General features: G+C 38.1%; 13 protein-coding genes and 1 non-coding gene across 20 annotated transcripts; 9 read left to right on the top strand and 5 right to left on the bottom strand.

Moving 5' to 3' along the window:
* The first annotated feature begins 9,852 nt into the window (after positions 1-9,852).
* Positions 9,853-11,882, top strand: LOC143853045 (glucan endo-1,3-beta-glucosidase-like). The gene is made up of 2 exons (XM_077362755.1): positions 9,853-9,987; positions 10,758-11,882. The coding sequence occupies exons 1-2, from the start codon at positions 9,972-9,974 to the stop codon at positions 11,705-11,707; spliced, it is 966 nt and encodes a 321-aa protein (XP_077218870.1). The 5' UTR covers positions 9,853-9,971; the 3' UTR covers positions 11,708-11,882.
* A 2,783-nt stretch (positions 11,883-14,665) lies between these two features.
* Positions 14,666-16,954, top strand: LOC143852901 (glucan endo-1,3-beta-glucosidase-like). 2 transcript variants are annotated; one of them, XM_077362549.1, is made up of 2 exons: positions 14,666-14,800; positions 15,664-16,954. In XM_077362549.1, exons 1-2 carry the CDS (start codon positions 14,782-14,784, stop codon positions 16,686-16,688), a joined length of 1,044 nt encoding a protein of 347 aa, XP_077218664.1. In that variant the 5' UTR covers positions 14,666-14,781; the 3' UTR covers positions 16,689-16,954. The 2 variants fall into 2 exon arrangements, with proteins under 2 accessions (XP_077218664.1, XP_077218666.1); XM_077362551.1 differs by lacking the exon at positions 14,666-14,800 and adding an exon at positions 14,894-15,263.
* A 2,394-nt stretch (positions 16,955-19,348) lies between these two features.
* SFR2 (Glycosyl hydrolase superfamily protein) lies at positions 19,349-31,625 on the top strand. Of its 2 annotated transcripts, none has more exons than XM_077361630.1 (10): positions 19,349-19,571; positions 20,264-20,540; positions 20,903-21,041; positions 21,277-21,443; positions 27,056-27,277; positions 27,465-27,633; positions 27,770-28,003; positions 28,092-28,241; positions 29,097-29,226; positions 31,172-31,625. In XM_077361630.1, the coding sequence occupies exons 1-10, from the start codon at positions 19,391-19,393 to the stop codon at positions 31,366-31,368; spliced, it is 1,866 nt and encodes a 621-aa protein (XP_077217745.1). In that variant the 5' UTR covers positions 19,349-19,390; the 3' UTR covers positions 31,369-31,625. The 2 variants fall into 2 exon arrangements, with proteins under 2 accessions (XP_077217745.1, XP_077217743.1); XM_077361628.1 differs by having other exon boundaries at positions 27,462-27,633.
* A 317-nt stretch (positions 31,626-31,942) lies between these two features.
* On the top strand, positions 31,943-34,841 carry LOC143852236 (insulin-induced protein). Its single transcript, XM_077361631.1, has 5 exons — positions 31,943-33,114; positions 33,274-33,398; positions 34,139-34,327; positions 34,417-34,468; positions 34,570-34,841. Exons 1-5 carry the CDS (start codon positions 32,842-32,844, stop codon positions 34,684-34,686), a joined length of 756 nt encoding a protein of 251 aa, XP_077217746.1. The 5' UTR covers positions 31,943-32,841; the 3' UTR covers positions 34,687-34,841.
* Positions 34,842-36,281: 1,440 nt separating this feature from the next.
* On the bottom strand, positions 36,282-43,152 carry NFU1 (NFU domain protein 1). Its single transcript, XM_077362833.1, has 3 exons — positions 42,723-43,152; positions 36,848-36,984; positions 36,282-36,747 (listed from the first exon to the last, which is right to left on the bottom strand). Exons 1-3 carry the CDS (start codon positions 43,054-43,056, stop codon positions 36,559-36,561), a joined length of 660 nt encoding a protein of 219 aa, XP_077218948.1. The 5' UTR covers positions 43,057-43,152; the 3' UTR covers positions 36,282-36,558.
* Positions 43,153-45,285: 2,133 nt separating this feature from the next.
* On the top strand, positions 45,286-55,281 carry SCPL33 (serine carboxypeptidase-like 33). 4 transcript variants are annotated; one of them, XM_077362069.1, is made up of 10 exons: positions 45,287-45,579; positions 45,757-45,864; positions 46,057-46,152; positions 46,246-46,338; positions 46,460-46,548; positions 46,854-47,123; positions 48,655-48,800; positions 48,891-48,986; positions 52,998-53,103; positions 54,892-55,281. In XM_077362069.1, the coding sequence occupies exons 1-10, from the start codon at positions 45,315-45,317 to the stop codon at positions 55,036-55,038; spliced, it is 1,416 nt and encodes a 471-aa protein (XP_077218184.1). In that variant the 5' UTR covers positions 45,287-45,314; the 3' UTR covers positions 55,039-55,281. The 4 variants fall into 4 exon arrangements, with proteins under 4 accessions (XP_077218187.1, XP_077218186.1, XP_077218185.1 ...); XM_077362072.1 differs by lacking the exon at positions 46,854-47,123 and having other exon boundaries at positions 45,286-45,579; XM_077362071.1 differs by lacking the exon at positions 52,998-53,103 and having other exon boundaries at positions 45,286-45,579.
* Positions 55,282-66,099: 10,818 nt separating this feature from the next.
* On the bottom strand, positions 66,100-67,827 carry LOC143853165 (protein FAR1-RELATED SEQUENCE 5-like). The gene is made up of 2 exons (XM_077362898.1): positions 66,471-67,827; positions 66,100-66,350 (listed from the first exon to the last, which is right to left on the bottom strand). Exons 1-2 carry the CDS (start codon positions 67,825-67,827, stop codon positions 66,100-66,102), a joined length of 1,608 nt encoding a protein of 535 aa, XP_077219013.1.
* A 1,502-nt stretch (positions 67,828-69,329) lies between these two features.
* LOC143852976 (agenet domain-containing protein) lies at positions 69,330-78,172 on the top strand. Its single transcript, XM_077362667.1, has 3 exons — positions 69,330-69,883; positions 71,603-72,022; positions 77,690-78,172. Exons 1-3 carry the CDS (start codon positions 69,353-69,355, stop codon positions 77,711-77,713), a joined length of 975 nt encoding a protein of 324 aa, XP_077218782.1. The 5' UTR covers positions 69,330-69,352; the 3' UTR covers positions 77,714-78,172.
* Positions 78,173-80,732: 2,560 nt separating this feature from the next.
* On the bottom strand, positions 80,733-81,185 carry LOC143853163 (uncharacterized). The gene has a single exon (XM_077362897.1). It carries the CDS (start codon positions 81,183-81,185, stop codon positions 80,733-80,735), a length of 453 nt encoding a protein of 150 aa, XP_077219012.1.
* Positions 81,186-88,098: 6,913 nt separating this feature from the next.
* Positions 88,099-91,879, top strand: LOC143852664 (Pentatricopeptide repeat (PPR) superfamily protein). The gene is made up of 2 exons (XM_077362182.1): positions 88,099-88,671; positions 88,780-91,879. The coding sequence occupies exon 2, from the start codon at positions 88,994-88,996 to the stop codon at positions 90,977-90,979; it is 1,986 nt and encodes a 661-aa protein (XP_077218297.1). The 5' UTR covers positions 88,099-88,671; positions 88,780-88,993; the 3' UTR covers positions 90,980-91,879.
* Positions 91,880-98,610: 6,731 nt separating this feature from the next.
* Positions 98,611-112,336, top strand: LOC143852785 (rhodanese-like domain protein). Its single transcript, XM_077362386.1, has 9 exons — positions 98,611-98,851; positions 100,318-100,479; positions 102,201-102,306; positions 102,510-102,708; positions 104,466-104,547; positions 108,619-108,701; positions 109,021-109,153; positions 110,196-110,375; positions 111,337-112,336. Exons 1-9 carry the CDS (start codon positions 98,690-98,692, stop codon positions 112,102-112,104), a joined length of 1,875 nt encoding a protein of 624 aa, XP_077218501.1. The 5' UTR covers positions 98,611-98,689; the 3' UTR covers positions 112,105-112,336.
* An 872-nt stretch (positions 112,337-113,208) lies between these two features.
* On the bottom strand, positions 113,209-113,280 carry TRNAG-UCC (transfer RNA glycine (anticodon UCC)). Its single transcript has one exon. It is a non-coding gene; the product is annotated as a tRNA-Gly (tRNA).
* A 7,339-nt stretch (positions 113,281-120,619) lies between these two features.
* On the top strand, positions 120,620-123,534 carry GPAT3 (glycerol-3-phosphate acyltransferase 3). Its single transcript, XM_077361941.1, has 2 exons — positions 120,620-121,379; positions 122,483-123,534. The coding sequence occupies exons 1-2, from the start codon at positions 120,654-120,656 to the stop codon at positions 123,410-123,412; spliced, it is 1,656 nt and encodes a 551-aa protein (XP_077218056.1). The 5' UTR covers positions 120,620-120,653; the 3' UTR covers positions 123,413-123,534.
* A 1,857-nt stretch (positions 123,535-125,391) lies between these two features.
* Positions 125,392-142,022, bottom strand: LOC143852530 (uncharacterized). Of its 2 annotated transcripts, XM_077361943.1 has the most exons (7): positions 141,840-142,022; positions 141,630-141,680; positions 133,884-134,210; positions 130,445-130,931; positions 129,737-130,035; positions 126,037-126,401; positions 125,392-125,701 (listed from the first exon to the last, which is right to left on the bottom strand). In XM_077361943.1, exons 3-6 carry the CDS (start codon positions 134,208-134,210, stop codon positions 126,063-126,065), a joined length of 1,452 nt encoding a protein of 483 aa, XP_077218058.1. In that variant the 5' UTR covers positions 141,630-141,680; positions 141,840-142,022; the 3' UTR covers positions 125,392-125,701; positions 126,037-126,062. The 2 variants fall into 2 exon arrangements, with proteins under 2 accessions (XP_077218058.1, XP_077218057.1); XM_077361942.1 differs by lacking the exon at positions 141,630-141,680.
* Positions 142,023-142,319: the final 297 nt, after the last annotated feature.

Genomic DNA, 142,319 nt, shown 5'->3' with positions numbered 1-142,319 from the left:
CAAGATCCCATTTACAAAAGCACTACTAATCTACTGTAATTTGGTTGTTAATATACTACCATTCGGAAAAAAAATTGAGAAAGTGGGTAGGAGAACAACAATAACAAACTGTTTTAAAGCCACAAAGAAACATAAACATGGAAAGCTAAATAAGCATGTGGGTTATAAGGGAATGGGCACCCTCCCTCTAACAGCTAGCTTTTAGGGGCGAGTTCTACCCGGTTAAATTCCTTACACATATACATAAGTGTATGGTAATTTATTATGGAGGATAAATAACTACAGATTGGCAAGAGGTCGTTCAACAATAACAAATACACATGCACAGAAGCTACTTGCCATTGTATTTAGATCAAGCATGAGAACATAACTGAAGTGCACTACAACAGTCCTAAAATAATAGGTAGGGAAGAATTTCTAAGATAGGAAAAGGAGTAAAATATAACTTTATATTCATAAAAATATGTGAACGAATCCAGCATATCTGAACTCTGTACATATGTTTTGGACAAACTCGGTTTGAATGTGAATTTTGTGCAAGTTTATACATGTTGTGTAGTTAGTGTTGAAGTATAAATGATTAAATAACACCAACTTTACTTCTAATTTCTAGGTGGGGTGGGAAGTTAACAGGCACATGCAGTAGTACAGACAATGAAATTGTAGATTCCTTTCGTAATCATAATAGTATGGTGGCACCCAAAAAAATTGAAAGAAAAAAGTAAAAGGAAAAGGAAATGGAAAAAGAAACCAACCACATTGAACATGCCCAGTGATCAAAACAAAAGAAGATTTTGGTAGTGATCATATGCTGGAAGGCCAAGCATAACAGGCAAACACAATGTCAGCTTATTCTAACCATTCAAAAAAAAAAAAAATGTCAGCTTACTCTATGAAGAAGATTTTCTTAGACAGGATTGCATAAAACCCAAAGCAAAGGAAACACTATAGTCCAGAAAATACATCCACTACAATAAATTTATGAATTGATCTACATTATCCAACCTTATAAATTGCATTCCTTGTGCTAAATAGAATTCACTAATAAGATTCAAAATGAAAAATATCCAAACAGAAAAAAAATTAATCATATTGATTACTCATTTGGGGATTTATTAAATAACACAGAATACATACCATCCAGGATTACGGATATATTATCAACTATAATAAGCACTGTTTCAAAGTGAATTGCACATCAAGCAGAACCATCCTCTAAATGCCTTTTGCAATGGACGATAGCAAATCCCTTGAGAGAAAAATACTCTTAACTATCATAATTTCGAACCTCTAAATATAAAATACTCATTGTACTGGAACATTCTTTCTCGGACATAACACACCAATTAGGAGGTTGCACATATATCAACCAATGAATTTGAGTCCAAAACTAATTATTGAACCTGGAATTGTGTTTAATTTTGGGTCTAATTATCAGTTTTGGACTGAAAATCAATTCTCAAAAGCCAAAACAAATAGGGCCATTATCGCGTAGGTTTGATGACTCCATCCATAATATCTTAAGATTTTGTGCTCCTGGAGCATATGTTTTTTTTACCTAAAAAAAGGAGAAGGTGAGTTAGAGTAACTAAGTGAAGCTCCTTTTGACATTATCAGAAAATGATACCAACACTCCCCTGTTTCGATAATGGTACCCCAGACGTTATTAAACAGTTTTCTTGTTGAAATAAGGAACTGATGATTAATTCCAAAAAAAAAATGACGATAAATTTTAAAAAAAAAAGAAAAAGAAAAGGAAATGATGATATCAATGACATTTGCATACTGCATAAATCATGTCGTTTCCATTACTACGAAAGTTTTATTGCCTAATCATGCAATTTTTAATTGGAGAATAAGGTTCCTAAAGGGAAGCATTGGGAATTTTGGTATTGGTTGAGGATATTGACATTGGAAAAAATAATAATAAAAAAAATGGATAAGATCTTGGGATTAAGTTGGATAAAAGAGTATAATATATCTACTAAAAAGGGCCCTCAAATCTCTGGACAAATCATTCATAAGAATAAGGGATGCTATAACCAAAGGAAAAGAAATTGAGATGCTAATTCTCTATCATTTGTGGCTTATATATGATGTGGTGACTTGGTTGCCCAAAGTAATATGGGTTCAGTCAGGCGTATATATGATGGTCATCTGATAGGGAAACTTAGAAAAAGGAATGTGAAACAATGTTGAGAATGGTCATCTGCTAGGGAAACTTATAAAAAATAATGTGAAACATATGTTGAGAATTCACTGGTGTTTAACCAAGGGACTTCTAAGTACTAAAATTTAATATGCGACTTTCACCAAAAAAACTTCCCAAACAGAACCAAAATCAGAGCTCTAACAAAGAAAGCATAAATAATAACTCCCACAGAAGTAGGGGTGTAAATGGATATTCGAAAATTCGATTACCGTCCGCATCCGAATCCGTTTAAAGCGAATATTATCCGGATCTGTTTCAAGCGGATATTACCCGAATCCGTTTATGAGATATCCGGCTCTTAGCGGATGCGAATCTGGTAAATGGTATATCCGATCCGTTTAACATCCGAATCCGAGGAGTAAATTTTTTTTATTATTATTAATAATATCATTAATATTTATTTTTAGTAATGACACACTATCTTTTGTTTCTAAAAGAAAAGTAAATTTTCTTTTTAGAAAAAAACAAAAACAAAAAGTGTTTTGGGTAGGAAATGAAGTAATCTCTCATTTTAAGGGCATTCTTGGAGTTTGACATGGCTTCTTTATGAAGCAACAAATGTGGGCTGTAGGATGAAAAGGACAAATGGATGATGGTGATTGAAAGAAGATGTCATAGTTTCTAGAGAATTCTAGAGCAAAAAGGTCATAGTCATTGATGGTAAATGGACGGCTCAGATCAATTTTCCAACTTAGGGTTATATAAAAACCCAAAATGCAATTAAAAGAGGGGACTTCTAAGGTTTGCAAGGAGAAGCAAGAGAGAGGAGAAAGGAGGAGGCTGAGACACCATCTTCGGCATTCCTTGGTGCCTCCAATCCCACCAAAATCCAACGCCGCCCATCTCCACCTTCTCACAGCCACCTCCATCACCGCCAGTCACCTCCATCTCTAACCCAATCATCATCTCCATCCCCATTTCTCTTCATCTTCCACAATCAGCACTCCCACTTCCACTGTTCAAAATAGCCCAAACCCATTCCATCATATACATAAAAAAAGAAAAAACCCAAAGACCACTACCACTACCATCATCAATCCCCACCGCCTCTCTCTCTCTGCCTTTGTTTTAAAAGGAAGAAGAGAATCTCATATATTTTAGGGTTTGAGAGTTAATTTTGTGAAGAGAAGGTAGAGGTATGGTTTTAGGGTTTGGAAAATTTATTCGAGGAGTAAGAATGAGAAGAAAGATAAAGTGCTGCAATAAAATGTTTGAATTTACCGGATAAACAGATACAGATAATATCCGAATTCGAAAAATATCCGACGGATACGAATTCGGTAATAGATATTAAATATCCGTCAAATTCGAATCCGAATCCGAATTCGGATAGTGTATACTGTAATCGAATTCGGATATAGCCATATCCGATTCGAATTCGATATGTTTACACCCATACACAGAAGAACGAAAAGAAGAGACTACTTCGACAGTAACGATGGACCTAATGCGCAGTATCATGAACATCTTAATGTTCGTGAACAAACAATATCAATAGCGAAATTTGTTTATGGAAATATGGTAGACTCTACCTCCACTGTAACAAAGCACCTAAATAAGAGAAAGTGGAAAAAACCCTAATCGTGTAATTGAATCTAGTTCCAGCAATAACGAATGAACCCCACCTTCTCAAAAAGCTTATAGCATATACACTGTGAAAGATTAAAAAGACCCCAAAAAAATTCCCTCGGAAATGCAAAAACATAGGCAAAAGAATACAAAAAAGATGAGATAAAATTACAAACTTACTTCATTTCCAGCAACCTAAATAGAGGAATAATTAAATATTTTCTGAGAATTTTAAAACACCTAAAATTTTTCAGTTTGGAGAGACAAATTCCATTAATCAACAACTTCTATTGCGAAAATGAAGGGGAAAGAACCAATAAAGAAAGAGAAAACTACATCAAAGAAGAAAAAGAAAAATAGAGTATACAAATGTTACCCGATCTGTTCTGGTTATCCTGTGGCGAAGATCGGTTCTGATAAAATACAGCAGCTGATTCATCCAGCACTTTCAAAAGAAGGCCTCAAAGGATGATCTCGAATTTCTTTCCCATGCCTGGATGGATACCTTGGCAAAAGCCAAATTCAAAATAGCGCAAAAGGAAAGGACAACATCCAATAGAAACCCAAGAAAAAAAAATTAAAAACCAAGTTCGTTCAAAATAGGGCAAGGAAAAAACTAGAAGAAGAAGATGGATCCTCTTTAATAGGTTTAGGGATGAAAATTGGTTGCCATAATCTGAAACGAACAGGGCCTTACAGATCAGAACATCCAAAGTTCAAAACCCCCAATTTGTTTTCAAGAAACCACCCCAGAAATGATGAAAGATCTGGTGAGAAACCAAAAATGATAAAAATCGAGCAGGAAATCTTTACCGATTATTGGCGAAATCGTCAAATCCGGTGTTTCAGTTCTCTTTTGATAATAGCTGATGTTTTTGTGACAAAGAGGGGAAGCAAGAAGACATAAGACAAATATCTCTGACTGCCGGCAGATGAGACGTATGGAAATCAACTCGTGGTAACGAAGAGATAAGGCTAATGTAAAATATCTCACTCGTTGTAAATTGGGGTACCGAAGGAAATCAAAAACTTGTTTGAGGGTTCAACCTGAAAAAAAAGTTTGCGGGAGAACAAAAATAGCCGATTTTCTCAAGCTGAAGGTTGGGATGGCATAAAATGTAAATATTAATGCTGATGTGTAAATCTCACAAAAAAAAGAAATTCCGTTTTTCTCTAGCTATATAGTAGGAGATCTCTCTCTAATCAAAGTTTTTCCAAAACTGATGAATCCCGTGCAGTTGAAGCGGTGGAATTGAAAGGAAATACTAGTGTCGTTTTTCATCTAATGGCAGGGCGGGGCCCATTAGATGAATGGTCTAACTAAATCAATGTAAGTAGGCCCGGATAAAACAATCTTCTCAAAGCATAGGCACGTGTCACTCTTCGAGTCTGAACACGTGTACCGGCGGATAAATAGCATTTATATCCACCTCTTTCTCCGACCCGAGAAGGAAGCCTTGTCGCACTTTAAATGGCTTTCGTTGCTCTGTTCGTCACCGCCACGAAGCTCGCCGGAGTCATAGTCACTACCATGCCTGAGGAATCAGTAAATGGAATTAACGAATCCGTATGTTCCATCACGACCTTTTCAAACTTATTGTTCTTTTGTGCTTAATTTTCTTCTAGTTTTCTGTTATGAAAGTTATTGATACCACTCTCCTTGACACATCAGTGAAATTTCAGCCTTACACGGCAATGCAAAATTAGAGCTGAATTATTTTTTGATCTTATTTTATTGGTTCTGGACTGAAATTTATTTTATGAATGTTTTGTTCTAGGCCAATTATGCAGCAATAGAGCGATATAAATGGATCATACAGAGGGTTCGTTCATATGGAATGAAGGTGATGCTGACTTTGTTTCATCATTCACTTCCACCCTGGGCTGGAGAATATGGTTGTAGGTGTAACCAACCCGCTATTAAGGATATGGCAGAAAGAAATAATAGAAAAAGAGCTCTAGTATAAAGATCCTCATTGGTGCGTAAGCCAATTGTATACCACCACTGATAAACACTGGAATCCAATGGTCATTGGAATTTCATATATCCTGCCATTCTCCACGAGAATTCTGATTTATTGGCGAAAAGGCGAAGAAATAGATTCATCATCCCATTCCAATATGATCAAGAACGAGAGAAAGAACTAATGCCTCGTTCTGGTAAACGAATTGAGTTCGTATAGGCATTTTGCACTCAGCTATTGAAATAGCTGCTCTGGCTACAGTTTCTGAGACTCCGCCCATTTCATAAAGTATTCGACCCGGGTAGAATCGACAGAATTGAAATGATGAGCAATTGGATTGGAGTAGGTTGGGATACAAAAAAATAAGTATTGTACAAAAAGAGAAAAATAACTAAACTACTTGCCCTTGTGTGATTCCTATTGAAGCATAGACTCGGGGCATGGGTGCAGGGCGGATGATTTCAAAACGGACTCCTCACAAGAAGTTCTGGTCCTGGAGGTATAATATCAATTACTTGGTGTCCATCCGATGCATCAGCTATGGTTATTTCATACCCCCCTTTTTCTTTACGTACTATTATGCTTACTATACCTGCTCATGTAGCATTATAGACTGTAATGTTACTCTTGCTCCCATCGGGATAAATCTGGTCCCTTCCCCTGTTCCCACCTATGTATATAGGGCGGGGGACTGCAAATCCTTTCTCCCCAGTTCAAATCCAGGTGTCGCCTGATCAACAAAAGACTCGGAATCCCTAATCCTGCTAATAGAACTCGAAAAATTCTTGCCCGGCGGAAGCAGAGGCAAAGGGCTAGAGCTGCTGTCGAAGCTCCATCTACAAATGGATAATACTTCGGTGTTAGTGTATACGAGGCGTTGAAGGAGCAATGCCCAATTTCTTGATATATCAAGAGGTTTACGAAGGATTTGAAATAAGGGAAAGAAGTACAATTCAGGTAATATTTCCAAAGGTGTTGCAAATGGATCTGCTGGTTCACCAATCATTGACGGTTCTAGAATTGCTAGGCCTACATTACATGCAATAGTACCTGTCAAAACTATAATTTCTTGACTAATTCGGATTGAAATAACTTAATAATATGTTGGAATTGGAGGCTTCGCCAATACCGATGTTACAGAGGACGGACTCGTAATCGGATCCTAATCTGTTTAGAATAAATCTCCAGTTTGAGATATGACTTCCAATGGCAGCCTGTTAAACTCGAAATTTTTCAAAATGAAGGAATGATGATAAAATGCCTCGATATGAACAGAATAAATCTCCTGATTGAGATATGACTTCCAATGGCTGCCTGTTAAACTCAAAAAATTTCGAAATGAAGGAATGATGATAAAATGCCTCGATATTCTCTTTTCATGCATGTGAAAATTGTGGCGAACACTGCCAATGGCCAACATAGTGGATGAAGCTTGCTCACATATCTGCAATTTGTAATGTTGCGTTTGTCTATAACTCAACACAACTCGATCAGTGTTGTGTACAAAGGCTTGTAAATGCAAGGGGTGTTGTTCAAATACTATAAATATGGCTCACCATATTTCTCTTGAGAAACAGAAAAAACAAACAACATTAGTAAAATCTTTTTTTCAATGCGGCGAGATGAGACACAGACTAGCTCACTCTCTTTAAGGTGAATTTACGCCTCTGCAGAAACTAATTCCGATGCAGCAAATTTCTGAACACAATCATCCCCAAGATACAACATCCTGACGCACCGTTGATCTCTAAGAAACTACACGTTCGAAGATATTCGAACCACGCGAACACTCCGATTGCCGAACAAAAACAAGAAATAAGAAGATGAAACAATAATAGTAAGAAAATAAAAACAGAGAGCCTTTCGTTTCTGATCAATTTCTATATTCTTTTGTGTGTAAAATGTAGATGAAACTTTGTTTTTATAAAGCCAATGTGTCCATTCAATACACCCTTTGATGTGTTAAAAATATTCCTTCAAAACGCCCATTAAGAGAAGATCCGTTTTGTGTACATTACAGATTCAGCAGACGAACAGTCATTTCTCCAACGGACACAATGCAAAACAACGATGAAGTTATATTGGTGTCGGCGGAAGAAACGCGCCCAAAATACCGTAAGAACGTCGAAGTTATTTGTCTAATAACGACGGCGTTCTTCCCTATTATTGTCTAATAACGGCAAAGTTAAGGGTGGATGTAAATGTACAGTAACAAAAAAAAAATAGTTTATAGGAAAGGGAAAAAGCTTCAGGCCACACGCGTGGGCGGCCGGCCCGGGCGGGCGGCGTGTATATATGGTATAGCCAAAAGCCTACTAAGTGCACTTTCAAAAGCAAGGTGGAAGGTTTGTAAATAAAACAAGCTTTTAGAAACATAAGTAAATGGGTTTTTCCGGATTCAGACAATTGATTTCCTGAGAAACCGTGGCATGTGGCTTGTCGATCATTGCTCTCTTTGCCTTAAGGAAGGGGAATCTGTGGACCATTCATGCATTGTTCTTTCACCCGATTGATTTGGAGATGTATCTTTTTGAGGTTTGGAATCAGTTGGGTTTTTCCGAGGTCTATTCGGATGTTGTTACATCAGTGGGGCACCGTGCCTTGGAGAAAAAAAGGAAAAATCTTGTGGGAAGTTTGTTTGATTGCTACTTGGTGGGTTGTTTGGAAGGAAAGAAATTGTAGGATCTTTGAGGGTAAGGCGAAGTCTCCGTATTTTCTGTACATGCGCATTATCGCCTTGGTGATTTCATGGACGAGATGTCTTCAATCGTTTCAATTTGTTTTGGCTTTTGAACTTTGGGAAGGTTGGAGGGAAGTGTGTTTTAGTAGTGAAAGATTGCCTAGCATCGTCCAAAGATGGGAACCGCCTCCTCTTGGTATGTTCAAACTTAATTTTGTTGGTGCTTCTTTTGGTAATCCTGGGCCGGCCGGGGTGGGAGGGTTATGCCGTAATGGCGAGGGCATTGTTCAGTGGGCCTTCTCTGATCCGATTGGTGTATGTGATGCTTCGGAGGCAGAAATTAAGGCGGTATTCTACGGTATCAAGAAAATAAGTGGTGATTGTCTTGACAAGGTTATTATTGATGGGGATTCCTTAAATGTTATCCTATGGCTCAAGGGGGGTGGGAGGGGGGGGGGGTGGCTCCTCCTTGGAGATTCTTGCCGTTCATAGATGAGATCCACGAGATTATATCAGGGTCATGGGCTGTCTTGAAACATGTGAGAAGGGCGGTCAATGAGAAGGTTGATCTGTTAGCCAGGAGGGGTGTGAATAGTGACTCTTTTCAATGGTTTGATTATCTCCCCCCTTGATCAGCCATGTATTGGTCTGTTGAGGTTGTGTATTTTCTGTTTCTGCTATCTTATCTTGTAATTTGTTCCTCGGGCTTCCCTTTCCATTCTAATATAATTCACCATTTCAAAAAAAAAAAAAAAAAAAAAAACATTAGTAAATGCCACTTTTGTATTAAAATACCAAAAGATTTCAGTTTTGTATTAAAGTACCAACAGAGGGCCTAAGTCTATACGCTTGAGATATTTTGTTTCCCCGTGAATACTTCTTCACGGAGAATGATATTTCCACCCCCTTTTGTTTCTCTTTTCATGAAAATAATTTTATTTCCAGAAAAAAAACAAACAAAAGCAGGTGAAATGTAAACATATTCGAAAAAAAAAAAAAAAAAGACAGGTGAAGATTCTCGAAAAGGGAGTGGGAATATCGGTACCATAAAACATGGGAAATGATAAATGCGCCTCTTTTCATCACTTATCACTTGGACACTCATCAATAGTGTATCAATGACTGCAAAGGGGCTAATGTACTTCACGTCAGAAGGAGCAACTGATTTGATTGCCACGTACATTGCAGTTTGGTGTCCCATGTGATGAAAAGGGGCACATTTATCATTTCCCTAAAACATTCCCTATAGGTGTTGTGACGTACATGTATAGATAATAAGATGCTCCTCTATCCGATTGCAAGAACAGAAGGTATATAATTAGAAAAGAGAAGAAATAATTAATAAAGCAAAGGCATCGCATCTCCTTTTTATCAACCTAAAGAATTCTTTTTATCTACGAAATTGACTTGTGACAAGTACAGAGGAGGGTGAAGAGAAATCTAGCATCCTCTTTCCCCTCTATTTAAGGAGAGAGTGCGAAGGGATCGAGGCATCGGCATTTGAGTGAGTGTTAGCACTAGTACTGTGTTTCTCTGCTCTCTCACAATGGCACTTCCTACTGGTATTCCTCTCTCCCTCTATCTCTATTTCCATCTATTTATCTTTCTATAGACTATAGTAAGGTATATTTAAGTCTCATTTCATACACCTAGTCACTAATCTTTTCTTGCAAAAGTCGATCTGCATTTTTTTCTAGTGAGAGGAACATAATATGGGATTTGCTAGGGAACATTGCAGAAGGCATTTCGCCGGCCAACTGTTGCATGAGAGAGCAGCCACCTCATGAATAAGACAAAATCTGTTGCAAAGTTAGCTTATGTGGCTGCTCTCTCATGCAACAGCCGGCTCATGAAGTGCCTTCTGGGATGGTGCCTAACAAATCCCACATAATATATATAGTAATACATGCATGCATGCATGCATACTTACATATGAGGAATGATATTTCCACCCACTTCTAGTTGTCTTTGTTTGAAAAAACCGACTGTATATACGCTCCCTTTATGAACAAAACTTCGCTCCAGTACAGTTAGGAGGAAGTTCCTTCAGTACAAATATGTGGCCAAGTAAAATTATGGCATGTGTTGCTACCCTAAGAAATAGGGGTTAAGGGTTTTTGAGTAAATACAGGCACACGAGTAAATTTGAAGGTACTGAAGGAACTTCCTCCTAACCCTACTGGAGCGAAGTTTTGTTCCCTTTTAACTGCCTTCTCAAAATGAAGTCATTTTTAGGGAAAGGGCAAACAAAAGGTCCTGGAAATATCATTTGTGCGCCTTCACATGCATCTTTACTAACTACTCATTTTCTATATATGTGATGATGATGTAGGCTCTATGATTGGTTTCGTCTATGGAAGAGATGGGAACAACCTGCCACCCGTAACACAAACCATGAAACACTACGAGCAGAACAACATCACTAGAATGTGGCTTCCGAAGCCAACCTTTGAAGTGCTTGATGCCCTCTCCAATACCCAAATCAAAGTCACCATCTGCATTGCAAACTCGGATCTCCGATCACTCGCCACCAATCCTGCGACCGCAAATTCTTGGGTCAAAAAATACATACTTGACTATTGGCCAACCATCAAATACCAATACATTTGTGTTGGGAATGAGGCACTGGCCACTAGAGACTCTGATCACTTGCTTCCAGCCATGATGAACATATTTAGCGCAATCCAAGCAAAGCCCAACACCATGAATAAGATCAAAGTCTCCACCACCCTCGGTATCGCCGATCTCGAGGCCTACGATCCCACTAGTCCACCCTCTACCTGCACCTTCAATGAAAACATCACTGCCAACCTATCACCGATCCTTTCATTCCTCTCCGAAAATGAAACTCCGCTCTTTGTTAACATATTCCCTCACTCGGTCCGTGTTAAAAACCCTCAGCAGCCCGATCTCTCCCATTACTTGTTCACCGCCACTGACCCACTCGTGACGGACGGCGACTATGAGTACAATTATGTGTTTGACTCTGTAGTTGATGGATTCTATTATGCCATGGAAGCAATGAACGTGCGCGATGTGAAAATTATCGTGGGGGCCACTGGATGGCCACGCAGTGGAGGACAGGATGCGTCCAGCATCAATGCTCAGACATACAACTCGAATCTGGTTAAGCATGTTCTGAAAGGGACTCCAAAGTATCCGAGGCGCCTTGAGACTTACATTAGTAGCATGTATGACGAGAACCTCAAGCGTGGGAATGCATGGGAGAAAAACTATGGAGTGTACAGCAAAGATGGGAAACCTCTCTACCCCTTCCCTTAGACAGTTAACAAAGATGGATACTAGTACTACTACTGTCACTAGTAGCAGATGTTATATGCTAGTCTTCTATCTATCTATGCATGTATGGATGTAAGAATAAAAGTGGCTTCCCTGGTGCCCACTTGGAGGCTGTTACACAGATGAGCCTCTCTTTAATAAATATAGCTTATCTTTACTCTGTGTTAGTCATGGTTGCTTTCCTTGACTCAAATCGCTTGAGATTTTTGAGTTGATCTATAATAAGTAATAAAAATACCACCACCCAAAAAAAAGTTACCAAAAAAAAAAAAAAAGAGGTTTTCTTCTTCCTTCGGCTACATAAGCTGGGAAGTGGCACTCTCCACTTTATTAAACAAATCAGAGACGACAATTTTGTACTTGGTACTCTGCTCCTAGTTTAAATAAACACTATGAAACCAGTCCTTGAAACCATTCACTTCCTCTTTCTATCATTTCTAGTTTGGGAGCACTTTGAATCCCTAGAGGAAGTCTCTTCACCGTTATTTTCAGTTTATTAACCACAGAATAAGAGCAAGTTGGTTGAAGTGGAAGCATGCTTCAGGTGTTATGTGCGATCATAAAATCCCTACCAAGTTGAAGGAAAAGTTTTATAAGACAGCTTTGAGGCCAGCCATGCTATACGGCTTAGAATGTTGGACCTCCAAGAAGTAGCATGTGCATAAGATGAGTGTAGCGGAGATGCGAATACTTAGATTGATGTGCGCCACACAAGGTTAGATTAAATTAAAAATGAAGACATCCGTAAAAAGGTGGGGGTGGCACCAATTGAGGAGAAGATGAGAGAGCACCGCTTAAGATGGTTTGGGCATATCCAACGTAGGCTTTTGGATGCTCCAGTGAGAAAAAGTGACTTGTGCCAAGTTGATGGAGTAAAAATAGGGGTAGATCGAAAACAACTTGGGTAGAAACAGTGAGGAAAGACTTGAGGGCTAGGAACATAACAGAGAACTTGACCTCGGATAGGATAGAATGGAAGAAAACAATCCATATAGACGAACGCAACTAGTGTTAGAATTAGTCTTAGTCAATTTGAGCCGAGTAGATTCTTTCACCTTCTTCATAAAAAATTTCTAAAGGATTCATTAGCCGACCCCGACTAGTTTGGGAGAAAGGCTTAGTTGAGTTGAGTTGAGTATTAAACACTTAAAATTGGCAAAATTGATTTCTCACTTAGTTGTTTCAATATATAATGGCACCATAGTCCTTTGTATTTTCCTAATTTGATCTCAAAGACCAATAAGAAATTTGTATTTTCCTAATTTGATCTCAAAGACCAATAAGAAATTGTTGTTATTCAAACAAGTGGGCCCCACCTAAAGCCAAGCTTATCTAAAGCTCTTCTAGAGAACGTGAGAGTCCTCTAGAGTGAGAATCCTGGAGTCCTTTTCTTATTTAATGAGTATCTTGTTTCAGTTGTTTAGAATCAATAGCTATTTTATAGGAGGTTAGGCTTTACCTACTTGAGTCCATGTGTAGGTAGGTTGGAAAAGAGAAGAAACGTGTGTGACTTTTTTATTGTTGCGCGTTGAAGCAGCAAGTATTATTTAAAGGGCAAATGTGTTTATTTGTATAGTAATGAATAGAATGAGAAATTAGAAAAGTTTATTCTATCTTCGTGTTTGATCTATTTCTCAAGAACGTTTTATGAAACTCTTTGACCCCCGAATTTGGAGTATCCTACTTTCACGTGATTCACAGGGTTCAACAAGCTCCATTTGCAAGCTTCACGGATAATTTCATTACCTTCACGAGCAAGATCACGTCCCATTTCGTTTGATTAATTCGAAGTTCCTTAAAGACCTCTGCCTTCTTTGAAATATCATGAACCCATTGCACTGATCGGGGGGCGTTCGTAGTGACTGAGGGGGTCGAAGACCAAGAAGTAAGTTATTTATACCAAGTATTCTTCTTATGGCTAGATCCAATCTCCTGGTCGTATTATCATACCGTTGTCACGTTTGAGTTCTTTACATGTACGTACAATTACAGCTCTGATCACTTCTGATCTTTCGAGAGGCAAAATGTTGTGTAGAAAACTTCCCTGATGCTGTGAGGCGGAACGCTCCCCTACCGATGCATTTTTACATCCCACAGCTTCGGCAGATCGCTTAGCCCCATTCATCTTCGGCGCAAGAGCGCTCGATCGTTGCTTTTTAATGTCTGATGAGTGACTGATAAGTAATGGAGATTTTTTTTATTAATCTTGGTAGCATATATAGCAAATGAGCCCTAACGGGTGTTTATATAGAACACTCAAAGGAATAAACATAGAACAAGATTGGAATAACAAATTGAAATAATTCTAATCTAATCTACTGGCCAAATCTAACCTAGTTACATAATCTAATACTAGATTATTCACCCTCATCTGATATATTCTAACAGATAAGACCCATAGATTTCACCAATCATTAAATCCTAACATCCAAAACACCCATTCTATTACGTGACAATGTCATGGCTACCACCTAGTGTATCATGCGTGGCCCCTTTTTTAGGGTGAGCATACACTTGGCACTTGTGGCACCTCTTTTGGGTTGCTCTGATACCATATGAAAAAACTACTTACTCCAGAAGCTTAAGATGTTGGAGATTGCGTTATTTAATCTTTTGTACTATAACAATCATTAGGTCCCACCAAATGAAGGGCCTAGATCATGTTGATGTTGTGCGGGTCAGTTCAAACGGAAAAAAGGGCTTATGTTCTAGATTTTGATTGATGATTGGATCACGTCTGCTATAGCAATAGATTCTTTGAGTGTGTTGTGACTTTTGACGAAGATGCACACATAATTAGATACTCGTCTATCCTACTTCACAAAAGGAGGAGAATAGTTTTAAAACAAAAAGATAGCAACAAAAAAAAAGCATCGAATCTTCTTTCTTATCAACTTTATGGATTGTTCTTATATACCAAAATGATAAACACGAACAAGAGGGAGGTAGAGAAACTCCACACCCTCTTTTCTTATATATTTGAGGGAGGGGACAAGTATCGTGGTATCTACATTTGAGTGTCAGCACTGTGTTTCTTCTCCTTCTACTCTTTCTCAATGGCACCTCTTCTTCATGGTCGGTCTCTCTCTCTCTCTCTCTCTCTCTCTCTCTCTCTCTCTCTCTCTCTCTCAATAGCAAAATATTGCCTAGACATTCCCATATTTAAGGGTCATGATAAGGAGTGCTAAACAGCTCTTGGATACCACTAAAAATTATTTGCATATACTTATATGGGTATACTCTTATTTGCATATTGTCTTATATGTAAATAATGGCTGTAAATAGTTTTATAGTTACCCAAGTTAATAGCTTCCAAAGTGGCCGTGGCCTCCGTTTACTTCAAATAATATTATTTGCAAATAAGGGCAAATTTGGATGGCATCCAAAGAAGCCCTAACTCTCATCTCTTACATCAAATTACTAACCTTTTCTTGAATATATACACATTTTCTTGTAGGAGGGAAAGAGTATATATAGTAGTATATACCTAACATATTGAAAGCTTCGTCAGGGCGCGACCACATTGAAATACAATATGGTGCGCGCACTACAGTAGTACAGTGTACTGGATTCCACCTTTGATATTGATCTGAGCCATCCATCTTATAGGCCTTGCTTTTGACCTCCTATGATCCAAAAACATATCAATCATCCAACCTAGCACTCAATAAGGTGTAGTTTAATTTGGTCTTTAATATGGACAATTAGAAGCTACATCAAAGCAATGATTAATATTCAAGGACAAAAAATACAAGATATTACGAGCGTACATGTTATAATTACTTGATTGATGTGAGTTTTGGGGCATAAGAGATCCAAAGGGAGGCATGTCAAATGAACAGCTCGGATCAATAAAATCTAGGCTCCATAATGCTTCACCTACATACATGTTCTCTTTAATTGCTAACCATCAATTATTTTGTGTGGTGATGATTTAGGCTCTGTGGTGGGTTTCGTCTATGGAAGAGATGGGAACAACTTACCATCTGCTACACATACCATCAAACACTTCGAGAAGAACAACATCTCCAGAATGTGGCTTCCAAAGCCCAACTTCGAAGTTCTCGAAGCCCTTACCAGTACCCAAATCAAAGTCACAATCAGCGTCCCAAACTCCGATCTCCGAGCACTCGCCACCAATCCTGCAACTGCAAATTCCTGGGTCAAGAAGCACATATTTGAATACTGGCCAAGTGTCAAATTCCAGTACATTTGTGTTGGTAATGAGGCACTAACTACTAAAGATTCAGATCACTTGCTCCCAGCAATGAAGAACATAGACGACGCAATCCAAGCAAAACCCACCACCATGAACAAGATCAAGGTATCCACGACTGTGGGCCTACTCGACCTTGATGCCTATAACCCCAACAAGCCTCCCTCCACGTGCTTCTTCAATGAAAACGTCAAAGATAACTTAGTACCCATCCTTCAATTCCTTGCCTCAAAGGAAACCCCACTCTTTGTTAACATCTTCCCTTACCCGGTGTGGCTCAAAAATGTTCTAACACCTCTCCCCCATTTTCTCTTCACTGCAATGACAACTCTCGTAACCGATGGCAAGTACGAGTACAAATACGTATTTGACTCTATGGTGGATGGGTTCTATTGTGCTTTGGAAGCATTGAGTGTGCGAGATGTGAAGATTATCGTGGCTGCTACCGGTTGGCCCCGCTTGGAAGGTCCTCTATTGGATGGAAATGATATTAGCAATGCTCAGAGTGTGGGAAAACCAAACTGTTTCCTTTTCAAAGGCCTTAATTTGTCTATCGTGAATATGAATGCTCAGTTATACAACTCTAATCTAGTTAAACATGTTCAGACAGGGACTCCCAGGTGGCCGAGACGTCTTGAGACTTACATTCTCAGCATGTATGACGAGAACCTCAAGAGTGGGAAGGAAAGTGAGAAAAGCTACGGAGTGTTCGACAAAGCTGGGGAACCCCTCTACCCCTTCCCATAGAAGGTTGATAGGCATGTAAACAAATATGTACTAAGACTCCGTCTACTCCTAGGATCCTAATACTTTATGGGAAGTAAGAAGTTGAGACTCAAAAATAATAGAAAGCCAAATATATTTTTAAGTATCTTGTTTTCTCTTTTTTCTCATTTTACTTTATGTTTGTCATTTGTAAAAGACAATACTATAAGGTTTGGATCATCCTATGGTGTTGGCCTTCTCGTACTTTTTGAAAAATAATGGACGATAAGGTATTTCATCGTATAAAAGCTCACTTTATATATATTGTGTTTTACACATGGATTATAAGGCCTTTCATCATATCTTTTCGGAAATGTTATCAACACTACTGTATTTTGATGAGGGCACTCCTCACTTTATTAAAAGTACGGTATAGCCTGCACCATAGGATGATCCAAACCGTCCATTAGATGGGCCACAGCCTAAATAGGATGTGCCCCAAAAATTATTTCCATAGGTTGACCCTAACCCTCCAATCTATAAAGGGTTAGGATCAACCCTCTAAAATTCAGATCGGAGGGTTAGGATCAACCTATGGAAATGATTTTTGGAGCACATCCTATTTAGGCTGTGGCCCATCTAGTGGACGGTTTGGATCATCCTATGGTGCAGGCGATACAGTAGTGCTGATAACATTAGCTATCTTTTTCATCATGCTTGATCAAGATCTAGAATCACCCGATGAGGGTGGGACCAAGGGCAATACGCTTGGATTTGTAAGAGAAATGGTATATTTGCCCCCTTATCTTCCCTTTGCCACCCCTTGTACTTGTAGAGTAAAAAGAGTCGTCATAAATACACTAGAGGGGGTGGCCAGGGAAGATAAGGGGATAATATATCATTCCCCATTTGGCATTTGTAATACAAAAAGTATGAATGGTCTAACTAAATCCATGTAAATAGGCCCGGATAAAACATCTTCTCAAAGCATAGGCACGTGTCACTCTTCGAGTCTGAACACGTGTACCGGCGGATAAATAGCATTTATATCCACCTCTTTCTCCGACCCACTCGAGAAGGAAGCCTTGTCGCACTTTAAATGGCTTTCGTTGCTCTGTTAGTCACCGCCACGAAGCTCACCGGAGTGATTGTCAGCATCACCGTCGCGGCCAACGCCTTCTCTTTTTCCCGGTACCGGAAAAAGAATCTCCGGCCTATTCTCATAACTCCATTTTGGTAGAGATTCTCCACTAAGCAAGAGACCTCCATTGAAGCTCTATTGAAGCTCTTGTGTGCAAGCTAGTGTTTGGAGCTTTCCCATATTTTCTCCATAGTTTTGAAGCTTTCTTATTTAAACTTTCTTCCCTCTTTTTGTTCTTGTGTCTTGAAGCTTTCTTCCCTCTTTTTGTTCTTGTGTCGTGTATGTTTAGTTCTTCTCTCATATATTGAAGCAAATCTCTTTTGGGCATTGTTCTTCTTATACTTTGATTGTTGTTTTTGGGCTAGTGTAAACTTTGGTTTCACTATTTGAGAAGAGGATTTTCCGGTGTTGTGAAATCCGTCTTTCTCTATACTATCGTGCTTTGGAAGCATTGAATGTGCGAGATGTGAAGATTATCATGGCTGCTACTGGTTGGCCCCCCTTGGAATGTCCTCTATTAGATGGAAATGAAATTGTCAATGCTCGGAGCGTGGAAACAACCGAACTGTTCCTCTTCAAAGGACTTAATTTGTCTATCGTGAATATGAATGCTCAGTCATACAACTCTAATCTTGTTAAACATGTTCAGAGAGGGACTCCCAGGTGGCCGAGACGTCTTGAGACTTACACTCTCAGCATGTATGACGAGAACCTCAAGAGTGGGAAGGAAAGTGAGAAAAGCTACGGAGGGTTCGACTACCCACATGTAAACAAATATGTACTAAGACTCCGTCATCATTTATGCTTAGAAAAACCATTCAAATACTCCTAAGATCCTAATACTTTATGGGAAGTAAGAAGTTGAGACTTAAAAAGAGTAGAAAGCCAAATATATTTATAACTATCTTGTTTTCTCTTTTTTCTCATTTTACCTTATGTTTGCCATTTGTAAAAGACAATGTATCCCGATATAAAGGAGATAATATTTACCCCCCTTCTATCACCAGGACACCCATTATGCACCGACGTTGGGCGGCCCTAGTGATCAAAAGGGGCGTAAATATCACTTCCCTATATAAACTCTCCATATAATGAACTATAAGGTTTGGATCATCCTACTTTTTGAAAAATAATCTTTCATCATATAAAAACTCTCCTTATATATATTGTGTTTTACAAATGGACTATAAGGTCTTTCATCATGCTTGATCAAGATCTAGAATCACCCGATGAGGGTGGGACCAAGGACAATACGCTTGGATTTGTAAGAGAAATGGTATATTTGCCCCCTTATCTTCCCTTTGCCACCCCTTGTACTTGTAGCGTAAAATGTATCGTCATAAATACACTAGAGGGGGTGGCCAGGGAAGATAAAGGGGATGGCATTTGTAATACAAAAAAATATCCAATAGACTCTTGATCACCGTACACTTGACCCTGATCCATGCCATACGATGATTGTGTACGTAGGGCCGGATAAAACAATCTTCTCAAAGCATAGGCACGTGTCACTCTTCGAGTCTGAACACGTGTACCAGCGGATAAATAGCATTTATATCCACCTCTTTCTCCGACCCGAGAAGGAAGCCTTGTCGCACTTTAAATGGCTTTCGTTGCTCTGTTCGTCACCGCCACGAAGCTCGCCGGAGTCATAGTCACCATCACCGTCGCGGCCAACGCCTTCTCTTTTTCCCGGTACCGGAAAAAGAATCTCCGGCCGTTCCGGTCGCCCATTGATGAGTCCTCTGATACACTCGCCCTCTTCAACATCGACCCCACCAATGGTAACAAACCCTGAACTCTTAAAACCCTTTACTCTTTCATTTCATTTGAGAAAAAAATTGTTGCATTTGGAGAGAAGAAGGGTTTTGTTTCGATCACTGCTTCATAAATTCATTTGGATTTCAAAAGGAACTTCCAAATCTCGTTGCTCTCACTCATATGAGTGACAAGGCTACTACATGGCTTCGACTTGGAGCTTCATACATTTTCTGAAACCCTAATCCAAAATACTAGTCACTGAAACTTGAAACCTGAATTCCCACATTCCTTAACTTCTCCTTTTTTGAGATTAATGAATTTGACAACTCCCATTCTGGACTACTATCATCTCTACAATCTCATATCTTTACTCGTTTCTTTGACAGTTCAGGACGAAACTTAGGCCCTGTTTGGACTGCAAGGAAAACATTTCTGGGGAAAATTTTTGTTCCCACAATTTAGAGGAAATTTTATATAATTATAGTTAATTTAGAAGGATATCATCATTAATTGAGTGTCACTCTAAATAAAAATTGAATAGGGTTGGTTTAAAAATAAAAAAATAAAAAAACCATGTGCGAAAAAGTAAGAAATTTTAAAAATATTTTTCCCTTCCAAACTTTTCTTGAAAAATTCTTGCAATCCAATTAAAATTTTCAAACCTTAATTTGCTTCACTTTTCTCATTAATTTATAAGTTTTTTGTGAATTTCCAGAGGAGGAAAATCAGTTCTTCTTCGGATTGGCGACAGCACCAGCTCACGTCGAAGACAGGCTCAATGATGCTTGGCTCCAGTTTGCAGAGGAGCCTCCCCATGCTGACGCTGAACCGACACAGAATGAACTTGAAAAGACTAATAAGAAGAAGCCTCTTAAGGTAGCCATGGAAGCCATGATTAGAGGGTTTGAGAAGTACTCAGACGTGGAAGAAGAACCAGCGACAACCGTTGAATCCAATCCCAATGTTTCTGCTTGGCACAATGTCCCTCACCCGTGAGTCTCTCTCTCTCTCTCTCTCTCTCTCTCTCTCTCTCTCTCTCTCTCTCTCTCTCTCTCTCTCTCTCTCTCTCTCTCTCTCTCTCTCTCTCTCTCTCTCTCTCTCTGTTTTTTTAAACATTCTATGTATATATGATCTTAGTGAATTGCATGGTGTAGATTAGCTGTGTATTCCTGTTTGAGGTTTCTCATGGCAATCTTGATTCATGATAAATGCCCCCTTGAGATATTATTTGATTAGGATTTGATTTTTTCGGGATTCATGGTTTCACTTATACACCAGTTCAGGGTGATGTTCTTGAAATGGTTGGGGACTGAAGGTGAGCTATGGTTATTGGGATGTTGAATTTATTTTTCAGGGAGGAGAGACTAAGATTTTGGTCTGATCCTGATATTGAGCTGAAGCTGGCTAAAGATACCGGTATCACTGTTTTCCGAATGGGAGTAGATTGGACAAGAATCATGCCTGAGGAACCAGTAAATGGAATTAACGAAACTGTATGTTCAATCACGACCTTTTCAAACTTATTGTTCTTTTGTGCTTAATTTTCTTCTAGTTTTCTGTTATGAAATTTATTGATACCACTCTCCTTGACACATCAATGAAATTTCGACCTTACACGGCAATGCAAAATCATAAAGGGAGTTAATCTGACTAGTAGAGCTGAATTATTTATTGATCTTATTTTATTGGTTCTGGACTGAAATTTATTTTATGAATGTTTTGTTCTAGGCCAATTATGCAGCAATAGAGCGATATAAATGGATCATACAGAGGGTTCGTTCATATGGAATGAAGGTGATGCTGACTTTGTTTCATCATTCACTTCCACCCTGGGCTGGAGAATATGGAGGGTGGAAGATGGAGAAAACTGTTGATTATTTCATGGATTTTACAAGGTAAGCTATTTGTTCATGGAAAATATACTGCCTTGACATCAACTCGGATTTCTACCTATTACTTGCTGGTGCAGGTCATTGATAAATTCAAATGATTGACAAGAATACATCTAGAGAAGATCTACACCTCATTTTTGTTTTTTGTGGGATATATGACCTTGTCCACATCCTTCATGTACTTAGTGCATTTCACATGCATTTTCTGTTAAAGGATGATTTCCTTTATTACGCAGTAAAAAATTAATGAGAAATACGAAAGCGTCTATAGAGAATGCATCAAACTGCAAAAAAATGCATAGAATGGTATTTGTACATATAAAGAAATTATATTCAAGAAAATGAAGCATTGCATGCATGCCGACAAAAGAAGAAAAGAAAAAGAAAGCATGAGGTACCTAAAATATTAAACGGCGGACTTACTAAGCAACACATACATATATTTTGGTCATAAATGACGTAGATGTTGTGAAATGTGGACTTTGTAAGCGTAGGAATGATAGGATCTTTAGTGAAGAAGTAGCGGTAGCATTCCATCAAAGCTAATGGAGAGAATCAAGAACTCTATTATCCAATGAGTACTTGTATTAAGGGAGTTTGGAGGAGTCAAAGTGCACAGTGTATTTGTTTGCATGGGATGCTCTACTGCTAAGGGTGTCAATTTTGGCTCGGGCTCGGAAGCTCGGTCGAGCTCGGCTCGAAAAAAGCTCGGCTCGAGCTCGGCTCGAATCCTTAACGAGCCGAGCCGAGCCCGAATTAGGCCAGGCTCGGCTCGGCTCGGCTCGGCTCGTTAAGAAAAACCCGTATAAAAGTATTCTAAATATAATATAAATAGTCGTAAATATAATATAAATATAGTACAGCCGGAGGTATAATCATTACTCGTTAAGGCTCGTTAAGAAAAACCCGTATAAAAGTATTCTAAATATAAAATAAATAGTCGTAAATATAATATAAATATAGTACAGCCGGAGGTATAATCATTACTTTTTTCGTAATCATGACTTTTTTCCGTAATTGTCATAACTTACTACCTTTTAGTTGTATTTTTTTGGTAATTGTAATAACTTTCTACCATTTTTTGGTAATTTTTCATTTAAAACTTATACATTCAGCTATTATTTTGCTTTTTCCGTAATGATTACTTTGCTTTTTCCGTGATGATTACTTCTTTTTTTTTATTTTGCTTTGCTGTGATAATCCAAACCGTCCATTTCATATAATATAACCCAAGCTCGATAGGCTCGCAAGCCTAGCCGAGCCTGACCGAGCCGAGCCGAGCCTGGTTCGAGCCCGAGCCGAGCCCGAGCCTAGCCTTTGAGCTTAACGAGCCGAGCCGAGCCTAGCCAAGCTCGGCTCGGCTCGGCTCGTTTACACCCCTATCTACTGCCCCTCAGAGTGGAAGCGTTTTGTTTGACATGGTCAAATAAAGCAGAGTACTTGTGACATACTAAATATTAAGAAATTTAGGCTTACATGTGTTTTCTTTGCAAGAAAGAGGAGGAATCAGCTAATCACTTTTCATTCATTGGAAAGTAGTGGCCTTTTCATTATGGGTGATTGGGTTGACAGGACTCTTCTTAGTTTTGCTTAGACCATTGGGTGTGAGTTGGCATCGATTCCCTTTTCTTACCTTAGGTTGTCATTGTGCCTCAAATGTACTTTCAAAACTCTTTGGGGCCATGTTGTCGACAGTTTGAGAGAATTTAATCATAGATGTGAAGGCATAACCAGTTTGACAAACTAGAAGCATACTCTTGGGGTGAAGAGGAAACACCGAAGAACCACGGTCAAGATATCCGATCCACTCTAAATGGAAGAGAGTGGAACCCGTGAGAAGGGAGGCGATGCTGGGGGCCAAGTATGCAGGGTGAAGCAAGGATTAAGGTAGGCAAGGATTCAGCCATGACTCTCTCCATGAAAGGGGACTCCACTGCTTGTAATTCTTCCTTCAGTAGTAGATAAAAGAAAAAGAAGATATGTCTGTCCGGGATTTTTTCAATCGTCGGCAAGCTAATCAGGGGCACCGCGGGTTACACCTCTCAGATCATTGTACTTGTGATTGTAACTTAGAATGGGTAGCCCCGACATATCTAGACCTTATGGATTGCAGTTATTCAGCTCAGGAAGCTTTTTGTACTCTTAACATCTCTAAAAGTTGTTGCCAAAGATCTTTGATTTTTCTTAGTCAAGGGGTGAATCGGAATTTCTCATGGATTCCCCACAGATCTTATTCCAGATCTCTTGGAAGCCAGGAGGATCTGGGTTCGCTGAATAGGAGGTTGGAGTTTAAAAATGGTTCTGAACAAGGCAGGAGGACCAATTCAACACATAGCGCCAATGATTGGAAATGTTTGTATTGCAAATACTTCAACTTTGGTTTGCGAAACATTTGCAGAAAATGTTCAAACCAAAGGCCAGCAATCCGGGAGAGAGACCGCGCGCTTGGGTCCCAAAAACATCTCTGGTGGAACAAAATCAAAGAATGGATGATAAAACTCTTTCACTGGATGTATCCATGGATGTGGTTACTGATAGAAGGAAGGAGCTTGAAAGATGTTTGATTGGGAATCTTAAGGATGGTTTCTTATTGGATCCGTTATGGTCTTGGGCGTAAGAAAAATTGACTCTCCCACTCCTTAATAAACCTTCTGTCTTATCCCCTTCCATGGTTCTATTCAGCTTCGAATCCAAGGATCAAGCCACATCAATTCTGCGGCGGGGTGGTGAGGCCTTGGGGGGTTTTCTTCAATCCCTCCACCCGTGGTCTCCGATAGTTAATTCTGGAGCTAGAATGGTGAGGGTAAGATTCTATAACATTCCTCTTCATGCTTGGGCTCTTTCTACGTTGGAGGCTTTATGTCAAAATTTTGGTCATGTTTTTTAGACCCAACTGTATGGGAATCATGAACATTGTATGGAATTCGCCTCTGCTAGGATCTAACTTCCTTATGGCATTGTTTACCACCTTATTTAAACCTTATGGTAGATTCTGTAACCTATCCAATTGGAATTGAGATGGTGGAAGAACCATTAATGTCCATTAATAGCCCTCTGGCTGGGGAAGATTCCTCCTCTCTGGTCCCGGAATCTGAGGTCGAAGCCATTCCAACGACGGCCGACGAACTGCCGGTGGTGGGCCCCCAGATGATCCCTGGGGGTAAATCGGTAATATCAAGGAGTATAGAGCCGTTGAATAGTACTGAATTAGGTTTTGAATTTTCATCAACGTCTACAAAAGAAAGCTGGATAGAAACACCAAAAGATCAGATTCCATCATTGAAAGGGAAATCTGTAGTTATTGGGAATAGGGCGTGTCAGAAGACAATTAAAGCTCAGTCATGTAATAAACCTGGGAAAGGCGCCAGAAAGGATGTTTCTGATTGCCTTTCCTTACAACCTCATCAGCATTAAAGGGGGTGACATTAAAAAATCGTTTTTTCTTAAATGAAAGGACTAAAGGGGGTCCCGAGTTTGCTCAAAGTCGCAGGTACACTGGATTCGAAAGAAGCTTTCTTCAGAGTTTATAAAATGGGTTTCTTTCAGGAAGCTTTAGAAAAGGAAAGATCGGCCCAAAAGCAGCGATGGGAGGAGGCTAAGGCTGCTGAAATAGAAAGGTTAGAGAAGCTTCAGAAGATCATGGCTATCGCCCCGCAGGAGTCAAGGGACTCCCTTGACAGGGAGGTTAGTATGGAAGTTAGAGCTCGGATGAGTCTGGAGGAGGAATCTGAGGAAGTTTCGAAAGCAGAAGTTTCAATGGAATTGGAGGAAAACAAAGAAATGGATGCTCTTCTGGCAGTGGGAGATGTTTTCGGTATTGGTTTTGATGATGATATTGAGGCAACTAAGAATCTGTTTAGATCAATGGTTCTAAGGAACTTGAAGGAGCAGAGGGAGGTTTGCTTGGCTAAAGGAGAGGAAAAGAAGGGGCCGAGGGCAACAGCCCTAAATAATAACCTACCAACCAAAAAAGGACGGAGGAGGTTAAGAAAGTAGAATAGAGAAGGGAAGAAAAAAAGAAAAAGAAAATAGGGGATCAAGAAAAGAAGTTTTAACGATTAGCTGTTCTTTGCGTTTTTGGGTTTTGTATGGTTTAGTTCTATGGAGTTTTTGCTCTGTTTTGGGGAGTGCTTGGGTAGAGATAGTTTGATTTTGATGTGTTGGTTTCTGCAAACCGCTCAAGGTGAAAAGGCAATGGATATCTTGATAATCATCTCTAAAGGATAACAATTTGTAAGCCCGTTATATCCCAGATATCCTACAGCTATGGCTTGAGAGATTCGTTCTTTCGCTTAGGCTTTCATCTGGTATTAAGTAGTATTGCTATGTTTTTTTGGAGGTTTTTGGAGGATCTTATCGAAGGTTTTAACACATAAGTCAGGTTGTTGGAGTCAGCAGTTTATCTATAAGTGTCCAAGTTTTTTGGAAGGTTAATTGGTTTTTGAAGCATTAACAAGTTGGTTTTGAGCAACCATAGTGGAATTGTATATGGGTAGCTTACGGTAACTCATTTCCTGTTCACTTCGATTTGGCTTTGGGTATGCCCTAGCCATCATATACTAATATTTTGTAATGCAGGCTGGGACTTCTGGTCCCGATTGCTAAGCAAATATTAATGAAATTTATCATATTTCAAAAAAAAAAAGTATGCAGGGTGAAGGTGTTTGCGACCTCGACGGACTGAAGATGCATATTCAGGGTGAAGAGCTGGGCATTGATTGAAGTACTTGGGTGGCAGTTCACAATCACTTTTGAGCATGTGAGATGCTCTTGGTGCAGGCACCAGGGCTGCTTAGATCGACAATGGGTTTGTTGTTCTGGTATGGGTGAGCTCAAATCATGTGGGCAGACTGTGTTGGTATGGGATGACATGGTGTGCTTGTGTGCTTCTTGCTACTTCAGAGATTTAGTGCCGAAGAAGACTGAAAGGACAGTTCAATTTGAATGATGGAGGATTTGAAGCCAAACTGCTTTACATTTACCAGCAAACTTTTGTAAACAAACAATGTATGATTTTAGGAAATTTGTAGGGAAAAAACTGAAAAAAAATCTGTGTTTTTTTAAGCAATCAGCCAATCTACAGTTGAAACTGTTTAAATAAGCATATATTGGCCTTTCTGACCTGGGATTTGAGTTTGGACAGTAAACATTCAAGAAAATACCGGATCTAGGTTGTGTTAACAAAAAACAATTTGCATGTGTACCTCAGCCAAGACACAGTAGACTTGATGTGACCCGACTTAGCTGAGCGTTTATTAGCCACTGCATCAAGTTTTCATGAATGCATTGAAGGGTAGAGAGGGGGAAATGTACTGCCGGAAAGATGATTGGTAGTAAAATGAGGAAAATTTTGGAATGCTTGTCATTTTTTACAACTCTTCATTTGATAATGCTTCATGGTTTTTGTGACGAGTGTGGAATAATAGTTATAAGTGCATTATCTCATGTCTTCAAGTAGTTTGTTAGTTTTAATCAATCTTCAAGTAGTTTATTAGTTTATGCACCTACTAACTGACACATTATTACAGAACCTTTTCAGCTTCTGATTAATTTAGCCTTTGAATAAATTTCTCATCTATCAATTCTGATATGAGTCATGGTTCTTTCTTATGCAGGCTTGTCGTCGATAGTGTGTCAGACTTGGTAGACTACTGGGTAATATTTAATGAGCCTCATATCTTCTGCATGCTAACATATTGTGCCGGTGCTTGGCCTGGAGGGAATCCTGATATGCTTGAAGTTGCAACCTCTACCCTCCCAACTGGTGTTTTTAATCAAGCCATGCACTGGATGGCTGTTGCTCATTCAAAGGCTTATGACTATATCCATGAACAAAGGTTTCTATTTTTACGTCGATACAAATTCTTGGGTAGATGGAACATTTTAACACATTTGAAGACAGACAAGAGAAAGCATAAATCCTTTCAATATTTTGTTATTCATGGGCAGAGTTCCTTCAGTGTGTATCTTTTTAGTACCTGACAATTTGATATTTACAAAGGCTTCTGTTTGATTTGACAGAAGCACCATATCAAAAGCAAGTGTTGGAGTTGCACATCATGTATCTTTTATGCGGCCATATGGTCTATTTGACGTCGCCGCTGTCACACTGGCTTCTTCATTGACTCTTTTCCCCTATGTGGACAGTATCTGTGACAAGCTAGATTTCATAGGGATAAACTATTATGGCCAGGTACTTATTTCTGTGACCTTATATCCCTGAATTTATTTATTTTTAATGTTATATTCCTGAAAATGTGATACCATAAAGTCCTCGTATTCAAGACTGGTTTTTTTTTTTTTTTTTGACATTATTTGTCACTCGTCAGGAAGTGGTGTCTGGTGCAGGCTTGAAGCTTGTGGAGAACGATGAATACAGTGAATCTGGACGCGCAATTTATCCTGATGGCTTGTACCGTGTACTGCTTCAGTTTCATGAAAGATACAAACACTTAAAAGTGCCTTTCATCATTACTGAAAATGGAGTTTCTGATAGGACTGACTTTATTCGACGGCCATATTTGTTAGAGCATTTGCTTGCTGTATATGCAGCCATGAAACTGGTTTCTATTCTCAACAGAATAATTAGATTATTCTAGAAATTAATCTTCCATATTCACTCAACATTGATGGTTTAATGCATAACTGTAGGGAGTTCCTGTGCTTGGTTACTTGTTCTGGACAACGTCAGACAACTGGGAGTGGGCAGATGGTTATGGTCCTAAGTTTGGACTTGTAGCAGTTGACCGCGCTAATGGTCTTGCACGTATTCCTCGCCCTTCTTACTATTTGTTTTCTAAGGTATAATTTCTGATAGGAACATGCAATCTGCTTCAGGGACAATTGTGTTAGATCTTTCTTCGAGTACTAAATGACTGATACCAGTACAAGGAAACCCACCAGGAGAGGGCATCCTAGCATGGAATCTAACATTTGTGCAGCATTTTTTCTTATAAAATTTCCATTTAGGCATCTTTTTTCTTTTTCTTTTTCTTTTTAATTTTTGATATGACCATTTAGGCGTCTTCCAGTACCATTTCTTGTAAAGTTGTCATTTCTTATAATATTTGTTTATTTTTTATATAGTCCTGTATGGCCCTAATCAAGGTTTTAAATTTCGGTTTCGGTAACCATTTCGGACCCCACCGAGATCCGAAATTTCGGTCCGAAATTTGGTATTTAGTGTCAAAATTTCGAACTGAATTTCCGAAATTTCGGATGAAATTTTGTAACGTTTCTTTTTTGTTTTAAAAAATGACATTTTCTCGAAATTTCGGTTTCGGTCCCCACCGAAATCCGAAATTTCGGGAAATTTCGGTTTCGGTCCAATTTCGGATTTCGGCCGAAATTTAAAACCATGGTCCTAATATATTGTACATCTGTCATGCTTTTCACCTACTTTAGGCGTGCAAAGGTATGTCAATACATAATTCTTAATATGATGGTAGATATGTATTTCGAGTTACCTTGGTTCTTGGTGTCCAAAAACATCATTTCTAGAACTGAACAAGTTGCCTAGTTGAATGGTAACTATCATAATGTTCCAGGCAAATGATGCATTTTATATATTCTGTAGGTAACTAGGTATGCATGCATTAGTTTCAATGGCATTCTTTGCATGTTTAAGAATTAACTTATTCAGTATCTTAATTTCAGGTGGTAACAACTGGTAAAGTTACGAAGCAAGATAGAACACGTGCATGGAATGAACTCCAGAGAGCTGCTAAGGAACGAAAAACACGACCATTTTACCGATCTGTAAACAAACATGGGTTTATGTATGCAGGTATTTTATTAAGATGTAAACTGTTTTCTCTCTCAAATTGACATTTACCATCATTCAATCTGTATTTTTAGCATGTGATGATCCTTGACCAAGGGTTACTGATGCACAGATCCTCATTTTAAATATATGGTGGCATGCTTCAGAGGTGCCTTCAATTTTATGACATTTGAAATAATCGCATGGCATGTTCCATGCAGAAAAATCCTTTCGAGAATCATATGTGGACATGTCATTGGATAGTGCGTTGTTTAAAACTCCGAGTCAATCATCAACTTGCCTGAGTCGACTAGTTTTTACCTAGGGGACTCTATTCTTCTTGTGGTACTGGCACTACTCGACATAATGCCTAGGTTTTTCATTTCAATCTTCTTGCTGTTCTCGATGCAATATTTATTGTCTTCCCTTCTTGTTATTCAGTTGGTTGTTGTTATTTTCATAGGTGGTTTCGTAGCACTTTGTCTCTACGAAGTTGCCTTGGAGTCTATCCTGGGCTCCTTTCTCCTTTTAATGAACTTTAGGTTCTTTTATTCGGATGGATAGAGTTTTTGAGAGAGTTCATGTTTCCTATGCGTAAAGATTCTCTAGATGCCTTCACAGATGGTGGAAGTTTCTCGATGACAGTGGGTCTATGGAAGTGTTGATCGGATCGAAAACCATACCAACTCGTAGGATTTCATACTATTTGTAATGTTATATATTATATTTTAGAATGTTATAATCAACTATTTGTATTTTAGCCATTCCCCATTTTACATAAAATTTATGCTGTATTTTCTCACTATTTTCTATTTTGTTATAATTTTTAATAAAATATAAAATTTTATTTTAAAAAAAAAAGGATTTGCCAGGGACCATCGCAGATTGCGGCTGCACTCTCATGCAACAGCCGTTCTGTTCTGAGAAATGCCTTCTGCGATGGTCCCTAGCAAGTCCCTTAAAAATAAATCTTTCTTTGTCATTTTGTGTATTCGTCATATACTGCACCATTATGTTTTACATAATTATATTTATTTGAATTGCATGTAAAATTCGGTATATGTATTCTTTTTCAAAAAAAAAATCAGTATATTATTATGTATAAATATTTATATGAATTACAAATGAAGTGTGGTTTGTACCGTAGTCTGTACTGCATGCATGCACGAAGCACATATCAGAAGTTGTTCGATACCATTAAAAAATATGAGTGGTTTTGGCTTATATGATAGTTTATGAGTTGTGTATTTGTGCTTGTTCCGGTATTTCCTAAAGTTCTCTCTTAAATGTCATCATTTGCATATGTTTTGATACGGTTATGTGATTTTACAAAATTTCTACTGAAATTGAGATTCTTCTATTTCCATCATGACCGAAATCAAGACATGAATTCTTGCTTGGACTCTTGGGGGTATTCTTAATGAAATCGTAGGGTTATGCGAGAGTAGGGATTTCCAGATTTGTCTTTTAGTCATCTGTTGAGGCAAGCCAACAACGCCTCGGACACTTGGCGAAAGATAAGTAGGGAGTAGCTTGTTAGAGGGGAAACCTCTTCCCTCTTTTAAAGTCCATATTCTGTTCCTTTTCCTTATTAATGAAAGGTGTTATATTCTCAAAAGAAAATCCCAGCTAATTAGTGACAATCTTTGTCATAGCATTTCAATCGATGTATTTCAGCAATCCTCACATCAACTGAATGAGTATTATAGATTGTTTCTGGTTGTGTTGATGTAATTTCTCCTACTGCACTCTTTCATCCCAGCACAGAGTAGATTTTTTTTTTCCCAACCCCGGAATTTATCTTCGAACTGAACAGAGCAGATTATAAGTCCTAAGTAACGCTGGCATGACCCTTCTGTTTCATGTTTGTTGCTCTCTTTATTTCAACTCCGAAGCTTTTTTGGGTGTACATTCTTCTCTCATTGCGATTGTTGGACTTGTTAATCTAATTTTCATCATCTTTCCACAGGAGGACTTGATGAACCTGTCTGGCGACCTTTCATTGAAAGAGATTGGCGATTTGGGCACTATGAGATGGAAGGTTTGCAGGACCCATTAAGCCAGTTATCAAGATTCATCCTTGCACCATTCTTGCGCAAAAAGCGTAGGTGCTCCGAGTTAGAAGCCGATGATTTGGAACTTCAGCCCCTTGGATCCAGCGTCTAATGCTCATTCATAGGCTCTTTCCTACTTTTTTCTACCAAAAAGTTAATAACATATCAGCAATGCAGTGTATTAGCCCTCTACCTTGATAAGGAATTCAACTACTTTGTTGATGGTTATTCCATGGATGCCTTATCTTAAAAACTTAAGAAATCTGCATGTATCGTGCTGCGAGATCCCTAATGGAATCAGATACCAAATCACAATAGTTCCGTGCTTTTTTTTTGGTAATGGTGAGTACTCCATCCTGTTCTCTTTTAGAGTTTATGATTTCTCAAACGTGAACCATGAAGCATGATTTATTTAGTTGTTGCAGATAGCTGTAAAAGAAATGAAGAAGATTAGTATACCAAAACTTCACCACAGCCATATGGAACCGAGCAAGCTCGGATTCAGACCCTGCAAATATAATCAAAGTTGTGTTTACATCATCTTACATTTGTGTATCAGTAAGAAATCAGCCGGGATGTAAAGTTCGGATAAGTTCAGCACACTGCACTAATAATCATTTCCTACTTATGGTATCCTATTGCCACTCCCCATCCTTGAATCATTTTTCGTTCTTTCTTCATTTGAACGATGAGAGAATTTTTTTTTATCTTAATCAGTGGGAGAGGGGTTTTCAAATAGAACATTTACCCTGTAATCTGGCCGGGTCTGGATTGAATCCATTTCATCTTTCTTTAAATGCTTGATCCAGTTTAGTCTCAGTAGTGGCAGCAATAAGTGTGCAACTTGGGCTGGCCTCCATAACTCTGACAGGTTCAACATGATTTTGGATTGGTTTGGGTTGGCATTTCTATGGGTTAGGTTGGGGGTGTGGAGAAAAGCCAACCCGATTTAATTTCAGCTTGGTTAGAGTTAAGGCATTACGTGCCTGAACCCCCGCAACCCCACCCAAAAATAACTAAACAACCCAACTTGGCAGAAGTTGCACCACTAAACAGCAAAGGTAGGAAGAAAAAAAAGAAGGCATCGGAAATCCCTCCACCTCCCAGTGTTCTAAAGCTTAATTCCAAGGGTGTTAGTTGGGTAATCCTGCACCAGCTGGCATTGGGGCCTATTATTCTGTGCTGAATGCCTCATTGTGCCTTGTTGCCAATATGGTTGACGATAATAGTCTTTGATTCCCAGTGACAAACAAGAATGAAAATGGAACTAGAGTTTTTTGACAATCCTCAGTCCCCAGATCACTCTCTTTGTAACAAAGTGAGTTCACGACATTGGACTAAGGAAGTGACCCGAATAGCATTGGAAAAAGATTTAGTCCTCGGCAAAAGACAATGTCCCTCTCCTTTTTAACATTTCCCTTATATTCTTATTATATCTTATTCAAGAAAAACTAGAGCCTCTAGTTTTCAAGCCTCATGTAGCACTGGACTTATGGCTGTTGTTTTTTAATGGAACTGAATTGGCCACTCTCTTGTCTTTTGAAGCCCCAAAAAGCTGTCCATGAAATGTTAGAGCTTCTGAGAGATGCAAACCAGAATTTCTCTGTTCTCCCCTTCATCTCTTCCTCTTAACACCCTCCCCCATTCAAGATCCTGTCGTTTTCTCCCCAAGCCTTCCTGCAGTCTTAGAAAGGAGGACAGAACAACTCTCAGAGACAATTGGCCATCCATTTCTATCTCTCTCTTTGGTTCAGGTTTCTTTCTGGGTCCCCTTATTGATGGAATTCATTCAAGGGTGAAACTTGTAACATACCAAAATGGGTCAATTGACATTGGACCTCTTCATTCCAACATCTGGGTACAGAAGTTCTTACATTTATTGTCAATTTCTTCTTCCTTTCATGAATTTAGTTTTCTTCTTTACACTTTGTTTCATATAATATTGCAGTTCTACTTATTACTTCTTGTTAGTAAGTTACTTTCTTATTTGGAATGTTTTGCTGCGTTGCTGGAATAGGTCCCTTTCTTACTTGGAGCGTTTTACTGCACTGTTGGATTGCTGCAACTGCTCCTGGATGAAAGGCTGTCTTCCAAATCAAAGGTCCCAGTAGGGAGCTTCGAGAAAACAGCAATTTCATTGGTGTGAGTTGCCCAATTAATCAACCTTTCTTCTCTGACTTTGGGAAAATAATATAGTCAAGCATAGGAAGCATGAATTGTGAAATTCATAATTCATGTTTTACGATCAGATTTAGATTTGTATTGCTTTTTGGCTTCTTTGTATTCATGGATGAATAAAACCATAATTTATCAAAATCATGAAACTCGAGGTAGTTCACCAGTACATAAGGTGGTCTGCCCCCTTTGTCTACTAAGATAATTTGGTTACTTTGGTCTAAAATGGAAACAGAGGATGTCATCCTCAGGAAATATCTGAAAGCATTTCATTGAGATTCCTTTTTAATGATCTGATCCTTGCATTCCTTCAGAGTGTTGCCATTAGTATGACTGAAGAAATTAAATAGAGTACTAGAGGTTGGACTCCATCAATCATAATTCACATCCATAGTGTTGTCTCATCTATAATGGATGTGAAAATGATGGATTTTCTACTTAAAATGTATATCATTTGGCCTCATTGATTCTGAATTATAACCCTTAATTTCTATAACAACTACATTATCTTATAATTATAATGTTGATTGTGTGGCTATAAATCAAACTGTAATCTCATAGATTGTTGAGTGAGCATAGACTGAGTGGAAGAGAATCAATTAAGCAGCAAATGCAACCCTTGAAATTTGCAGTAGAAGTAAATGGATGATGAAAGGAATGAAAAATCATATATGATGGATTGTTTTCTTATGTTCTTGTTTGACCAGAACATTGGTGCTCTTCATTGAAGTGAGTGCTGAACTCTACAAAGCTGGAGTTCCAGACAACATTGAAGCCTATACATTATTTGCACTGGCAGAAACCATATGGTTATTCCTGGATGGGACATGGTTGGGGTTCACCATAGCTTGCTTTGTTGGTCTTGCATGCCCTTTGGCTGAGATTCCACTAATGAAGTAAGATTCATAACTATGGTTTTCATCCGTGCATGATGATAGTAAAATACCCTTCATGGATTTATCTTTTAAAGGCTTACAATCTTCAGGCTGTTTCACCTATGGTCCTATCCCCGGGCAAATATCGAAGTTTTTGGTGAGGTAATGGAAGTTTGCAGTTTGGAAGTATTCATATTTTTTTGTGATTCTAGGTTTTTGTGATTCTTTCATGTTGAAAACTCAAAGCTTATGTTCTGTTGCAGGGTTTAGTCACCTGGACGGTTACCTGTTATTTCGTTTACATGCCATTTCTGATCAATCTATCACGTTGGCTGAAATCAAACATGGGTCTTTATAAGGATCAACCAGAGTCCAAGTGACAAGTTTCTCAGTTCAGATCATTGAAGGTTCTGAAGAATCCAGGGAAAATACATCATTAAGCTTTTATCTAATATGTATATATAATGGATAATGTATTGTTTGTAAGCATCTTTGTTCAAATGAGAGATTAACGGATAGAGAAAATAAGGCTGAATATTAGTAATGTCACCTACACCTTAAATTCCAAAACTCATTGAAGATTTAAAGTCTGGGGGCAACATGATGCTGGAGGAAAGTCTGGCCCTTTAGTAGTAAAACTTTGTTTAAAACACACTTTAAACGTATTAAACACAGTTTTTTGCCAACTTTACCCCACTAAGTTTTTGAAATTACGTAAGTTTAAACATAGTAAATGTGTTTTTTATATTTTATGTTTTTTGCATTTTGTACTATGTTATTTTGAACCAATACTGTTTTTTTTTTTTTTTTTTTTTTTTTTTGCTAAATCGCATTTTGCTAGCTATGGTCTGGCCTGAAAAAGGAACTGGTTGAGAAAATGCTCCATACAGTTGTTGTGCATCAGTAGCTGCACCACAGGGCTTTATCCTTGACAAATGATTGATCGAACAATCCTAAGAGAATGTAAAATTGTAGGCCTAGATATCATAGACACCATCTAAAAAACCTAAGAACTTAAGTGAACTATCCTCTTTCCAAATCTACTTCTATAAGTTCCTCACTTGAGAAACAAAGACATTGATCAACAAGGGTCCCCATGGTTACCATCTAAGTGCCCAAACAGCGCAATTTCATAATTGTCAACATCCTCATCAACATTACTCGGAAGACATGGAATTCCTTGTTTTCCACATGGTCCAAGTGTGCTAGGAAGGATGACAAACCATACATCTTTTGACTTTCCTTTCAAATCAGGAGCAAAAGGGAAGTTAAGAAATGAAAATCCTTTTCCTTCTATATCATGCATCCAAACGGATACATGATACAGAAGGAAAACAGATTCTCATTTTTTACCATTGCAAAAGAAAGGGCTGGGTTGTTGGATACAACCCCCCGCGCCCCCCCCCCCTAAAAAAAAAAAAAAAAACCTGTGTACTCGTCTTTAAATTTTATATTTAATGAATGGGGGCTGTTACTTTCAAAAAAAAAAAAATCTCATTTTTTACTTCTCCTCTCCTCAGTACAAAAGGCTTGTATTTTGAAAATCTACAGCTGACAAGGACTGTCGTGTGAATAGTAAAGTGCAACCAAACAATGCTAGGAAAAGGAAAACATGTCATTTTACTTTGATTTTCCCAATTTTTTGGTGCTAACAAATGGACCCAGCAACATGGAAAGGGAAGGTACCAACTGATTGTAAGCACACTTTCTCTTTTTTTGGTGGGGAAGCTAGGATCTCACTTGCATCCTCAAAGTTGTCAGAGAGTACCAGAACATTGAGCAGATGACCTGCACCCAACTGAAAACCACCTCATAGCAAATATACAAGTTTTTCTGCCAAACTCAACCCGAAACCCAGAAATATCTCACTGCTGCATCATAAATAGGTGAAAGATTGTGTTACACCTTTTCTTTAAAGTTCTCCTCAAGATGGCAGGAAAGATGGTTCCTGATATCATCAGCATAAGACAATATACACCTCCAACACATTTAAAGTCACTATATTTCAAGGAAGAAATGTGCGCCATGAGTTTTGTAGCATAAAAAAAAAAAGGCGAGTATTGCATAGTGTAGAAGGGAAGATATACACGATGCATCAATAAATACATGCATTGACAGATATACATACACACATATAAGGTTTGATTGTAGGAGAGATGTTGGAGCGTAGCCCGGTTTAACATAAATGGCGTCTCACGTCATCGAAATAGATCATATTTCCGGAATCTCCAAGTACTCTAGGTAAATGCAGCCTAGCTAGTAAATTCTACATTCACAATGTCTGGGAATTTCTCCTTTATGGCTGCTTTGATTCCTGAACCAATGGATTCTGGCCCGACATACCTGACATGACAATCCCCACCCTCCACGGATAGTACTTCCACGCTGCCACCGTAACCTTTAATGGCAGGTCTCAGGATGTCCAGATGACCATCCACCGCCTGCGTTTTTAGTGTATTATAAATTACAATAATCATAACTGCTTACTATGATTTAATGATTTTCTTTCTTTTAGTTAGTAAACATGTAGCAAGTGCTCACCTCAACAGTAGTCTCCATTGGTTGTTCATCAAAAACTTGTCGTATATCTCTGACCGATTCCCCGAACTTCTCCTTCAACACTCGTTCGATCCCCATTTTCATGGTGGTTGTTGAGCTAGGGCAAGTCCCACATGCTCCTGCATAGCCATGTCAATAGCTATTAAAGACTCAGCTAGAGTTAAAAGGCAAACACACCAACAAGTAAAAACAAGAACCTGTATTTTAAAGTAACAGGTCAATTATATCATGTTCCTTCCTCTGGCTAGTGTCGTGCGCGCGCATAGGGAAACAGAGAAAGAATTCCAAATCTTGTAGAAGAGAAATAAAACTACCACACTCCATTGGTCTCAGGCACGTGGAGCTTCCGGTACCAAACACTGAAAAGATGCGACGTGGAAATTTGACCATAGTTTTTAAATTAAACAATTAACCGCAGTGTTGACATATTCTACATCTACTATAGACGTATGGATGTGTTGAGCATACAGAGGCTATTATTCGCCAAGTTAGTGACATTAACTTTTTATGTTCTGGTTTTTCTTTTGATTAGCATGTCATGGTCACTATGCTATCAGAACAGTCCCATCGTTGACAGGTCTCAATCAGTATTGCATGGTCACTGTTTAGTGTTCTTTCTTACACTTCAAGACTTATTGTTTTCTTTCAAAAGTTTTTAGGGTTGGGGAGGAGGATGCAGAGCAGGACAAAAAATAATACCCAAACATGTGCAACCCACCAGCAACAATGGGCTCAAGTCCGGAAAGAGGGTGACCCCTTCACCCCCTTCGCTCAACAAGGTAACTTCCACAAGTTTCTAGACACAACTATAAATGCTAATACTTACACTTCATGCATACTCCTCCATGCAGTTGAAATATGGAGAGCCCATGTTGAAGTCTAGGTATTAGCATTTAGAGGCTTCAAAGTCCTCTCTGAGAGTACCCTCATTTGTCACGTCAGGTAGGAAATCCTTCAAATCATAATATGAAACTCAGTTGCAATCTTGGATATCTGTCTTTTATTGCCTCTCTCGGAAGTACTCTAAACAGTGAATGGTAAGGCCATACAAATAGTAGAGAAAAACAGCAAAAAAATTTGCCGAGCTTCTTTTACACATGGTATAACCCGAAACATGGTTGAAAGATCTAGTCAAACACCGAAGGAATGTACTAGCTTTATCCATGGCTTGAAAGTTGAAACAATTGGCTCACTGGACTCACTCAGGCTAGTTAGTGAACATATTGAAGCGAGTTGGCATTGTTAACTAGTCATGAATTTACTTGCCCACTTACCAAAAAAATTAACAGCAAAAAATTAATCACATTTGCAATGAGAGTGATGCCTAAAACAAGTCACAACGTAACTTTTTCAGATCATATGAATTCATTTTAAAATAAGAGTCTGCCGCTACACAAATTAGGGAGATGTCACCCCTATATGTAAGTTCTCTCTCTAAACATTGGTTCACCAGATTATCGACCCCATAATTTTCTTTCAGATTGTCAACAGAGGAACGTTGTCCCTAGGCACATAAGAGATTTGAGTGTGGTGATCCAAAGCAAACAGTCCAGGATCTCATCAATGACATATTGCAGACACATGAAGAAACCGTAGCTTTATTCAACCATCTAATAAATTTATGAAAGTCTATATCAATCTGTAAGAGATGATAATGTTTCCAATCAAAAAATATTCTCAACCTCGGCCACAAGGGCAGCTCTTGCCTTTGCCAAGAAGGCAAGAGTTCCTTATTTCTGTATTCTGTTTCTTTCTTTTTTCTGTTTTCTATTGTTTATGAATAAAGTGTTATTATGATAGGCTTATAAATTGCAAGTGACCACCATTATAGCAAGAGAAACAAGTAAAGTGGAGGAGGCATTTCCTATCAAGTCATGTCCCTGCAAGAATAAAATTTTCACACAGATTCGGCAATGCTCTATGAAATTGGAATGAGGAATCTGCAGTTCACATCTTCCTTCACAGCCCCTACAAGCATATATGGTTGAGTGACAAGTAAAAGAAATTTTAAATGTACACACAATGAAATATACGAAAATTTTATCCCTTGGGGTTTTTTTTATTTATATCAGGTGGTATGAGTAAACTCGTTGGCTTGAATGGATGTTAATTGCATCAAATTGAAATAACAAATGAGCACCTCTGATCATCAAATCACACAAATTTCAGTACTGGAGTCTCCACTAAGAGAAAAGGCTTCAATATCTAACACTTAACTCAGTTTCTCAAGAGCAATAGGCATTGGATTTAGAGGTTGACCGGCCAGACAATAATTCAGGTATCATTCGGAGTCCCACTAGAATAGCAAAGCTTAGGTTCATAAGTGAAGGACGAACTTGAGAGGGGGGAAGAAGCACGGGTTTCAATATTCAAGTAGTACCCAACCAAAGAACCATAGGATAAAGATTTTGGGGACTTGGAAGAGGAACAATAGGTTTTATTCCTTTCAGCCCTAGGCAAATGGGATAACACAGAAGTCTTTCAGTGATCATTGTGTTGGGATTAACTTGTGAACAAAGATCAAGACCTTAATCACAGAAGAGAGTCCCCAAAGAACCCCGAACTATTGCAAGAAATTTAGAAGGAAAAGACTTCGAAGGAAACTCATGCCTACATTCAGTTCTCATCTACTTCACGTTTGCTGGGAATCCCCAAAATCTAAGTCAGAGGAGAGATTGATTCTCAAAGAGAATTCGAGTGTATAGCGCTATGGAGCTCAAGTCTGGTGTTGTATCATGTGTATTCTTTCTCCTATGTGAGTCTCTTCACTTGTGGATGTGTAATTGATGTCTTTCTTTGTACGTAAAATGAGATTTTGACTGAGGGAAAGTGGGGTTTATATAGGTATTAGGGGTGAGTTATTTAACTCGTTCCCTGCATGTTGCAGTGCCCTACGGCTACAGTGCCCTACATTATGGCGGTCCGCACAACCAGGTCGAATAAGTTGTGATGGTTAGACCAGTACAGAGCTGAAAAGTTACTTGGTCTTGTGGTGATCTGCACTACAGGGCTGAAATTGCAGAGGCCTAGTGCTGCGATCCGTACTGCATGCTTCAGTCCTCATTGCATGCTGCGGTCCGCACTAGCAGTTCTGTGGTCCTCACTGCCTGCGGTCCGCGCTACAACCAAGGCCATGCTGGGGTGTTGAGACAACTTAGAAAAATTTTCCATACATTTGTTGCAAGCAATCGGGCAAACTAGGAAACTTCTCTTGAGATGCTCTCCTTCTCCTAGCTCCCAGGATCTAACCCTAATACTAACATCCAATTTGTGATCTTTCACACACCAACAACCCACTTCGTAGGAAGACATGGCGATCGGTTCTATTGGGATAGTGTACGTCTTTCCCCCACTCGAAAACAGCTATTCTCGAGTTAGGGAGATATAAGCTATCCGCAAGGAATGAATTCATGTGGAATGTGGTTCAGTGTGTCATTTTTTTGTGCATTTGGACCAAGAGGAATAAGCGTGTGTTTGAAGATGTTTGGTATTCCTTCAGAGATTTCTGTGGGAGGTTTAGTCCATGGTTGCTACACGGGCTGCAGACTAGGTGGACTGCAGGGGCATGTCTATTTCGTATTTTTTAGAAAGTTGAATGAGGTTCTAGCAAATAGAAAGGGAAGGAAGAAGAGGTCGACAAAGTTGGTTCCCCCCATCCCCGGCACGCAATGCACCCATGGAATTTGCTTGCACCTAAGGGTGGGTGCATTCGCTTCAAATTGGAAACCCAATTTCTCAGCTATGTGTTCATTGGTGAATGCAGGTTCAGCTGGGATTTTGAGTGTCAGGACTCAAGACGGCAACGGTACATCATTGTTGGACTCCCAATATGCAATGGGGTGGGAAGCTGAAAAAAGTAGAGGTCAATAGTGTTTGGGTCTCATCTAAATGGGAATGACAACATAGTTAGATAGGGTAATTTCTCTTTTAATCACACTGTTAGAGAGGCCTATGAGATAGTTGTTCCATTGGCCAAATCCAGTCAGTTAAATTGGTTATTTTAGAAGGGCCAATCTCTGCCCTGTCTGTAATTTTCTTTTTTTTCTGGGCATGCTGGTGCCCTTCTCTAACTTTTGCTTCTTTTTTTGAATGAATTTTTCTCACCCGGATGAAATGGACTTTTAAGGAAGGGCATTTTAGCAAAAACAGTTATCGTTATTCCTAAAACCACAAGAAAGAGTGGCAAACTAAAGTTACAGACATGTCTCATTGAATGAATTTGGTTACTATCTTCAAAGGAAAATGAGGACTTTGGCTGTTCAGTGATGCCAAAAATAAATAAATAAACAAACGTTCTTCTGGCCTTCCAAGTCAAGCATATAAGGTAATTTGATACTCACTTTTGAACATTCAAACATGCATGTTGAATGTTTACAAATCTTATTAAGGCCTAAAACACTTACTATGACACTCACTTTTGAACTTTCAAATATGCATGTTGCACGTTTACAAATCTTAATAAGACCTCTATAGAGTCGTCCACCTAGACACAAAATAAATCAATGTTTAGATAGCACAGATCCAATTTACAAATATATGTGCCATCAATTTAGAATCCTAAATTTCCAAAAATTTACGTCTCTTGGATTGATAGCTGATAAAAATCCCAACACATATATTCCATTTACACCAGTGCACATTGAAAAATTCCAGCACAATCCTCTACTTGGACAAGAACCTAACATTTTGAGCAAGTTAATAAAAAAACAGAAAATAGAAAAACTATAAGCATGTATTCCATTTACAGCAGTGCACAGTGAAACTTGTGGTGTAGCTATAAACAACCATGTTGCATAGGAGCATGGAACCCAAGAATGAAAACCTTGGACTTGAAGGATAGTTGATGATAAATAGATAAAACACAATTACAAACCTAGACCTACACAAAATAAGGCAATGACCCCAAGGATTAGGTGCTAGTTTTGCGGATCAAACAAATCCAAAAATATGAATTTTATGGAAGAGGTCCTAAAACCGGGTGGAGTTAGGCATACAAGAAGCAATGATTATCTTGATGACACACATTTTTTGCACAATTGGCAAATGAGCTTTATTTTTAGTCTGATTAATCCAAGACATACTCAAATTTTCACATTTTCAAAAAAAAAAAAAAAACAGAGAGAAAATTAGGCTTCATAATTTCAAGACTGGCCATTAAGTGATTAGATTCATTACATTGTTCAATAAAAGAATCAAAGTAAAGAAGCTTTAAGAAACCTTCACCATAACAGATCATTGACGGATTCTAGATAATCAAAATATGCATAAGAAGCCCATATTCAACTAAGCACTGTGAGTCGGAATACCAATATAGCAGTCCTAAAATCACACGTAACTGTAGCTAGCAAATTCAATTCAAACAATTCGTACTAAAATTGGTTTGAAGGATTAGTTACCAGGAAAGGGAGCCTTGACAATGCAAGTATTATTAGTATATCCCGATGGTAACAAATAGATGCCCTTATAAATCCCAAAAACTCCTACTTTCACCGACCCCACCATTAATCTCATCCCAATGAAACGCCAAAACATATAATTTGGGTACAAAAATAGTACATAGTGAAAACCCAATATGATATTAACATCAAATTCTCCAAACATATTCAATTTAAAGAAATCAAAAGCCCTTCATAAGAAATCTCAATCAAAACAATAGAGTCAATAATATAAAATGCACAAACTCATTGTGTCAATCTAATCAGCAAAAACATATTCCCATAAACCAAATCAATACCTCCCCCATCATATCAATCTTAACCAAATAATCCCAATTTCAAAACTCAAATCAAAGAGAAAGAAAACCCAATCAAAATAAAATGAAACTGGGGAAAGAAGAAAAAGGAAAATAAGATCCAACCTTGGAGCTTTAGAGAGATGACACCATCTTCAACAGAGACCACATCAACATTTCCTCCATCAGAAATCAGATAAGGGCGAACATCCTCAAGAACCAAGTTCACGTTCTCCGCTGTAAGCTCCAAAATCTGAGCAGAATACAAACCTGGAGAACTAGATGCCTTTATTTCTGAAGGTTTTGAGGCTTTAACGGTGACGTTTAAGAAAACCCTTCTGTGAAAAACGGCTCTATTTATTCTAACAGGTAGGAGCAAGGATGATGCGTGGGTTTTGGGAGTTTGGGAGCTGAGAACTGAGACATTTCTTACAAACCCTGTTGCCGTTAGAGATTTCATTCTTCTTCGACTGGTCTTCTAACAGGCATATATGCATCTGAAACTCAAGATTGAAATAAGAAGATACCTAAGGACCCTCTTAGAGAAGGGTAAATTGGTCTTTATAAATTTCCGCAAGGGTGTTGTCGGTATATAAGAAGAGGCCGATTAGCAAGACGAAAGATCGTCTTGATAAAGGGAAAATAAAAAAATATCTTTCTTATAAACCTTTCATAATCATTAATCCCATTCTTTGTATCTTTATAAATATTGTTCTCATTCTAGGTCCTAGTATCAATATTGATAGTTTTTGTAAGACAAAATTTGAGTATTCTCTGCTTCCTCTCTCCATTGTTTCAATAGTTAAGGAAAAGGCTTTGGTGTGACGAATGTGAAATCCTTCAAAAAGAAAGAAAGAAAACAAGGTTGGTTGTGGAAATAGAAGGTGACAACGTTTGCTAGGCTGCTGCGGCTAGTTACCGAGAACCACGAGGCTATATGGTTCATGTGGTTCCGCACGTTTCTCTTTGTAGGGTCTTTTGATAACCAATTAGAGTTAAATCGAAGGGAAGTGATATTTACGCCCCTTTTGATCTCCAGGGACACGCAGCACCAGTGTATCAATGACTAAAGGGGGGCTAATGTACTTGACATCAGAAGAGTGGGTTTGATTGCCACGCACACTGGCGCTGGGTGTCCATGGTGATCAAAAGGGAGTAAATATGACTTCCCCAAAACGAAATGGATAACATGATAGGTCATCATAGGATGAACCGGTGGATCCAGGTCCTACGCAAATCAGAGATCTCGTCTGACAAGATTTCCATATGCAAAAATCAGTGGCTTAAAGACATCTTAAGAGGGCATCTTTTTCATCATGCTATCCACACCACATTGTTTTGATAATTTCAGTCACTTTGTTAAACTCTTTTTAAATTGGTTTTTTGGTGGCTTTTGGGCAATTACATCTGATAACCATTAAAAGCTAATTATAAAAATGTAGCTAAAGAGAAGCGAGTCATTATTAAAACAAGAAAAACAACATGTGTTATGCACAAATTCAACGCGTGAGAAGAAAATATGCAGCATTGGCAAAATTATGATGGGCCATGTAGGATTGAGATTATTTGATTATTTCACTTCCGTCGGGACTAAATGGGTCACCCAAAATTCAACCTTTGTGAAGGGCTGATATTAGAAACAAGTTTTTTTAGTGAGATTAATATCAACCTTTCACAAGGCCGATTTTGGGCAACACACTTATTCACGAAAGAGGTGAAACAACGTTTGTATTGTTATTTTAAAAAATTTCTCTGACGCCATGTTTGGATTGCAAGAAAACTTTCCCGGCAAAACAAAAATATTTCTACAGTTTAGATGGAAATGATATGATTACGGTTAGTTTAGAGGGATATTATCATTAATTGAAGGTCCTTCCAAGTAAAATTTGAAAAGACAAACTGAGTTTTTGCAATTATTAAAACATCGTAGTGCCAATATAAATACCATACTCAACTCAACTTAAGCCTTTGTCCCAAACTAGCTGGGGCGGCAGTAGTGCCAATATCAATAGTCTAATAAAAACTACTACTATTTGCGTGGTGGAGAGGGGGAGGGGTGTTGATATTTCCGCCTCTTTTGTTTCTTTTCTGAAAATTGAAGAAAACAAACAAACAGATGGTGGTCGAAATTAATGGGCTTTTGATTACCTTAAAATCGGGTCGGGTCGGGGTTTTCTTCAAAAAAAAAAATCGGGTCGGGTTGGGTTGAGCTTTTGCTAAAAAATGAATGGGCTTCAACCCGAACCCGACCCGATTTTAAGATAAAAGCTCAACCGGAATTCCCAAAAATCGACCCGAGTTGCACCCCTCTAGTCGAAATGAGCCATTTTTAGGGAAAGACAAACAAGAGGAGGTGGAGATATCATTTCCCTTTCCAGTTTCTCACTATCGACAACTGAGTTGCTATTGGCAATCTCTTTGTTTTTTTTCTTGACATTTTCGCGCAATTTCCCTTATTTTCACCCCTTTCTGTCTGCCTTTTTCGTAAACTGAAATACAAAACGGGTCGGAATGAAGTCATTTCTACTTTCTAGGGAAAAAGATAAACAAGAGGGGATGGAAATATCACTTTCCTAAATAAAATAGCCACCTTTATTGACCTGTGCTGCAGACTCTGGATTGCTACGAGCCAAGAGTGGGGCCAATAACCATGCCCATGACTTCTATTTATAGTCCACGTCTCATTTATGATAGGATGAGTAAATGCAATCTTGAGTAATGGCTTCTAATAAATTCTTCTCAATATTCTTCCTTATCTTTTCTCCTTGGTGCTTTATTACCATTGATGCATTCCCCAAATACCCATCTTCCCAAGAGTCTGATAGAGTAATAAATCTGCCTGGCCAACCCTCAAACCCACCCCTCTCGCAATTCTCAGGCTACATTAATGTAAATCAAGAACGTGGGAGAAACCTCTTCTACTGGTTTTTTGAAGCTCAGACCAACCCAATTAAAAAACCTCTACTTCTATGGCTTAATGGGGGTATGTAGCATATATCTACACACCCACATGTCATTGAATATAAACTCCAAATGACACAATCAATTTCCATGCTTTCTACTTAATATTTTCTTATTTATCTTCTCTTCTTATTAATGCTGTCGGTGTTTTTGTACAGGGTTCTGAATTGAATTTTTTTTTCCTTTTTTACCTTTCTAGGTCCTGGTTGTTCATCAATAGGCTATGGAGCAGCTGCTGAGTTGGGTCCTCTTAGGGTTAAGAAAGATGGAGTTGGCCTTGACTACAATAAATATGCTTGGAATACAGGTCTATTAAATTCCTCTTGCTCATTTCCCCCTTCATCAATGTTTATCTTTTCAATTTCTCCTTTAGTTTGTGAAAAATCATGGTTGGTAGCTGACTGACAGGTAAAAATAGGGTCAGAATTTTGAGGCTTATTTTCAGCATTTAATATTCTGTTAGTCGAATGACTGAAGTTTCTATGCTTGTATCCTGCAGAAGCAAATTTACTATTTGTGGAATCCCCAGTTGGAGTTGGGTTCTCCTACACCAAAACACCCTCTGATCTCACCAAATTTGATGATGGGTTTGTGGGTAATTGATTAGCTAAATCCCAAAATAATTTCCTGTAAATCACTTTTTTTTTTCCATTAATCATTTTTCTATTGTTTGAGATTAATCTACCAGCTGAGGATGCATACAATTTTGTGATGAATTGGCTGAAAAAATTTCCACAATACCAAACCCATGATTTCTATTTATCAGGAGAGAGTTATGCAGGTCAGCCAAACCCTGAACCTTCTTAGTAATTTTACTTCATTACACCATATTACTGTATATGCACTCTAGATAATATAAACATCATATCCTAACTCAAAAAGGCAAATATATTTTGTGGCAGGTCACTACGTTCCTCAACTAGCTGAGCTTGTCTATGACCGCAACAAGGATAGAAAAAACTACCCATTCATTAATCTCAAAGGTTTCATGGTAAGCCCACATTGAAAACCCTCTTCATACATAATACAAACACATACATTCAAATGAATGAATATACAGCCTTTTTGTTTGTATTTTCCTCAAAATGGGAGTATTTTCACGCGTTTGTTTGCTTTTAAAAAAATGAAACTATTTTCAGAGAAAGCAAAACAAAAGGGGGTGGAAATGTCATTTCCCTGATATTTAATAATGATATAATGTAGTTAATGGCTGTTAGTTTATACATGGATGTACCTCTAGGCACACATTTGGGGGTGCCCGCATGGGAGCCAAGCAATTTGACGGGTGAATTGCAGGTGGGTAATCCCTTAACAGAGGATTTCTATGATACAAAGGGATTAGTAGAGTTTGCGTGGAGCCATGCAGTTATATCAGACCAGGTTTATGAGCGAGTAAGCGAGATTTGCGACTTCAGACTCTTCAATTGGACAAAAGAATGCATAGATGTCATGGAAGTAGTCTATCATCAGTACCACGACATAGACATTTACAATATCTACGCACCAAAATGCTTTAACAATGTGGGCTCTCTCTCCGCCGCCCACGTTGATAATCCTCATGCAAAGGTGATTTTTTATTACTTAAGGGCAATTTGGATCTAGGGTAGAATAATCTTTCACAAAAAAAAAAAAAAAAGCTTTCTAGCGTTTGGCTAACTTATTTTCCATGAAAATTTTGCTATCTGGATTCCATGCAATAAATGAAATGCACTCTGGAATCAGAGCTGGAATCAACATCCTATTCTGATATCGCCTGATTTGGGCGTTTGGTTTAAATAAATGAATGGAATAAAGGGATCAAAATTGAAATAGGGCGGAATAGATGGGGAAATTGTCGGGCTATTTTTGCTGCCCAAGAGGTGGTATTCTGATTCTGCCCGGGTTGGAATAAAAATTTTATTTGAATTTTTTCCAATCAATTTATAAGGGAATTAAAATATACTGCTGATTCCAAATCCTGATTCCCGCAAGTCTTTTTTTTTTTTTTTTTTTAATCTGTAATTTGGGGTTAGGCAGACCTCCACCAGCTACAAAAAAAAATTAGAAAATTTACAATCTAGGATAAACCATTCCGGATACATCATCAGAAACAATATTTGCAAGTTCCTCTGGAACCATTTCAAGAGAAATTGTGTCTCCTTTACATATACAATTGGTCTTGGATAAGAAATCAGCTGCTCTATTGCCTTCACGCCAAATGTGGGTCAAGTTCCAACTTCAAAAGAGTTGAGCATGGATCTAATTTTTTCGAGTGTTGGGATTTTCCGCCATGGGCACGCCCATATAACAGGCTTATGGCCATAACAGCGATGAGCGAATCGGATTCCATCCACAACCTCTTAACTTGTTGCTGGGCGGCTAATTTGATTCCATGATGAATGGCTTCAATTTCTAATTCTTGGATTGGGAGAGGCTTGTAGTTAACAGAGAAGAGAGAAATGATTGAACCATTGTGATCTCGGAGGAGGCCTCCAATCGAAGCGGTATCACTAGCCAGGGAAGCGTCCGAATTCAACTTGATCTCATAGCTGGCAGCAGGAGGTTCCCAATTACAGAATTTTGGTTCAATGGTTATACTGAATAGGGGAAGATTAAAGGTGTTAGAGATTCTTTGGTTTTCTTCAGAGTCTTCATCTTCCAGCTTTAGGGCCAAAATACGAGATCTCATTGCACTAATAATTCTACTTAGAAGGAACCTTTTATGGGTTTTTTTGTTTTGAAGTAGTCTCGAGTTCCTTTCCAGCCAGATCAAGTAGATTGAAGCAGTGAGAAGCGTTCTGACAAGTAGATTGATTCCCGAAAATCTGAACGCACCCTCAAATGATAAAGGCTGTTACAACTTACAATTGCCCAAAATCTATCAACAGTTTAAAAAAAAAAGTGTTTCATAAAGTGAGGTGTGTCATAAATAATTGAAACAAGAGAGTGTAGTTATCATTTCCCTTAAATATTATTAGACTTTTAAAAAGGGCATTTCAAGCACCACTTAGATGAAATCATGAAAGCAGAAGAATAATCAAATGAAGTTTGTGTGCAGTGATTTAAAATTATATAGTGTTACAAATATCTTTATTTTAATAGAAAATTGCATTTTCAGGTACAAAGGAAGAGATTGAGAATTCTTGCGGGCTATGACCCATGTTTTTCCAAATATACAGAAGAATATTTCAATAGGGTGGATGTGCAGAAATCAATCCATGCAAACGTAACAGGAAATATCAGTGGAAAATGGACTGTTTGCAAGTAAGTAAGCTTACCCATTAATGGAAAATCTATATATGCTTTGTAAATTTCTTTTACATTTATTTATTGCATTTTCTTGTCTTGTCACAGTAATTCCATTTTAGCAACTTACAATTTTACGGTTGCTTCGGTTCTACCCATATACTCAAAACTTATCAAAGCTGGGTTGAAGATCTGGTTCTACAGGTTTGATCTCATTTTTTATTTTTCTATACCCATATACCCCAAACGTTTTACATACTAAACACAATTATAACTTTCTTTAGAAATTAGAATACAAACCAAATGTTTTGGGCAGAAAAAAATTGGTACTGATGTATATTAACATGAGAAATGCTAAAGTGAAGGGCGCCCTTGGAAAACCCCAACCACAGAAATCTATGTCCACCTTAAATGCGGTACACATTTAGGATGATCATGACCGTTTATCTTGTGGGCCACCGTCGTGGATTAGCCTTAGTCCAAAATTCATGAGAAGCAGACTAACTTTATGATTGATGGCCCCACTTCTTAGATGGGCCATAGCCATAATAACCAGATGTTACTAACCATTTGAGCAGTAACATGCTTAGAATTGAGCTAGTGTCTATACCAAGTTTATCTGTACTGCCTGCATTCTGTAGGGGAGACCATGAAGCTATGACCCATCCAGAGGGGTATGGCCCACAGATCTAGAATGGAGATAGTTATATACCCAGTTTAGGTGTATCGCCTACAAAGATGATCGCCAATTTGTAAAAATCCCCTCTACATTAGACATGACACACTCTTGAGTTTGTCCTATATGATTGAAAAGGTGAAAGTGAAGTAAGTAAGACAAATAGACACCAATCTTTCTCTAGAAAGTAGAAACCCCCTTTTAGAATTTATATGATGGGTGGCCGTGAAAACACGTGGAGTCTTTATCTATTCGTGTAAAAGACAGAGAAAGGAATCTTTTAGGCAGTAGTTGGGCTGGCTGGTAAGAAAGACAAGTCTGAGTACCAGAATCACATGTGACTTTGGTAGAGCACGTGAGACCTTGTTCCCGCACTGACTTTGTTGAAGATTGAGGGTTGCTGGGAAAACGGGATCCCGTGCTGAAGAAAAGCACGGGGTCCTCTATCGTGACACGTGCTCATACAAAATAAAATAAAATATAGGTGCGTATCTCAAGATATGCAAAAAGCACCCAGCCATACTTATCCCGTCTTTATATCCGAGAAGGAATCCCGTTTTAGAAGTGTTTTCATTGAAGATCCTACACTAACATGTCTGAAAATCTAATTAGGTCAATAATTTTATAAAAATGCTCTAACATATATTTTATTACATAATGTAAATTAGAGAGATGATAGGATGAAGGGAGCCCTTGCAAAAATCAGCTTCATTTCTGTAAAGTGTGGCACCGAAAAAAGTGAATGGCCCCTAAAAAAGTGGAAACCGGGTTGATTTTGCAGAAATCAACCGATTAGAGCTCTAATCGCCCTTGAAGCTAATTTTTGCAAGGGCACCTTTCATTCTATCATTCCTCTATAAATTATAAGGCTATTTTGTAATTTGGGATTTGCTAGGGACCATCGCGCCTGGGCTGTTGCATGTGAGAGCATCCACACAGGCTTAATTCATCTGAGCATGTGTGGCTGCCCTCACATGCAACAGCCCAAGCACAAATGCCTTATGTGATGGTCCCTAACAAATCGCTCATACATGTGATGTTCCCTAGAAGATCCCTTCTAATTTTTATGCGATAGTTCAATTTAAATTGTAAGTGTATTTTAATAAATTTTTTTATAAGTATATAAATATTTGCATTTACATACATAAATAAGAGTTTATATGCTGTGTGCGCGTGAGTCCAATATTTAAAAAAAGAAGTACAGTAAGGCCCACTTCCAAGGATGATCTAAACCGTTCAGTTTGTGCCAGGATCATGGTTTAAAATTTCAGTTTCGGTAACCGTTTCGGACCCCACCGAAAACAGAAATTTTGGCGAAATCCAAAATTTCGGTCCGAAATTTTGTAACACTTTTTTTTAAAATTAAAAAGGGATATAATCGAAATTTCGGACCGAAATTTCCGAAATAAATGGCAAAATAATGAATTTCGGCATATTTCGGTTTCGGTCGAAATTTAAAACCATGGCCAGGATATACATATGTTGTAATCCCATCAAGCTTGCAGATTATGTAACTCAAGAGTATTGAGTAGTTTGAACTCTTAGGTTTAGTGCTCTGTTTTGTCTATCCCAAGTTTTCGATCTCCCTCTCTCATGTGTTCCAAGTTAGAGATGGTGCCTTGATCCCATGAATGCAAAATCTTTCTCTTTATCTAATGAATTAGTAGGGGCCTCTGCCAAACACCAGCTTACTACCCAAAAAACGGTTGTACACCATAGATCATCTCTATAGGCTAGTAAACCCTTAGCCTGTGGAGATGATCAACGGTGCACAATCTATTTATGTCATAGCCCAAACAAATTGACGGTTTGGATCATCCTTTGAAGTGAGCCTAACTGTACTTTCGGAAAATATCAGACTTAATCCCGTACAAGTATAATTAATTCAGGAATGATAGAGCCAAGGGTGCCCTTGCATGAAGAGCGAGAATAAGGCCCTTGATTGGGTCCACGTCATTTTTGGTAACTTTTTAAAATTGGTTGAGAAAGTAAAATCAGTTGCATCTAATGACATGGATCCAATGGCCCTTTTCCTGCTCTTTATACAAGGATGCTCTTATATCTATCATTCCTCTAATTATAAATGTATTTTAGTAATTTGTAGAAGAAGTATGCAGCTATTTATTCATCGCACCATGAAAAGAATGTTTCCTTTTTTCATGGTTTAGACCTTGTGAGTCGTGAGTTCTGCTGTTCTTGTGCTTTTGTTTAATGAGATAGATTCATTCAAATCACTAGTTAATAATACACGGTCTGTGATTTTTGTAATGATTTTTTTTTGGGAAAAATACACTTAGACCCCTGTGGTTTCTGACACATTCAACTTGACCCCAAAAGTTTAAAAAGTTACAAGTAGACCCCCTGTGGTTTCATTGGGTTTTTTTAACTGGACGGAGCTAACGGCGTAGGGGAAAAGACCAAAATGCCCTCATCTTCCCCAATTGAAAATTAGGGTTTTCATACTTGAAAACTAAAAATTGGGGTGGTTTGATTCAAACCCTTTTTGATTTATCAACATAAACCCTCCATTTAGGAGTTTTATTTGTCTTCATTCACATCATTATAATGATTTGCACAAAAACCCTAATGCTTTAGGGCTTTATTTTTATCAAAGTTTTTTTCTTGAAATGTGGGTTTGATGTAGCCATGGGGTGGGGTTCGATTGTCTGTGGTGGAGGTGACGGCGGTGGCGACAGCGGCGGTGGCGGTGGCCAGAGATGGCGACGGTGGCGGTGGCTGAAGGTGACAACGAAGGCAGTGGCCGGAAGGGCGATGACGGCGGTGAGAAATGGTGTAACCCTAATCCCTCTGCAAATGAGGGTATTTCTGCCCTCAAAATATTAACCATGGTTAGTTTTAGTCTTTTCGTCAGATTAAACTGACGGACAGTTGACAGAGGGGGTATACTTGTCACGTTTTGCAACCACAGGGGTTCTACTTGTAACTTTTTAAACATTTGGGGTCAAGTTGAATGTGTCAGAAACCATAGGGGGTTCGAGTGTATTTTTCCCTTTGGTTTTTTATCGTCAGGTGGGATTGAACCTCAGACCTCATGGTTGAAGAACATAGTCAATCTTTACCAATTGGCTAAGGCTCAACTCGGATTTTTGTAATGATTGTAAAATGGGAAATGCTAGCGTCAATTGCAAAACGTAGATGATCTGTCGCATGCCAGACCAGCCACACAGCACACATGATCACTTTTCAGCAGATTTTGTCTTTACTCACTATGTGGCTGGTTTGACATGCGACAGACCATCTATAAAATGCCTTTTGCGATGGACGCTAGCAAATCCCTTGTAAAATGGTGTTTTATTGTGTTATGGGATCATGGATGGTCCAAATCCAAACAGAGTTGGACTCAAACAATGCGGGCAAGATACGAGTGGATCGTGACCGAGTCCAATCCTAATCTGACCTGTTAACACCCCTATTCATGCCTGTTTCCACCCGCTTGTTTTGATCCTTTCCACCCATCCTTTTTGTATGTTCTCTCTTCTTGCTCTTTTGTTTATCTTCAAGACTTTTGTGTGAAACAGTGGAGATGCAGATGGGCGGGTACCAACGATCGGGTCGAGATATTGTGTAGAGGCATTGGCCCTAAACCTCATAGCACCTTGGCATTCGTGGTACCACAATGGTCAGGTTGGTTCGCAAAAAACCGAATATAACAGGATAAATAATGAGATTCAAATGAGTAGCTCCTCATAGAAAAAGTTTGACTTGGGCCCACACACTTGATGTCAACATGATTCGGATCCTTTATCCAAGGGCCCATCATCACTTGTAGATGGGATAACGTGAAAAAGATTACGGATTAAGCATATCTAGCCCCTGTTCGTTTGGGATTATGATAACCGATGTTGAGCCCCCAAACTGATTATTGGACTCAATTTGGGGGCTCAACATCGGTTATCATAATCCCAAACGAACAGGGCCTCATACATTTGATTTGATAATATGTTCCAATGTGGATAATTGGTCATGCATTCTCTGCTTACAAAAATGAAGGGTCTAGATTGTGCTAGTGTCATGCAGGTGGGTCTAGATTAGGCGTCTCACGGGCTTCTCATAGCATCACTTTAGCTTGAGGAAGGCTATATCCTTGGATAGCCATCCTCGCAATTACCAGAGGGCAGAACGGGTATGTTACTTTGAGCGAACTTGGTAACTCGGGTCTGAACAACAAAGATGGTATAGACCCTCGTTGGCTATATATATATATAATATGAGAAAACGGTTCCTACACATATGTGTAGAGAGTTCTCTACACACTAGCTTAAAATACAGTGAGGGCCCACATTGTTTGGGTGATCCAAGCCATCCATTTTAAAAGCCCTCACATAGATAGGGTGTCTACAAAAAATCAGATTCATAGGATCATCCCAACCCTATGATTTGTGGACGTAAAATGGATGTCTTTAAACTTTCACAAATTAGTCCAATTTTTGCCTCCACAGTTCGTATGGTTAGGATGATCCTCTGGATCTGATTTTTTGTGGACACCCTATCTATGTGAGGGCCTTAAAAATGAATGGTTTGGATCACCCAAATAATGTGGCCCCCATTGTATTTTAAGTTAGTGTGTAGATAACTTATCTACACATCTGTGTAGGAACCGTTCTCTAATATATATATATATATATATATATATATATATATATATATATATTAGGAAAGTGAAGCTACACCGCCGGCTTAAAATACAATGGGCCCACATTGTTTTGGTGATCCAAACCATTCATTTGATTGGCCCTCACATAGATAGGGTGTCCACCAAAAATCAGCTCCATAGGATCATCCCAACCCTTCAAACTGTGGAGGCAAAAATGGACAAATTTGTGAAGGTTTTTACACGTTCATTTTTGCCTCCACAAATCGTAGGGTTGGGATGATCCTATGGAGCTGATTTTTGGTGGACACCCTATCTATGTGAGGGCCAATCAAATGAATTCTTTGGATCACCAAAACAATGTGGGCCCATTGTATTTTAAGCCGCTTAGCTACACCGGTGGTGTAGCTTCACTTTCCTCTATATATATATATATATGACGTAAGATGCCCCCACGCCCTTCGGGAGTAGGACTAGTCCCCACTCACCACGTGTATCAGGTAAGTCGGGGGCGGGGTTCGAACACTCGTCGACAGGGAGCAAACCCGTGACTTTATGCCGAAGAGCCAACACCGCGGTGGGTGTTGGCTTACATGCTAATGGTTTTGAAGCTAAATATGATTGTTTGCCAATGAAAGTTACAGAAGTTCTAGAAATTATATAAGGGCCCCCAAGGAGGCCTTGATATCCTATTTGTAAACAGGATTGCACTAAAATAGTCTTATTTGCAAATAAAGATCACTTTTGGTGGCATCCAAAGAGACCCTGTTACATCAGGTTCACACTAGATCCAAGAGTAACAATCAGCGATTGAAATGCAGGTTGGAGGGAGGTTGGTTAAGTATGAAGGATTGACTTTTGTGACAGTTCGAGGGGCGGGTCACTTGGTCCCTCTCAACAAGCCTGCAGAGGCTCTCGTGCTCATCCGATCATTCTTATTGGGCCAAGATCTTCCAACACAGAGATGAGATGATCGAGCCCCCTGGCTTAGCGGCTAGATCGGGGGGGTCACAGTGTTGAGGTCAGGAACTTGCTTACACCACCAGAGGCAACTATAATAAGATTAAGAATGCAAGTGTGTATTAATTAGAAAGTGATTATACTGTATTTATTTGTTCTATTTTAGTCAAAAGGAATAGTAAATGCTTGATAATTTACGTGTTTTCAGACCAAAATTTGAATAAAAGTTAATCTGCTAATAGTTTTAGTTTTCTTTGTTTCAAACTTAATTTAATGTGTGTCAATAGGGAAGATATTATGTGCTTCAGAAATAAGAGACACCTCTAATCAGAGTTTAAAATAGTATCCAGTACTAGATGAGACCCACCTATGCTCAATTGAGATTCAACAGAATAAGAATTCAGGTGCCCCACAGGTAGAAATGTGAGACCCACCTTTGCTCAATTGAGAACCATGCAATGCATCATTGGTCCCATCATCTCTACCAATCATAACTAGGAGGGGCACCTGAATTGGCAGAACTTCCAACCAAAACCTGTCAACAGAAAGCTGAAACCATACTTGAAGGCTTTCAGCTAACCATTGACAGCATAAGGAAGAAAGAGTACTACTGTTAGATGTAACTGCAACTTGGTGAAGTTTCTTGAATTGCATGTCCCTGTGAGAAAAGCTAATTTCCATTTTGAGGTACATCTTTCCTGGAATTCAATATCTTATTCAGATTTACAAATGAATATCTATAAGATTTGTAAATGAATATCTGGTTTAGAATTACACAAAACAATGTTCAAAAAGTATAAGATTACATCGAACCTTGTCCCTGGCTGCTAAGAGAGGGACAGAACAGGAATCAAACCCCATTTTCAAGACATGATTATGTATTTGTTTTCCATCCTTTTCGGAGAATCAGAGAGTACGTGCGAAATAGTTTGGGTATGTATAATTATCAGGATCAAAGCTCTTCTATAACAGATTTGTACAGAAAAATCACATCTCGAGGAGCTCTCATCATGGTGCTCCAAATGAACCCATTTGGGTTATGAATTTGATTAAGAACACGGCATGAATAGTCAAGAGATCGACGAATAGTGAAGCTGTGGAGAAGTTACGAAGCCGGCTCACAGCAAAAGTGTCATTGATGAGTCCCCATACAATCATTCGGCAGTGAATCCTTCAAATTTCTGCATTTATGCAATTGGGTTTCTAAGATTGAGAAATTTATCATTGGTTTTTGAAATTCCAAGGGTGGTCCCGAGTACCGCAACTATGAGGAGTGAATATTAATTAGGTTTCTAGCAAGTTTTAATCCTTTTAAAAACTCAAACCCAATTTGGAAATTAAGAGAGCAACAATGAAATTCAAGCATACAAGTTAAATCTAAAGGTACAATGCAAAATAAAGAGCAAGAGTTCAAGAGAGAGTGCACCCGAGATTTAAAGTGGTTCGGTCCTCAAAACGCGAGGCCTACTCCACTCCACCAACCAAACCCGTTGATGGCTTCACTATGTGATCTTCTTAACTTCGGCGAAGATCGGTGCCGATTACAAATTCCGATTACGTTTAACCTTGGTGGCAATCTTCATCACGGAGAGTGGGCTACGCTTCTCTGAACACTCGCCCGAATACAATCTTGATAAAGAAAGAAAGAACTAAAAACAATCCCTCACAAGGGTTTACAAATTGTAGAAGATGTACAAATTGAGCCTATGATCCAAATCCTAATCTTTAGAGGATGAGAGGCATAATCAAGTTTGATTCACTCTTTGGATGTTCAAATGGAGTTTAAGAGTGTTAGGATTGATAGTCTTGAAGTTTAGAATGCCCATATATATAGGAAAACCAAAATATGACAGTTCAGTGGCATTGTGGTAATTCCTGAAAAATTCCCAACGGCTAAAAATTCGACCGTTATAGTGTTCTCGGAGTTCCGAGAAAAAATCTCGGAGTTTCGGGAATACAAACAGAAGTGAGAAAAATGTTACTGGACCATTTCTCGGAGCTCCGAGGAATCTCTCGAAGTTCCGAGAAGCCTATGTCAAGCAGATTTTCACTTCTAGTTTTTGGGCTTCCAACTTTACACCAAGTTTGGATTGTTATGAGGGTTCCACATTGTTGGAACACCGCAAGGACAATCTCTTATACATTTAGGGTGTGTGTTTATTTACTTAATTATGCCTCTAAAAATCTAAATTAAGATTGGATCTTTTACAATCTAAATTGACTTCGATCTTCAATGCGATTTTTCAAGTCTTCATTCGTCTTGGACTTCGATGTCTTTGGCCTTCATGATGTGGTCCAATGAGATCTTCTTGGCCTCAATCCAAGCAATGTTGTCTTAGCACCAATGTGATCTACAACTTAGATAATCAAACACATTAGTGATCATAAATCACTTGTGTATTGGAATCATCAAAATAAGATGGGAATGCCAAGGTGGAAGCCATTGGGCTTACAATCTCCCCCTTTTTTATGATGACAAGCACAAGAGATTTTCCAATAAAAGCATACATATTTTCCTTACACTAGAATTCTCTCCCCGTTTGGCATCAATAAAAAAGATTGGGGTAAAAGAGAAACAAATGAATGAAATATTCAATTTAAGGCTCCTCCTTTTTCAAGGAAAAAGACAAAACTAGAACTCCCCCTATTTAGAATTTTTATTCAACATAAGAGGGGATATTTTAATTATCCATAGAAAGATATTCAATTTTAGAGCAAGCCCCTAATCTAAGCACATATGAAGTGGATCATATGGGGGCTTTAGGAACCCAAGCTTTCTTGGATCCACCGCTATCCCTAATCTTAGATGCACATTAGAATTGGTAATGACCATTTATTCCACAATAATGGCATCTAACATGAGGGTTAGATATGCTAGTCCTATCATAACATGCATGTTTAGGTCTTTGACTAGTCTTCTTTAAGATTATGTCAATAATTTTATCACCATTTAAGAATCCATGGAGACATAATCTTAACCTTTCATTTTCATTATGAAGATGGGTTATTTGATTTAGAAAATCATTAAATTCATCTTCATAAGCTTTGGAAGAGCTTGCCACATCTTGGAGTTTTGCAATTTGGCAAGTTTTCTCATCTAAACAACCCTTAAGGGTTTCAATCTCAAGTTTAAAATTTTCAAGTTGAGCTTGAGATTTGGAAGAAGATTCATTTTTCAAAAAATTAAGTTCATTTTCTAATTTTGAAATGGATTTCTTTTGAACTTTATTTTTAGAAATTTGAGAGTGCAAGGTTGAGCACAATTCATCATATGATACTTTTTCACTATCACTACTAGATGAATAACAAGAGGGGTTAGAATTTACCTCAACTTCATGGGAGAGTGCCATGAGGCAAAGATCATCCTTCTTTTCTTCCCCTTCACTTGAGCTTTGTCCCGAGGTGCTCAAAGCATCCCAACCGGCAGTAAGAGCCTTGTGCTTCTTCCAATCCTTATTTCCCTTGTACTTTGAGGAAGACGACTTGAGAAGTGGACAATCCGGTCTTTTGTGTCCAATCTTCTTGCAATTGTAGCATCTTAAAACTCCCTCAACTTCACTTTCTTCTTTCTTCTTCTTTTTATCCTCTATAAGTTTTTAAATTTTCTTAAAGCTTCTTCTTCATCGCTATCCGCCTCGCTAGAGGATGATGAGTTCGCTTTGGAGGCTTTTAGAGCTAGAGATCGACTCTCTTTTTCTTTCTCTTTCGGCTTCTTCTCCTCTTGTCGGCTAGTGAGGAGCATCTCATGGGTGATGAGAGATCCTACAAGCTCCTCCATGGTTAGCGCCTTGAGATCCTTTGATTCTTGTATCGCGGTGACCTTTGGATCCCAATGTGGAGGAAGTGACCTAAGTAACTTACTCGCAAGCTCATCAGTAGGATAAGATTTACCAAGATTAGCTAGTTCATTAGAAATTTTAGAAAAATTGGTATATATTTCGGAAATGCTTTCATTTTGACCCATTCTAAACATTTCATATTTGCTCTTTAACAAGTTTATTTTGGAATCCTTGACTTGTGATGTTCCCTCATGGGTAACGGCAAGTGTATCCCAAATAAACTTGGCAGAATAAAAAAGAGCTACTCGATTAAACTCCTCCGTAAATAGGGCGCAAAACAAAGAATTTATAGCTTTGTAATTTAAATTTGCATGCCTTTTCTCTACGACATTCCATTCTTCAAATGATTTGAAAGGCAACATGTATCCATTTTCAACACTGTGCCAAAGCTCCACATCTATCGAAAGAAGATAGATGCGCATCCTTGTCTTCCAATGTCCATAATTGGACCCATCAAAGAAATGAGGTCTAGTTGTAGAATGGCCCTCCGGAAGTCCGGTTCCATTTCTATCCGCCATTTCACAATTAGAAAGTTGCCAAAGATCTTATGATTTTTTCCTTGTTTGAAATTTTTAAAGAAAAATTTACCAAAGATTTATAGAAAAGAAAATCTTTTAAGAGCCTTTGCTCTGATACCAAGTGAAATTCCAAGGGTGGTCCTGAGTACGGCAACTATGAGGAGTGAATATTAATTAGGTTTCTAGCAAGTTTTAATCCTTTTAAAAACTCAAACCCAATTTAAAAATTAAGTGATCAACAATGAAATTTAAGCACACAAGTTAAATCTAAAGGTGCAATGCAAAATAAAGAGCAAGAGTTCAAGAGAGAGTGCACCCGAGATTTAAAGTGGTTCGGTCCTCAAAACCCGAGGCCTACTCCACTCCACCAACCAAACCCGTTGATGGCTTCACTATGTGATCTTCTTAACTTCGGCGAAGATCGGTGCCGATTACAAATTCCGATTACCTTTAACCTTGGTGGCAATCTTCACCACGGAGAGTGGTCTACGCTTCTCCGAACATTCGCCCGAATACAATCTTGATAAAGAAAGAAAGAACTAAAAACAATCCCTCATAAGGGTTTACAAATTGTAGAAGATGTACAAATTGAGCCTATGATCCAAATCCTAATCTTTAGAGGATGAGAGGCATAATCAAGTTTGATTCACTCTTTGGATGTTCAAATGGAGTTTAAGAGTGTTAGGATTGATAGTCTTGAAGTTTAGAATGCCCATATATATAGAAAAACCAAAATATGACCGTTCAGTGGTATTGTGGTAATTCCTGGAAAATTCCCAACGGCTAAAAATCCGACCGTTATAGTGTTCTCGGAGTTCCGAGAAAAAATCTCGGAGTTCCGGGAATACAAACAGAAGTGAGAAAAATGTTACTGGACCATTTCTCGGAGCTCCGAGGAATCTCTCGGAGTTCCGAGCTCGGAGCTCCGAGACAGATTTTCACTTCTAGTTTTTGGGCTTCCAACTTTACACCAAGTTTGGATTGTTATGAGGGTTCCACATTGTTGGAACACCACAAGGACAATCTCTTATACATTTAGGGTGTGTGTTTATTTACTTAATTATGCCTCTAAAAATCTAAATTAAGATTGGATCTTTTACAATCTAAATTGACTTCGATCTTCAATGCGATTTTTCAAGTCTTCATTCGTCTTGGACTTCGATGTCTTTGGCCTTTATGATGTGGTCCAATGAGATCTTCTTGGCCTCAATCCAAGCAATGTTGTCTTAGCACCAATGTGATCTACAACTTAGACAATCAAACACATTAGTGATCATAAATCACTTGTGTATTGGAATCATCAAAATAAGATGGGAATGCCAAGGTGGAAACCATTGGGCTTACAGTTTTAATTTTGAATTTTGACTTATCGAAGGTCTGATTGCTGAAAAATATGTGGTTTCCTCTAGATAGAGAGAGTTGAAAATGGGCTTTGAGCGTCGTCCATGGGGCGTGCAGAACGTGAGTCAATGGAAGGGCTTTTTAGCTGATGTCTTGAGACCAAAGCACCCTTGTATGTATTCAAATTCAAAATATAAATGATTATGATAACGGCTACTTGTTTTAATTGGTCAAAGGTTGCAATTGTGACTCACTCCATTTTAGCCATATGTGTTTTTTTTTTTCAAACAATTCATATTTTCAGTATTTCGTCATTCATCTCTGTCGAGTCTTAGAGTCAGTCCCTTCTTCTCACTCTCTCACCATTGACCCCAATTCCCTAACCCACTCTTATATGTGAATTTTAACTCTATACAATGTAAGTAGGACCTATTAGGACACTCGAATGTAAACTTGGCAAAATGGGACCCGTACCCGCGGGTACACCCGGCCCGCAGGGGTATGGGTACCAATTTCATTACCAGCGAAAAAAAATACCCGTACCCGTGACCCGCGGGTGGGACTGGGTCGGGCGCTGGTGCCCGCAGGTTACCCGCCATTCGGTTTTCAACTTTTTATTCTTAAGGCCGAAACAGTAAACAGTTAAAAAATAGACTGTGGGTGGCCAACAAAACAAGCAAAGCAATAGATTATGTGGGTCTGGTCGGGCACTAGTGCCCGCGGGTTTATCTGTAAGTGTTAAAAAATATCTATTTGGTTGTTTTTCATGTAAGAAATGGTGAAACAGTGGCATCCTTTTCGATTTTTCCAAGTTCATTCAAATGTCCCAAGTTCCTGTGAATCAGTGCCGTTACAAGTGACTGGTATCTTTGGTTGTACCAAAACAAACACTTATTAAAGTAAATGAGAAATTGTATGATGAATGGGCGTATAAACATGTACTCATCATCCCATCCTTGATATTTGATCTAACAGCAGCGGACTTGTTAAGAAGCTGCTGTTGGATTAAATATCAAGACTTGTACATCTAACGTACCACCTTTATGTGTTCATACACCCATTCATCATATAATTTCTTTTGGTATATATATATATATATATATATATATATATATATATATGATCTTAGTGTTTCTAGTCGGTAGAGCAGATAACGTTATCTACTCCACCCTTCTTAAGGGCCGTCGGATTATAAGAAGGGTGATCCCAACCGTTGAAGAATAAATATACAAAACCTCCCTCTTTCTACGCACGGTGGGTTTTCCGACAAAACAAGGTTTCTGTTCTCCCTCTCTCTACGCACGGTGGGAGTTCCGACGCCTCCCTCTTCTCTCCCTCGCTGGGTTTTCCGACGGCTACCTCTTCAACACCTTGCTGGAGATCACGCACGCTCTTCTCTCCCTCGAGGTATGCTTTGGATCACCACTTTTCTTCTCTGTTGGGTTTTTTTTTTATTTTTAACCCAACAGAAACCCATTAATGTTGGGTTTTTTTTTTAATTTTTAAACACCTTTGGGAGGCAGAAACCCATTTCAAGTGTTGGTGAGCTATATATATTCTGTTGGGTTAAAAACTTTCCGGTTTTTTTTAAAATGAAACACATTTCAAGTTTCTGTTGGGTTTCTGTTGAAATGGGTTTCTATTCCATTTAAAAAAAAAATCGGTTTTTTTTTTAAATGGGTTCTACCGACTAAAAACTTTCCATTTTTTTTTAAATGAAACCCATTTCAAGTTTCTGTTGGGTTTCTGTTGAAATGAGTTTCTATTGGGTTAAAAATAGAAACCCATTTAAAAAAAAAATGGGTTAAAAAATGGGTTTTTTTTTTTAAATGGGTTTTTTTGATATACCCAAAAAAAAATGGGTTTTTTTTAACCCAACAGAAACCCATTTTTGTTAACCCAACAGAAACCCATTTCAACTTTCAAGTTTATACATAAACAGAAACCCATTTCAAGTTTTTTTTTAACCCAACAGAAACCCTTTTTTTTTTACCCAACAGAAACCCATTTCTGTTGGGTTTTTTTTTTTTTTAAAAAAAAATTTATCATCACCCAACAGAAATGGGTTTTTTTTTTAAATTTATCTTCACCCAACAGAAATGGGTTTTTTTTTTTAATTTATCTTCACCCAACAGAAATGGATTTTTTTTTTCATTTATTATCGGCCAACAGAGCTGTGGGTTTTCGAACAAAGAAAACCCAAATCGTTTATCATCGGCCAACAGAAAACACTGGCTTTTTGCACAAGGGTTTAAACGATGTGTGTTATCTTGATTTTTTCATTGGGTTCAAGATTCATGGTTCTTGGGTTCTCTTCATTAGGGTTACTTTTAGTAAGGGTTCTGTGTTGGTTCTGGGCTTTTCTTTGTACGGTTTGGGGCGTTTGTACTAATTTTTTTTACATTTTTTATCTCGTATTGTGGATGTATTGCTCTTTTTTTTGTTTTCTTTTAGAAAGTACTGTATGTGGATGCTTAATATATGGCTTTGTTTTCATGAATTCTATATGGATGCTTAATGGGTTTGTGAAGAAGAGTAGCAGTTCAGGTTTCAAAATTAGTAGAAAAAAACATTCAAGGGGATGACAAATAATGTCCCTACTAGAGTCTCTGCAGAGGAGAATCCGGCCGGCGAATGGTAAGGTCGGGCATTTTGGGGATTTCGTAGGAGGGCATTGGGGATTTACTCTCTGTGAATCCTCTTTTTTTTTTTATTGGTGTTTTGTGGCTTTATGCTTAAATTATTCTTTTACTCTCTGAAATCTTTTTTGTTTAATTACAGAAGCATCAACCATGGCATCTTCAAGCAACACTAGTGGCATCTCACATGGCGTACAACCAACAACCATAAATTGTTTTTGTAATAAGCCAGCAGTTCAAAAAATTACACGGACCAACATAAATAATAACCAAAGCCGGCCATACTTCAAATGTGCTGGACACCTAGTTGAGTTACAGATGAGATTTTCATTGTTTTGATAAGTTTTTTAGTAAGTTGTTGAAATTCTAAACAACGTCAATAACATGCAGGGCCACACGTGTAAATATTTCGTCTGGGCTGACCTTCCATTTGATGGGAACGAGGCAGGCTGGGAGTCGAGTTTTCACCATAGACGCGAAGGCAGAACGATGGAAGACCGCATCAGCGTACTTGAGAATGATGTAACAATGCTGAAGAATGAAGATTCCATGCTTAAAGACCGCATCAACGAAATTAAGAATGATGTTATGATGCTGAAGACTGAAAATTTCATGCTTAAAGACCGCAACAACGAACTTAAGAATGATGTTATGATGCTAAAGAATGAAAATTCCATGTATAAAGTTTGTGTAGTAGTAGGGGTTTTCTTCTTTTTTTTCTTTTTCCTTCGAAGTACTAAGTGAGAGTAGAATTTTTGTCACTTAGGATTTTTGTCACTTGTATAAGGATTTAGGCTTTAATCGTGTGAATTTTGCATTTTGTTTGGATTTTGCCACTACTTTTTTTCATATTGTTCAATCAAGATTTGTGTAGTTGCTTTTTTTTGTAAATTAAAATGTTTGCTTACATTCAAAAGACACAGTAGCAGATTACATTGGATCATGCTCAATTCTCTTTTCTTCTTAATATTACTTTCTAATGACAGTAAAATGCTTGTTTCCATGTAGGGATCTCTCTGTATTCTTATTATTGTTGTAGGGATTGTATCCTGCGCCTTCGGAACGATATCAACACTCTCTAAATTATAGAAATTCTGAGCTGAACTCTCTCAATCCTTCACCTTCGGCATGATATTAGCCCTCTCTAGAATGAAATTCTGAGCTGAACTCTCTCTCTCTCTCTCTCTCTCTCTCTCTCTCGCACACTTGTGTTACCTGGTTTATAGGTTCTACTAAGAGATAATGTGATCATGTAGACCAAATGCAGTGGCACTCAATTTTGTTCAATTCTCTCCTGTTGCTTTTTTTTCCCTATTCTTTGTGAAGAAAAGTGAGGGTTCAATGGCCCACCTTTCAGTTTGCATGAAAAATCTACAGTCCCATAAGCATCCCCTTCCAGAATAAGCAGAGACACTCAAACTGAGGAAATCCATCCTTTGAATTCATGTAATGAGATGATTTTGGCAAGATAATTATAGTCAGATTTTGTTGAGCAAACTCATAATTATAGTCAGATTTTGTTGAGCAAACCCAACAAACCAGTGACTAGGTTCTTGCATAGTACCTTTATTTCTTCGAATTGGTTAAAATATAGAAGAACTAAATTAATATTAAAACAGAATTTTAATACTGATGGCACCATTACAATGTTTCCAACAAATAGAACTCCCAATTGAGCATGAGCATGACATTTATGGCACCATCTCTCCTCTGCGATTCCAAAGCAATTCCAAAAAACATCTTCTCTACGATTCCAGTCAAGTTCAAAAGCTCCCTGAATATATTACACGGACAAGACAAAATTAGTAACACGAACCACCCACAATCATGGTACAAATGAAAAGAGCAAGTCAAGTTCATGTTTCTAGAAAGGTACGTATTAGCTGAAATACAATGTTTATCCAAACTTACAATGTGAAAGAGAGAAATGGGCTCCTTGATCAATGTGAAAATACACTAACCTATTTCAATCTTCCATACGCTCCTCTTAGTGTTGTTGGTCCCCTTCTTCGCCTTCAAAATTTGGTGTGGTCATCTATTGGCACACACACAGTAAGAACAAATAAGTGATATATGTTAACTCATGTGATTTAAAAATGAATACATAAGTAAGCAGAAGTCCAAACCTTTTTCTTTTTGTTACAGGTTGTTGAATAGTGGCCTTTTCCTCCACATTTTTTACACGTCCGTTTCTTTAATTCGGATTGGGAGACCTCCAACGGAGACTTAAACTGTGATGCAGCTTTCGGCCAACCCTTGGTTTTCACAACTAGGGGGTCGCGAATAGATATATCAAGGGATTCAGTTATAAAATTAGATTGCACTTTGCTGCCACTACTTGACAATGCATTTTGCTTCTCTCTCTTCTCCTGTTTACATTCCTCCAGCCACGCATCTAAAGTCTCATCCATCTTCTTGTAAACAGTTTTTCTGCTCTCAAGTACTTCTACTACTCTCTGACACTTTGATAGTATGTACCATTTCTCAACTGGAGTTACTTCATCATTATCATCTTCGCCTATGGCCACGCTACCATCTACATGAAATCTTACCCCAATTGTCCACCTATTTAGGATATATCGCTCGGGAATGCAACTTAAACGCTTCAGGGACATTATGCGAATGATATGTTTGCATAAAATCCCTACGGTCTCGAACTTCGCACACGCACATGTGGCCTTTACACCTTCGTCAGATTCTTCATAGACAACTTTGCACCATTTCCAAGGCTCCTAATTACTCAATCCAACACTGTATTCTGTGACATTGTCATTCTCACCCAATAAGTCATACCAACAATCGTTGCTATCCTTAAACTCCGATTGGAAAATGTTAAACATTGTCCTCGTATAACATTTCCCACCTTGTGCTTCCAGTTTGTTCCTTGAAATCAATACAGCATTTGAAGATTTAGTCCTGAAATCTTCTTCAGATTCTTTTTTATGACGATCAGCAAGCGCCTTAGCATATTGTTTCACAAATTCTGGTAGAGTAGTGCTCTGATTAACATATCCATCAAAGAATGAATTTATGCTTTCGCTACGCGAACTAGAAGTTATGCCAACAGTGAAAGTCTCTCTAAAATACGCTGGCACTCAATGACTTTGTAGCTCCCACATTTCCGCTAGCCAATTGTTTTCAGAAATCCCATATTTATCCACAAAATTTTCCCATTCTTTCTCACAATCGGGTATTTGTCTCTTATAAAACCACTTATTATAATCCTTACAGAAGTCAGATTCAGAATCTCGCATGCCTGCACAATGCTCAATCAGATGCCTATGAATGTGCCACGAGCAAAACCTATGACCGGTTTTCGGAAAAACATTTCTAATAGCATTTCTCATCGCCAAATCCATATCTATAATTATACAACCCGGAGCTACCCTAAACATACATTTCAACCATTGTTGAAATAACCATGTAAATGTGTCCTCTTTCTCATCTGCTAGCAACGCGCATCCGAATAGAGTAGACTGCCTGTGGTGGTTAACTCCAGTGAATGGTGCGAATGGCATCAGTAACCTATTTGTCTTGTATGTGACATCGAATACAATTACGTCAGCGAAGGTGAGGTAAGCATTCCTCGCCCTTGAATCTGCCCAAAACATAGATCTCAAGTTCCCAATGTCATCCATCTCCATCGCAAAATAAAAATTTGGATCTTCAGCTTGTTTCTCATGGAACTGTCGAGCTATTAGGAATGCTTCTTGCCCCATATTGTTACGCCTACGTACCCTCAAATGGGACACCACCTGATTTGCTGCAACGCCACTGCCACCACCAGATGCCGAAGTACACACCCTAGCAATGTTACAAGGCTTAACCCCATGGTCACTGAGTTTCTCCGTCAAATTCTTACAAACCATATTCTTCACGAATTTATTATGTGAGCGATGCATTCCTCTTCTGGTAGGAGAGGTCAGATCATGACAATGTTTGGGTTCAAAACTAGTCACAACCCACTTCTCTTTTCTCTTTTTAATCTCCATCTGTGCCTCACAGCCCTCTCTTACAGAGCGGCGTAACTTCACTTCTTTTCCTATCTGTCTCTTATCTTTAGTATTTTTGAAACCCTCTCTCTCACATACAAATCTCCTCGTTATCACTTCTAAATTTTTCTTTGACTTATTGGTCTTGGCTTTCCGTACACCAAACCCTGCAGCCAAACCATAAACATTATAGAACTCGTACGCAGCTTCTGGGGTTTCAAACTGCTGATTAAGAAAGGGTTCATTAGCTACACTTGTCCCTCCATCATCCTTATTAGGCGTAGTAACGGCACTACTACACCCCTCCTCGTTATCAACATAACCTACAACACCCTCATTCGGAATTTCCCCCTCATTCAACATATCTAATTGATTGCCATCAACTTCATTGTCATCAACCACAACTAACCCATTACAGTCGACTTCATCAATCAAATGCCCACAAATTTGCGACACATTACTATCCATCACATACATACAACTTCAGCACCTTTTAATAAAAAATACAACAATGATTTAAGACTCATACAAACAATATACTTTCAGATAAATGAAAAATGAACAACCCCACAGCTCTGTTGGCCGATGATAAATGGAAAAAAAAAAAAAACCCATTTCTGTTGGGTGATGATAAATTTAAAAAAAAATTTTAAAAAAAACCCAGCAGAAATGGGTTTCTGTTGGGTTAAAAATAAATGAGGAAAGTGTTTATGTTGGGTTAAAAAAATGGGTTTCTGTTGGGTTAAAAAAAAACTTGAAATGGGTTTCTGTTTATGCATAAACTTGAAAGTTGAAATGGGTTTCTGTTTAAAAAAAAATGGGTTTCTATTTTTAACCCAATAGAAAGTTGAAATGGGTTTCTGTTGGGTTAACAAAAATGGGTTTCTGTTGGGTTAAAAAAAACCGATTTTTTTTAAAATGGTTTTCTATTTTTAACCCAATAGAAACCCAATTGAAACCCATTTCAACATAAACCCAACAGAAACTTGAAATGGGTTTCATTTTTTAAAAAAATGGAAAGTTTTTAGTCGGTAGAACCCATTTAAAAAAAAACCGATTTTTTTTAAATGGGTTTCTATTTTTAACCCAATAGAAACCCATTTCAACATAAACCCAACAGAAACTTGAAATGGGTTTCATTTTAAAAAAAAATGGAAAGTTTTTAACCAACAGAATATATATAGCTCACCAACACTTGAAATGGGTTTCTGCCTCCCAAAGATGTTTAAAAATTTAAAAAAAAAACCCAACAGAAATGGGTTTCTGTTGGGTTAAAAAAAAAAAAAACCCAACGGAGAAGAAAAGTGGTGATCCAAAGCATACCTCGAGGGAGAGAAGAGCGTGCGTGATCTCCAGCAAGGTGTTGAAGAGATAGCCGTCGGAAAACCCAGCGAGGGAGAGAAGAGGGAGGCGTCGGAACTCCCACCGTGCGTAGAGAGAGGGAGAACAAAAACCTTGTTTTGTCGGAAAACCCACCGTGCGTAGAGAGAGGGAGAACAGAAACCTTGTTTTGTCGGAAAACCCACCGTGCGTAGAAAGAGGGAGGTTTTGTATATTTATTCTTCAAAGGTTGGAATCACCCTTCTTATAATCCGACGGCCCTTAAGAAGGGTGGAGTAGATGCCGGGTTACCTGCGGGTATACCCAACCCGCCCGGGTGGGTTCCAGGTTCATGAAAGGCTACCCGTGCCCGCGCCGGGATTTCTTACCCGTACCCGTACCCGTACCCAGACGGGTTGTACCCGCGTGGCGTTTGCCAGGTCTACTCGAATGGATGATCCTAATATAACTAAATCCGATCCTAGCGACAAGAGATTTGAACGGTCGTGACCAAGACCTTCAATAGCGGGCCCACCACAATGAGTGGGTGGGATCATTTGGCCATAAATCCAATGTATACGATTAGCAGTAGTTTAGCACGCACATCCCTAGTTAGACCTTAAGACTGCCTATTTTCGTCAGTAAATATGATCCGCATGGGGCATGGCATGGCATGGCATTTTCCTCCTTGAACCTTTTTGGCGCTCTCTTTCATACTCTCTCGCTCTCTCTTCCTCTTTTGCAGAAACCAGAAAGAAAGAAAGAAAGAATGGGAGAGGAAAAGGTGAAGTTAAGCAGGGGAGCAGTGGTTGAGGTTAGAAGCTACGAAAATGGGTTCGTGGGAGCCTGGTTCGAGGCCAAAGTAATCCGATCAATGCCCAAGAAGAACTCTGTCTCTGTCGAATACAAAGATTTAATGGACGACCAAGATGAATCCAAACCCTTACGAGAGACCGTCGATTTGTCCAACGTTAGGCCTCCCCCGCCTCTTGAAACCCACTCGCTTTTCCAATTGAATGATAGAGTGGATGCATTTTGGAACGAAGGGTGGTGGGTGGGAGTGATTTTAAAGGTTTTAGATGAAGAGAGATATGCTGTTTACTTTCAAGACACCAAGGAGGAGATCGAGTTCGAGAGATCTAATTTGAGGGTTCATCGGGAATGGATTGGGGGAAAATGGGTTCCTAATCGTTCCCAAAATAAGGTATTTGGGTTATTTCTCTCTGCTTTACTTCTTTTTTTCTTTTTTTTGGGGTGGGTTTTTTATCTTTATTGGTTCTTGTTTTGTCTTATCGTGATTGTTTTGCTATAAGCTGGTTCTTGTACATGGGTCTCTGAGTTCTCATTTCTTTGCTTCTTTGGATATTCGCTGCATGTGTTATTTCTTTGTGTTTAGTATTTACTTGTTGAAAAAAAAAGGAAAGAAGTTCCAAGGGCTTCATCATGTTGGATGTTTTAATGGTTGTTCATTTTGGATTTTCAGCTTTCTAGGGTCTTTCTTGACTCTTTCTCACTTCATTTGTCTTATTATGATTATCCGTGACCGGCCGGGTGGGGTGGCTTGTGTCGGGATGATGATGGTGTCATTGTATGGGCTTTTTCCGGCCCCCTTGGAGTATGTGATGCCAATGAGGCCGAAGTGAAGGCGGCATATCAAGGCATAAAAAGGATTGATAGAGAAAAAATGGATCGTACTATTGTCGAGGGTGATTCTCTAAACGTGATTCATTGGTTGAAAGGTTTGGGAGAGCCTCCTTGGAGATTTTCTCATTTTTTTGATGAAATAGATGACTTAATTGTGGGGTCTTCTATTGTCTTCAATCATATGCGGAGATAGGCAAATAGGGATGCAGATTCTTTGGCTAGGGGTGGGGTTAGTCGGGTGGAGTTGGAGTGGTTCGATTTCCTTCCTCCTTGAATGTTTTTTCTGTCCTCCGTAATTTGGGGGTAATCCATCTCGGTCCTTCCTTCTTTAATAAAATCATCTTGCCATTTCAAAACAAAAAATATTTTGAGTATCTTGCTATAAGCTGTTAAGGTGTTTATTCTTTTTTATTTCTTTTATTTTGTTTTCTGTTTTAGATGAATGCAAGTCATGATATGCGTCTGTCTTTTTTCCATGAACTATGTACTTTTTTGTCAAAGTGTTGTTTTTTGTCCGGTTCATCTGTGTTCCCTCCTACATTCGCAAACGAAGAGTTAAGAAATCAAACTATTGTCATTAGACTCGTAAGCATGGGATGAAAATTGAAGGCAAATATTAAATAAGACGGTATATAGTTTTTGCATGGAAATTACAATCTCCAGGATAAAGGATGTGTTGAACGTGTCCTTTTCCCAGGAATGGGAAAGTAAATCCATACTCAATGTGTGAGGAAAAAGGGACTTAACCAAAAAGGTAGAGTGGTGGTTTTGATGTCTGATTGCTTATGCTTCTTATGAAATTTGAATGAGATAGTGTGACGATAACATGAGAAAGGGACTTAACCAAAAAGGTAGAGTAGTGGTTTTGATGTCTGATTGCTTATGCTTCTTATGATAACATGAGAGATATGGAATAATAATGTCTTTCCGACTACAATTCAAAAGGAACATACATGCCTCCTAGTTTGGTCACCCATTTCCATAAATATGAAACTACAATTTTACCTTCTTTAAATGCAAAAGAAGGACATCACACATCATAATCAATAATGATATTTGAAAAGGAAAAGAAAACAATAAAAACCATGACCGTACATGAATTTATTATCTGTCTAATAAGACTACCTTTCTAGACAATCTTGACTTGCTGGGGATTTTTTCCTATTTTATTCCAAATTCTAGATATCTTTCTCTGGTCTGATGTTCCATGGCATTAATTTCTCTTTCATCTACATGGTTTTAAATGTACTTGAATGTTTCCTTTAATCTCTTGTTGCAGAAAAAATTGGAGATGAAGTTTACCAAGGGGACACTGGTAGAGGTTAGCAGTGATGAAGAAGGTTTCATTGGTTGTTGGTTCATTGCAACTGTTGTCAAAGTCATCGAGAAGAGCAAGTTCCTCGTGGAGTACCAGAGCTTGAGGACCGATGATGAAACCGAGCACCTGACAGAAATTATAGATTCTTTTCACATCAGACCTGTTCCTCCTCAGACTCCAGAGGTTGGAAGTTTTCCTTTGCTTGAAGAAGTTGACGCTTTCTACAATGATGGGTGGTGGGTTGGAGTGATTTCCAAAGTTCTTCGTGGTCATAAGTACAGTGTCTACTTTAGGAATTCCAAAGAAGAAATGGAATTTAGGTACTCTGAATTGAGGCTTCATCGGGATTGGATAGATGGCAATTGGGTTCGAGCTTCTCAGGTATGAATTAACAATTCCTATTCCAACATGCTTATTTGGTTTTTGTGCGTCTCTTCATCATTGTAACTGTTCAGCAAAGAAAACTGTGAAAGCAGAAAAGTTGGTAAAGAATCTGCGATCTGGTTTTGCTCTCGTGTTTTCTTTCTCGTTTCCTGTCTCAAATGGCTTTTGTTTTTTATTTTAAAATCTTGTTTCCTATTTTCCGGAGTTTCTAAATATCCATGGTGATGTGTATAGTATGACATCTTTATAGATACGGTTGTTCAGGTTGTTCTATTGTTTGTTTTTTCTTCATTATCAGATATCACTTGTATCGATGCTTTCTAGTATAACTATAAGTGGTTCATGATGATGGTGCATGGAGATTTATCTTGTTTCCTAATTTCCATTATATTTAAATATCCATGGTGATGTGTATAGTATGACATACTTTTGAGATACAGTTGTTCAGGTTGTTCGTTTTTTCATTTTTTCTTCATTATCAGATATTACTTGTATCGATGCTTTGTTGTATAAATGGTTCATGAAGATGGTGCGTGGAGATTTATCTAGGCTTCTATATCTGTTCCTTTGGGAAGGAAGCTTTAGAACATGCATGTGATCTTAAATATTTGGTACATCACTTGAAGACATTATGGCTATGACTCCAATTCTACAAGTTTTCCACCAAAATTTTAGTTTTCACTGAAATTTTAAACCTAATTTTACAAGATTTCGGCCGAAATTTCCACCGAAACCGAAATATTTCGATTTCGATGGTGGCCAAAACTGACACCGAAATTTAAAACCTTGCTTGGTACCTGTATCTCTGTTGGCAGATGCTACATCATCAAAGCTGGAGGTTGTGGGTATCAAGTTCTAGCTCAGTTTATTTGAGATGGGAACAATGTGAATTTTTGAATGTTCTTGACTAAAATGCTAGAAATAAGTATGGTGTTCATCTTCATGTATCTTCCATGAATGCTTTTTCATTTTGAACCATGCCACTCTCTGTGTGCTGCTGGTCTATGATTGTTTGTAACATTCAGGCTTGGACATGGACTTATATGGGGGTGGTCGACTCAGCAAAGTCAATTGCATTGAGTTGGGTGGTTCATTGATTTCAATACAAGTCTTTATCAACGTGGTAGGGCCAAAACTAGGGGTGCAACTCAGGTCGGGTTGGGTCGAGTTGAGGCCAACCCGACCCACCCAATTTCCAACCCAACCTGACCCCGAGGAAGCCTTTTTTTTCCAACCCGAACCTGACCCGACCCAACCCGACCCGAGTTTTTAAGCTCACAAATTTTTTTTTATAAAAATGTAGGGTTTCACTCGGGTCGGGTTGCCCAAACCCTAAACCCGAATCCAACTCGAACTCAACCCGGGTTGGGAAACTTCAACCCAAACCCGAAACCTACCCGATTTTTTTTCGAGTTGAACCTGACCCGAGTTGCACCCCTAGCCAAAACTGAGTCTATATGGCCAACTCAATAACTCATTAGACAAGTTATAAATAGTCTCTTAAATAATTATCTCTTACCAATGTTTAAAGCCTCAGACTTGACTTGGGAATGTGCCTTTCGAAGTTTGGTGTGTTGCCAAAAAGTCCCCAACCTATAAATTATCTTCCAATTAGTCATTGGAAACCATCTATTAGCCAAAAAAGTTCATGTTTTAGAGATTAATTTCTAAAACAACCATAAAACTAACTTTCATAGCTTATTATTTTTGAAATTCCAATTTTACCCATTTTAAACACTTAAACCTGCTAGTGTGAAATTGGTTTGGAGGCTAGTTGCAAAACAAATATACTTTACTTGAAAAACAGACATTAGGATAAAATTGGGGGATGGAGTGTTGAGGATGATCATGTAGTGGTAAACAACACAGAGAGATGGGGACCTGAAGAATCGAGCGGGGAGAGATTGAGAGGTACAGAACGACCGGCAAGGTCTGTCCCTGTCCCTGGTTGCATGACAGATTTGGAGAACCAGCACTCACATTTTGGCAATAGATCAGAAGACCCGGGTTTTCCGTAAGAGGAAGAGAGCCAGGATGGAGAGAGATGGGAAGTACAACGAAATAGAGAAGGTATAAGGTTCTCTTAGGTGGTGGAGGAAAGACAACATCAACAATTAGGTGACTGGGTCTACTGCAAGTGCTTGTTTAACAATTTCAAATGAAGGGTCGCTTTTTGGCAATGTGACAAGATTTTGTCTAGTCTAGTCTAAATTTTCCTCGAGGGATTCGTTGGACGTTTGATGGATCCAATTCTATGCATCCGGAACCTCATTCTCCCTTGATAAGGCCATCCCTGTAACCGAGCCTTCCTGAGTCACTCTTTAACCAGGAAGGAAACAAGTAGGCTTTGCCTTCATTGAGTTTGGAGTAGATGGATTCTGCTTTTGCTGAGTATGGCCCTTGTTTGCAGATTAAGTCTTTGCTTTTTCTACTGAAGGCATCTGGGGAGAAGTACATAACAGATGGTTGTCATCTGTCAAAGCTTTGGAGACACGACTCGCCCAAACCAGTGGGTTGAGGGGTTTGATCCAGGTTCATCAAGTACGGGCCAATTTGGCTATTGCCTTGCTGGAGTTGTGTAGAAGTGATGTCATTGGACTTTGGTTGCTCACGCCTCGCTGCCCTTCTGTGGTGCTTGAGGACTGGAATAGTCGGTGCGGGTTAACCACAAGATTCTATAGAAAATGCGATATATTGCTTAGTGGGATTGAATTCGGAGGTTAATGGTTTACGTTGTGAGAAAACATTGATAGCCCAAAATGGAATTTTTGACCAGGGTAACTCAGAGGCCAAGGTGTACAAGAACTCCAGAGAGCTAGCCATTGTTCTGGCGGCACAGAAATCGGTTTGAACCCGCTAGATTGGAGGATGTCGAAGGAACCAGATTGTTTAGACTACAGCAATGTGGAGGATGGGATCCGTGATCTTGTAGACAACCATGTTTTATTAATAAGCATAGCTATGGGATTGTCATTTGATGGGATGGAAAAGGAAATCAGAGATATTTTCCTTAGAGCTGAACTTCGAGACAGGCAAATGAGAGACCCTTATGAGAAGATGAGAATTGAAACTTCTAAGAGGCTAATTCGGATGATGGCAATCGACCAGGAACTATGATGGAGCCTATTCATGCATCAGCTTATGGAGCACAGTAGGGCCAGAAGCATTGGGTGCAGGAATGTGGGTGGGAATCTGATCTTGTACTGGAATGTTCGGGGTTTGGACACCCAGGCGAAGATTGCCAATGTGAATGAGGTTCTCGAGGCAAATAAGGTATTTGGGGTGCAAGGTTAGTTTTCGTTTCTCTCCCTTGGACACAATGGGAGCTGCGGGAGGGATTCTGGTAGCTTGGGATGGATCGCAGTTCTCGTTGGTGGAAGAGCACATTGGCATTTTTCAGTTTAGGTTTCTCTCCCTTAGACTCAAAGAGAGCTGCTTACTCTTGTTGGTATCCTGAGTGGTTTGGACATTAGGATTATCTGTTTTATATTTTTACTTTCTTCTTTTTCACCCGCTTTCTAAGCTTTATAACAACAACAAATCATATCCAGAATTTCAGCATTATAAAAACAATTCCCATCAAGAATGGCGTCAGATGCAAAGAAACCCTAAATCTGAAGTTCCAACCATCACACCGACCATACTCGGTTTCTTATGAATTCTTGAACTGATGCATGTATTCCGTACAAGCAGGTAACAGAATTCCCAATCATCTGCTTTTCCAGTAACTCGATCAAGCAAGAAATTTAAATTACAAAGAGAAACAATCAAAAAACAAAAAAGGAACACCTGCCTGTTAGAAAAACCCGAAACTAGATATAAAAAATGATAAGACTTCAAGTCTTCAGCTGGACTCGAAGCAAAGCCCATGCGAGAACACGAAAATTGGAGCAGACCTGATGTACTGTTGGCGACTTTGTTGATATCTTTTGCTAAAAATACGAGAATCTTGATCTGTGGTAAGCTTTCTGGGAGGGGGTGTTCTGATGGAAGAAAACATCAGGCTAGAAACCATAAGAGAAGTTGAGACAGAGATCAAGAAAAAAGATTTAAAAAATTATACGATGATAATATTAAAAGAGGAGAGAGAAAGATCTCCATGTCCTGCACTGCTCCTCTGTCTAGCAAGAAAAGAGAGACAACAAGCAGCTCTGTGACATCACAAAGCATAGTTGTGTATTTTTTCTTTGCACTCAATGATTTCTGGACTGCATCCACAAATACAAATACAAAATCTCTGGTTACAGTAATAACAGAGTAAGCAACTCCGAGACTGTAATCCTTCTCTTCTCATGGCCCATTCCTGTAGACATAACCCTGTTGTATCTCCTATGTATGTAGATTTTAGAAGTACAACGTACAAGGGCCCAAAACTTGTACAGAAATTGGATTCACTTCAGTCATATGCCTGCAATCCATTCAAAGAATGGAAACTGGGAGAGAGAGGGAAGAAAGTCGGGGACGGGAGTTGGGAGACTGGGAGGGAGAAGGAAGAAGGTCAGGGACATGAGTTGTACTTTAAAAGCTATTATTAAAAGTGAGTTTATTACTTTAGTATTTTGTTTAAATTAGGGTAAAATTCTCAGTTTAAAAATGTTAGCAGCAATACTTAATGAAAGTTACCTTTGGAATTGTTTTGAAAAAAATACTTTTACAGATGCTAACTTCTTATATAATATACTGTTTCAGTGACTAATTGAAAAGTAAAAATTCCTTCCAAGCTTGATGTGGTTGATTCAATGAAAGCCCACTGGTTGTGACTATCAGCCAAGGTAATCAACTACCTGGCCGAGTTTTGGACTGCATACTTAGGAACATGGCCAGGCCAGTTAAGCCCATATGCAATCCAAAAATTAGCAGGGAATTTTGAGGATGGCTATTTTGGGAAGATTCACAAGCGGAAGTTTCATAAGTGGAAAATACGGAAAATTTCCATGAATAAGGAACTATTTTTGGTTGAAACTTGCAAGATTAAGATATTGGAAATGTGTGTTATTGGAAACTTGCAAGATCATGCAAACTTGAAGATTTGGGAAAATTCAATTTCCTATTCTCTTAATATGTTGTTTCCTAAAGCTGGGTTCTCATTTTCTTATTTAGTTTGTTTCTTAGATTTGATAGGCTATAGTTGCTTTTCTTATTTGTAGCTAGTTTTAGCTTAGGGAAACTTTAATAACTTTTTAGATTGTAGAAATCTTTTGGAAATCTTTTAGAGATGTAATAAAAGATATGTATGATTGGAGTTGGGGGAGTTTTTCGAGATTGAATAAAAATTTATCTTCACGGCATTCGTGAGATTTCGTACAAGTTCTTCTTGTTACTTGTTCTTTCTTGGTTTTGTTTGATCTTGGTATTTGGGCTGTGCCAGCCCAGTAGTTGATCGACATTAATTATAGCCTGGTTTATAATGATTTATGATGGGTTTTTCAATTGCAAAGACCTGCTTACTGTAGCCTTTCTCTTTCTCACAGAATGCTTCATTTAAAATTTGGGAGACTAGTAGGCATATGTGTTTTTTATGCTTTTTTTGTTTTGTTTATGACTCAGAATTGCTTATTATGCTTATGTTGTGAAACATTCTGAAATTCATTTCCATTTGATCAGTATGCATGTGTCCATGCTTATCAAATTGCTGTTGATAATGACCAATACTTACCTCGACAGGCTTTGAAGTTGTCGGATAATTGAACAAAGCATGGTAAAAGGAAGACGGTTTTGTGCTAGATGCTGCACTTTTGATCCAATTCAGGATGTTACTCCAACTTGATAGTACTTTTCAGCAGCGTTTGATATATGCGGTTACTGTTTGTGCTTCTAGAACAGCACAGCAAGCAATGCTCTTGAAAATTTTGGAGAATTTTGAATCTCGATGTTTTTCTGTGCTTCTATGATGTAAATGAATGTTTGTTATACTAGATTGGTTTCCACCAATCCTTAACTGTGCTTTATACTCCAAATCCGCCATTTTTTGGTTGGAAAAGAGGTAGGTTGCCCATGACAGTAAAAGAGACTCTACTAGTAAATGTATGTTAGACACTAATCCAAAATACAATCCCATACTAGTGACTTGTTTGCTGTCTCCTTTGTAAATGACTTTGATGTGCTCCATCTAATAGGATGTCAGAAATCTGGTCTGTGATTTGTTTCCTTATTTGTGATGGATGCATATTTTCTTTTGATCATAGAGAGAATTCTTTAGAACCTCGGGAAAACTTGGGTGGCACATCAGGTTATTTTAAAATCTTATAAATGTAATGTTTTCTTTAACTAATAAATACTTTACAAATGTAAATTTCTTCATATCTCTTACATATTTTATTTATGTAATTTTTCCTCATGGCTATAAGATATACTGTAGATAGATTGCTTTGTAACTATTAAATACTATACATTTTTAAGTTGTGCTTTATTTTTACCCTATGAAACTTCAGTTCTAAAAGCACTCATTTTGCAGCCATGTTTTGACTCTCAAAATTGCCCTCCCTTGGACAAGTGTGTGTGGGTTAGGGCAGCTTCAGTGAGGTCTTTGTTTCTTAGATACTATCGTTCTTATATGGTGCATGCACGTGTACACTAAGGGGCCTATCGGACTATAGAATCTTGGATTTCCTCAACATTGTAGCTGGGAGACTAGAGAAGGAGACCAGCTGTTATTTTCTGATTTCTCGCCCTTCTTTCCGAGAGCAGCAGATCTTCCCATGTTTCCAGGTTTTAGAAATCTCAGGATGGGTGTGAGATTTCTAAAACCTGAATTTCTTACTTAAAATCCATGAAATGTTGTCAGGATAGCAAACAACAGCTTCTATTAGAGAATAAAATTAGATCTGAGATTTGATTTGGATTGATTGGGGCAGATTAGGCAGGTAGGCTGCATTAGGATTGTGATTATCTTTTAGATCTTATCTCTTGCCATGTTTATCTTGTAAGTGCTTTATAAAAGCACCGATTGTGTTCAGTTGAATATCATCCAAGAATAAAAGAAAGGGAAATGATATTTACGCCCCTTTTATCACTAGGGACACCCATTTGCCAGTGTACTTTGCAATCAAAGCCTCTGGATTTTTCTGACATAAAGTACATGAGCCCCCTTTTTGCCATTGATACACTGACACTGGGTGTCCCTGGTGATGAAAAAGGGCGTAAATATCACTTCCCTAAAAGAAATTCTCTAAATTTATCACCTTCATCATGAACCCTCTTTTGCATTGTTTTCAAACTAAAACCGGAATTCTATTTAATTATTAATTGTGGTTTTAAACAGGGAAATGATATCAACACTTCAATGATTTGATATTCTCGCTCTCCTTAGCTTTTTGGGAACTGTAATAACCTGTTGACAGCCTTTTAAATACTAAAAGACACGCTAGTAGAGCATGATATCAAAACATTGGAGTGTTGATATCATTTCCCTTTAAATATTGCCATATATTGGCCGATATATCAATCTATATCGGTATTTGAATACTCATCGGCTGTCCGGTATTGAATTTATATCAGAGGGGGTGCCGGTATGGCTGATATATTGGGAACTTAAAATCTCTCTGTAGATTGAAATCCAACTGTAGGCAATTTCTTGACACATGAAAATATCATCCTTTGCAGTGTAATGGGCCAATATGGGGGCAATAATGTATTTATTTCACTTGTGTTGTACCCATCCCTGACCTACTTGGTCCAGGGGCTTGTTTTTTCTCATAATGTATCTTACACCATTTCAGAAAAAAAGGGCTGATAGGGACAATCGATGTCACTTTGCACAAAAGGTTGCTGTTAATCCCAGTCATGGCAAAGCTCCTCTAATATCTTCTTGAGAAACGATATTTCCACCCCATTTTGTTTTTCTTTTAGGTCCCGTTTGGATTGCAAGAAAAACATTTCTTTCTTGGAAATTTTTTTTGTCTCCACAATTTACAGGGAAATGATATGGCAGTGCTTTATTTAGAGGGAATTATTATAAATTGAGAGCCTGTAGATAAAATTTGAATTGGGATGGTTCAAAATTCAAACTACTCCTTTTCATGCGTAATGAAATAATGGAAAAGTAAGACATTTTGAAACAGTTTTCTCTTTTCCAAACTTTTCCAAAAAATTCTTGCAATCTAAACAGGGCCTTAATGACTTCAATTTTTAGAATAGATGAAGTCATTTTTAGGAAAAGACAAACAGAAAGTGATGAACATGTTAGAAGAGTTTCAAGGAGAAGAATGGTTACTGTTGGATCTAAGAGTTGCTAGAAGAACTCAAAATCCAGAAATTACACAAATGAAGAGAGATCTTACCTGTTATACTACCAAAAAGTGTAACTTCATTAATATGATCAACCCATGTTGGAAATCTAATTTCATTTTTATTTTTCATAATAGAAGAGAAAGTAATTTGGGAAGGAGATTGAGAAATCATCAATCAAGCTTAACTTACTCCTAATATTACAAGAAAGAAAATTCATTAACATGATTAAAACCCAATTTTTATTTTTCATGATATGAGAACAACACAACTCATCAAAGGGAGATTAATCATGAAACCATCAATCAAGCATAATGTGAGAGATCTTGCCCATTATAACTTTATTAATATGATAAATTTCCTTGTCAAAATCTAATTTCTTTTTATTTTTCATGGTAGGAGATCATATATAAAAATGAGAGACAAACCATCAACACATCAAAGGGAGACTATGAAACCATCAAAGGGAGAAATGCAAATTTTAGCTTGGTATGGAACTGCTGTCTCCTACTTCCTCGAGCTCGAAAGCAGAGGTGGGGAAGCTCCTCGACAAGCCGGCGGGGGTCTTGAAGGTTATCTTTCCGGTTGGCGGGTCATTGACATAAATTTCACTAAGGGTGATCCAAATCAGGAACTCCTTGGTCTTCACTCCTGTGAGCTTCTTGATCTTGCACTTCTCAACATAGGCAGTTACCAATGGAGCATAAGATACAAGCCTCCCAATCTTATCAAAGGTATGCTCCTTCTTCTTCTTTTGCTTGAGCCAAACAAAACCAGTTTCTTTCACATATCCACACTCTATGATGTCTTCTAAGGGAAGGAGTCCTCTTGGCAAGCCTACTTCTTGGAGCAAGAACTTGGATTTCTCTTGGCCAAGCTCATCTCCATAATAGATCTCAGCATTGGCCTTGAGCTCTTCTGTGATAAGAGCCATCTTTTCCTGTGAAGTAGGATGTGGGTTAACAAAGGGGAGGGGTTGTTATAGGGAGAAAACTATAAAATTTGCCCATGGTTTTTGGGAGAACTACGAAAATGTTCTTGGTGTTGAAATTTATAAGATTTTAAATAACATTAGTGTCCATCTAAATTTTCTTATTATAGTATATTGATGGATAAATAAACAGATAATATATTTAATAACCGTATGGAAACATACATTTATAAGTTATTTAAGGCCTGTTTGGATACCCCTTGGATTTGGATTTGGAGGTGAATTTGGATTTTTAAATCCAAATTCGGCGTTTGGCAAGCCTTTATGACATCTGGATTTGGATTTGAGTGAAATTCACAAGATTTACAAATTCCTCATGTTAGTGTAATTTTTTGGATTTATAAATCTTTTTTGCGAGAGGTTATTTATAAATCTAAATCTCACCTGTAAAGGGTTAAAATGACAAAAATATACCAAAAAAGTGTTAAATGACTTAAGTACCTACATGACATTAAAAACTGATCAAAATACATCTTATTAGGTAAAATGACTAGAAAACCCTGAGTCAGGCAAAATGACCGAAATACTAGACCAGGTAAAAATGGCAAAATACCCCCGAGTCGTGCAAAATGAGTAAAATACCCTTATGACATAAAAATGATCAAAATAACCTCATACTGGGTAAAATAACTAGAATATCCCAATATCATGGAAATTACTAAAATACCCCTAGATCAAGTAAAAATGACCCATGGCTCATAAAAAATTACTAAAAATATCATTCTGAGATAAAAATGATAAAAATACGCCATATTGGGTAAAATGACTACAAATACCCCTATACCAGGTAAAAATGACAAAATACTCCCGGGTCGTGCAAAATGAATAAAATACCCTTATGACATAAAAATGATCAAAATAACCTCATATAAGGTAAAATGACTAAAATACCCCAAGATCATGGAAAATTATCGAAATACCCCTATATCAAGTAAAAATGACCTATGACACATGAAAAATGACTAAAAATACCCTCATGAGATAAAAATGATAAAAATATGCCATATTAGGTAAAATAACTAGAATACCCCCGGGTCATGCAAAATGACCGGGATACACCTATACCGGGTGAAAATGACCAAATACCCTGAGTCTTGCAAAATAGCTAAAACACCCTTATGACATAAAAAATAATCAAAACACCCCCATATAGGGTAAAATGACTAGAATACCCTTGGATCATGGAAAATGGCTGAAATGCCTCTATATCAAGTATTTTAGGGATTTTTGGTTTTGTTAGATTTCAAATTCAAAGAGCATCCAAACAAAAAAAATAATTTAGATTTGAAATCCAAATCTATACGTGGTCATCCAAATGGCGTTATTTATAAATTTGTGAATTTTAAAATTCTTGATTTTAAAATCCATGGATTTTGGAAATCCAAATCCAAGGGGTATCCAAACGGGCCCTAATAGTAATAAGAAAATTTACATTCGTATCACACATTTAATTGCTCAAGGATGGTTAAATTTATACAAGTTTTAAATAGTATATAGGTACATAGGTGCTTTTGTAATATTTAAATGCCGCATATAGTTTGAGAAAGTAATAGCAATTAAAAGTATATATATATATATAGAGAGAGAGAGAGAGAGAGAGAGAAAACGGTTCCTACACATATGTGTAGAGAGTTCTCTACACACTAGCTTAAAATACAATGGGGGCCCACATTGTTTGGGGATCCAAGCCATCCATTTTAAAGGCCCTCACATAGATAGGGTGTCTACAAAAAATCAGATCCATAGGATCATCCCAACCCTACGATTTGTGGATGTAAAATTGATGTCTTTAAACCTTCACAAATTAGTCCATATTTTGCCTCCACAGTTCGAATGGTTAAGATGATCCTATAGATCTGATTTTTTGTGGGCACCCTATCTATGTGAGGGCCTTAAAAATGAATGGTTTGGATCACCCAAATAATGTGCGCCCCCACTGTATTTTAAGCTAGTGTGTAGATAACTTATCTATGCGCTTAAGTTGTTATATATATATATGAGTTAAGCGCACACCATTTTTTTGGTGCGCTAAAGTTGTTAAAACGCCTCCCATTCATTTAAATGTTTGGGTCCCACTGGGTCCCGCTAAAGCCCACCAATGGGAGGCGTTATAACAACTTAAGCGCACCAACACTATATATATATATATATATATATATATATATATATATATATATATATATTCTGCAATGTTTTAAAATGAGTCGCATGGTATATATATATATATATATATATATATATATATATATATATATATATATATATATATATATATATATATATATTCTGCAATGTTTTAAAATGAGTCGCATGGCAAACCATGTTTTCGCATTATATACAGCATAGATTCGCAAAAAAATAAAAATGATGAGCTTAATGAAAATTTGGTTAGGTGAATGGCATTATGGCAATTTCCACAAGCAAGGAGGTGCAATGAGGTCCTCCTATATTGTTTTAAATGGTATGGTTGGTTATAAAGCCAAAATAAATGGTGTGGGTGGACATAGGAAGTGCACCAATAGAGAAGTGATACGTGTCATGCAGTTGGGTGTTCCGTCAGAGTCACCTTCATTTAAAACCATGTGTGCGACAGTATATATGGATGTGATTTTATGCTACTCAAATGGCTATGCTCTCATTACTATGTACAGGGAAAGGCTTCTTTTATAGGCACGACAGTAACGGGGAAAAAACGGAGTGTCCTTATTAAAATTTTCTATTCTAGAGAGGCCTCTAGATATGAGAAACTTTGAAAAATCTAAGCTCGTGGTGTCTTGATGGGGCTGCTACATGTATCTTTACTTCTTAAAAAAAATCGAGTTGGGCGATTCAATGATTAGTGTGCTCAACTCTTATTAACTTAAGCCTGAAGAGTTTTTGATTGACTCGGGCAAAACTCGGACTCGGAGGATAACTCGCTAAGGTAAAAAGAGTCATGTCAGGTAAGTTGGTGATTGATTCGGAGAGTTTTTAAGCAATGATCTTTCTCGTTAGGACTTAAGAATATATTGGTATGTAAATGTATGAGTTGTTGGAAAAAAAAATTTGTTGAGGGTACTGTTGATGATAGAAAACAGAAACTTATTGCTTCAAGGCGTGATATCACTTTCCTTAAGACATGATTCGCCCCTACTAGTAGTGTGCAAAGGGGATCCGCGAATTGCCTCCAAGATACAATGAAGCCTAGTAGGGAAGCCCTACTAATGTTTGATGACGCGTAGCACTAGCGGAATCAAACCCGAAATGCCCTTCCGAAATTTCAAGCCTTAGAGAAATCTCTAGATTCTGTTTCTGCAGAAAAACAGTATTTAGAACAGAGCAAAGTGCGCCTAAAAAAGCGCCACTATGTGCCCTATAGCCCATTGCCCATTGCCCACGCCGCGTGCACGCGTGCGCGTGTGCGAACGGTGCGTTGCACCGTCCCGTGGGTCCAACCATGGGTTCAACCCAATGTGCAATCAACAAGAGTTAGAAAAGGTAGTGCTTTATAAGCCCTTCTCTTTCTTTTCTCTCATCCGGTACGGGACTATCTTTTCAACTACACTTCTACATCCTTTTGTAAAAGCAAATATTTCCAAGAAAACATTTTCTTTTTCCCAAACGCTTTTGATAAAACATTTTCCAAAACACTAAAACATGTAATATACATGATTTTGAAAATTCAAAATCACTAACATGAGTGGGGTCTACCTATTGGGTGATCCAAGACGTTCATTTGTTGGGCTTGCTAAGAATGTGCCATGACCCAGAAATTTCTCCCATCACTCCATCAGACTATCCAGACCCATTTGTAAGGACTTTCCAATTGAATGTAGATTATTGCCTTCTTATTTTCAAACTACCCGTTTAAAGGGCTCAAATCGAAGGCTTAGGGTCTTGATCTCCATTATTTGGCTGATGGCACATTTAGAGTCGGGCCCAATAGATGAATAGTCGGGGTGAACCTACTTTTTCTGAGGTACTACTGCTACATGCACACTTAACCACGTAAAAGCTCCATTTTGACAGATACACTCTTCTTTATTGTCAATTGCTAACGTGATGAAACTAATCTATCTATTATATTTATATAATAAAGAGAAGGGGGTTTACTGTTCACCGCTGAGGTGGCAGATATTTTTACCTTTCCAAACTTCCATAGCAAGGCCTAAAAATAAATAGGGGGATTATTAAGCATGCTTGGTAGGCTGATTACTCCTTCACCTTATCACCTTATGTTTCAGAAAATATAGCTTTTTCTGTTTTGTTCTATTACATTTTTTAATTGTAGGGAATGAATTTTGCGGGGGTTTTCTCGGGGGAGTGGACTGGATTTATTATTTTTTCAGGATGAAGAAGAGGAGACCCTGTTGATGGAAAGTGGGTGTGAAGACAAGAAGCAGAAATTGTCTATAGGATTTTTGCTTGATATGTATATATTTTCCCCCTCTCTGTTCTGTTTATAGGATATAAATATCATTTTCCCCATCTATTTTTTTGAAGATGGGCTTATATTGGGATGTTTAACATCTTCTACTCCGTTTTGGGTGTTTTTTTTCCTGTTTTCAGGTGCTTTACTTCTACTATGTCTTTTATTTTACTCAGATGACTATTATGTCAGGTAGGTTTTTATGTATTTTACTTTTACTCTGTCTTTTCCTTCACCTGTTTACTTCTAGTTGGTGGTTGAATAAAATGAAATGTACCTTCACCTGCTTAGACTTGAAACCCCTATTAGCCTAAGATCAACTGAATTATATTTTGTGTGTGTGTGTGTTTCCTTTCTAAATCATTTTAATTCATCTATTTATTGTTATTTAGTTTTTATTTATCCCCTCGGTTGGTCCAACTAGTGATTCAATAAATTTGAATCACAAGGTCTTTGCTGCTATTGAATCGACATTTATTATGTGGAAAGAAAGCTGATTTTTGAGAATCCGAGTAGTTGGCAACATGTATGATTGGGCGAGACTTTACCATAATATGATGGCTACGTGAGGTGGTGTGTCACATTACCTCTTTTAAATGTTCTCATGTTTTCCAAAGAGCAAATGATATTGGCACCTCTCTCGCTATCTTGAACTTATCATGTTAGGTGTTAATAGCTTTATTAACATCGAATGAGAAAAATGTAAACTAAAAGATGCCTGCCAATGTCAAAATAGGAGACTACAGACCTGTGTTAGCCATAAAAAAAAAAGACCTTTGTTGCGCCCTAGCAGTTATCATATTTCTTTTGATAGCCTTCTTATTTACATTTTAGGGGCCGTTTGGATACGTGGATTTTAGAATCCAAGTTTTGGTTTGAAAACAGTGTAAAATAAGGGTTCATGATCAAGCCGTTGTATGCTGTTCTGACAGCGTTTCTTAGATTTTAAGTAAGAAATCCAAGTTTTAGAAATCCCTCCTGCGTCTTGAAATTTCTAAAACCTGAAAACATGGGACAATCTGCTGCTCTTTTTTTGTCTAAAAGAAGGGCGAGAAATCAGAAAACAACGTCTGGTCTCTTTCTTCACCGGTCTCCCATCTACAATTTTGAAGAAATCAAGGATTCTAAAATCCGCGTTTGGAAACCGCCAGTATAATGTTTTTGATAGGTATTTTAAAAACTCGGACGAGAACTCGGTGAGTCAATGATTTAGGCAAATAATTTCTGATAGACTCAGCATTTTCCAAAATATGATGAATGTAAACATGTGGGTCCGGTTCAATTTGACTTGTCGGTCTGCATTAACCATTAATTATTCGTTTCGTTTCTTTCTCAACCATCGAGATGTAGACATGACTGGGCGTAAGGGAATTGAAAGGCGCACATCATCACCATACAAATGAATGGTACAATTTGACGATCCAAACCGTTCACATGGTGGGTCCTACTGCGCGATGGTGATGGAGATACAAGAAATAAGCTCCTAAAAGAAGGGGAATGATAAATTTGCCCCCTTTCCTTCCCTGGGCCATCTCTCGTAGTGTCTTACAGAGAATCATAAATACACTAGATGGTACACTAGATGGGGCTGCCCCAGAGTTTTCACTTTCCTAAGAAATAGCAACAATATACAGCCCCGAAGGCCTATTGATAGTTACACATTTATTGGTTGGGCTGCTTCTGTTTCGTACGCAAAAGAAACAAGTCGACATGAAGGTTAGTTGTGAATAAATTTTGGATTGAAGGTGACTCATTTCTAACTTAACGGAACTTCAATTAAGGAATATAAGAAAATGATATACGAACATTATTCTTGCAGAAAATACGTGCGTGCTTTTATAATTACATTTTCTCAGATGGAAAGAAAGCCAGAGCTTGAAAAAGTATGGTATTTAATAACTATAAAGTAATTATATAGTGATGAGAAATTTACTTGTATAAGATATTTAACGGGCTGTATTTATCTGCTCCAATGGACCGGATAACTTATCTCGGCCAAAAACATAATGGGCCCACATTGTTTGGGTGATCCAAATCATTCATTTGATGGGCCCTGCAAAAGATAGGTTGTGCCAAAAAACTCAGCTCCATAGGATCATCCTAACTCTTCGATCTGTGGAGGTTAAAAATGGACAGATTTGTGGAGGTTTATACGCACCCATTCTAACCTTCACAAATCGATGGGTTATGATTTTTTTTGGGCACACCTTACCTATATCTGGGCCCATCAAATGAATGGTTTGCATCACTCAAACAAATGAATGGTTTAGAGCCAAAACGTAAAATGGGAGTAAAACAAATTTTACGCCCATTTTTCACTTATAATTGAGCATAAAATTAGTTTTATGCCCATTACATGTTGAAAGATATAGAGCCAAAACGTCATAAAATTTAGATTTAGGTGAAGAAGACACAATCTGTCACGTTTTGTTAACTCTGTCCATTAGCAAAAGAGATCCAAAAGCTTCCACTATAAGTTACAAGCACAAGATACGGCCTGTGACCATGAACATCATCTAACCCTAATCACAGTACAATAGTTTCATCCTAACATACACTTGTTGGCCTCACTTGTGTCTCATGTTCCGTTGATACCAATTGTGACTGTAAGTTTGGACAAATTTCGTTGACAACACCTTGATTGAATAATCCAAGACCATTGATCTATCAAGTGTTGTTTAAGGCTTCCATCAGGAAAAGCTAAACCGTTGATATTTGTAGTGATGACCAAGATCACATGTCGCCTCATGATGTTCTTCAAGATCAATGGTCTCAATTTGACATACAAAGTTTACCCGTGGATTCACGTGGGACCCAAAAATTAGTGGGTCCGTTCAATTCGAAAGGCGCCAGCTTTCTGCTTCTCTGAGAATCCATATTTACAGACGCTGCCTCTCTCTCTCTCTCTCTCTCTGTCTCTCGGCAGGGATTCAAAGGTACGTTCTTTCCGAAAATTTTCCATGGATTTTAGGGTTTTCCTTGGAGGGTTCGAGCGAATTTTACAAATATGCACGTGAGAAGGTGAGCGAGTCAGATGTATTTTTTGAAGTATTTTCTTCTTGATTGTAGCATTTTTTTCCTCTCTCGATGGATTCGTGTCTATTTGTAATTGTTCGTTAATCGGTTCAGATGCCTCTGTACGATCTTGTTCGATCAGAGCATAGTGAAATTTAATGATGGTGGGTTACGTACCAAATGACTGATTTTCATCAAATTTCATGCCCACATCAGCTGTTCGATGAAATGACTGAGAGAGGCCTTGCTTATGCTGTTGTAATTTAGGGTGTTTCTTTGCAATGGGAAGTTGGTAGCAGAAGTTTCTGTTGAGTTTGAATTCCTGATCATGCATTTGAGAGAGAGTTGCTCTTTGCTGTTAAAGGCCCGAAGACCTTTGGTACCTGTCATCCTGAGCACCGATGTTTTTTCTGATGGGACCGAAGAACCAAAGTCGAATAGAACACTTCTAAAAGAGTTTGATGTTCTGAAAAGGTTGAACCGTGAGCGAAACATCGTCATTGCCCTGGAATATTTCAAGTCCATCGCCAATTCAAAAGCATTCCAACACACCTCTCTCACATATCGAACCATGATTCAGAAGCTTGGGAGGGAAAATGAGATGGATGGCATCCAGTATCTTTTGCAGCAAATGAAATTAGAAGGAATTAGCTGCTCTGAAGACATTTTAATTAGCGTGTTTCGTTCATATGGGAGAGCTGGGCTTGCCGAGCAAGCCCTGAAAACATTCTACAGAATGCAAGATTTCGGTTGCAAACCCACTGTGAAGATTTACAACCATCTTTTGGATGTTTTGCTTAATGAGAATAGGTTTCAGATGATCAACCCCATCTACAGTAACATGAAGAAAGATGGCATAGAGCCTAATGTATTTACCTATAACATTCTTCTAAAAGCACTGTGCAAGAATAATAGGGTTGATGCGGCTCACAAGTTGCTCATGGAGATGTCAAAAAAGGGATGCCCTCCCGATAAGGTGAGCTATACAACTATAGTATCTGCTCTGTGTCAGTTTGGTAAGCTGAGGGAAGCAAGGGAACTTACAATGGGATTCACCCCAATTGTTCCCACTTATAATGCATTGATAAATGGGATGTGCAGAGAATTTAAAATTGAAGAGGCATTTCTCTTGTTAGATGAAATGAAGAACAGGGGAATATGCCCTAATGTTATCACGTACACAACGATTGTTAATGCACTGTGCGAAGCAGGGGATGCGGAGCTCTCCCTTGTGGTTTTGGCCCAAATGTTTGTAAGAGGCTGTTGCCCTAATGTCCTGACATTTACATCCTTGATGAAAGGTTTTTTCATGAAAGGAAGCATATATGAGGCTCTTGACATCTGGAATCAGATGCTCGAAGAGGGGTGGAGGCCCAATGTCGTTGCCTATAACACCTTGTTACATGGTCTATGCTCTAGTGGGTATCTGAATAGAGCCATATCCTTTTTTCATAAGATGGAAGCAAATAGGTGTCCCCCAAATGTGGCGACCTTTAGTACTCTTATTGATGGTTTCTCAAAAGCAGGAGACTTAGAAGGTGCGACCGAGATGTGGAACAGAATGATAACCAGTGGTTGCCATCCTAATGTTGTGGTGTATACCTGCATGGTGGATGTCCTTTGTAGGAAGTCCATGTTTGACCAAGCACAGTGTATTATTGAGAAAATGTCGTTGGAGAAGTGTCCTCCAAATACGATAACATTTAACACATTTATCAAAGGTTTATGTGACAATGGTAGAGTGGATTGGGCCATGAATGTGTTACATGAAATGATGAGACAAGGCTATTTTCCTAATGTCACAACCTACAATGTACTATTGAATGGGTTCTACAAACAAGGCAATTTTAGAGAAGCCTTACTACTTTTGAAAGAGATGTCGGAAAGGGGAATTGAATTGAATCTAGTGACATACAACACTGTCATTTACGGACTCTGTTGTGTTGGCATGATTGAGGAGGCTTTGCTACATTTAGGAAAGATGATAGTGAAGGGGATTCCACCTGATATAGTCACCTTCAATACCATAATCCATGCCTATAGTAAGGAAGGTGATGTTAGGTCTGCCATTCAAATTATGGGTGGAATGGCTGCAAGGAGTTGCTCTCCTGATGTAATTACATACACTAGTCTAATATATGGCCTTTGCGAACAATTGAGTTTATCAGATGCCATGGTTTATCTTCTTAAGATGCTAAAGGAACACATTTCTCCGAACTTCGCCACATGGAATGTATTGGTGCGGAATGTTTTCAGCAAGACAGGTTCTTCTGAGCCAGTTGACATGCTAGAAGATATCCTTGGTAATGGATAGGACTACAAGAACTGAAAAATCAGAACACTTCAGCTTTTTCTTGGCTTGATCAGCTCAAATCTTTAAGCCAGAGAATTTGATACTGACAAACAGAGAATTCGATAATAGAAAATTAGACTGGATTTTTCAAATGACCATTTCTTGATTGATAATGAGCTTTATTGAACTGGATTTGTAATATGTGTTATACTTACTAGTGGATTCAAGATTATTCTGGCATTGGGGATACAGATCTGGCTAAGGATTGTTGGGAATCTAGACAGAAAAGGATTTACTTATGATTGGTGCGTGACGTGCGTCCATCACGGATTGATTGATTTGTGTGGTTTGTGATGCAAATATACAAAGCCAATCCAACTGGGCCACACCCAACTTTGATGGGAGCGCCAAAGATAACCTGGGCCCTGTGCAACGTGCTTAGAGATGACCAGGAGGCAGTAGTTAAAGCTTCTGGTTCTCTTTTTAACTAAAGTCAGTTCTTTCAATGCTATCTCTTGTGCATTGACAATGAACTTGCTCCCTTGGACATAAAAAAAATATCATGCTAGCTTTTAAAGACAATTAGTGATCTCACCTCATTCCTTTAGCACATTCTAATAGTGCTAATTAGGTGTCGGAAAGGCTTGCGAGGGAATCCTGGTGTGTTGGCTGTACGTGGTACACGTAGTACTTAGTAGGATATCGATTCTCAATTGGATGCATGAGAGGATGCATGTTGTAAGTCAATGTGTATTTATCTTTTATTATCTATAAACTCTTAGTATCATTTAGAAAGAAAAAGAATTCTTATGTATACCCTGCCTCTGATCATCTATTGTTGTTTCTGTTCTTTCTTGTGGCCTTCTCTGTTGTAATGGGTATCTCATTCTCCTCCCTTCGGTACCTCTTTTCTTCTTTAATTTTTTTTTTTTTGTCACAAAATGTATCTGCTAAGTTCCTATGGTTTAGATACAGGAGATTTTATATGGTGATACTCTTGAGCTGCTTATATGTGAAGAATGAAATACACTTATAGATTTATGGGCAAATAACATAACCGTCTAATTTCAATGTTCTGGAAGAACAGTGTAATTCACTAGGGGCCTGTTTGGATGCAGAGAAGATTTTGATTTTGATTTTGATTTCTCACATTTGCAGCCCTTTTTGCATTGTAATTTGGATCGGATCAAATTCTTGGATTTCTAATTCAGCAGCTGACAGTGAAAAAAATCAGACTTCTAAATTTGCTGTGGAAATAAGAAACCGGAAATCCACAGATCTGGCAGTTTCCTCCACCCTCTTTGCTCCTCAACCTTTCCCCTCCACTAGGAAGTACCCCCTTCCCTCTCTGTCTCCCTCTACATGAGCTGCCAGATCTATTCAATTTGTATTCAAAACTCAATTCCAAATCCAAATACAAAATGGGAGGTATCCAAACGGGCCCTAGATGTCTTTCAAGTAAGCAGCGTGTATTTATGGTTATCCTGCAGAGCAAAGCATTGATGCACCATGGTTCAGGAATATTCTAAACCACAAACTGATGGAAGCAGCACAAAGCTTCAATGCCTTTTCTGAAACGATAATTTGGATTTATAGCAAAACAGATACAGCAAAAAAAGACGTAGATGTTCCTACAGAACAATGTACAACAACAACAACACACACGCACAACAATCCTTATACTATATATAAAGCGTGAGTCAGGGGTTAAAGTCATCCTCACTTTTGCGTTATTTCCATTCATGTCCCACAGCCCAGCACAATACCTTTTGCATTGACATTTCTGATTTTCCTTAAGGGTAATCTCAGCATTCACGTTGGGCAATAAATACCCTAGCAATTCCCTATTTTGCTCATAACTCCAAACGTCAGCATTACTCTTTTACCATTAACCCCTTTGTTGATATCTAACATCTATCTTTATGAGAAATTATTTGAGAGTAAAATCGTAATCTACATACGAACAATACCGACACAGGGCATCTGTCTATGACAATTACGGAAAAAAACTACCAAGAAGAGGTAAAGAAATATGACAATGATGAAAGAACTACTTTATATTACTCATCCAGGAGACTTGCAAAATATTGACAGATTCGGGGCACCTGAAGAGGAACAACAATTATGGAAACCTCTATTGATTGGAAGGCTAGGATCAGTCTATATCGATTGGAGGGCTAGGATCAACTTATGGAAATGATTTTACGGGCACAACCGATTGATGTTGTGTTCCATCACATGGACGGTTTGGATCAACCTATAACCCTCTATAGATCGGAGGGTTCGGATCAACCTATGAAAATTATTTTTAGGGCACAGTGGCCCATCTAATGGACGGTTTGGATTATCCTATGGTACGGGCCATACCGTACATTTTAATAAAGTGAGGAGTGCGATCATCAAAATACGGTGAGTAGTGCCATTATAAAATATGGTAGTGAAGACATTAGCACTATATATAATTTCGAACCATCGTTGTTACTTGGATGTTCTCACGCGGGTCGGGTTCAACCCGAATTTGGGTTGGGTCGGGTTAAGCTTTTTCGCAAATCAGGTTGGGTTGGGTTGGGAAAAATCAACCCGAATTGGAAGTCGGGTTGGGTCGGGTTGGGCTATCGGGCAACCCTACCCGACCCAAAACCCGAATTTGGGTTTCATCTGAAGAAGTTCTGTATATGTGTTTTTCTTTTTAAACATTGAGATAGTCTACACAGTCCACAATGGACGGTTTGGATAATCCTATCGTCCGGGCCATACCGTACTTTAATAAAGTGAGGAGTGTGATCATCAAAATATAGTAGTGCGGATAACATATCCCTTTGTTAACGGTTCAGATCATTTAAATTTAACAATTGAGTTAAAAATAGTGTCTATAAAGAGGGGAATGAAGACTTCCGTTATTAATTTGAAAGATGCTAAAAGGTTAGTGGTTGTTGACAACTAATTTTTGGGCCCGCTTGTGCCACACACATGTAATCTGATCCATTGATTTGACTCATGGCCTCATATCGGACAAAATATTGTTAAGATTACTTTGATCGGATGATCACATTCTCTTGATCTGTCAAGGTAAGTTTAGGGTTCTGCCAAAAACTAAAATCAACTGTTGATTTTTTATGAATGGGATGACGGTCCGGCAAGGGAGCAAGAGTGTATGCATTGGATCATGATGGTTTACAAGATTAACCGTCTAGATTGATTGAACAGATCATCTCATCTCATCTCTGTGAAAATACCCTATAAAATGAACGTAGTGCATCATCTCAGTGTCATGTGGTGGGCCCAGATCAAGCTTCCCAAATTAATGGTTTTTCATGAAGTGGTTTGCAATTCTTTTTATGACAAATATCCGAAAATGTTTCAAGGGTATCTGATTAAAATTCACCATATTTGGAGAACTTGAAGATTTGACTTTTATAGAAATTTTTTACAGTGGACAGTAGAAAATTGTACATGTGGGCCCATCCATTTTGATGATCCCAGCCGTTCATTTTTTATCACTCAACAAAGGCGGCTATGGCACAAAATCTCCAACATTGGATGATTCTAAGAAGGGTAAAAATGCAACGATCCACATTCAAGCACCCCCAGTGGGTTGCAACAGATACGGTTTTGATAAATCCAAGAAGTAGGCACTATTTTTTGCCATTGAATGTTTGCATCTCTTAGGCTGTTTGGAAGTACGGAAAACTTATTTTTCATTTTCTTGTCAAAATTGAAAATTTTCTATAGGCTACATTGTTAGACGTAAAATAGGTGTAAAATAATTTTGAACCACTTTTATTGTTAAAAATAGCAACAAAATTTGTTTTATACCCATTAGACATCTCAAGAAACTGAGCTCTTTTTTTTAAGGAATTTTGCAAACATGCTACACACTGGATTATTTTTCCATGAAATTTTTTTGTTTGAGTTTGTGACCACTGATCGTGAGCCCTCCAACAGACTATTGAAGGCTAGGGGCACACAATCGGTTGTCACAATCTCAAACAAACTAGGCAATAGTAATTGCTTAATTTTAGGGAAATGTATCATCATTATAAATTCAATGCCCTCTAAACATAACTTTTATCCTGTGGCCTGAGTTATTTTTTTCACGAGTAATCAAACAACAGAAAAACAGGAAATTCTGGGAAACGTTTTCATTTCCAAACATTTGTCAAAAAATTCCTATAATATTTGGACCAAAAGTGAAGGGATTTCATTTTCCACAATTTTTTTATATTTTGGACCAAAACATGAATTGAGTGCGAAACAAGTTTTCTTGCAATCGAATAATATGAGGAATATCTCAATACTTTTTTTAGTCTAAGTGGGCATTAAGTTTCAAAAGTCTTCTAACAGTCATTTTTACTGTCTAATCTTCATTGATGATAAATGCTTAGACCTTATTTGTTTTGAATTTGAGAATCGATTTTGAGTCCAAAACTGAATACTGGACTTAAAATTGAGCCTAATTTTTTATCCAATAATCAGTTTTGGAATCAAATTTTTTTGACTTCTTTATAGCCTAAGTATCAACCTAACATGAGTTCTACTTAAGTAGCTCCTATAGCCCAAGTGATGGGCCTTGGGTAACCTGTTTTTTTCATGGTATTATAGGAGTCATAACTTACCATGTTGACTGCAACTTTGTTTCCATATAGCCACCTGCATAATTGGGGAATTAAAATTCTTTCAGATAGAGTCTTGGTTGGCTTGCCTTTGCCGAGTTCCTTGTTTTTTGTTATGGACTTCGTACTCTACAATTTTATATCCAATCCATAAACCAAATTTTATTTCATTCATCTCCTTATGATTTTAAAATTTTATCCCAATTTCCATCTTACCTTAAAATTGGGTTGTTGTGAGGTCATCGCATGCCTATGACCTCTGTTGTTTGAAATAGTAAAAGACAAGATGTGTTAGTGCAATTATCAAAACATGGTTGTGCTGATGTCATTTCCCTTCTTTGATTTCGTATTTCATAGTTCATTTCGCTCTCTGATTTTCATTTTCATTTTCATTTTCTAATTTTTTTCTAATGCGGAACTCAAAGATTGTCGTTTAAGAAAGGCATCATCTCCTGCCATTGAATTGTCCATGTAGTTGCTCATTCTAAGCCCGGATTTTCCACTTCCAGTTTTATGTTTGTATTGAAATAACATGTTACTTTTCTGATCATTTATTTTGTAAACTCTCAAGTCTCATGATTTAAACATGTAATTTCAATAGTCAACGAGACTTCCTCATATTGTACTTTTCCAACCCTCTTTGGTGAAAGCTAAGGAAGGGAGGGCAAATATCATTCTCTTTGTTTTTATTGGTGTTGTTTTGCTTAAAATGTTGATTTTTTGACGGTATAGTAGATTTTCTGAATTTGGGTTTTGAGGTATGTATAGTTTTAAGTGCCTCTTAAATTTGTGTACCTGGATTGATCAAAAACAAATTTAGTAAGAGGAACCTTGTGAGTTGAAGCCTATTTAAAGAGTCATGTTAATCTTTTATTCCTGGTTTCATCGATGAGAACAATATCCTGCATATTAAAGTTCCTTAACAATTTGTTTGATAGCCATGCAATTATCTACGGATTGAGTTTTTTTAATCAAGTTCTCTTTCTTCACGAAGTTAAAGTTTAAATCTTGTTTAATCTAAATTCCCGCATGGTTCCTTGTTTGGATTTTTTGCAAATAGGTAGGACTGACACAATTTGACAATGATCAGGTATGTATAGTTATATTGCCGAGTGAGGAAAAGAACTTTATGAGTTGCTAATGAATGCAGGCTGCATACACTGCCATTTGTGCCATTGGTGGTGATCATGATTACTATACGTCTCTCTATATAGAGGCACACTTAAAGTTCATACACTGATGTGAACCAAACCACATTTTTATAGAATAAAACATATAATCTATGTACTTGGATGATCTACAATAATATTCAATAAAGTTCACTAACTAATATAGATGATCAATGATCACCTTTGAAACAAAATGAAAGAATATATGACATTTTCATAAACAATTAAGATACAAATTGCAACTTATCCTTTATGTTGATATAAAAAACAAACACTATATGATTATGTTTCTTATGTAGATCAGCCGCACGTGCATTTTTACTAGTATACAAAAAAACCAGAAAAAAGGTTAAACTAATTGGGAAACAGTCGCTTATAGCTAAAACCATAGTTTCTGAGTGGTGAGTGCCAGAAGCAGTGTGGGAAAATACGGGGAGTGCAAAACTCTAAATATAGTAACGAGAAAGTGTATTCAAAAAGTGTTTGAAAGTCAACATGAATTGTAGTTACTTAGGGGAAATTTAACGGTTTTGTATAGCAAATGGGTTTTGCTACAATTGGATATATAGGGTGTGTACAACATGAGATTTTATTTAGTGTAAGCCCTTATAGTCCTGTATTTTTCAAAAAGTACTGTACGGACCACACTTAGGATGATCCAAACCGTCCATGTGATGGGCCAAAGTGTAGATAGGTTGTGTCCCCAAAATCATTTCTATAGGATAATTCTCGCCCTCCGATCTATATAGGTTTCCATAATATGCAGTTCCTCTATGTGTAGCAGAGGGAACGGTGTGCCATATAGAATGAAATTCTAATTAGCCTTATCCCCTTCTGCTCCGGCTCGGAAATTAGAAAATGGCCTGCTTCTAGGGAATCAACTTCTTGCGTTTCCTTTTGTTGAACTGCCCATTGGACTGATCTATAAAAGTTTTCATAATATGTTGTCCTCGAATAGATTGGAGGGTTAGGATCATCCTATAAAAATGATTTTTGCGACACAACCTACTTACATTGTGACCCAACAAATGGATGGTTTGGATCATCGGACCTTATGTACTTTTTGAAAAAATATGAGTTTATACTGCCACACATCATATAAAACCTCATGAGTGGATAGTTCATATAAAAAACTACAAGGGATCAGGACCTTTATATTAAGGTGGCCCATCTGGTTGTGGTTATACATCATATAAAATTCCTAAGCACATAGTTCATGTAAAAAAACAAAAAAAAAATCTACTAGGGATCAGGATCTTTATATAGAGGTGGCCCATCAGGTCATGCACCAACACTTAGGCTCTGTTCACTTGCGTTTCTGGGAAAGCAAATCCCTGGAAAAGAGACTCTTTTTTCCTTGACAAGGCATAATTCTGGTGTTCACTTGCTTTCCTGAGAAAGTAACAAGCCTAGGTGGAAAATGTCAAATAATGACATGAAAATTGCCAAAAATGATGTGGAAATGTCTATTTTCTCACAAGTGTGGGAACCAAATCCCACTATTTTGGTCGGATTTGCTTTATCGGGAAAACTAGTGAAAAAAGGTGGGCAAGCAATTTCTCGAGTAACTTTTTCCTACACAGTTCTTGCACACGTGAACAAGCGCGGGAAACCTTTTCCTACATAGTTTCCCTGGATTTCTTTTCCTGATGCCATGTCAGATTTCCGGGAAACCTTTTCTTTTCCCTTCCTGGGAAAACAACAAGTGAGCAGAGCCTTATTAGATCAATGGTTGGTATCGTGTGTGTTGTGGGCCAGCGAATCAGAATGGTCCACCAATCAATGGAGAAGGGGAAAGGGGAGGAAATCCTTGGGATGTGACGTGGCATCTAATAGAGCGAAATTGAGCAAATGTGAAGTCGGGCGTAATAAAACGCTGCTCTGTTCTGTAACTCTGACTCTCTCTCTCTCGGGTTAGGGTTTGGGGTGTGAGGAAGAGAAAGCTTTCAATGGCGGAGAAAGAAGAAGAAGAAGAAGAGGGAGTTGTTGTTTACTACAAATACGTCACCGTTCCTGACCTTCCTGACCTTGTTCGCTTCTACGAATGCAACTGCAAATCCCTCGGTCTCCTGGGCCGCGTTCGTCTCTCTCCCCACGGCGTCAATGTCACTGTAACTGTCTATTTCTTCCTCTCTTTTTTTGTTGCTTCATTTACAGCCATTAGTTAATCTCTTTGGATTCGTTCTTTTGGAACCATATCTTCTCTTTATTCATCTTTCCGTTTCTCAGCTTATACATTTCCTTGAATTCCGTTTGAAGTCTATATAGATGCAGATCGATACTTCTTTATCTGTATCTTAGTATATAATTTGAGTCCTTCTTTGGTAAACTATGCTCATAGTGCGCTTTTAAATCTGTATCCTCGTATGTAGATTGAGAGATTTGGGAAACTATACCTGTAGTGTCCCCCAGTGTTTCTTCAATTCAAATGTTCATATATTGTGGAGATTACTGTGCCCGTAGTCTTATATGCATCTCCATACCTATGTGCCTGTTGGGTATCGTTAGAAATTGTTCTCCACTGAAAATCATCTAATGTAAAAGAGAATACCATTGTGCTGTGTTCAATTGGTTTAGGAAACTGTTGTTTAGTTTAAGTTACTAGTGAGATATCTAATTTAAAAGAGAACATCATGGCAGTGTGTTCAATTGATTAAGGAAACTGTTGTCTAGGTTAAGTTATTAGTGACACACTGGATCTGGAATTCCATCTAGAATTCTTATTTATGCATTTAGTAAGTGTCTTTTTTGTACGAACGAAAACTGAAAAAGGAAAGAAAATGGCATTTGGGATTTCCATGTGTCAGTGAAGACAAATTTTTTTGTTTTATTTAAGCTGGGAGTGGGATACTGGTGCAGTATTCTTTCTTTTGAGATGAGAGGAAAAGTTTTGGGTAAAGCTTGGACATGATGATCTATTCTCTCCTGGGTTTGAGCATGCTCCCTCAGCCCCATCTCTCCTTATAGTTGGTTATTTTGCATCACAAGGAAATCAGAGAAGTTAAAGGCATAAACATGAAGTAGTTTTGAACTAAAATCCATATTTCCTTCATTAATGGACTGGATTTATAGTTCATAACATAGTTGGGAACATAAGAAGTATGAACATTGATGTTAGTTATAACTGGATGCTTGATTGATTAAAGGTCATTATTACCAACTTACTTTTCACCCTATGCTGTTTTGGATATTACAGTTATCAATTCCATTCTATTCCAAAGAACTTCCAAGATGGAATCCGGAACAGAAAATCAAACAATACATTCAGAGAGAAATTCTAAAATACTGCCATTCAAAAAAAAAAAAAAATCTAAAATACTTTGGGAAATTCCCCTAGAATAATGTCTGGAACACCTTGTTTCTTCTGGAGTACTTAAGAATGTAGACTCTTTCAGTCAATATTGAGCTGATATCGACTGTACTCTCGGAAGTTCTGCGTAGATTTTTCTTTGTATGTCTCAAGGATACTTTAGTTAGTACCGTATGAACATGCATTCCACCTGTTTTCTTATTCTTTTTGATGAATTTTATGTTTTATTCTTTTCTTTTTGGAATTTGAGGACTTTTGGTTTTATAGGTTGGTGGAAAGATGTCATCGTTGGAGAAACATATTGCTTCTGTCAAGTCAAATGTCCTATTTGAAGGCACTGACTTCAAGCTTGCTTCATGCCATTGCCCTTCAAATGACAGGATTTCTGAAGAATGTGGATTTACTTCTCTTTCGATTCGAGTTGTCAAGGTTCTTTAGCTTTTCTTCCTGTTATTGATGTGCTTTTCTTGAAAAATGCCGCCCTGAATATGATTTGAATTCTTTATTCTTCTGCAGCTGACTTAAGTAGGCTGTACTTTATTTAGTTTTTTTTTTCCCGAAAACTTTATGCAGGCAAAGTTATTATATAGGCTTCAAGATAATTTTTATTGTTTTTAAACTAGGCCTGTAAGTTGTGCATTTAAATGTCTTACGCAATCTAGGAATTATCCATGCTATTTGAAAAAAATAACAATTTTAAACTATGGCGGAAGTATAAGATTGTTTTCTTCTTTATGTGCTTCAATGCTTTTTTCTAGTCTTATTTTGGAAATATTAGGAAGATGTAAAGTAGTACCACAGTGATACAATTAATTGTAACACAATAAAGAAATTAGCCTCCCCTCTTTCTGGAGGTTCAAAGTCAGGCAATCCTCCAAGACCTGGTTGCCTAGTGAATGGACCATAGTAGTGGGAAATTCGTTTCCCCTTAAATGCGTTTCGGAAACATGATAAAAAAACATTGGGGAAACGTTTATGTAACGCATGAGAAATATATGAGAAACGTGTGGTAAACATATGGGAAACTAATGTGAAACATGTGAGAGAAGTATGAGAAATTCGTGGAAAACTTATGTGAAACAGGTGTGAAACTTACAAAAATTGTTTTGCAAAAAAATCACTAAAAATTGTGGAATAGAGATCAAAAAGGAAAACAATGGCATATATTATAATAAATATACAGATAAGTAGTGAAGTATGCTAAAAGTAAAATAAATAAATAAATACATAAATCATCTATGTATCCCTCTACCTTAAATAAAAATTATAAAAAATTATAAATGCATGTATTTATGCGTAAAATCCCGCAAATTCTAAATTTACAAAAACATATATTTTGTGTTTCCCTTGTGTTTCATGTGTTTCTCTATCGTTTCTAATGCGTTCCTAAGACGTTTCTAAATGTGTTTTTCATACAATTTTCTATCTTTTCCCGTTCCTCATTTCTCCTCTATTTTTTCTCCGCGTTTCCCGTTTCGCTTCCTGAATCCGTTTCCCAACCCGGTGACTATGGAATGGACTACACCTCTTAAAACATTGAACTTCTGCTTTTACTTGATGTTTTGAGGTAATTTTAGTTACTTTCTTGTTTTCACACATTCTTTGATGATTATTAGGGACTCAATTGAATTAAAAACTTTATTTGATATCTGAAGTTTTAAACTTTTATTACATCTTGAAGATTTATAATGTAAATAAAGTGTGCCAAATAAATATGTTGATCAGTTGATGTTAACTTTCATATGTTGTCTTGCCCTAGAGCATATATAAAGCAACACTACCTTATCCAGATCTAGACTTGATTGTGGGCCAGAATAGCTTAAGAGATGTGTTGCCTAGATCTTCAACACTTCTTGCTTAACATGATTACTGTCCATATGATTTGTCATTCTGTAGATAGCTGTCCCTTTTGAAAAAACATGGAGAGGTACTTGGTATATACCATTGTCATATACATTCTTTTAAAATTTTTGAAGTTTCATTAAAGCTTTCCTTTTTTATGAAGATGTGATGCTATTACAATACTATTCATAGTGCTTTCTTAAAGAGAATAGCTTAAATATCTGCTTTTGTTAAAGTAACTTGTATTCTTGATTATGTCAAGAATTTGTGTTCATCTTATTAGCAAGAGTAGTCATCATCTTGTACAGGAATTAGTTACTTTTAGTTCTCACCCCCTATTAAAGTCTCCTTCTATTTCAAATTCTGGGAGGCATCTCTCTGCAGCTGAGTTTCATTCTGTTCTTCAGGATACTGGTAAGTGCTATTGCGTCGAAAACACTATTTTTTCCCATTAATATTTTTTTTTTGAAATTTAAATTGGCTTTAAAGTAGGTAATTCATTGTTTAGAAAATTCATTTGCAATATTCTTTTATGGTGGTAAATTTTTTTACCCAGTTTGGGGGGAATGTTTATATTGAAGCTGCAATGTTTGACTGAATTAGAAATGTTTTCCCAGGTAATTCGTTAGAGCTTAGCGGCTCTACTCAGGATAAAAGAATCCTTTTGTTGGATGCAAGGAATGTTTATGAGACAAGAATTGGGAAGTTCCAAACCCCAAATGTTGAAACTTTGAATCCAGAAATCAGACAATATAGTGATTTACCAGCTTGGATAGATAACCATTTGGATCAGTTGCATGACAATTGTGTTCTCATGTAACAATTCCTCTTTCAAATCATTATTTTATATGTTTTCTAGATACTTATGCTGCCATCAGTTCTTCATACATGTTTTTAACCAATTCCGATAGAGTAACCCAATTTCTTCTGTTATTTTGATTTTGGAGTGCTTGTTCTTCAACTATATATATGAGACTCAACAGCCTAACATTTATTTAGTATTGCTTTTCTCTCTCAGTTTTACACTATTACAATGTTTTTACTGTTAAACATATGCGCTTAACTTACTTGAAAAGGGTAACCATGTATGAGATGTGTTTGTGGTTTAACTAGGTCCCAGAGTAGGTGAGAAGTTTGTTGACCTCCTCCCCCTATTTTGATTCTATTATGCTCAGTTTTTGGGATTTTGGCCTGGTGTTTGAGAGAGACTGGGTCATTGGTATTATCATTTGAGAGGGATTTTCTATATGCATTACTGTTCTAATCAGCGAAAGGTCAACCAGAGTCTAGACCTTAGTGCAAAGGTCATAGAACTAAACCTTAGTGGCCCATACTACCTTTCTAACATTTCATACAACTTCCAAATAAAGGACCTGGATTTAAAATAGTAGCCGAGGGAACCCTGATCCAAGGTTGGGAAAGTTTTAGAAGTTGTTCTGACATTTTTCGTTTTACACCAATGGTTCTGTAGGGGCAAACAGAGGTCTAGGAAGAAGTTGAGGGTTTACTTATCTCCTCCCATGAGTAGCTATGGTTCTCTCCTTGTGGTCAGCCTGAGGCAGTCTATGTTAAATGGAACTTCATTAGCAATTTCACATCCAAAATTGAATATTATTGCATGCTCATATGCGAATGCCATTTTGAAAGTTTTCTGCATCGTTTCAGAAAACTAAGATTTTGGCAGCGAACTTATTTTCAAGGATCTAAGATTTTGGCAGGAATTCCTTTGTTTTCGGAGGTTAATTTATTTTATTGGTGGTCATTAATTATAAACATTCTGCACATACTTTAGATAGCTGCAATTTGCAAGGTAATAGAAAAAAAGAAAATGAGCACGTAGCTACATTTTGGCACATATATGACCGTATCCTTGTACCTTGAATTCTCAATTCTATATTTTAATGAACCCCTCTAGGCCATACTGTAATCCTAAACATAGCATGTGCACCGTGGTAACACATAAGGCACTTAGATGTCCATGGGATTGTGTTATGCCTTAGATAAATATATATAAGTTTGCACCTAATGGGAATATGGATTGTCGGCATTGAATATGTACAGAATTAGATCAATGGCTAACACAAATTAACTTAGCATTTGATGCTCATCAGCTCCCAGTTTGAAATCTGCTCCTGAGTTTCTGTGTATTCCTTGTCCTTGGTAATTAAGTGTGTTCTCTTTGCTTTGGTGGTTTGATTTTCTTCTTTGATTATCCATACGCAAGCCTCTGTTATTATTTACTTCAGTGTGTTCCCTTTGCTTTGTTGGTTTGTTTTTCTTCTTTGATTATCCATACGCAAGCTTCTGTTATTAGTTACTTTGCTTCTGATTCTGCATGCAACATGTGGTTCATCTTTTATATAACTATATCATGAATATGCTCTTTTTATTACTTCATAGTACTATCTTCACTTTTTGGGAACATGCCCACTTCCAATTTATTATAACTAAGACAGCAAATAACAGTCTTTTCATTTCCACTTGGTAATAGTAGAGATGGTCTTTATTCTATGCAGCATCATATGCTGAACTTGGATTTTCAGTTTTTCTGTTTTAACTGTTTTATGTTACAGGTACTGCACTGGCGGAATAAGGTGTGAAATGGCATCTGCCTATATCAGGTCAAAAGGTGCAGGTTATGAGAATGTGTACCAGGTCGGTTTTGGTCCAAAACACGCTACTTCTATATTTTTTTTCCTGGTAAAATTATTAAATAATGTACTGCCTACTTCTTCATGTACTGGCATTTGAGAACTTCCTACCAGTGCTGAAATCTTTGTGTTATTCAGAAGAATCAGAACCGCCCACTTTCAACTGAGCTAGCTTTCTAGATGCCTGCAAAAGGGCATCAGCATGCTCTCCAAAAGCCCAATCTTGTTCATGAGTTCTGACTTCGACCATCAATACATTGTTTTGCAGTCTATATAGTATACTTGAACTAAGCTTATCTGAAGTATGAAGGCACAGTTTCCTTCAAAGGTTCCTTTCAAATGGTCCATTACCCTAGGTTTTTTTTTTTTTTTTTTGAATAGTAAGTGAATATTTTAAAAAAGAGAGAAGGATACACCTAAACTGTGGATCGAAAAAGTCCGCAGATACTACAACAACCAGAAAAAATCATGAAGCATCCAATAGGCCATGGAATCAGAACCCAGAAGTAATTAGATATGAACGCTGGTCTCCCTCCTTAGCCATCTTTTCTGCCTTCTCGTTCGCCGATTGCCTCACATGGGTGAAGAAGACATCCCTCCTAGACACAGTCCATCATGTCATACCATTGCCCTAGAATAAGGGTAGTTTTTTTTCCTTTTATTGGAAGAAATATTATACATCGTCTGTATATGTTAAGGCAGTTTGGAAGTTCCCTCAACTAAATCTGTTTTCCAAATGAACCCCAAGGAGCTCTATTTTTTTATGCAGTAAAACTGTTTGACATGTACTATTGTTTGAGCTGTGACACTCATTGTGTTTCTGGATTTTAATCCTTGACTGGTCTCCATGTCACTTGGCATATTGGCACACACTATATATGTCCACACTAACATTTATACATATTACAGATATCTGTAAACATTTGTATGGATCTAAAAGTTATAGAGTTGTACTAAATTAATGTAAACAACTCTACTAAATTTAATGTAAAAGATTCTATGTTATTTCTTGATCGTCAATCTTGATTATAATATAAGGGATTTGCTAGGGACCATCGCAAAAGGCATTTCACGGAACAGCTGTTGCATGAGAATACAGTCACCTCAGTTCTCATGCAACAGCCGTTCCGCAAAATGCCTTTTGCGATGGTTCCTAGCAAATCCCAAACTAATTATATCACATATTTTGAGTAATAAATATCTTTCGTACATATCACTTGGAAACAATTACTTACCAATTTAATATATATATATATATATATATATATATATATATATATATATAGAGAGAGAGAGAGAGAGAGAGAGAGAGAGAGAGAGAGAGAATAGAGTTCCTGAGGGTGCCCTCATATAAGCTTATATGAGGTGGCTCTCACAAAACATAAGGGGCCCATATTGTTAGGATGATCCGAAGCATACATTTGAAAGGCTCCATCATAGATAGGTTGTGTACAAAAATCAGCTCCATTGGATCATCCTAACCCCTCCAAAAGTGGGGGCAAAAATGGGCAGATTTGTGGACAAAACGTGTCTATCCATTTTTGCCCCCACTTTTGGAGTGGTTAGGATGATCCAATGGAGCTGATTTTTTGTACACACCCTATCTATGATGGGGCCTTTCAAATGAATGCTTCGGATCATCCTAACAATGTGAGCCCCTTATGTTTTGTAAGAGCCACCTCATATAAGCTATATGAGGGCACCCTCAGGAACTCTATTCTCATATATATATATATATATATAGGGCTTACTGTTCCTGCGCTTGAGTGCAAAAAAAAGGATGGGCCCATATTTTTGGGGTGATCCAAAGCATTCTGGAAGGCCCTTCCATAGACAGGGTGTCCACAAAAATCAGATCCTAACCCATCTTAAAGTGGAGGGAAAAAATGGGCAGATTTGTGGACGAACAATGTCTGTCCATTTTTTCCCTCCACTTTTGGTTGGGTTAGGATGATCCTATGGATCTGATTTTTGGTACGCATTCCGTCTATGGAAGGGCCTTCTAAATGAATGCTTTGGATCACCCCAAAAATGTGGGCCCACATGATTTTTTTCACTTGAGCGCAGATAAGCTATCTACGCTCGTATATATATATATATATATATATATATATATATATATATATATATATATATATATATATATATATATGAGGAAAATGATTGTGAGCTTGAAGCTCATATAGCTTATATGAGCTTGAGGGCCCAAACACATGGGTCCCACATTTTTTGTGGTGATCCAAACCATTCATTTGCAAGGCCCCATCATAGATAGGGTGTGTACCAAAAATCAGCTCCATTGGATCATCCTAACCCCTCCAAAAGCGGAAGGCAAAAATGGGCAGATTTGTGGCAAACGGTGTCTGTCCATTTTGCCCTCCACTTTTGGATGGGCTAGGATGATTGTATGGAGCTGATTTTTTGTACACACCCTGTCTATGTAAGGGCCTTTCAAATGAATGCTTTGGATCATCCTAACAATGTAGGCCCACATGTGTTTGGGCCCTCAAGCTCATACAAGCTATATGAGCTTCAAGCTCACAATCATTTTCCTCTCTCTCTCTCTCTCTCTCTCTCTCTCTCTCTATGTGTATATATATATATATATATATATATATATATATACACACACACACACACACACACACACACATTTGTTTTTAAAAAAGGGCGTATGTATACATACATATGCAAATATTCATTAATTTTATGTAACTGATGCTTCCTTGTTGCTCCCAAGTCCCGACCTTAAGGGTGCATTTTTTTCCTTGCGCAATGTGGAATCATGGTTTGAAACTTCCCTTGTTCTCTCATTGACATGTTGGAGACAAAATGTAGAGTCTCATAGCTCATAAATGAAGGCTTGTGATTTGTGAACACATCTGATTCCCTGTTATGGTTCCTCCCATCATGTCCATAGGGAGTCAAATGGGATTGTGGGTTCCTCGTCTAAGGTTGTCAATTTGTCATCACTAGAACATCTGTAACATTTGAGCGCACTATGCCTTTGGTGCAGTTTGCTTTTATGGTGCTTCGCTCTGCTTCATGTTTCTTGCTATAAATTCTAATAGTCCACCACTAAAGCATTTCTTTTTCTTTTTTTTTAAGAAAAAAGGTTTCTCATACACATGTTATTGTCTAGAGAATGTGGTTAGAGAGGTATTTTGAAATTAAGTTGGTACCTAGAATTTACCATCAACTAAATAGAATTTGTGGTTAGGTGGTTCCGTCAAAGTTGAACCGTCAAGCTCAACTTTGACAGAACCTCTTGGGGCAACCTGGGTCCGGATGGCATAGTTTTAGTAGTGATTTTTGTGGAAGATCGTCATGTTATATTTTTGCACTATTGATGTTAATCTCAAATGGAGCGGAGGTACATTGTCTTAACAGGCTTCAAATATTCAAAGCAGAGTTATCGAGGTCACTATGGCTGGGGTGCTATTTGTCAAATGTGATCGCTTGAGCAGACAGAGTGAGCTTGATCCCATGGAGCTTTGCTGATATTATCTTGGAATCTCTTGACCCAAGCAGGAGTCATCTCTTTCTTGTAGGCAACATTCCAAGGAGTGCCTCTAATATGGCACACTTTGGCAAGGGAAGGGATAGATCCTTTAGAGTTTCATATCGGTGATGCTATTCCTCTTTTTAGTTCTACTTTTAGTATCAGTCTTCCCTTATTCCTTGCTATTATTATTATTAATCCAGGCTCAGGCTTCCCTGTTTTGGAGCAACTTTCACAGCAATTGGAAGCTCGTTATAGTGGTTATCTGAGCTCTTTGTTTGTTTACTTATGACTTTTATTATGTAAAGTCTTAGTTACCTAGAATGGCAAAAGAACATATGGGCAATCCTTGTCCTGTATGGGTGTAAGATTCGGAAGTTATCAAATGCATGATTAGAGTTTTTTATTCGTGGGTCACTGCATATGGTGATCAAAATAACTTATATCTGCCCGCATACCATTCCTCTAGAAGGCTGCTACATTTCAGTCATCAAAAACGTTAGTTTTCTTGTTAATTATATCCTCTCAGAATTTTTCTTACTATACATCTTGACCTGATGGTCTTTATGGCAGTTATTTGGTGGTATAACACGCTATTTGGAGCAATTTCCTGATGGTGGTTTTTTTAAAGGAAAGAATTTTGTTTTTGATCACAGGTATAACTTTTCTTTGCATCCTTCACAATTCATAAAGTTTGGACTTTGGACATATCCTGTGATGCCGAGATAGTATGATTAAGGGGATTCAACTAAAAATCTCTCAGCATTTTGTATGGTGTCTTTGTTAGCTTCGGCTAGCTTGGTTTTTGTGTTTAATAAATTTCACTAGTTCAAAAAATAGAAAAATATCTAAGCATATTCCCAAAAGCCAGGGCACATGCACAAGCTGTCTGGCACTTGGATATCTATAAGAAACTATGTTGGATGCTTTGGAGATTGGAAGAATTAATTCCATCTTTGTCATGTGCTGCTGTAGGATGTCAGTTGGAAAGGTGGGTGCAGTCATTGTTGGATCATGCTTACTATGTGGTTCTTCCTATGATGATTATTCATCACGTTGCCGGTGCACTTACTGTCGGATGCTGGTTTTGGTGTGTGAAAGTTGCCAGGTCTGCATCATATGAATATTCAATCATCACATCCATTGTTATAATTTTACCGTGCTAACTCTGTTCCGTAGAGCCACAAATGATTTGTTTTCCTGGTATTGCATTCACAACAAGAAAATATATTTGCTTCCTTATTGTCTACCACCACTTCCTCATTGTATCTGTTTTTCCTTATTGCCACAAATGATTTTTTCCCCTCTGTAGCATTCACAACAAGAAAAGATGTTTGCTTCCCTATGTTCCCCCACCACTTGGTCATTGTATCTGTTTCCCTTAGAAGCTGATGTAGTATTTCCCGTTTACTCCAAAACCTATATAACCAGGCTTGCATATAATGCGTTATTTAGGATCTTAATACCGTGCTTTAAGTTCATACATGTTTATATATATATATATATATATATATATAGACATCTTTTTTAGATACCATGAAGAAGAAAGGTTTATCACACTTGCATAGTATATGAGCTGTTGGTCGAGGCAATTACATAATCATCGATGTGAAAGATGTTTGAACACTAGGATCAAAAGTTTCATCCTAGGCAATTCCTTATGAACACAATTCTTTCAGAAGTACAGACTCTCTTGAAGATTTTGCATGGCCATATACTCTGAGAGAGTCGCTATCAACCAAGACATGGGGTTTGATATAAGGCTGTGGAATAGTATGATTGTGTGAAGTAGGTGACAATTTTCCTCTCTTTTGACATGTAGTGCAATCATATCCCTGTATGGAAGTACAGTTTACTTCATCGGTGATGCCCTTAGCCTTGTATAGTACTCGTACAGAGTCTAATATGACTCTAAAGATCGTAAGATTTAACACTATTCCTCTTGGGGTGTCAGTGCAGTGAGATTGTATGGCTTCTTGATTAGCATTTCTATTCACAATCTTTCTCTTCTATATCTATTTCTGAACATATTGTTCTGATTTATCTATCAATAATTGTACTCAGTTATTCGTGCTTGCATCGTCTCTTTCCTACATTTTATGAATTCTTGCAGCTGATTCATTATTTTCTTGTGTATCATTGTGATCCAGAGGAAGGCGGCTTCTGTATATGTTTGTGAGCTGTGCCAGAAGCATGGTAAGGGGAGTGTGGAGTGTAGCAAATTTCATTCAAAATCAGCTCTTGATGGACCAGGAATTCGTGTGCCTGAATCGGCTACCTTTTGTGACCACATCACATCCTTCCCTGAACTATCTTGGAGAAATGGTAAGGTCTGTATCACGTTTAACAAATCTATGCCCTTCATATCAGCAAAACTTACTAGTGAGATTTTATATGACACATGGGCATCTATTATTGTGGAGATGCATACACATGAAAAAGTAAAGTAGGGCCCACCTATTTGGATGATCTAAATCATCCGTGCTGTAGATAGGCTGCGGCACAAAAATCTTCTCCATAAGATGATCCTAACCTTTTGATATCTGCGATGCAAAATGGACAGCGCAGACAGTTCAAAAATTGATGGTTTAGAATCCTCCTCAAATCCTCTGATATATTCAACGCAAAATGAACATGGCAGACAGTTCAAAAAGTGACAGTTTAGAATCTTCCATAAATCGAAGGGTTAGGATCATCCTATGGACAGGATATTTTTTTGGCACGGCCTATCTACTTTGGGTACCACTGAATGAATGGTTTAGATCATCCAAATAAATGGGCCCTGCTTTACATTTTTGTATGCATGTATTTCCCTTGAAATACACGCTCATGTATCATGTAAAGTCTCCTATATAAATATTCTCCTAAAATGTTGTAATTTTTTTTCATCAATTTCATTTTCTGTTGGTTATTCATTTATAAGAGTATCACCAACTTAGATGTATCATTTATAATATCTTCTCTCTTTTTTTGAACAAGCAATTTATTAATATGAAAAGCACCCAACCAACAAACAAAGCCAAAAAAGGAAAAAAATGATTGCAGAGTGGGCATCTCATGCCATACAACCAATTTGAGCAAGATACTTCAAAGTTGGCTATATTTTTCCATAAACTTTACTATGTCCTACCAACTAAACAAATAAATTGCTTCATATTTTCATGCTGTAGACAATGATAATAAAAACAGGGAAGGATCGAGATCAGCTTGATGCCAGTTATTTTGTTTCTTCCATTTGTTCATTCCTATATTTTGGTCATTTTTTCGACCCTTGCTAACACTATTGTGCAGGTAGCATCGACTCCAAGAAAGCTGCGAATCTTATGCTTGCATGGATTTCGTCAGAATGCTTCAAATTTCAAAGGAAGGACTGCATCATTAGCTAAAAAACTCAAAAGCTTAGCGGAGTTTAATTTTGTCGATGGGCCTCATGAATTGCCTTTTATTTATCAACCACGTGCTATTGAACCAAATCATCATCCCCTAGAATCATCATCCCAACAAGCTAGTGATTTCTCAGATGCTTCACAAGATTATTCTCTACCAGGGGAGAAATGCAAGAAAAGGTTTGCATGGCTGATCTCACCAAAGTCCAACTGCTCTGAGGGAATGGCAGATAAACCATTTGATCCTCTGCAGTATCAGCAACAATCAGATGGATTTGAAGAATCTTATACGTATCTGACGAATGTGTTCTCTCAGATGGGGCCATTCGATGGACTCCTCGGATTTTCACAGGGAGCCGCAATGGCTGCTTTGCTATGTGCAAGGCAGGGAGGAGACAATGGCATCCTAGATTTCAGATTTGCAATTTTATGCTCTGGGTATGCTCCTGGTTTGATGGATTGCAGTTGGGGAACAATCAATTGCCCGTCACTTCATATTTTTGGCAATGGGCAGGGGAAGGACAGGCAGATAGCATGCAATATCAGCAGGGAACTTGCCAGCTTATTCGAAGAGGGCAGCTCCATGGTCATTGAACACGAATCAGGTCATATCATCCCTACTCAGTCCCCGTACATTGATCAGATCAAAGCTTTTCTTCAGCGTTTTCTCTAAAATTTATTGGGTATGTTTTCTGTAATCTGATGCAAAATTTTCATTTTACCTTTTTAAGCTATCTATTCATGTAACATTAAAGTCCTTTTGTTGTTGTTGTAGCAGTAGTAGTACCATTGCATTGTCAAATGATGAATTTCCACTCTCTAGAATTTAACTTAATGTGAAGATCCATGTTCAATCTGATAATGGACATGAATATATGTCAAATGAATTCTGGAAAATTCCTAGATGAATGTGATTTATAGCAGACATCATCCTAACATGCTCCATATTGTTATGGTGATGCTGGGAAAATAACTGTTTAAAGGACCACAAGTGCCAATACATGCCAATCCTTTGATTGATGCTTGGTCAAATTGTGGTTGAAACAAATAGGGGTCTAAAGTGTTTTTAAGGTTCCATTTGCAGGACACCAGTTGGACAATCAGGATTATTTCCGCCAATAGAATCAAACCAGAATATCTCTTGTTTAGATACTATGTAGAAATAACATTATTTGATTGTAGAATATAAACCCTTATAACAATTACAGTAAATCCGCAGCATACTTTTCTCCCTTCCATTGAGGGCTACACCTTCTGACCGATCGAGATTCAGATTAGAGATTAGATAACCTTCCTCTTCGAGTGGGCGCAGGACTTCATTCATAAGTTCTTCTGAGAAAGGGGAAAGGAGAAAGCTCAGTGAAAAGATCTCACCGAGCGGATCGTCCTTGGTATTCATTTCGGTACTCATTAGATAAGTTAGTAACTTCTCCACCTTAATAGAATACAAACCCTCACTATCCAAATACTAATGATAATAATAAGAATACTAATCCTTGTAGCTATTGCAGTAGAACCAGTTTAAGTTTGATACTAGATTAGTTAATAACCTTTCTGTCTTAAGTTAATAATCTCCACTAGTCATTATTTAATACTATTTCCCAATTATCTGTCTATGTTAATAAAAGAAATTATATTTAAAACTACTTAAAATACATCCCCAGGTGTTTTTAAAATTGTGGCCTTTTCAAAAATGATGTAAACATGGTTATGCCTCGTCCACAAAACAACACAAGGTAGGAGCTAGGAACGTGATTTCTTAAAAATGAAATCAATTTGCGTCTGACGGGAGTCGAACCCGGGTCTATTGCTTGGAAGGCAATTATCCTAACCGTTGGACTACAAACGCCTTAACGTCGAGAGATTTGGTATGTAATTATTTGATTATAAGAATTTCGGTCAATGGAAATTCACAACCCGGATATGCCCAACCAATCACATCCATCGTTATAAAATGAGGCACCCGCATTGGAGCACAGTAGGCCCCATTTTTCATTGATCATTTAATAGCCCTTGATTAGGATCTTTTGTTCCCCCAAAACAGTGCCATAGGATGATCCTAACCATTCGATTTACGCCCCCCGTTTTCTCTCTTCTTCTCATCACTTCTCTTCCCGCTGGGGAAACCCCGTTTTAGCTTTGGGTAAAGTAGAAAAGTATTCTGAAAATTTTGAAGAAATCACGTCATCTGTTGAGAAAACTCGTGTAAAAAGCGGAATTTATAGGACCGAAATGCCCCTCAGTTTCTTTACCATTCCTTTGGGTTCAACACGCTTTTTTTTCCAAGAAAATTTTTTATTGGAAAAGTTTTTCCTCCATCAAATCGGTTTTGCGTTGAATGTGTTTTGCCCCGCCCCTTCATAAAATCGGTTGATTCTTTGCCCAATTTAAGGCCCTTACATAACAGCTCATCTAAAATACGCTACTAATTTGATCTTACAAAATCGCCTCCAAAATTTGATTTTGCCGGCTTCTAATTCAGTTTTCCATTTCTTCGATGGGTGGGTCCCACCATCTCTGCCCAAACCCTTGCATTGGGTGAGGCCCAGTGTTTTGCAACTCATGTTTTGACGGGGTTGGGTACACCGATTTACACCCATGCATTGCATAGGTGGGCCCACCATGTTACATCTCTTGCATACATGGCTGGGGCCGTTTACACCTCATCCTTTATCGGATGACCACCATCTCCACCCTGCCAAACTATGCATAGTCCCCGCTATTTTACTCTTTATTATTATGAGGTAGGGCCTACGATTTCACATCTTATATTTTGACAGTTGGGTCCCATCATCTCTAGCCAAAACCATGCATAAGGTGGGGCCAACAATTTTGCACCTCATTTTCTGATAGGGTGGACGCAGCATTTTACGCATAGCATGGGCCAATAGTGCTTTTACTCGTACTCGAACACAAATTGCATGTTGCTTAAATTATTTTAGCCAAACCCAAATTTGCTTACTAGAACCCAAATTATTTTAATCATACCCAAACTTGCTTTGTCGAACCCAAATTTGCTTGGTCGAACCAAAATTTTTAGTAGAACCCAAATTTGCTTACTTGAACCAAAAGGAATGGAAAACATTAGAGGTAAATTAATTGAGGGGCATTTTGGTCCTATGAATTAGTTTTTTTTATAAGTAGCATTTACACGACTCAAAAACCGACATTTTGGCGTATTTTTTCAAAATTCCGTAATGTCTATGCATCTTACCCTTTAGTTTTTTTTCTCTTCACATGATCACATCACTTCTCTTCTCAACTTGTATGGTAAGTCTCATCTCACGCCAAGGATCTCTTCTCAACTTGTATGGTAAGATAGGCTAAATGAACAGAAACGAAAAAGTTTTCTTAGGCGTGTCAACGGATCCCCCCATGTCTCGGTCACGATCCATTCAAGTCCCTTATCTGTCGGATCATATTCAGAGAGTTCTTCATATGCTACTTCTCATGTTTCCCAGGCATAGGCTCTGATACCATGTTGAACTACGACCAGTTACTCCAAAAGCTTAAGCTGTTGGAGAAGGCGTTATTTAATCTTTTACACTTTAAAAGCGGCGGCAATGACATAGCGGATTGGGGACTTAAAGTCAATGGTTAGAGAAGGAAGAAGAGATGCCGACTGAAGGTATGAGACAGATGGATGACAAAATATTGAAAATTGAAATATCTAGAAAAATGGATGTGTTTACATTATACCCTTGAAATAATACTTAATGTTATAAAAATATAGGGTATTTTCATAAAATAATATAACAATATCGAATTTAGGACTGTCCTGCAGGTTTTTATTAGTTGTCTGGATCCAATCGGTAACTCTTTCAGATCCTATGATGAGGAACCGAGATATGTCCATGGATTCTAGTACACGTCTAGGTCCTGTCCATTTAACTTTGGATTGCATAGTCCATCGCACTGTCTAGGTCCATTTACAGTTTAACACCCTGAGTTTAGAGTTTCTATCTTTGTTGTTTTTTTTGTTTTTTTTTCTGATCGGTAGGCTGGGGTTAGACGGACCCCTACCAGTATATTGATAAAAGAAAGATAATACATTAAAAGGAACAAGACCCCTCCCCAATCCTTAAGACAATGCCTAAGAAAGGGGCGGAAAAACCAAGGACATGATACCTTTGATAACTAAACTCAAAACAAGGGAGAATACACATGAACTTTAGACTTGATCCCCATACTCATTGGAAATTAAAACCCTAACGATCTAGGATGTCTTTCACCTTCTGGCTAAACTTTCTCGCTCTCTGACTCTTCATCAGCTTCTGAACCTGTGGGGATTTTGATTTCCTTTTGGTCTTCACTAGCTTCCTGATCCGGCTTCTATCTTTGTTGTTCGTCCGTACATTTTGTCATTTTAATTTTCTTTACAGCATTAATCATAGTTGCATAATATCAGCACTACAATGTTTTAATAATTGCACCAACTCATCTTATCTTTTATTATTTAAAGAGCTGTCAAAGGTTATTTAAAAGCTCTTACAAGCCAATTAAAAAAGAAAAGACAAGATGGGTCTGTGAGCTGCTCTTGGATCAAATATCAAGGGTGGTACTATTTTGACGGTACTTGACGGTCAGGCACCATATAAAAACTCCTGTGCAAATATTAAAACATGGTACCGCTTATTGTGTTACTCGAGCAACTGGATTAACATAGTCCTGAAGGGTAGTCGGCAAGCGTATATAACTATAGATATTATAATATTTTCAGCATACAAATAAACTGTTTTTATGAACACAGTATGTGTGAAAGCATTCGAAATATGACATTTCCACCCAATTTCCCAGCATTCCAAACCCTTTCGTTTTGTCTCTTCCTGAAAATAACTTCATCTTCAGAGAAAGACAAACAAAAGAGTGGCTCGTAATATAGTTATTTTTGGAAAAGGACAACAATAGGGGATTTGAAAATGCTTGAAGAATGGGTGGGAATATCATGTCCCTTGATAAATTTCCGAAGCAGGAGTTTCAAGAAACGCCCATGATGTTTAGTTACGAAGATTATATGGAGAGAGAGAGAGAGAGAGATCTTCTATATGGAACTTTAAGTGGGAAATCCTTGGAAGCTCAATTCACGTCTCAATTCAGGCAATCGGCATCATTTTAGATCATTTTCAGGTGAGAGAAGATGGAATGAATCAACACGGTTCCGCCGTCCATATCCAAAATGATGAACACAAAAGTTGACCAGAGAGATGTTAATGGTTTGATGATTAAGTGATGATTGGAAGCCCATGTGTTTCACTCCATGCGCCATCCTTTAAGGGATGGTTTCCCATAACACCTAGCTTTCCTCTCTTTAATATCATACAATGCATAGAGCATCCTTACCTCTTTTTTCATTTTTTTTTGTCCTTTTTTTGCATGCACTTTCTAACCTGAAATTTGGATAATCAACTGTTTATTAAGATCTACATTTTTAAACTAAATCCTTGGAAGCTCTCTTTTGTACTGCTGGGGTAAAAATATCATGCCCAAGATTGAATGACGCCTTCTCCAACCGATTAAGCTTTTGGAGTTACTGGTTGTTTCACAGCGGCTGTCACTGTTTGCAAAAGAAGGAACCACACTCCACACCAAAGAGTGATAGGTACTGTTAACAGATGTTTTTCTCCATTCACGAGGTGGGTGGTCTGAAATGCGAACTATGATCGTTACCAAAATCAATCTCTCTCTCTCTCTCTCATATTAAAAGCACTAGTTCTCAAAGTAGATCAAACTATTTAATGTTTATGGGGAACAAACAACTTGGACCCAGGCAACATGAAGCTTGCTAGATCACAACGTGAGGGAAAGTAGATCAAACTATTTAATGTTTATGGGGGAACAAACGACTTGGACCCAGGCAACATGAAGCTTGCTAGATCACAACGAGAGCGTTTCATAAAAAAGACAGCGCCCCACCACCCCTTGGCTAAGAACAGGTCTTCCCTCAAAAAAAAGTTGCAAGATATTATGTTAAAGGCCCAGCCCCACAAAGCCCCAAAGGGTCGTGGGTAGCCATTACTTCATAGCATGGCTCACTTATGCAATAGATGGGCATTCATCAATCGCTCTTTCGATCTGAATAACCGTATATCGATCTCCTCTACCCTTCTCTAGCTCTAATTGCCAGGCTTGTGGTTCGCTTTTGCATAAGTTCTTTGAGTGAATTTCTCTTGGTTTTACTAGAGTTAGTAGCTGGATAATTTTTTCGTCTCCACAAATGTGTGTAGAACGAGTCATGATTTTTTTCAATCTATTCCATGAGGATAATTACTGTTGGGGTAACCAGTTTTGGGGTAAAACATTTCGGAGGAACTACTTTCCCTGCGTAGATTTACTCTTGAACTACTTTCCGTTGTTCCAATGTGCAGGGTAAAGTAAGAGAGGTATTTGATTTCCAATTTTCCGTGACCTCATGTTGTGGGGTAAATGTGTAACTTTTCGGAACCAGCCATTTTACACCAAGCAGATTAGAAGGTTAAGATCATATTCTAGAAAAGATTTTTGGGCCATGATCTATCGATAGCAAACATCGCTAAATGAATAGTTTAGATCGTCAACATAAGTGGGCCTCACTGCATAATCAATTCCTAATGTAACAAAAGAGAGTATGTGAAGAGAGAGAGAGAGAGAGAGAGAGAGAGAGAGAGAGAGAGACTTACCCTGTTTCCAATTACTATCACTAAGTGGGTATTTAACTTACCCTACTTTGGGGTAAATAACAGAAGAGGGGTATCCTTGATGAGAGGTAAGTCGCATGATTTATGACCAGTGGAACAACTACCATTTTTCGTAAGGTGTGAATGAATGTTTTACCTCCTTATTTACCCCCATTAGAATAGACCCTAAAAGGAAATTTTATTGCCTACCGATTGTATTCTAACCATCGAATCTAACCATATAGTTAAGCTAATAAGTAGTTGAATATTTTCACATATGTCATGAGAAGATGATTAGGGTTCAATGGAAACGCATAGTAAATGAAGAAATCAAACAACTATGCAGAAGAGCACAAAAAATTTATGTTATTACAATTCTTACATTCACATGCAAGAAAAAATGATCAAAGAGCTTTAACTAGGCGGAATCACACGGGTACATCAATTGTAAGTCTACAACCAAGACCTATATAGTATCCCAAGGGCTTAATATGGTTTGTTGATCTAATCGGAAAAGTAAGGGTCGAGTCGGTAGAAGATGGGATTGATCTCTTTTACCGAGTCGACCCAACTTTTACCAAGCCAACCTCATTTTTTCGGAGTTGACCCCATTTTTTTTCCTATTTTAGCTATTTTTCAGATTTTAGCCTTTTTTGCCAATTTGACCATTATACATTCTTCTCTTTTCCTTCTTTTTCTTTATCTTCTTTTCAATTTTTCCGAATTCTTCCATTTTTTCTAGCATTGATTTTTCTTTTTCCCTTCTTATTGTTCGTCTCTTCCTTCTCCTCCCTTCTTCTCTTCCCTCTTTCTCTTCTTCCTTTTCCGAGTTGTAGTGGCAATCAGCAGTGCAAGAGATGAAATATACAGAAAAAATAGAGAAGAAGAAGAGGGCAAAATGGGTGCAAAGAGTTGAAAGTAGGAGAAATAAAAGATGAATTTTTGGTATTTTACACTTACTATTTGAGGAATGGTAGAAGCCCTCGTAGAAAAAAGAGTAGAGGGGTCTGGCATCGGTCATTATCCCAGTGGAGGGAGTTAGGAGAGTAATTTTCTGTGGCATCGTCACTGGATAATGACCAATGGGAGAGGTTTACTCTGACACGGGTATTGCAATATGGGTCCCATATGTTGGACCAAGGGCAGCTTGAGTTTTAGGCGCAGGTGATGCTAGCTGTCCATGAAGGAAACCTTAACAAGAGAAAATTTCTGAGACTAAAAAGAAGAAATTAATTTATCACAACATTTGCAAAACCCAGAAGAAAAGTAAAATGAAGGAATGAGAGTAGTGATGGTGTATGAGAATAATTGAAATTGGAAAATTGTTGGGGTTAGGAATTATAACACTTGATAGACATTCCCCACTCGCAATGCGATCCCTCCCATCCAAATCTCATGCTCTTAAACAAAAATACAAATAAATGTGAGGGTTTGGAATGAAGAGAGCAGAGAGGGGTGGTGGAAGTGACTAAAAACCAGGGCGGCGATAATACTCAATTAGTGCGGGAAAGTGTAAGAGGAAAAGGAACGTTGGGCTCAAAGTCGACAGTCGTTAGACACACCGAGTGGAGCAGTTAATGCACGCGGAGTCAAAATGAAGGGACTTTAGCGCCGAAGAAGGAAGCCGATGATGGGCTTGATTAAAATTACAGAAATGCCATTTGACATTTCAATCCAATAATTTTCAACCGTCACAACAAATTGACTTTGTTTTAAGTCTGATTGGATCTCCAACCAACAAATAATGAGCCCCTTCAAAAGTTTTATTATGTCAAAATGATACTCTAAATTTCATCTCTCAACTCTTTCAACTTAATTCCAAAATTTCTTCATTTTTCTACCGTGTTCATCTGCAGGCTAAGTGAGCTATTGAAAGGAGATGATGGGACGAAATTAGTAGTACATAATATAATCACACTACAATACCCTTCATATATTTACTTGGGTATTTGCATTCTTCTGAAAATATTGGATCAGTGGCGGATGCCATTCGTAGTTTGGATCGAAGCTCCTAGAAACGCAACGGCAAGAGAGCCTCGGTAAATAGGTTAAAGATATGAAATTGTCCCCACAAGGAAAGCATAAGTAAATCACTAAAATTGGGAAATGTTGTATTCACCAGCCCGCTCCCTCGTACTGTAAAAAGAGTAGTCCGAGGAACAAAAGGGGGCAAATGCATCCCTTAATTAGTAAGGGAAATGATATATTCTTCCCCTTTGGTGTGTGTGTGGTGGTGGTGGTCCCAATTAAAAAAAGGGGCGAATATGACACTTTCCTACTATAATACCATTAAAATACATGATATAATGAGGACTAAAATGATCTTTTTGAGGCTACATTACGTCTCACTTAATTATTAAGATATCTCTTAGTTTGGCTCTCTGTGGCATGTGGGTGGGCCCCCCAACTTTGAATAGAAAACGAGTAGTGCCTAGCAGCTAGGTGTGGCATACTACGTAATTTCGAGAGAAGATGAGGTATTTTGGGTGGTCATATGTCTATAAAATCCCCCACTTTGGTGGCGTAGTTGGCATATATCGTATCAGCTATCAAAGAGCTGAGGAAGAAAATGGCTGCCAAGGCGTTCTTCAAGTTCTTTCTCTTCTTCTTTCGAATCCTTCTCAAAGGGATAAGGAATCAACGTTCCTTCCACCGTAAGGGAAACTCCCACGGACCCTTGCATCAATTACAAAGATGCCATTCTTCTCTTGTACCCATGTGCAAGCTCGAGGAGCTTTCTCAGCAAACCCTGGTTTGTGACGTTGAGGGTGCGTTGCTTAAGTCTAATTCCACATTTCCTTACTTCATGCTTGTGGCATTTGAAGGTGGAGGGATTTTGAGGGCTTTTCTTCTGTTGGTTTTTTACCCTTTGCTTTGTTTTGTTAGTGAAGAGATGGCACTTAAGGTCATGGTTTTTGTTTCATTCTGTGGGATTAAGGAAGAGGATTTTAGAGTTGGGAGAAGTGTGTTACACAAGTTCTTCTTAGAGGATGTTAGTTTGGAGAGTTTTGAGGTTTTGATGAGGGCTGGGAGAAGGGTAGGTGTGAGTGGTTTGCCAAGGGTGATGGTGGAGACGTTTTTGAAGGAGTATTTGAAGGTGGAGGTTGTCGTGGGGAGGGAGCTGAAGATGGTTTGCGGGTATTATGTTGGGTTGATGGAGGATGAGAGGATAATGATGAAGGATGGTTTCGATTTGGAAGCGGTTTTTGGAGATGAGAAAACAAGTTGTGATGTCGTTGGGATTGGAAGCTTCAACAACTCTATTATTGATCATCACCTTTTCTCCCAATGCAAGGTACTCTCTCTCTCTATATATATACAATAAATTCGAAGTTGAAGTGTTTTGGCTTACATTTTAGGCTAAAACCTCTCTCTCTCTCTCTCTCCCCCCATTAGCTAAACTATGAGAGGCGCATGAGAGTAATATTAATCCCGGCCCACCCACATGACACTAGAATGTTCTAATCGTCCTACGTGGGCCCATGTAGACTTAAATTGATGAGCTGTGTGATGTGGGTGGCCCCGATTAGTACTCTCGTGAACCTCTCAAAGTATAGCTAAGTATTGACTGGGCAGGTAGGTTAGAGGGAGGTAGATCGAGAGAAATGATCAAAACTGCGTGTGTGGTGGGTTTTCAACCAGTTCTTTCGTTTTCTTTACCAGCTCAACTCTATTGCCAGGTGGAGAGACGTGAGATAATTTGTTTTGAATAGTTTTGTAGGCCCATTCTATGTACACGTGTAGGGTCATCAGGCTGTTGATCTTATAGGTCATGAGTCATGACACGGATAGGCTATTTATAACTCAAAACATATAGCTTTGAATGCCTATGATATATAGCTTAATTCATTGCCGTCCTTCATGTATTGACTATGGCCCTTCAAGGAGTAACCTACTAGATCAACGCCCTCGATCACCTTGTATGTGTAAAGTATTGATTAATGGTGGCCAACACTTTTTTGAGGTACCTACATCTACATGCTTGCGTAGAAAAGGACCAATCTTCGTTAAAAATGTATCTTGCACCAAAGAAGATGATAATTCCAGACCCTTTTCCATCATTTCCAGCTCCTTTTGTTCGTATTTTCCTAAAATACTACAGTTCCATCTTCTTTTTGTTGTATTTTTTTTTTTTTTGGAAAAGAAAGTCATTTTCAGGAAAAGACTAACAAAAGGGGGTGGAAATGCTAGGAAAAGGGGTGTAAATATCCTTAATTTTACTTTTCATGGACCCAAGCCATTTAAAACCTGTCTTCTGGCTTACTTTTATGATCTCCTTAACTACTCTTTTTTTCTCATATAATCAATCAATTTCTCTTATTTGGTGTCTGTTGGAAATCTATAGTTTTTCATCTCTCACAGTCAAACTAAATTCTCTTTTCTTTAATGTTGAACCAGGAACTGTACAGGGTAACTGAAACTGACAAGAGGAACTGTCATTCCCTGCCAAGCAAAAACTACCCAAGGCCCTTGATTTTCCACGATGGTAGATTGGCTTTCATACCAACCCCTCTAGCCACACTAGCCATGTTTATGTGGGTCCCATTTGGGTTCTTACTGGCCATATTTAGGGTCCTTGTTGCCTTATCACTACCCTACATGATTGCTCTTCCCATACTCTCCTTCACTGGATTGAAACTTAGACTCAAAAAACCAAACTCCTCTCCCTCTGTTTCAACTTCAAATCTTAAAAAATCAAGAGGTACTCTCTATGCATGTAACCACAGAACACTCCTTGATCCTCTCTATCTTTCAGTGGCACTAAACAAGCCTCTAACAGCAGTTACCTACAGCCTGAGTAGAGTTTCAGAGCTATTAGCACCCATCAAAACTGTTAGGCTGACTAGGAACAGAGAGGAAGACAGGGAGATGATGGATAAGAAGTTAAGACAAGGAGACCTTGTGATTTGTCCAGAGGGAACTACTTGTAGAGAAGCTTTTCTCTTAAGATTCAGCCCACTCTTTGTAGAATTGAGCGACGAGATTGTTCCGGTAGCGATGCGCACGCACGTGAGCATGTTCCATGGTACAACAGCTGGTGGGCTCAAGTGCTTGGATCCTCTCTTCTTCCTCATGAACCCCTTTCCTGCTTATGAGGTTGAGTTGCTTGAGACGGTGGTTAAGGAGTCTGATGAGAAATCTAGTATTGATCTGGCCAACTTTGTGCAAGGACAGATTGGAGGGGCTTTGGGTTTTGAGTGCACTAGACTTACCAGGAAGGATAAGTACTTGATGCTGGCTGGAAATGAAGGTGTTGTGTCTGCTGATACCAGACCACAAAAGGAAGTGAAATCTGAGAAAATTAGGGATGAGATCTTACGTAGTTAACCAATCTCTTGTACTATTTTCTACTTTTTTGTGTGCCTGTTAATGTTACAGTGCTTGTAATTTATGCGAGTATGCTCATGTTGATTCTTTAATTATAATGAATAGTAATTGGATTTTCTTAAGCTGATTCTTTAATTATAATGAATAGTAATTGGATTTTCTTAAGCATGGCCTCTACTTCATTCATTTGATTAATTACTAATGGTTAATGTGACAATCCATCAGGCGCCTTAGCCTGGCCCCCGCGCACCGAACAGAGGGTAATGCTTATTTGCAATTTGAATGTAAAATATATGAGTGGAAAGTGAAAGTATCTTAGGAGAGCTGGAAATAAGAAAGTTGAAAGCAGCTTACCATTAATGCTTATTTGCTAGTTTAGAAGAACTACTCCCTTTCAGATTGACGGTTCAGATCAGTCGAAGTGGGACCCAGCATGCCGTAGTGACCACCTCATTGTAACACACCAAGGATAGGTGTTGGGTCGCTCATTGAGACCTTCAAATGTGCTCCAATATTTCCATGTCATGAAATGATCCTGAACCGTCCATCAATGGTTATATGAAATCATATAATGTGTACGTAAAATATATATGTAAAACAGAATCCTGAACCAATGTGAGGCGCCGCGTGCGTGACTTCTGTTTTTTTTATTTCGTATATACAAAACTTTTCTATTTATCTCCTAGAGTATTTAGGCAAAATATTGGCAACTTTTCTATTTTTTTCCCACAACAATATCAAAACGTTACTATTTATTCCCCTATAATATTTAGGCAAAAAATCAGCTACTTTTTTTCTTTTTTTTCCTAAACGTGTGGGAAGCATTTCTTACCTTCTCTCTTCGCTTGAGAATTTAAACTTATAATAAAAAAAAATTGATAGTTGCGAAACAAGGCTTAAAATATTTCATTAAAAAAACAATTTTAAAGCATAGTTTCTTACTAGTATAGATGAAAAAGAACCTCGTTGAGCTAGCCGTTCACCACAGGACAAATCCTTGGATTCGCTATCCTACTTGGATGAGTTTATCTTCATGTCTTGTTTATTGTTCACGAATTTTGTAGTACTAACATTTTATCCAAGAACAGAAGTTCCCGTGAACAAAAGACAAAAAGCCTATCCAAGGATAAAATAACAACCAATTATCCAAAGACCCTGGTTGTTTTCTTAAGTGGGTTTTGGGTCTAAATCTGCCTAAACTAATCACAACATACAAGAAAAGCAAAAGGAAGATGCGCCTCAATGGTGTCCAGCTCAATCTCCACCACACGAATATATGATGGATGGTTGATGAACGGATCAGATCATGTATGGGGCAGACGATTGTGTGGTGTAGACGATGTCCCATTTTCAGTCCATTTGCATACTGACCCATACATGACCGCAGGCGATTGTGTGGTTGAGATTGAGCCTTCTGAGATGGTCCCTAGCAAATCCCATTGTATTAACAAGTAGCTTTAAGGTCCCGTTTATTAATATCTTCCCCATGTATTTTTCTCCTTTGATTTGGTAACCGGCGACTGCCCTCCCTGCTATGCAGGGATAAAGCTATATCCCCGTAACCAAACAGCACCATTATCTTTTCCAACTAATGGCCCTGCCAAGCAAATGTATGATTTTGTTTTGACAACACCAAATCACATATGGGAGGGGTCCATGATCCATGATCTAGACTGTTCAGCTGGTGGATCCCAACTCACATTTCTCAGCAATCAAGAAAATGGAATCGCCTAACAATTGCAACCTGCTGATGAATGGTCAAAAATGAAACATTCAAGCATAATTTTGTTGGTCGATCAAGGAGATTATGGGGCATAGCCCATCAAAAAATTGGACCAGGCATAACTGGCATTTCACGCTTACGATCATAGGTGTATGGCTTGGTGAATCAAGCAAAAAAAAAAAAAAAAACAGACTTCTGAAATGTTGAACCATCATATCATGCGGGATAGCAAGCTTGGGATATTCGATCCGAATCATTCCACAATGTGATTGTGTCTCAGATTTCAAGAAATGGTTTTGAAAATTTGTCCAAACACTTCAATTTACATTGTCAAGGCAGTGTCTACTCAAGTAACAAGCCTAATCTAAAGACAAACTCACATCAATCACTTAACATTGAATCTCCATCATAATGGCCCTCATCACGAAAACATAATTCTATGTTTGTAAAGATTGTATCAGGAGAAGTAATCAAGCTCTGATAATTCTAATATCCACATCCAAAAACTTGGAACTTACCAATGACTTCCTGCTCTTTCCATGACTCATCCCACCAACAGTCGCATCCTGAAAATTTTTGGAAAACATTTAACCACAAACTTGAATTAAGGAAAAGCTTGTCATACCCATCAGGGTGTTTTCACCAACATGAACACAAACCACTTATGCATTCCCAAGCTTGCACGGTTGGGGTGCTAACTTTCAGATAGGGTATTTCTAGAGGATGAAGAAGCAGTCGAGTCAAATCTCTCTTTTACTTACCAAAAAATTCCACTCCTTATGCGCCTTAAAATCAAGCAATGGGGATGAAAATTTTGGGAAAGTGTGGCAATACATTCTAAACATAGCAGAGAAAGTAGGTGTGGTGTTCTACTCAGAGGAAAGTGGCTTAGAAAACTCACCGCAATCAGTCTGAAATTTGGATTCATTATCGGTTGTATGCCTTTCCAAAATCCTCATGCCTCTGCTGGAACTCACCATAGGCATCATTGGGCTTTGAAGCCGAATAATTTTCAGTGGGAAATGGATATCTGCTCCTTGAATCCATAGCTAAATTAGTTCCAGCATAATGAGGATTGCCGGATGATTGGTCATAATCTGAATAGCTTGGGTGGTTATAATTGTAGCTTGATGCAGTCATAGGCTGGCGTGGTGCCCGCTGCATTCTTTGGATATCAGCTTGAAGAAACTCTTCCCACTGCTTTGCATGCATGCCCCTTAGCATAGCCACTTTCTTCATGTAAGTCTCTCTTAATTCCCTAATGGCCTACATCAGTGTAGACAAAGAGAGAATTAGATACTTCAAAGATGGAAGACATTACGTCAAAGATACTTACCCTTGGGCCACAAATGGTAAAAGAATCAAAACAGACCCAATCAACCTTCACAAAACAATTAAGTATCAGTTTTTTCTTAATATTGAGTATGAATATCCATCATATCCAGTATGTTGTGAAGGTTAGTAGTTTGCAAACAATAGGTGCTCCCAATGGTGAGAGTGATTGGACCCTCACAAAACAATATGGTAAACCCCGATGTATTGGTATTTGTCTCATCCATTCCAACTTGACTTCAGAACATCAGGGCACTACCAGATCAGCAATGGGCAAACTACGCCAGAATAATAAAGTAAGCAATGCGTAAATATGCCATGAAAGAATATGTAAGATGTTCGATTTCTCCTTATGGAAGGTTTGGACCATTTGCCTATGAAGGCCATCTTTTTGGACGACGCAGAATCTTTCGTTGTCGATGGAGAAATGATTCATGGACCAAAGGGTGTGAACCCAAATTTTATCCCTTTTTGAGAAAACCACCTTCACATTTAACTTATTTGGAGTTCAAAGAAAAACATATGTTTGTTCGCCTTCTTGTGATCTGATATGACATCGGTCTAACTAAATAAACAGATGTTATCTCCAACTTTTTTATTGAATGGTAAAAGATGCTATCTCCAACTAAAATTGTTCAATTAAACATTCATCATTTTGTACAAAATAAGATAAAATGAAATTGTTGGGCTCGAATATCATGTTAAGCAACAGCCAGAAGAAGATGCACTGATCCAAAGTGGAGATATTTTTCTCTATTCTTGAGACATCTATCGTTAAACAGATGACAGTGTAGAAATGCATATTCAGATAAAGATGTTGACAAGTTATCTACAAGTGTATAAAAATTTACTCCTAACTCCTAAGACAATCTAATGTGCGACTGAGATAACTAAACTCAACGATATAGATATGAAAACTAATCCTCCAACAATATCCATGGACCAGTCTCAGCAAATTCACATCCACAACCATTATACACAAGTACACACATATGCAGCACTTACATCTGTACAATGTACAAAATTACACAACATATGGTTGAGACTTGAGACGGGCTGCACGGTATTCTATACGCCTTGTCAGTTTTCAGGATTATCGCACCCTATTATAACACAACATATGGTTGAGACTTGAGACAGGCTGTACAGTATTCAATATGCCTTGTCAGTTTTCAGGATTATCGCACCCTATTATAACATTTTGTCATTTTATAGATACCAACATATTTCTAGTTGAAACTTATTTTGAACAAGTTAAAAATTGCTTTCTCCTGGTTTAATTTTCTGGAATGATTAATTTAGAAATAATATGGAACATTAGGGAGTTGAAACGGTAAGGTTGGCGCAACGGTAACGTTGCTCCATTGTGACCTGGACCTAGATTGTTTTCTCTTTCATGCTAAGGTTGTGGTTTTGTTTCCATTCAAAAAAAAAAAAGCACAAATTCATACTTAGAAGCCATCACATAAGCAAGAAAGTCATTCATAATGAACATAGTGACATACGTTGTCGCACATATATGGAACACTAAAGTCAATAAAGAAGTACAATGTAATGAAGTATAAGAAAATACAATGACAAGTCTCCCCTCCAAGGACCTCAACTCTATGTCAAACACACATACAGGTAGGAGGCATTATTGATACCATGCCGATCTGACATCCCATGCATCATATACAGTTACTTTGTTGAGCAGTTCAATAAATAAATTTTTTTTTTTTTTTGAATGGTGGCCTACCAAATATTATTCTTTATATTAATGAAAAGAAATAAAATGTGAAGTAAAATGGCGTACAAAAAAACATTTCCCCTTTCTCCGCTTAGTCAGAGACTCATCATTTATATGATGATTAGGTTTTGAAATTTGAAATTCCTATGACTCCTCCCATTAAAATGAAAAGTGGGTGGGCCCATCTTCGATTCAACTAGGATGGGTCCACAAAGCATGTTGACAAAGATTAAAAATCTTAAATGTTGTTCAACCTTTCCAATTGGTATTAGCACCATTTACATCCGAATGGAAATTTATCTATAAAAGCAACAAATCAAAGGTTGAAAAACTGAGCCTTAATAAAAACTAAAAATATTCCAAATGGGTGAGTAAAAACAAATCAAAGAAACATGTTTTAATTAAAAAAAAATTCCAAACTTTCTAGGGTTTTACAAAATAAGTTTTTTCCAAAAAAAAAAAAAAAATTCAAACTTTCTAGGGTTTTCCAAAAGATGGTTTTCGAGAGAAAATTCCATGGAAAAGCAGAAAAAAACGTTTTTCTTTGATTTGCAGTGTTCTTTTTTTGATTTGTAGTAGATTAGAGGTAAGACTCTTTTTTTGGGTTTGGGGGAAAATAGCACTATACGCTGTAAATAATAGCACATTTCCGTCTTTTGTCATTTCAACAATTTCAATCGAATTTTGGGAATTTGGTCGAAATTTCGATCGAAATTTTTGACAGAAATAATGATGTGGAATGAATCCATTGAAATTTTGTTTCGTTAGGGATGAAAACGAAAACATTTCAGTCATTTTGTGTCGGTTTCAGTGGAAATTTAAAACCATGTGATTATCTAAATAATAATGGGACATTTTGAAAACAAGAAGAGAACTGAGGTGATGTGCTACAACACATATAGGTGCCAACTCTAAAAGTATCATCAAGTATCCGAGATGGGACACTTTCCTACAAAAATAAAACTACTAATGAGTAAACAAATTGTAAGTGGATATAAGAAAATTTTAAAAAAATATGAATTTAACATTGCCGTCATATAATAACACTTCTTTATCATATCATTATGATACTTCACCCATGCATGTCCTAGAGTGTGATGCTGTGTGAGGAACTGTGGAATGGTCAGCACGGTAAAAAAAACCAAAAAGTAGAAGGGTCCAGATAATGAGACGGCTTCAATCTTTTTAAGTTTTTATAAGTAAAAAAAAATGCGTCCTACCGAAGCAGTTAGATCTTCGGTTAGATCCATTCACAAGCAACACAATGAAGATGCACTATTTAAAGCAAGTACTTACAGAAATCAACAGGGTACAACTGGAATTTAGATGCAGGATGCAATATGAATCATGTGATCCAAAAGTCAGGAGGAATGCATTAATGAAAGAGGCAAGCAAACTTAGCATATACGCTGAGTGGTCCAGTATAAAAGATATGGCATAATAAAATAGAAGAAACCAGACCAAATAAACAATTTCACTAAGCCATTTAATCTATAGCTTAAAAAAATCCAAGAAGAGCTTTGTAAATAGATATCAATACCTCGCGATGCTTGTAGTTCTCTTCATCTTCTTCCTTGTCACGGATCCTTCCAAATTCCATAGCTTCCCTTTTAAATTCCATTTCTAGTTCTTCCAATGTTTTTGGATAAGCTGGGAATTCAAACTTACTGCTGGAATGGATATCTGACCCATGCCTCTCAGTATCCCAGTTATGAGTTTTATGCACCCCAATATTCTGTGCATGGATATTGAACGAGCTAAAAGCATCACTGGTGAAAGTATGATGTGGTGGAGACTTTGAATGGCTAGGACGACTTCTAGCTCCATCATTACCATAAGCTTCACGAAATGAAGAAAGTGTTAAGAGACATCTCACTTTAATCATGGTAGCTTTAACTAGAGTCCATCTTATATTCAAATTAGAAATAATGGCAGATAGAATACTGAAAATGTTAATCCAATGGGCTACAAGTCTTGATATGCTCAGTAAATATTTTCGTATTGGAGACTATCTGAGTGATTTAGTACCATGCTGAAAATTACTTCACAATCGAACACATAAAGCTTGAACTTACCTCTTGCTGCAAAAAAACAAAAGGATAAGAGACAGGCAACTTATCAAACATCCACATGAAAAAAAGAGAGGAGAAAACACAGGTACACAAGATTTGCCAAGGATCCAACAAGCTCCGAGCTTGGGTTTACCAGCTTTGTATGGTGCCGCAAAAATATCGGATGCTGTCCCTACCTTGTGGAGACCTCCTTGACAACTGTTGCAGATCCGCACGCATTTCATCTTCTACAAACTTTTCCTGTTTAACAGCCTTTGATTTGATCTGTGACATATTTCTCGGACTGGGATGAGATCGTTGGGACTCAGAATGTCTTCTCGGACTGGGATAAGATCGTTGGGACTCAGAACGTCTCAACTGAGAGCCAACGGGACTTACATCAGGGGATCTGGATCTGGTTCTTTGAGAACTAGAAGAACCCTTCGCTTTATCCTCATCCTGAATCACTTTGTGAACAGCATCGACACCTTTTGTCAAGGATGAGCTATCTTTGCCACTAACAATTATAAACTTTTCCTCCATTCTAATTTTGCAACCAGCATCCTTTTCAATCCTACGGATCACTTTTTCTGTAAAAAGTGCTCTTATATGCTTGTCTCTTGCAGGTACCCTTTGAAAAGGCTCAGTAGACTTGCGATTCGCACCAAGAGTAGCCGGGCAACCCTGTTGATATGAACAGTGTCACACAAAATAAAAACAAAACCCAAATTATAAGCAAATAAAGACAGGACATATGCAGCCCTTCATAAACAAAAGAGAGAGACAGAGAGACAGGACATATGCCAAAAACCAACAAAAAGGGATAAAAGAAGTCTCACTTTCCAATCAACAAATGAAAATCATCGATTGGCACCTCCTACTGCTACTGTAGAACACCTAGCGGTCCTAGCCAACTAGACTCTGTCCAAATGGGCCAAATCTAAAGAAGATCAAAAGATTGAGAAGGCAAGCACAAGATCTAGAGAAGTGGGGTACATGGCGTTGGAAGCTGTGGAATGATTTCAAAATAATCATGACTGGCAAGAATGAAGCCCTAATCAAGTTCTGGTTGGAAGGGAAAGCTGAAAACGTTCTTCAGGACTCTTTTCCTCCATGGCCCTTCAAATCAATGCTTAGTTGGTGCCCTAACAGATTGGAAGATCCCTTTTCCAACTAGTTCTTCATCCACAGTGCTCTGTATCATGTCTGGTGCGAAGAAACCTCCAAAGACATCGAAAAAATATCGGAATAGTGCCAAGCTGGACGCATTGTGTCCTTTCGGTAATAATATGCAATATGGAAGAGTTTAGTTGTGGTGAGTGGGGGTTTTTCCACCGCAGACACCACTAAGGATCAGAGTAAAGGGAAGGAATTTCTGGGTGCTAGCGATGGAAGGCAAAAACCCAGAAACAAAGAAGATCTGAAACCTTCTGAGGAGAGTCTATCTCCTAGTCAATTGAGCAAGTCAGGCAGAGACACCTGCATGAGTTCAGAGATCAGGGGCAGTGAGGTCTTATCCATTAGATCATCTTCCAGTGGTACGAGGAGATTATCACCCTTGATTTCAAATAGAGGTGAACGAAAAAAAGATGCATGTTTTGGTGCACAGTTGTCTAGGAGGCCGTTTGGATACGCGGATTTTAGAATCCGGGATTTCTTCGAAATTGTAGCTAAGAGACGAGAAGAAGCGGATCAGCCGTCGTTTTTTATTTCTCACCCTTCTTTCCGTCAGTAAGAGAAAAGCAGATCCTCCCATATTTCCAGGTTTTAGAAATCTTAGGATGCATGAGAGATTTTTAAAACCTGAATTTCTCACTTAAAATCCAAGAAATGCTGTCAGGACAGCATACAGCAGCTTGACCATGAACCCTCGTTTACACTGTTTTCAAACTAAAAACCTGGATTCTAAAATCCGCGTATCCAAACGGCCCCTAGAAGAAACTCTAAAACCTAAAAACCTTAACTCGGTGGGCAGCAATACATGTGTTTCGATGCCTAAAGATAAGGGTGATCCTCACCATCGATTTAGATTGCGAAAGAAACAGCATGAATTAGTCTCGTTCTCGCCCGAGGAGCTGGACATAACTAAAACTTCTCTGGAGGAATGAAGGCAGAAATATTAAGCCCATGAGACGGAGGTTGCTAACGGCTCATGGTTAGAATCGTTGATAGAGATGGTCCAGTACATTTATTCGACATCTGCTCACAAATCTGGGACCCGAGAAGTGATCTCCAACCTTGTCCCGACCCAGAATCTTATAGAGTTCTTCCACTTCAGCCAGATAGAAGGTTTGAAGACTGATTCTCCGCCGTTAGGCCTTATACTAAATACCTCTAATACTGATTCTGCAGCAGCAGCCCCAAACAACAAACCCATGAATCTTGCGGATGTGGTAGATCCTGAAGACCATGAAGAAGCAAGCCTTGTAACTGGTTCCGGGAATTTGGGTACTAAATTTGAGAACTTGTGACTGACGTTGATTCGGATCATACAGAAGTGGCCAGCAAATTTAATCAATTTATGCAAGTGGGAAGAGTTCTGGGATTGTTGCATGATCAGCATAAAGCGAGCATGTTGATGAAGAACCTTGAATATAGAGGTTTAAGAAATTCTCCTACCTCTGATAAAGTTCTTAAGAAATATCAGAGGGGAGAAAGAGTTCAAAAGTGGTTCCACCAACATTAACTATGTTGGTACGCTGAAAGAATTACAAATACAGACGGAAGGAGATTTGGAAACCCCTGATTGTTACTCATGAAGATTGGCTCTTGGAAGAATAGAGGACTGGGATCCAGCTGCAAAGTAAATGCTATGGAAGATTTCGAACTCGTAAGAAATCTGGATATTCTGATTATCCAGGAAAGCAAAACAGAACTATTCAAAAAACAATAAAGGAAAGCAAAACAGAATTGTATTACAGCCATTAGAAGAGCAGGGGTATCATTTTTGTATTCCCCACCGGTTGCATACAATACTGCAGAATTCACTAGTTATTTTTTTCCTTTTTCCCTTTTTTTTTTTTTGAGAAAAAATCAATAGTTTATGACTGTTAAGTCATTTAATCGGATTTTCCCCAAAACAGTAACGCCAGTTCAATTGCAACAAAACATTTTCACATTAACTGTGAGGAGAGGGCGTATGGATGCTCTCATTGCTTGAGTAATGTGCGTTCAAGATTCAAGAACAATTAAAGATATGCATGTATTATCTGTAAATCCAGCTATTCATTGAAACAACAAAACAATCAAGATATATAGATACACTAGTAGCTTATTAGCAAAGTCTAACAAGGCTATCATAATCAACTCTAGCTTGTCGAGTAAACAGGAAAAACATCTTTATACATAAAATTTAATCCTTTCCAAGAAGTCGATTTCTTCTGCTATGAAATTTTTTTGGCAATCCCAAGTCCCCACCCACATTATCGTTCAAGTTAAGCCTACAAAAAAAAAGAAAAAAAGATGCTACAATTAAGACTGAAAGTTTAATCAACGTGTAACTTTCCAGAAAAAATACCAATTTAGTTTTTAGACTGCAAAATAGAATCAGATTCAACAAAACATAAAATTTAAGACTATAGTCTCACAGAATTTCCATCAATGGAACTAACAGAAGATCTTTAAAGTCAAGCATACCTGAGTGAAATGACCTGATTCTCCACATATCTTGCAGATCATTTCCTCTTCTTTCCTTTTCTTCCAGTTCCTTTCAGTAGCCTTAGCTTTAGCAACCCATACCTTAGCTTCCCTGCTAGTGAAATCAGTTGGGACAGCATTTGGATCAGAAGGCTCATCTTCCTCATCAGACTCACCATTAGCATTGGCACTTGCGAGCGGTCTTTTGTTTGAGTTTGTTTTCTCCTGTGCATTGTTTGCAGCTGACATGAGTGGACCAGTATACGCCTTTCCATAAACTTCATCGAAAAGTTCATCATCAATTTCTGGCAGCGGTTTTTTTGCCATCTGAAACCAAAGAACCAAATCACACCAACATCACCTTTAAAAAATAGTGCATTTCACATAATATCCAGAAAAAGAAGTTGGGAAGGAATAAGTCAAGAAACTAATACGGAAAACCTTATAATGTGCCAATGTCTGCACTTCCTACACAATTTGAAGTGTTGGAGAATGGAGAATGGGTACGATGAGTACATTTTTTTTCCTTTTTCTCTTAAATAAGGCAAGTCAATTAAGAAGCAAGATAAGAGCATCAAACATATCATGCTAACAAATGCAATACCTCAAATCTAGTAACAAGTTAGGCACATTAAGCCACATTCTAGCCAACCTTCCCAGTGTCTTTGCCTTCTAACTCATACGGGAGATACTGTTGCCAGAGACAAGAAAAGAATAATGTGAACCCCCACCCCCCCCGGGGAACATGAGAACCAACCACAAGGGAGGGAGGTCTACGGCACCCACATAGGGAAACACCTTCAACCAAAAATTTATGTACACTGAATATTTTATATCCACTTAGCAAGACTGCTGAAATGGATGTGCCACTGATCAAAATGATCTTATTAAGGATATGGTCACCAAAAACCACCAAATGGATGGTAAATGAGTTACTCAAGAGTCAAGACGATAATCAATAAGGTTCGAAATAATTATCTACAAGAGTGACATACAAATTGAAGGGCTTGCACAGCCAACAATAAAAATGTCAATAATGATATCTGAATAGTGAGAACTACATGGATCCTAAATTTTTAGGGTACATTTAGAGCTTGGGAAAGATGTGATGCAGCACCGTGAAGAAAATTTGAGGAAAGGGGAGAGAAATAGACGAAAGGGGATAGCATTAGAAGAATAGGGGAAGAAGAGACGAAAATAACCTGAAGAAGAGACGAATTTAGGGAGAGAAGAGAAGAAATCAGAAGAGAGAAGAAGAAAACCAGAATTAGAGGGAGAAAATTCTTTATTCAATATCAATAATCATCAAAAGTTCACAATAAAACTGTAAAGTTAACAACCTAAAAGATAGAAACCTACTAAAATAAGAATTCCTAAAAATCTAAACTTCCTAATTCTAAATAACATGGAAAATAAAAGCCTAAAAACTAAATAACATGGAAAATAAATGCCTAGAAATCCTAATGGGCAAATATGCCACTTAAGGGAAATGCACATTGGAGCTAGCATATTGAAGGCCCGAGGACACTAACCTCAACAAAACAAACTAGTAGTACAGTGCATCTTGTTACGCGCCTAATCGGCCGTAACACAAGCAAACAAACGGAAAATAGAAAAAGAGGGGGAGAGAGGTTGATTCGAGGCAGCCGGAGAGGAACCATGACTCTCCTAAACAAAGTCTCCTTTGCTATAAAGTTTTCTTCTTTTTATTTCATTAGATTGCGATTACATAAATACAAGCAAGAGAGATTGCCACATCACAAGCACACTTACCTACTAACAAGACACCTCATAAATAACTAACTCCCACTACCCTACAACACATAGCTATATAACTAACACCCATAAACACACATCCATCCACTAACTAACCCCATTTACACCACCACTATCATGCACACATCATTCCTTCCCCCTTAGAAACAACCTTGTCCTCAAGGTTGAATTGTTGGAAAAAATGCTTTATTCCACCGGGATCCCAAATCATAATGGAAATGATTTTGTTGAGTAGCATAATTAAAATTGGACTTCCATCTTCAAAAATAACGGTTGCGATCTTTTGAGCTCCACTTTCAAAGTCCACCATGATCAAACTCATAAGAAACAGGATTTTTCATCTTTGTCAGCATCACTCCTCACTAGTGTGTGAAGACCCGCCTTAAAAGTTTCCCACGTAATCAGCTCCCTCTCTCCTTCCTTGAGGAGTTGAGACCACGACTGAACTTCACCTTCCAAATGGAAAGAGGCCATTGGAACCTTTTCCTCGAGTGTTTGATGAAAGTCGAAAAATTGATCGGTCCAACTTGTTGGATCTTCACCACCGTTGAAACGCGAAAGGTCCAACTTCACAGACTTGGGTGGGTATGAGTTAGTGGAACCAAAATGATAAGAGCCACCATTGCCATTAACCCGACCTTCATGGATTCTAATAGGAACGTGAGAAGTCTCTCCAATTTCACTAGCAGATTGACTAGTGATTTGCTCCACACGCGCATTCAATTTCTCAAACATCTCTGCCATTCGATTCATTATGTCTTGCTGTCCAGTTAAAAGCGACTCCACAGCTTGCTCTAACCGCTCCACGTGCTGATCCATGCCTAAGCTCTGATACCAATTTATTACGCTCCTAATCGGCCGTAACACAAGCAAACAAACGGAAAATAGAAAAAGAGGGGGAGAGAGGTTGATTCGAGGCAACCGGACCTCCTAGTGGTTCAAATCGAGAGGAACCATGACTCTCCTAAACAAAGTCTCCTTTGCTATAAATTTTTCTTCTTTTTATTTCATTAAATTGCTATTACATAAATACAAGCAAGAGAGATTGCCACATCACAAGCACACTTACCCACTAACAAGACACCTCATAAATAGCTAACTCCCACTACCCTACAACACAGAGCTATATAAGAACACCCATAAACACACATCCATCCACTAACTAACCCCATTTACACCACCACTATCATGCACACATCACATCTCCATTGTATTAAATAAATGGTGGCAGTAGTGAACTTCTGTTTGATGCATATAGCCCATCATCAGTGAAAAAGGAAAAGGAAAGAAGAAGAAAATTGAATTTCCGGTACAATAATGACCCTAATTTACTAGTAACAAGAAAAGGTTCAGAAGGGAAACCACCTAGGCTTGTGAGTACAGTACTCTTCCATGGAATCTAAAGTATAGAAGTAATTGAGGATGGACGTTGACAGAAAAACAGAAAGCTAAACGGCGCATTATGATATTTTTATCAGTATTGAAAAGATTATTAGCTCAAAGCACACCTAGAATTCCCAAATAGCATCCCTCCTTGAAGAACAATAAGTATATAATGCATAACAACTCATCCTTGGTTTGGGTCTGGTGCTTCGCACTAATGACTTGGTAAGATATATAAGACAGTGGTCGGATATTTGGCATATGTTTTTTCTTTTAGATCCGTTCATAAAGTTTTGGCAAAGATTCAATCTTGTCACATAGGTCATAACAAGTCATCCCTTTCCCTAGTTGAATAGGTCTCAAGATAAGTCAAATTCTTGACATAGTACTTCTTGATCATGCAATAGATGATTCTGAAGCTATGAGAAAATGGCGACTAGTGATCCCCAACACGAATATGACAACGGTATCAATTGGAAGGTATGGATGAAGATTAAAAATAGATTTTCCCTAACACAACGTAAGTTGATATAGGAGGGCATTTGTATTGCATCAACATCTAGATAGTATATGCATCCATAGAAATGGCTCTCTTCTAACTTCTTTAGGAGCTCTAGATGAGATCCTCAAGGGTCTCAATTCGACCTTCATTTTCAATATTTACAGAGCTTTGGAGCATTATTTTACACTTCCGGTACTTAGAACCCAGTATAGATTTGCAAGTTGGACATGGGGTGGATGACTTCATCATTTTATGTGTATGACAGTAATCTGACCATAGAATCTTGTCGGTCAATTTCCCCTAAGTTATGCTCGAAAGAAAAGCAAGTTGATGAGTAGTGGTAGTGAAACCCCTTCGTTCTTGTCAAAATGAACAGTCCAGTGAAGAACCGATTCCGTTTGGAGGGAGGAAAAGAAGATCTTGCTTCGGCAAGGCATTTTATTGAATGTGAAAAGCGAGTCTCGGATCCAGGGTTTGATCACCCCAATGAACGGTGGTACGGTGGATGTATATTCCTTTCTCTAGACATCAACCCGGAATAGTAGTTTCGTTCATGAACCAGCTCTCATTCTATCTTCAATTCCTTTGCCTCAGTCTTTCTGATCTATGATTGACTTTTCCCATTCCTTCCAACTAACCAAAACCAAACAGCGGTGGCTAGAAGCCTCACCGAAGAATCCAGAATCCAATCAAGTTAAAAAAAAAAATGCTTGATACAGAAGTAGAAGCTGAAAAGGAGACGAAAAAAATTATAATAATAATAATTAAGAATATAAGAATAAATAAGAACATCTTTTCAAGTTATGAAAAGATTATTATCCCCGGGTTCATACATTATCCCCAAAGTCGCTTAATATTGATCCTATCTGTGTTCGTTCTAAGAAGTTGATCCTATCTGTGTTCGTTCTAAGAAGTCTCACAAAATGGATTACCCCTATGTTGAGTAACTACTTGGTTGGTCCAAAGCCCCAAATCTGAACAAGATCTCTGGCTCTAATTCTACTATGGCTACGAGGGGCGAAGGCACAAAGAGAGAAATGGACATCTAGATGTCACAACTACTTTGGAAGCACATCCACTCGTTGTCTTCTTCTTCTCGCCAAGATTTTGTCTCGGATAAATCTTTCTCTTAATGGATCTCCTCTTGTTCCTCAATCTTCAGAGAATGCGGCGTTGTATTATTGTAAGTTCTCTGTTCCGAACATTTCCTGGAAGTGGACGACAAGTTTTAAACCATGCCGAGCCTTTTCTTCCACCTCTCCTCTCCAATCCTCGATCAAACTTGCGTTCCCCAGACGCTATGAAATGGGGGGCGCTTCCTTCGCCTATCGTATGTATCGGGTTAGCTTCGTCCCTAACCAAGGAGGCATTCTGGCGGCGCATAAGTATATACGTTTTTCAGCAAGCAAGCAACGCCCTATTAGTTAAGTCAAGCCCCCCTATGCCCCCCTATTAACATCATGCCCTTCTCACGTAAGTTCAAGTAGCTACTACTTACTAATAGGGCACTCCAGGCACGAAAATGCTATCCTTACGCACAAGACTACCCCTCTTCCCGAAAGCTTCGCGGGGACTACTTGACGACGACGGACGACCGCCCCTATGGGGGTTTACTGCACAAGGCCCCTGCAGAGGAAAAGCTTTATCCCAGCTATTACTAAGAATATAATAATTAAGAATATAAGAACAAATATGACAATGGTATCAATTGGAAGGTATGGATGAAGATTACAAATAGATTTTCCCTAACACAATGTTAGTTGATATAGGAGGGCATTTGTATTGCATGAACATCTAGATAGTATATACATCCATAGAGATGGCTCTCTTCTAGGTTCTTTAGGAGCTCTAGATGAGATCCTCAAGGGTCCCAATTCAACCTTCATTTTCAATCTTTATAGAGCTTTGGAGCATTATTTTACACTTCCGGTACCTAAAACCCAGTAAAGATTTGCAAGTTGGACATGGGGTGGATGACTTCATCATTTTATGTGTATGACAGTAATCTGACCATAGAATCTTGTCGGCCAACTTCCCTAAGTTATGCTTGAAATAAAAACAAGTTGATGAGTAGCGGTAGTGAAACCCCTTCCTTCTTGTCAAAATGAACACATATATTAAATATACCAGCATAACTCTATGGTGAACTAGACATCACAGACCAAGACCTATGGTAGCTTCATGTGTGCTCCCTATTTAAATCATTTCGCAATCAAAAAATAAGACTCGTGTATATTCACCATTATAATATAGCTTGCATACATATTCCATGTTTTTGTGTAATCGTGTAAAATTTAAAACCTTGGATATTGGAGGGCATTTGCATTGCATCAACATCTAGATAGTAGATACATCATAGAGATGGCTCCCTTCTAGGTTCTTTAGGAGCTCTAGATGAGATCCTCAAGGATCCAAATTCAACCTGCCTTTTCAATCAGAGCTTTGGAGCATTTATTTTACATTTCCGGCACTTAAAACCTAGTAAGGATTTGCAGGATGGACATGGGGTGAATGACTTCATCATTCTATGTGTATGGAAGTAATCTTGCTAGTTGCCATAGAATCATGTAGGACAACCATAGTTTTAAATCTCGGCCGAAATCCGAAATATTTCGGTTTCGGTCCAAACCGAAACCGAAATTACATTGAATCGGATTTTTACATGATTTCCCCAAAATTTCGTTTTTCACCCTTATTTATATAAATTTCTACTGAAATGTAAAAGATTTCCACCGAAATTTTGTACTTTTTGATGGAAATTTTAAGAAAACCAAAATTTCTGTCAAATTTTTACATGATTCGGCTGAAATTTCCACCGTTTCGGTGGTGGCCGAAACCGACATTTAAAACCTTGAGGTCAACTTCCCGTAAGTAGTGCTCAAAAGAAGAGCAAGTTGATGAGTAGTGGTAGTGAAACCCCTTCCATCTTGTCAAAATGACCACAGATATTAAGTATGCCAGCATAACTCTATGGTGAACCAGTCATCACATAGACCAAGACCTATGGTAGCTTCATGTGTGGTCCCTGTTTGAATCATTTTTCAGTTGAAAAATATAAGATTTGTGTATATTTGCCATTAAAATATAGCTTGAATACATATTCCATGTTTTTTGTGACCAACCAACACTCAACTTATCATTCTCGTATCAAACGGAAACTAGATCCACGATCAATATTATGACACTATCCATGAATGTTTGTGAACGTTGCAAGATCAAAGCTTTGAGTAAAATGCTCCAAGCAACCACTAGGGTTTCGGACAGTGTAATATATATATAAGGAGACTGTATTATAAAGATCCCTGTGATAAAGGAGAAAAGATTAAGAAGGGTAAGAGTCTTAATTTGAATACATTAAAAAGATGGCAAGATAGCTATTGAGAGGAAGTTGCTATCCTAGCGGCCTGTTTAGTTGTACACTTTGGAAAACTGTACTAGTAGTTTACTAGTAAAGTTGGGTGTCACGCTATGCTTGGTTGCAAAAAGGAGGCAAAACCCCAGAAGACTCCTTGCCCACCATTCTACTTGTCATTCCCTTGTCTGTTGAGTTGGCACCCTTTAAATCTACTATAAAAAAAAAACTTTTAAATGGCACTTTTTGTAATAGAGTTGTTGGATTTATGTCTCTCTCTTCTCTCTGTACTCTACAAGGAGACTACTTGAAGACTATTAATCCACCATTGACAACCAAACATACCATGAGGTTCACCGATACGCTACCAACCAAGAGTATAGTAGTATTAGTATACTACGCCACCACTCTACTAGTCACTACTCTACTAGTTGACTACTTACCAACTACTCTACGAGGACATATTCGTGCATCCAAACATGATTGATTGATTGACTTGTCGTTTTCATGCTTATCCTTAACAAGGACCAAGCGTCCCAATGCCGGTCAAGAAAAAGAAAACGGATCATAAAATAGTAATAATAACCCAATGTTTTTTTTATTTCATAAGCTTAATATTTCAATTAACATGTCATCTGCGGTAGGTGATTTCAAACGTAAAAAAATATTCCGAAATAAAATATAGTTACAAATAAAAAGGAACAAAACAATCGATATTTCTCCATTGCCCAACCTGAATGAAAAGTTGAAAACGACCCGACCCGTGTGCGAAAATCACAAACACCTTCATATCAAAAAAAAAAACAATCACAGAGAGACGAGGAGGACTAAAATAGGAAAAGCAAATAACAGGATCCTCACACGGGATGAAGCCAAACTGAAATAACATGAGATACACCATGAATAAAGAAGAAGAAGAAGAAGAAGAATGCATTCAGCTCACCTTTATCTCTTGGGATCAGATCCTTAACGATTTTTAGCTGCTGCTGGGGCGATTTGCCTTTCTCCTTCTCATTCAGTGTTGTGTTGTTGTTGAAGAGGAATAGGGTTATCGCACCGTTAGGGCTTTCTGTTTTCCCCTCTCCAAGCCGACATGTACATTTTGCTCTCCTCTTTGGAAAGAAAATTGAAGGTCTAGTATTTGCCAAAAACACACAACAAACGATGTTGGAAAAACAAATCCGTTGAATATGAGTTTACCAAACGATGGAAAAATCAGTTTCTATGAAAAAGTTTCCAATAAATATTTTCCATCCGGACCCCTAATTCTCAAATGTACCCATTTTCCTTCTTTCATGTGTTAAAAGTTGTTCCTATGATTGGGTCATTGGGTGCACCCACATTAGTAACATCCAAATGTTTATCTAGTTAGACCTGAAAATTGCACATTGTATGATCGAATCGAAACCAGTCGACCAAAGAT

The sequence above is a fragment of the Tasmannia lanceolata genome, unplaced genomic scaffold (genome assembly GCF_043159265.1).
Source record: "Tasmannia lanceolata isolate RefF3 unplaced genomic scaffold, GAP_Taslan_0.1 ptg000019l, whole genome shotgun sequence".
Classification (NCBI taxonomy): domain Eukaryota; kingdom Viridiplantae; phylum Streptophyta; class Magnoliopsida; order Canellales; family Winteraceae; genus Tasmannia; species Tasmannia lanceolata.
Note: the sequence above shows the minus strand (reverse complement) of the source record. Positions and strands in the feature narration are given on the sequence as shown.

Bases quoted from the DNA above. Each gene is read 5' to 3' on its own strand.
- LOC143852976 (XM_077362667.1), top strand. From the start codon at position 69,353: ATGGCATTTTCCTCCTTGAACCTTTTTGGCGCTCTCTTTCATACTCTC. The intron at 69,884-71,602 runs GTATTTGGGTTA...CTCTTGTTGCAG, and splicing joins CTAATCGTTCCCAAAATAAG to AAAAAATTGGAGATGAAGTT. The intron at 72,023-77,689 runs GTATGAATTAAC...TTACCTCGACAG, and splicing joins ATTGGGTTCGAGCTTCTCAG to GCTTTGAAGTTGTCGGATAA.
- LOC143853165 (XM_077362898.1), bottom strand. From the start codon at position 67,827: ATGGATAGTAATGTGTCGCAAATTTGTGGGCATTTGATTGATGAAGTC. The intron at 66,351-66,470 runs GTCATTGAGTGC...CTACTCTACCAG, and splicing joins GGAAATGTGGGAGCTACAAA to AATTTGTGAAACAATATGCT.
- GPAT3 (XM_077361941.1), top strand. From the start codon at position 120,654: ATGGCTGCCAAGGCGTTCTTCAAGTTCTTTCTCTTCTTCTTTCGAATC. The intron at 121,380-122,482 runs GTACTCTCTCTC...ATGTTGAACCAG, and splicing joins ACCTTTTCTCCCAATGCAAG to GAACTGTACAGGGTAACTGA.
- LOC143852785 (XM_077362386.1), top strand. From the start codon at position 98,690: ATGGCGGAGAAAGAAGAAGAAGAAGAAGAGGGAGTTGTTGTTTACTAC. The intron at 102,709-104,465 runs GTAACAATTCCT...TTTATGTTACAG, and splicing joins CATGACAATTGTGTTCTCAT to GTACTGCACTGGCGGAATAA. The intron at 109,154-110,195 runs GTCTGCATCATA...ATTGTGATCCAG, and splicing joins TGGTGTGTGAAAGTTGCCAG to AGGAAGGCGGCTTCTGTATA.
- SFR2 (XM_077361628.1), top strand. From the start codon at position 19,391: ATGGCTTTCGTTGCTCTGTTCGTCACCGCCACGAAGCTCGCCGGAGTC. The intron at 19,572-20,263 runs GTAACAAACCCT...GTGAATTTCCAG, and splicing joins CAACATCGACCCCACCAATG to AGGAGGAAAATCAGTTCTTC. The intron at 21,444-27,055 runs GTAAGCTATTTG...TTTCTTATGCAG, and splicing joins TATTTCATGGATTTTACAAG to GCTTGTCGTCGATAGTGTGT.
- LOC143853163 (XM_077362897.1), bottom strand. From the start codon at position 81,185: ATGGCTCTTATCACAGAAGAGCTCAAGGCCAATGCTGAGATCTATTAT.
- LOC143852236 (XM_077361631.1), top strand. From the start codon at position 32,842: ATGCAAACCAGAATTTCTCTGTTCTCCCCTTCATCTCTTCCTCTTAAC. The intron at 33,115-33,273 runs GTACAGAAGTTC...TTGCTGGAATAG, and splicing joins CTCTTCATTCCAACATCTGG to GTCCCTTTCTTACTTGGAGC. The intron at 33,399-34,138 runs GTGAGTTGCCCA...TTGTTTGACCAG, and splicing joins AAAACAGCAATTTCATTGGT to AACATTGGTGCTCTTCATTG.
- NFU1 (XM_077362833.1), bottom strand. From the start codon at position 43,056: ATGAAATCTCTAACGGCAACAGGGTTTGTAAGAAATGTCTCAGTTCTC. The intron at 36,985-42,722 runs GTTGGATCTTAT...ATGGCTATGCAG, and splicing joins CATCTCTCTAAAGCTCCAAG to GAGCATGTGGGACTTGCCCT. The intron at 36,748-36,847 runs GTGAGCACTTGC...CTAAAAACGCAG, and splicing joins CAATGGAGACTACTGTTGAG to GCGGTGGATGGTCATCTGGA.
- LOC143852530 (XM_077361943.1), bottom strand. From the start codon at position 134,210: ATGGCAAAAAAACCGCTGCCAGAAATTGATGATGAACTTTTCGATGAA. The intron at 130,932-133,883 runs GTATGCTTGACT...TCATATCAACAG, and splicing joins AATCAGGTCATTTCACTCAG to GGTTGCCCGGCTACTCTTGG. The intron at 126,402-129,736 runs GTATTGATATCT...ACACTGATGTAG, and splicing joins AGAACTACAAGCATCGCGAG to GCCATTAGGGAATTAAGAGA.
- LOC143852664 (XM_077362182.1), top strand. From the start codon at position 88,994: ATGCATTTGAGAGAGAGTTGCTCTTTGCTGTTAAAGGCCCGAAGACCT.
- SCPL33 (XM_077362069.1), top strand. From the start codon at position 45,315: ATGGCTTCTAATAAATTCTTCTCAATATTCTTCCTTATCTTTTCTCCT. The intron at 45,580-45,756 runs GTATGTAGCATA...TTACCTTTCTAG, and splicing joins ACTTCTATGGCTTAATGGGG to GTCCTGGTTGTTCATCAATA. The intron at 48,801-48,890 runs GTAAGTAAGCTT...GTCTTGTCACAG, and splicing joins GGAAAATGGACTGTTTGCAA to TAATTCCATTTTAGCAACTT.